The 122294-nt window shown below is 40.9% G+C and overlaps 6 protein-coding genes across 12 annotated transcripts; 1 reads left to right on the forward strand and 5 right to left on the reverse strand.

Annotated features, from left to right (window-relative positions):
* Window positions 1-1264: 1264 nt before the first annotated feature.
* On the reverse strand, window positions 1265-8670 carry hapln3 (hyaluronan and proteoglycan link protein 3). 3 transcript variants are annotated; one of them, XM_047347032.1, is made up of 5 exons: window positions 8600-8670; window positions 7838-7983; window positions 5335-5724; window positions 4106-4408; window positions 1265-4034 (listed from the first exon to the last, which is right to left on the reverse strand). In XM_047347032.1, exons 2-5 carry the CDS (start codon window positions 7968-7970, stop codon window positions 3757-3759), a joined length of 1104 nt encoding a protein of 367 aa, XP_047202988.1. In that variant the 5' UTR covers window positions 7971-7983; window positions 8600-8670; the 3' UTR covers window positions 1265-3756. The 3 variants fall into 3 exon arrangements, with proteins under 3 accessions (XP_047202988.1, XP_047202998.1, XP_047202979.1); XM_047347042.1 differs by having other exon boundaries at window positions 7838-7978; window positions 8600-8643; XM_047347023.1 differs by lacking the exon at window positions 8600-8670 and adding an exon at window positions 8416-8515.
* Window positions 8671-18456: 9786 nt separating this feature from the next.
* mfge8b (milk fat globule EGF and factor V/VIII domain containing b) lies at window positions 18457-52070 on the reverse strand. Of its 4 annotated transcripts, none has more exons than XM_047347112.1 (11): window positions 51915-52070; window positions 38729-38851; window positions 38368-38487; window positions 37332-37364; window positions 27197-27310; window positions 26430-26611; window positions 25986-26141; window positions 25180-25324; window positions 21589-21773; window positions 21354-21509; window positions 18457-19407 (listed from the first exon to the last, which is right to left on the reverse strand). In XM_047347112.1, exons 1-11 carry the CDS (start codon window positions 51982-51984, stop codon window positions 19264-19266), a joined length of 1428 nt encoding a protein of 475 aa, XP_047203068.1. In that variant the 5' UTR covers window positions 51985-52070; the 3' UTR covers window positions 18457-19263. The 4 variants fall into 4 exon arrangements, with proteins under 4 accessions (XP_047203068.1, XP_047203058.1, XP_047203090.1 ...); XM_047347102.1 differs by having other exon boundaries at window positions 21589-21791; XM_047347134.1 differs by lacking the exon at window positions 37332-37364.
* Window positions 52071-60237: 8167 nt separating this feature from the next.
* On the forward strand, window positions 60238-87826 carry abhd2b (abhydrolase domain containing 2, acylglycerol lipase b). 2 transcript variants are annotated; one of them, XM_047351308.1, is made up of 12 exons: window positions 60238-60758; window positions 60826-60938; window positions 61067-61130; window positions 69267-69494; window positions 69575-69750; window positions 70060-70227; window positions 72762-72945; window positions 74036-74128; window positions 75866-75967; window positions 76050-76119; window positions 76328-76412; window positions 85728-87826. In XM_047351308.1, exons 4-12 carry the CDS (start codon window positions 69283-69285, stop codon window positions 85922-85924), a joined length of 1287 nt encoding a protein of 428 aa, XP_047207264.1. In that variant the 5' UTR covers window positions 60238-60758; window positions 60826-60938; window positions 61067-61130; window positions 69267-69282; the 3' UTR covers window positions 85925-87826. The 2 variants fall into 2 exon arrangements, with proteins under 2 accessions (XP_047207264.1, XP_047207255.1); XM_047351299.1 differs by having other exon boundaries at window positions 60854-60938.
* A 71-nt stretch (window positions 87827-87897) lies between these two features.
* On the reverse strand, window positions 87898-94067 carry rlbp1b (retinaldehyde binding protein 1b). Its single transcript, XM_047351320.1, has 8 exons — window positions 93966-94067; window positions 93370-93413; window positions 91310-91438; window positions 90199-90403; window positions 89785-89963; window positions 89502-89660; window positions 89268-89378; window positions 87898-88906 (listed from the first exon to the last, which is right to left on the reverse strand). Exons 2-8 carry the CDS (start codon window positions 93379-93381, stop codon window positions 88778-88780), a joined length of 924 nt encoding a protein of 307 aa, XP_047207276.1. The 5' UTR covers window positions 93382-93413; window positions 93966-94067; the 3' UTR covers window positions 87898-88777.
* A 9803-nt stretch (window positions 94068-103870) lies between these two features.
* Window positions 103871-107578, reverse strand: isg20 (interferon stimulated exonuclease gene). Its single transcript, XM_047382922.1, has 4 exons — window positions 107448-107578; window positions 106240-106878; window positions 105478-105678; window positions 103871-104829 (listed from the first exon to the last, which is right to left on the reverse strand). The coding sequence occupies exons 2-4, from the start codon at window positions 106846-106848 to the stop codon at window positions 104629-104631; spliced, it is 1011 nt and encodes a 336-aa protein (XP_047238878.1). The 5' UTR covers window positions 106849-106878; window positions 107448-107578; the 3' UTR covers window positions 103871-104628.
* A 2502-nt stretch (window positions 107579-110080) lies between these two features.
* On the reverse strand, window positions 110081-118756 carry pdia3 (protein disulfide isomerase family A, member 3). The gene is made up of 13 exons (XM_047384715.1): window positions 118410-118756; window positions 117065-117143; window positions 116870-116987; window positions 115184-115291; window positions 114922-115045; window positions 114607-114723; window positions 113722-113847; window positions 113420-113602; window positions 112942-113050; window positions 112314-112442; window positions 110894-110973; window positions 110737-110794; window positions 110081-110650 (listed from the first exon to the last, which is right to left on the reverse strand). The coding sequence occupies exons 1-13, from the start codon at window positions 118541-118543 to the stop codon at window positions 110534-110536; spliced, it is 1482 nt and encodes a 493-aa protein (XP_047240671.1). The 5' UTR covers window positions 118544-118756; the 3' UTR covers window positions 110081-110533.
* Between the last annotated feature and the right edge of the window lie 3538 nt (window positions 118757-122294).

A 122294-nucleotide genomic window follows, 5' to 3' on the forward strand; every position in this document is an offset into this window, starting at 1 on the left:
AGGTTGAAAGGCCAATCAGAGAAGACGTCATTACTCCAAAAGCAACAAAAATGCCAGAGTGAAGTTGGCAATAGAACTCAGAGACAAAGACCTTTTAATGGTCTTATGACACTAAAATTGCAGTGGCCGTAATGACAATCAATACATTGGGGAAAAAAAGAGGAACACTTGAAAGCTTAGGAACACCATCCCAAATGTGAAGTACGGAGGTGACAGCATCATGTTGTGTGGGTGTTTTGCTGCACAATGGTCTGGTGGACTTCACAAAACAAAAGGCATCACAAAGAATGAACTTTGTTTTAGGAAATACTGAGGCAGCATCTTAAGAGCTCGGCCATTAAGATAAAGCTTGGGTGCCGAAGGGTCTTCCACATAAACAATGACCCTAAGCATACTGCCATATTAGCTGCGGTGAAGTGGTGAAGGTCAACATAATCAATGTTTGGAGTAGACATCACAGTCCTGATCTTAGCCCCATAGAGAATTTTTGGGCAGAGTTGGAAAAAGCATGTGTGAGCAAGTTGGCCCACAAACTGGAGTTACACCAATGGACCAAAACCTTGTAGAAGAACATCAAAAATCCTTGACCCAAATCATGCAGTTTAAAAAGTAGGTTTACCAAATACCAAGGAAAGGTATATAAACTTCTGATTTGGAAGAAAGCAATATTCTGGCATTTGGCAAATTTTGATAATCCTTACTGACGTAAAACATGAAAGGTTTAGTCTGATTTAATGTCCCACAGTAAGAGGAAAAGGTGATGCGTCTTTTGATAGAGAGTATTCACCAAGTCAATTATTTTCTGCTAAACATGAGATTAGTATGCACTGTAGGTTTTGTAAAACTAATCTGACATAAATCTGTAAGATTTGTTGATCAATGTGTTACACTATACATTTAAAGAGAAGGACAAACAGCCATTATCACTATGGCCTATGAGTTCTGTGTTAAATATCTTCAGTCTGCCGACATCAGCATATTAAATATGAAATAAAAGCAGTTATTAACACAGAGGAGCATTTTCACTAAATTGTAACCATAGTCGACTAATGGCATATTGTAAAATCCTGCAGGTTAAAACTTTCAAAACTGAAGATTAGGGGCCCCAAATCTAGATCTCTGGTACAATTTTGCTGCCTTGTTTCTTCACAAAGACAGATGAACAAGCAATAAGGATGCAAAATTAACATAAGGATGATAAATGAGTTTAGCAGAATTTTGTTTAAATGACACTTTTCAAATTACAAATGTATTTGCAAGTAGATATTTACAGAAGTGTTTTATTCATAACAGATATTACAGATGCATAGAGACAAGACAAAAATGGCATGCATTTAACAAGAACAACGATTCTTCTTTTACAAGGTATTTTCATATATTACAAGAATAAAGGGCAGCTCACAGCATCTTGTTTTGTCATGCACAGAGCACCACTCATTAACACATTTACAACAGACGTACATCACAGTAATTCACTCATAAACATTAAATTTGACTTCTTTAAAAGACAGCAGTGATGTTTATATAGTACAGAATAACACAACGTGGAAATCTATGGATGAAACACAAAAAATGATGGGAAACTCATCAGCTTTCTAAATCATTAAGGCGCCTTCAGAAAACCCAAAAAACTGAGGATATAGTATGAGAAATCCACTGGATGTTTATTAGCTGACTATAGTGCAAAGAAAACACTGCTGAATGAGTTTGTGTAATTTCTAAAAATGATTTTATTAGATATTACATGACAGACCGATGACCAGTTGTGGCTTGAATGAAATAAACTAATCTTCCAAACCAAACTGAGCTGTAAATGGTGCTGGGTCTGAATCAAAAATGTCTGCTAGTTTTCTGAACAATTTCCATGAAAATTAGCTAATTGTGGCCAAAAAAACTGCCGTTAGAGAAGATGTTAATACCACCTTTTGTATTATTGACAAACAAAATGTAAAACTACATGATGAAGCATGAATATGTGTTTCAGATACATACATTTTTTTTATATTACTTAAAGTACAACCAACATTAAGGCAAGAATTTTATATTTGAACCTGGCACAATGATTTCAAAGCTTAGTGCAAAGAACCTGACTGGCCTGCAGAACAATGACCTCTCCTGCTTCCATGATTGTTTGGAGCAAATCCATAATATATAGTGCTGTGTAAAAGTATTCACACCAGTTTTTAATTTGTCCTGTTATAACCACAAATGTCAATATATTTATTTTATATTTAGGGATTTTTCTGATAAACCAACAAAGTAGAACATAACTTTCAAGTGGAAGAACATTTTTTTCAAAATTGTCTGAAAGATGTGGACAAGAGATGCACAACTCAGGTGGGAGAATCTCTTGACAGGATAACTCTTAGCTGTGTCCCATTTGCAGTTTACAACAAGCCATGTAGAAGATACAGCAAACATGTGGAAGAAAGTGATCTGATCAAACAGAAACACTTTGACTCTGTGACATGTGGTGGAAAACTCTTGTTGCACATACCAATACTGCCACCACCTGAAACATGGTGGTATAGCATCAGCATGCTACAGGGATGCTTTTCTTCAGCAGGGACAGGGAAGCTGGCCTGTTTAAAGGGCAATTCTGGAAGAAAGTCCTGTAGAGGCTGCAAAAGACTTAAGACTGAGGTGGAGGTTCATCTTTCAGCAGGACAACAATAGTAAACTTACAGTTATAGATACAACTGAACAGTTTAGATCAGGGGTGTCAAACTCTGGTCCTCAAGGGCCAGTATCCTGCAACTTTTAGATGTGTCCCTGGTCCAACACACCTGAATGAAGTGGCTAATTTGCTTCCTCAACATGCACCCAGGTTCTAGGGAGCCCAACTTATGAGCTAATAATTTGATTCAAGTGTGTTGAAGCAGAGACACATCTAAAAGTTGCAGGATACCGGCCCTTGAGGACCAGAGTTTGACACCCCTGATCTAAACTGTTCAGTTGTATCTACATCTGTTGTTTAGATCAAAGCCCATTGTTGTGTTAGAATTGCCCAGTCAAAGTCCAAAGCTAAAAGCAATTCAGAATCTGCAGCAAAACTTGAGATGAGATGTCTACAGAAACTCTTCATCCGATCTTACTGAGCTATTTTGTCAAAAATGATGGGTGAAAATGTCTCTAGATGTGCAAGGAAACATACTCTAAAGGAATTACAACAAAATCCGGTTCTACAAATTACTGACTGAAGGGGGCTGCATACAAATACAAATGCAGGCCACAATTTGTTCTAATAAAATATAAAATACCCTGAAACATTTCCATCCCACTTCACAATTATGCAGAGCTTTACATGGGTCTATCTCATAAAGTCCCAATAAAATAAAATAGAGTCTATGGTTGTCTTGTGACAAAATGTGAAAAAGTTCAACAAATGTTCATACTCTTGCATGGTAAGGTACCAATATCCTACCAAACAGCTGTCCCTGACCGGTATTAATGTGAATAATTATAGCAACTATCTGTAGTCATGTAGCAGAAGCTGTGGTGGAAAACTTCCCAAATTTTGAACAGATGATGCAGTGCTCCAGTGGTATCCACATCCTTTTAATCATACTGTGTTGTATCAACTTGGAGAGGTTTCACAAAATGGACGTGCGTTGATTAGAAAAAACAGTTGACTGACAGTCAGGTTCAATGCTAGAAAATAGTCTTTTAAAGATGCAGTGTCCATTTTAAAAACAAAGAAATATAGAAGCTGTCTTCCTGCCACTTTGGACCCAGGCTTGTTGTGAGTGACAGCATCTATTGATAACAGTACACACCAAATTTCATGTGTGGAGCTGGGAACCCAAAGCTACGTACCCCTGGCTGTGGTGGACCACAGTTAGCCCGGGCATTTGTGATGGGATAACGAACACTTCCATCAGCCAACCAGCCCGCATCGCAGCGGTCCAATCCCTTTAGTTTCCATGCAGCATATAATTGGCCCACTTTGGCGATCTGACTTCCATCTCTGGCACAAGCATAGGCTGCTTCAGTGAAGTTTAGCTTTCCTTGGTAGTTTAAGTAGTATACAGTCCCTAAAGCAGAGGACAATGGTCAATAAACAAAGACATTCTTAGTTTTAGACCTGTCAGGTACTCATACTGACCTTTGATAGAAGCCGAGAAGCAGAAAGCGTCATATCGGTGAAGAAGCCGATGTTTTGGTCCATAGCTGCGGAGGCCAGGAGACAAATTGTCACCTCCACAACCATGCCGTGGGACTGTGATGGGATACTGCACTGTGCCATCAGCCAACCAACCAGCATTGCACCAGTGCAGCCCCTCCTCCCACGCTGTGAGGAGTTGTTCAAATGTAGCCAGAGTGGCATCCTGATCCAGGCATGCTTGTTGGGCCCAAAAGAAGTTCAAATGGTAGCGTCCTTTCTGAGAGTGATAGGGAAATACAAAACCTAGAAAGCAAAAGTATTTTACAACACAAATTCTTACAATTCAAAACAGCCTAAATCAGTCTCACTAACACTAAGTTAGAATTTGAACATCAAAACTAGAATATATTAATGCAACCTTCTGAGTCCCTGAATTCCTCACCTGAAAAACATTATATTGACACCCTATAAAAGAAGATTATCTCCAAAGGTGTAGTGAAGAGTGGGTTTGGTTTAAAAATGTGTTTGGTAAAAACGATTAATTGACTAAAATGAACTCGCTTCTTAAACCAAGTTATCATCAGGTAGTAGTTGAAAGGGTAAACCCTATAAACAGCTCCATGAGAGTACTTGTCTGCAGCGTTTTTTGTTAAAGTGATACAAATAATTTTCAATCATATTTCCAGACTTTCTACAGCATCTGATAAAGGTTCAAATCATCTGGTCAGTTTCATGGTGCATCTACACTGCCTTGCAAAAATATTGATACTGCTGGAACCTTTTTACATTTGGTTACATTTACAACTAACTGCCTTTTAGAAGTCATCTAATGAATAAATAGTGTCTTGATGTATGTGATTTAATCTCGGTATAAATCCAGCCGTTCTGTGAAGGCCTCTGAGGTTTGTAAGGGAACATTCATGATCAAGCAGCATCATGGAGACTCTTTAGATGCCGCTGACTTAAACTCACAGTCCAGCGAGTAGAGCATTAATAAAGTGAAACAGACATGAGGCCCGTGGTAACCCTGGGTGAGCTGCAGAGATCCGCAGCTCAGGTGTAAGAATCTGTTAATAGGCCTATTATACAAGCAGTTTCAATGATGCATGAATGTGTTCATCTAATTAGAATACATTAAAGTTTGCGTTTTGATGTGAAAGTGTTTTTTTATTATTAGTCTTCATATCTTCGCAAGGCACTGCTAAGCCCAAAACTCAAGTGCATCTCACCCCTCAGCTCCAACTCCACCGTCACGCTGTCATCCTCCAGGCCGTCGATCACCTCACAGCGGTACCGCCCGGTGTCGTTCAGCTGCAGCTCATTAATCACAAGAGACATGTCTCCTGGAGCTGAGCGACGCAGGCGCACACGGCCTTTGAAGCTGCCGTAGCTGCGATGACGGTTGCCCATGGCGACCATAACTTCAGTTTCCACGGGAAAGGCTTCGTTTGAGGTGATGGTGTTGGCAGGCAACCAGGACCATTTGACCCGGGTCCTGCGTGGTGTGTTCAGTTCGGGTTCGTAGCGGTAGTGACAGGGAAGGGTGACACTGCTCCCCCTGGTGGCTGACACTGAATGCTGGGGCGATTCCACATGGAGACGAATCCCATTGAAATAAACTAGAAAAAGGTTGAAGAGACAAGAAACGTCGTGTGTTCAGAGTCTGAAACTGAGTGACTTTAAACCAAATGAGCTGCTTTTAACTAGTTGTCATTAAATGACCAACAGAAGGTAAGAGGGAAAGACCAAGGGAATGACAGCTCCAGCTGAAGTACACAGTAGTAAGCAAAGAGACAGATTTGATGGGTCTTCCCATGAAGATAGTGAAAAATGATGCTGAAGTTAGATCAAGAAAATGTAGATACAATGTTTGTTTTGTGGGTATTGATGGAGAAATATAGACAAAGTCAAAAGGAGCTTGTCTGCATATCTAGAGAAAAAAGAGCTTTGGTCATTTAAGTTTGGGAAGGAAGAGTGTGACCAAAATGCAGGACATGTACAAGAACAATGAAACAGTGACAATAACGTTGAGGATCTCTAGTGAGAGTATGGGTAAGAGGAAAAAAAGCTTGGATAGGTAGCGTCTAGAGAAGAGGAACGAAGGCCAGTAGAAGCAAGACAAAATATGTTTGTACATGAGAGGGAGACAGATGGAACATTGAAGCTGCAAAGAATGAAGGTAAATATTATTAATATTGGAAACACTGTGTAGTGCATCAACAGCATTGTCAAGGGTGACTTGTGACAGAAGAATGGGTGCGAGAGTGAAAAAGGACGGTTGACAAGATGCCAGGAAGACCTGCTATGGTGTGTGGTTTAGGGATGGTTGCATATGATGCAGATGAGAGAGTGGTTATACTGGGAATGTCAAGCTGCCAGAGAAAAGAGGAAAGTAACAGAGCATATGCAGTGGTTGGTATGACATGGGAGGATGCTGAGAGGTGGATGATCTGCTAGGGTGACCCCAAAAGGGAGCAAATGAAAGAAGAAGAAAATCCACCAGGACTCCCTATACTATAACACAGCTAATGCCGAGTAATGCCATTAAACATTTGATGAATTCTACATGAGAAAAGTTTTTAAAAAGATCTTATTTTCGTTGATCAGTAATGCATGTGAACAGGTTTACAAAGCCACAATTGTATAAGCATTTAAAGCCATTATTAAATTATTTAATAAAGTCCACGCAGTAGAAGCAGAACTATAACCATAAGACTGTCATCATGTGACGTTTCTTGTTAAGTTAAACCTGCAAAAAGCTAGATCTGAATTATTTAGTGTTTTCTAGACAAAGCAGACTAAAAAAGGTGATTTAGAGAAGCTGATAAAATAGGCGAATGACTATAAACTAGTATATCTGAATCCGTGTCAATTGAACTGTGAGCTAGTTCCACAACTACCAACACTGGGAAATATGTATTAGTAGTATAAACACTTTGTTGTTTGCCTTTTGTCAACCAAAAGTTGATTCATTCTTAACTTACATTTATGAAACAAACTGAAATATTGCATTGATTACTTTTCTTTTGGATTTCTTCTTTGTTGGCTACATAACAAATTGCCCCTAGGGCACAGTACAGTTTATCTTGATCTTAAATTCGTGCTGTGGAGACAGGTTTTAACTATCTCCGATTCTATTCTATCCTGGATATCTGTTGTTATAAAAAAGAACAACATGGCAATAATGAAATTTGGTGTTAAAAGTCCCAACATTATACTTTTACTCTCCTTCATATTCTTTCGTTTTGACAAGTCAAAGTCCCATGTGAAAAGCTTTAAAGGTTCGAACCATGTTTCATATACAAAATGAGATATTAACTAAATATATATTTCCAGTGATTTTGAGAATGGTTATAATAGTCTGGTATATTTAGCTGTTTTTGTTGACTGTTGATACTGCACAAAGCCATAATATAATTGGTTCAATGTCTCTAGAAAAGCTGCAGAAACATGAACTTAGACACTAATTAAGGGGAAAGGAGGATAAAACAACATCCTAACATAAAGGAGACCAACATCACTCTGTGGAAAACTCTGCTTTGATAACACTGGCTGACTGAGCCTCATAAATGACAGAGTACTCCTTCTCCCACATCCAGGTCATTTCCAGCCAGCTTTCTTATAATGTAATCATATGTTGCTTGAAGCTCATCTGACTCTGAGAAGCACATAGACAAATACCTGCAAAGCCTTGTCATTTCATTTAATCAAAGACCCACAAAGAGCACCTACTCTCTCCGTTTCCGTTCCCGTTGCTGATGTCCTCGTAGTGAAACCCGTTGTTGTACCCGAAGCTCCTGCTCTGGCCCAAGGGCAGCAGCAGGTACAGGCAGGCAACCAATAGGGGGCGTGAAAGATACAGCATGACGCCGTCTACCCTGAGGGGAAGATGGGCAAAATACACTCCTCTTTATTCAACTCAGATTCATTTATATATACTTTTTATGACATAACCATACATTCAATGCAAGAAAAACGGTAATGGGTGTAAAACAAAATAAGCCTCAATGCTAAAGATGTAAGCCTCACTTGTACTAAAACCAGTTTAACAACATCATTTAAGCATGTGCTATAATAAAAACGTACGTTTTATCAAATTCTGTAATTATGAAGCAAAAGGTGACAGTTATAAGTACTTTTTTTCTGGGATCATTTAGGCTTTTTAAATAAAAAGTTAGGAATTGTAAATAAGAGACATTAAAAGGTACTGCTGATAATAAAGGATGCTTTAAAGACGCAGCAACTCAATTAGGTGGATATATTTCTTTCCGCAGGTAAGAGCTAGAAATGCTATAAACGTGTTATAATACCAATAAGATGTTTTTCTTTTTCAACGCAATCATGGTGCGTCGTGGATAGTCACAGTTTTTTGAGTTTTAACTGATCCCTCAAGCTGTAATAAACCACATTAAAAACGTGTTTCAAACACAGAACGTGTTAACTATCAAGAAAAGAATGTGGAAAAAGTCCCTCCGTGGGGAAAATGTCACTCACAGATGAGAAGCTGTCCGTCCTGTGCGACTTCTGCTCAGTTCACGTCCTCTTCATCTTTTGCCGAGTCTCCGCCGCCAGAACCGTCCTGGTTCCGCGGGAGCGCGCGCCGACGTCACGAGCCCAGGCGATCCCCTTTGAAGTGAGGAGTGACCTCATCTGTCACGCGCGCGTGCACGTCCAGTGACCACAAACTACACTGATAACCGGACGGTGCGAGTTATTTCAACGGTTCTGGAACATAAATCTCATTACTGACACAAATAAGCTACTTGACGAGTCTGAATAAAATGAATAAGCAACGATAAAGTCAAGTGTGAAACGATTCTGTAGTTCAAAAGGTCAAAAGGTCAACCCAGAGGATACTTGAAGATTCAACTTGTTCATAAATCAGGTTATTGTAAATTAGCTAATTGTTTTTCCAAGCACATGCAATGTCTAGCAAAAGGCAATTAACACCGAGTCCAGTGAAAAAAGTATTCACTCCCTTCCAGATTTCTTCTTTTTGTTTCTTTTGTCACACTTAAATCTTTCATATTAACAATTAGCTTTTATTACAAGAGAGAAAAAGCCTGAGTAAGATAACTTAATTGTCTGACCTACAGAATTAAGAGATCCCTTATATAGAACCTGTCTAACAACATGAAGTAGGCTAAAAGAAATCGAAAAGGAGCACATCACGCCTCGATTTAGATACATTTCTTGACTGATGAAAAACAAAGGCTTACAAAGCCATTTTTAAGGCTTAGGGACTCCAGTGAACAAAATGGAGAAAAGATGGAAAATTAGCAGACCTTCCCAGCAGTGACTAGATTACCCAAATCACTCTAGGATAAGAATAAGATAAGAAATAAACTGGGAACAAATTGCATCTATGGAAGAGTTTCAAGGCATTGCTGACAACATAAGTCCAAAGGCCTGTCTTACATTTGTCAAAAAAACATCTTGGTGATGATTCTCAAGACTTTTGGAACAAAAAAATCTGAGGGTGGAACAGACAAAAGTCAAACATTTTGGAAAGTGTGTGTCTAGCTACATCTGGCTTAAAACTAACACAGCAATTCAGAAAAATAACATTATACTGACCGGCCACACATAGTGGTGGTAGTGTGGTGGTCTAGGATTGCTTTGCTTTTTATGCACTGATCTGAACGCGCTAAAATTAATGGAACATATGACAGAAGCTCCCATTTTGAAATAACACCTGCAGGAGAGTTTCTCTCATGTTCCGTGGGCATTTTAGGACTTATAAAGCAACAACACAGAAAAGGAGACACCATCCCACAGTGTGTAGAAGTTAGTGGGAGTCTACTGACAAAGACAGACGATGTTATCAGGAGGTGAAAGAAGCACTTTGAGGATCTTTAATCCTCCTGAATGTCTTTGTGGATTTGGAGCAGGCGCACCACCTTCTCCCCTGAGGGATTTTGTGGGTTGAGCTGCAGAAGTATGGGGTGCTGTTTTTTTTTAAGGCTTTCCAGTCCATCTCTAACCAAAGCAAGAGCTGTGTCTACATTTTTGGTAGAAATTTGATCTTGTACCTTGTGTGGGTTGGTGATCCCTTGTCGTAGATTCTGTTTGGGGTGTTCATGAACAGGATCTTAAGACATGGTGGTGGAGAGGACAGGGCCTGTTTTAGGAATCATAAGGTCATTTTTGTATTTTAAAGATGATGTGGTTTTAACCTGTTATGACCTTAAAAATGCACTGGAGTGGGTTCAAGCGGATGTGCCAAGTGGGCAGGATGAGAGTCAGCTCCTGAGTTTTCAACTAGAAAAATGTAAATTAGGTCAATCTCTATCTGAAAAGACAGAGTTCACATATCTTGGGCTCTTGTTCACAAATGATGGCAGGATGGAGCAGGAGATTTTTAGATGTATTTCATGTATTTTTAGATGTATCTCGTATGATTACCAGTTACTCTACCTACTGGGCCTTATGTATGGCCATAAGATATGGATTATGACCAAAACACCAAGATCCCATATGCAAGCAGCTAAAATAAGCTTCCTCCATCATGTGAGAAGCTCCATCATCCAGGAGGACCTCAAAGTAGAGCTGCTGCTCCTCCACATCGAAAGGAACAAGTTGAGGTTCAGGCCTTTGATCAGGATGCCTCCTGGACGCTACCCTCTTTGGAGGTTTTCTTAGCACATCCCACAGGGAGCAGACACCAGGGCAGACCAAGAGCTCGCCAGAGGGACTAAATTTCTCCTCCTGTAGTGGAGAACCTGGGAACCTTGGATTTCCCTAGAACTAGCTAAACAGTATCCTGGAACTGCTCCTTCCTATCTACAAGACCTCTTAAAGACTAAGAAGATCATTAAAACCTCTTTATCTTCCTCAAAAACATACAAGAAATACAAATGTTGAGTACAGCCAGATCAATACAAATACCTGAACACGTACAGCATCTTCTCCCCCATTTCCCCATCATTCAGATGGAAGCTGCTGTTCAAAGTTTTGTCACATTTATAGCAGTCTGGTCCTCCCAGCTGATCCCTTTGTTGGCCTTTTGCTCACCCCACAAAAGGCCTGGCAAACATCTTACTGATGTTCTCTTTTTGATCCTGTCCAAAAGGGGAAAAAAAAAACAGCCAGACAGAAATAGTAACAACTGATTTTGTTAATACAGGTCTTCAGTTCTGGCTAAAGGTTTATATTGTATGAAATGCATCTGTTTAGACAAAGGGTAATGGTATTTGAAATTTGCATCTTTAGCTAATGTTATAGTTTTCATGCAGACAGGTTGCAAAGAATCAAAAGGATCTAAATGTTCATAAATGTTCAAATATGCAACAAGAACCCACAGCAAGCGTGAATAAAGTCCTAAGCCTGTATTACGTTTTCTGTGACTTGTGCTGTCTTGTTTATGTCTATTGATGCTAATTTAAGTGAGTGAGTGAGTGAATAAATACCATGGCACTGTGAACACAGACAATATTACTTGGAGAATATATGGGACAACAGTGACATTGTGAAATCTGGATGTTTCTTTAAAATGTATGAAAGAATTATAGGTAAGTTGGTCAGGGAAGCTGCCAGGAGCAAGACTGAAAGAGTTGTAGAATTTCTGGCAAGTACTAGTCGTGTTTTACATGTGATATCAGTCTCCTCTATTTTCAATATGCCTCGGCGAAGAAATAAGGTTGAAAATAGAAAGAAGCTTCTCTTTTTCTAAAGAGAACATTCAAATCTGGCTAAAATCTTTTAAAACACTGAAGAAATTTTGTTTATGATTTAATGGAATCAAACAGACATTTTTTTGGGCCATCTTTTCAGCAGGTATGTTTTTTTATTTTACCAAAACAATACAGTGCATTACCAAAAGAAAGTCATACCCACAGTGAGACAAGGTAGAGTTAGATGGAGACAGATGACTCGCTGTGGCGGTTCCTGAAAGGGAAAAGCCAAAAGAAAAGAAGAAGATAAAGTTATGTAGTCAGTTTTGACCAAAATGTTTAAATGTCTGCCAGGAAGCTGAAGGGGGATTTCATTTTCAGCATCAGGTGATCAAATACATACACTGAAATCAACAAAAGATTGAATTCATGAGAGTAAAATTACAGTTTCTGGAGTCCAAAATTGACCCAACTGAAAAATCTGTCAATGTCTGTTAGCTATTGAAAAATCTGTCACAATTTTACAGATTCTGGGAACTTTTGCTGGGTGGAGTTAGCAAATGTTACGTCAAATTGTGGGATACAGACAGACTCCTTCCAGGAAGTTCTGGTTAGAGGTGAGCACACCTTTGCCACCAGGTTATCTTCCCCTAATAAATCTGTTTGTTTTACAGGTAAATACAGAATATAATTTATTTTAAAAGGTGGGAAAAGTTTTCAAGTGTTATATCATGATCGGTTTTTTAATCAGAACAAACAAGCATTTTTAGAGGGCCCTCTTGTCAGTGATTTATACCAGTATTTTATCATTGTATTACTTTTGAAGTTAGAAGCTACATTCTGCTGTCTTTGTGACATATTACTGCACACTATTTCAGTTCAGCACAATAGCATGCTAAGATGTGCAGTCAAATACACATTCACATGTGCCATTTATCTGCTCAGAAACTACAGACTAGGAAGAAAGAAACATCTCGTCCACAGTTAAAAGAACATATGCTCTGAACTGTCTCCTTCAACAACAAAGAAACACTCATCCTCCCTAAAACATACATTCTTGACACTCTCAAAAAACTACAAGGCAGGTGAACCTCAGTTTTAAGACCCCAGAGCATATCCAGAACTGTTACACAATTGTCACAGCCTCAGTTTTAAGTCGTCAATCATCTAATGGCAGAAATCCCAGATCTCAATCATGAATATTTTTTGTAGTTTCATCCTGTTCCAACTTTGCTCTTCTCTACCTTTCATTTATTGAATAAAATCTTTGTTTCCCCTAGTTTACTCTTTATGCTCACTCATTCATTTCTTTCTTTACGCAGTGCTATCACCTTTTTATTACCAGGACTCCAACATGTTATCATGCTGATGTTAGATAAGCATATGGTGTTTAACTAGAGTCAGAATCAGCTCTATTCATCAAGCTTGTGCACAAAAACAAGGAACTGGACTTCGGTTTTACTTTGCTTTCAGTGAAGACATTTAAAACATAAATATATTAAAAGGGAAAGAAACTTTTTTTGGTAAATATGTATATATAGTGATTTAACAAAAAGAGAATGTCATTGTTGAACTTGTGCAAATATGCATAATATCAATTGATGCTGTCATCAAAGTCTAAACAGTTTGTATCCAGGATGTGTGGGATCTGCAGAAAGTTAGCTGCCCCTTTCCTGACCCTGGATGGAGTCCTGGATGGAGGAAAGGTCAGCCCCGATGATTCTCTCTGTAGACCTCTTTGTCTGTTGTAGTTTGGACCTACATGGCAAATTATACACCACTAACATGAAAGTTGTCACATTGCATGTACAAATGTGATGGACTTGCAACAAACCTTTGCATAATTGTGAAGTGGAAGGAAAATCATACCTGACTTTCACATTGGACTTAGTTCTGGTCTTTAACTCTGCATGTTTAGAGAAGCATCTCTTAACAGGTTTTCTTTCAGTATTTAGCTCCTCCCATGTTGCCTCATTAACTCTAAACAGCATCCATGTCCATGCTGACAAATGTATCTCCACAGTATGATACTGCCACTAACGTGTTTCACTGTAGGATATGATGCATTCAGGTCGATGTGCACTGTGGACCACACAGAGTGTTTTGCATGTGCAGACCAGAGGACCTTCATTCATACATTCGCTGCATGCCTCTCAGCAAACTACAAACTGGAATTCTCATGGCTTTCTTTCAACCAATTTCCCATAGACATTGCAGAAAGAAGGGTTTTCCTTTTATGCATTTTAAGCAAGGTAAACTTTCTGAAGCAGCTTGGAGTGTGTGAACTAAATGTTCATGCCTTTATGTTTACTTCAAGTATTTCATTTGCATAATTATTTTATTTTCAAATCAAATCTCACGTTCGAGAAGGCATAGTCAATAGCTAACAGAAAACTCTGCATATTCCAGACCCCTCTCTGTTTGTCATTGACTGCAGCCCCCACTCCCAGCCACTGTGGCAGCCCCTTCCCCTCCCTGCATGTCCCTTAAGCCATTATCTCTGTGTTTGAAGAGACCAGACCAGCCTTCTTCCCAAACCCCCAGATAAAAGACTTTAGCCTGGGGCCCTAAATACCAGCAGCCCATGTGAACTGCTGGGTGACTGAGGCTTCGGAGGGGTGTAATTTCAGCGACAGCCAGCCTCATTCAGCGCCCTGAGAGGTTAGACAAGCTGCGACCTGGAGCCCTGAGAGACAACACGAAAGAGAATGACTCTGCATGTGTGTTTTTGATCGAGGAGACAAGGAGCTTATTGTGTCGGTATGAGCAATGGCATGCTGTCATTAGCAGAGACTTCTCACAGAAAAGTAGTAAGTCACAAAAAGATTGAGTGTGTGTGTGTCTGTGTGTGTGTCTGTGTGTGATGGTGCGCTTTCAGTGTCACTAGTAATTAGAAAGGAAGGTTTCAATCAAAGGCCATCAGGAGCCTGAGGTGCAGAGCCAGGAGAGACAGTTTTCAGCCTGATTAAAAGATAGAAGTTGAAATGAACTGTAATAGCAAGTAAGCACTGCAAGTTATCCCTTTCTAACTCTCACATGTACCTTTGGAGCCAACTAAATGCCAAAATAAGGGGTTTTGATCATCACTATGTGAAAGTCTCTCATCACCTGCCAAGTAAACCATTCTTCAAACATTTATCTGAACACAGGCTTTAAGGTGACATCCCTCGATGAAATGTTTAGATTGGTACTAAAATAGCAACTGTTATCCAGGAGTGGATCCTTCCAGTTCCAACCAGCTGCTTTACCTACAGTTTCCCGTCTGCTTTGACCTGATGCCTCCATCCGTCCCTCGCCACCCTGCCACCAGTAAACAAAACAGAAAGGCAGCACAGCTGATACAGAAGCAGTTTGTCCCATTAAATTTTACTGCTTTCTAAAATATCTTCTCTTACTTTATTTTCTACCTCCTTAAACCACCACCTTAAAGTGGTGGAGGGGTTTGTGTGCTCAAATGATCCTAGAGGCTATGTTGTCTGGGGCTTCAATGCCCCTGGTAGGGTCTCCCATGGCAAACAGGCTCTGGGTGACGAGTCAGACAAAGAGCGGTTCAAGACGTCTTCATGAGGACCAAACAATCAAGGCACGTGGAGCCCAGTACGGTGGGGCAGGGGTCCCACCCTGGAGCCAAGCCCGAGGTTGGGACTCGTCGCAGAGTGCCTGGTGGGCAGGTTGTTCCTCGAGGGACCCGGGCCGGGCCAAGCCTGAACAAGAGCCGCAAGGCCATCCCCCAGTGGGCCCACCACCTGCAGGCGGAACCATTAGGAACCGGTGCAAAGAGGATTGGGCGGCGGATGAAGGTGGAGACCTCGGTGGCCCGATCTCCGGATGCTTAGGCTGGCTCTAGGGACGTGGAATGTCACCTCGCTGGGGGGGGAAGGAGCCTGAGCTTGTGCGGGAGGTCGAGAGATATCGACTAGAAATAGTCGGGCTCGCCTCCATGCACAGCGTGGGCTCTGGAACCCATCTCCTCAAGAGGGGCTGGACTCTCTTCTACTCTGGAGTGGCCCACGGGGAGAGGCTGCGAGCTGTGCTTCATCTGCTTGTTGCCCCCCAGCTCAGCCGTCTCGTGTTGGGTTTTACCCCAGTGGATGAGAGGGTTGTATCCCTACGCCTTCGGGTCGGGGACAGGTCTCTATCGTTTCAGCTTACGGGCCAAGAGGTAGTACGGAGTACCCGGCCTTCTTGGCATCCCTGTCAGGGGTGCTGGATAGTGCCCCTCCCGGGGTCTCCATTATTCTGCTGGGGGACTTCAACGCCCACGTGGGAAACGACATGACACCTGGAGAGGAGGAATGATCGGGAGGAATGGCTCTGTTCTGGAGACTCCTCTGGAACCTCTGGAGATCATTGTTCAAAGAAGGGTTTTTCATAAAATGAAGATTATGGAGAACTCTGAGCATCCTCTTCCTGAGACTGTCCTAAAACAACAGAGTGTCTTAAGTCAGAGGCTTCTTCAGATCTGCTGTAAGACGGAGCGCTACAGGAGATCCTTCCTGTCCACAGCCATCAGCATCTACAACGGCTCTTTGAGGAAACCTTCGTAATATGAGCTATAACATTTAATTTCCCTTTGGGATTAATAAAGTATTTTTGAATTGAATTTGAAATCTGATTAACCAAGTTTCTAAAAAAACAAACAGCCCGTAGAACAGAAAAGAGAAATCAAACCACATATCTCCTGCATTCTGAAGATTGAAGACCAGATTAAAAGTAGTGGAACAGAAGAAAGCCATCATCAGGTCCTCAACACAATGAATCCCAAAAAAGCCAGAGGAAAAACTGCTGCTTTACAGCTAATTTCAACAAAATGTTACAATCTGCTGAAACTGGGCCAATTTTCCCAAAAATGCTTTAATGTGTTCTTGTCTCAACAATCACTGAATTTAATCTTCATTGTCTCCATCTGAATCCATTTCCATATCGATTGCGGTTCAAACCCTACAGCGGCGTTACACTTCCAAAGGGCGACCTTCACACAGTGTAATGAGACGAGAAGAATTGAAGCTCTGCACGGATGAAGATGCCTTTAAAGATTGCAGAGTGCACATGGAGGGATTAGGCCCCCGGGGGCACTGAAATGCTAAGCAGGCAGAGCCACCCTCTGTGCTTCAGGTCTTTTAATCTTTCACCTTTTAAATGGAAAACAGCCCTCGACAATTGTGCATTATTAGTCATATGATCCAAATATTTAATGCACACACATTTAACAATACTCCAAAAATTTGCACAACAACAATTGTTTTTAAATTCTTTATTTAAACTTTTTCTGGGTATACAAAGGTCAAACACAAGGTCGTTTTGTGTACAGGAGAATAAAAAGGAACATCAAATCCACTCAAAATTCAAGAAATAAATTTTTCATACTTTACAAACACAACAGTCTCATTCATAGAAAAGTAAAATAAACTGGGATGAAACCATCAGTGACCTTAACGCAGATGAAATGAAATCATGTCGCTGTGGTCAATAAAATGCATGCAGACGTGAACAGGGTGGTTGTAATGAATATTGTACAGCGTCTGACATCAGCGTCCCCTCATGCATTTTTAAACACCTTGAATTTATATTCATTGTTATGAAAACCAACACTGTATAATGTTGCACTAGCCCAAAATCCATAATTCATGAAAAGAATAGTGTTTGAATGCAGTGAGGGGGGCTGCAGATACTAATAATTTGGCAAATTGTGTCAGGTCTGGTGAAAGCGTAAAAATCTGCTTTAACTTGGTTTCTTTCACAGTCTTCTAATGCAGATTTAAACCAAAGGACTGATGCTGGACCCAAAATAAAAGTAAATCGTAGGCAGCAAACATCAACATCCACCAATGCTGGAAAACCAAAAACAAACCACTAAATATTATATATCTCTCAAATATCAACATCCAATATAAAGGCCTCAGTGTTTCTAAACTAGGGCCAATTTACTGTCCATATTTTACCAATAGACAAGTTTTTTTAAGTTAGCTTTTAATAATACAAATATTTAAACATAAACAAAGTGCCATGAAAAGTGAAACTGAGTGAACTCAACCTGAAAAACAGTGAGTGAGTAAAAGTAGCATTTAGGGTACATGGGGAGCAAAGCGTCTTTCCACAACCCACAGTCTTTGTACTGTTAGTCTCTGAAGAAAAATGGACAATGTAATAAAACAAACAGTATTAAATTCAGTTTTTGCCATTTCAGGGGAAAAAAAAAAAAGGGACCTGGCAGGGTCCTGTGAGACTCGCAAAAATAATGTTTCAATTGCTGAGAAATTCTCTGTTCATTAAATGCATCAAAACGCCAATATTTTCCTCATTTAGGTGGTGTAAAAAAAAAGAAAAAAACGGATTATTTTCAAAGTGACATTAGCAGATCAGACCTCAAACCAAGAAAAGGATATTGGCTAGAAAAGGCCTCTCTTTGTCTACAGTCTATTTTTGATCAATAAAAGGGTTTTGTGTTTTGTCTTTGGATGGCGGCCAACCGATAAACAACAATAACAGGGGTTTAACATCCCTACGAGCGTCATCACTTTAGGTTTTACTAACTTTTCTGAAACTGAACCAACAAATATGGCATTTTGAGAAACAAAAGAGGGAAGACTGTCTGAAAGTATTTGTAAAATCAAGCTGCTTAAAGTCAGACATTTAGCAGAATTGCAAGTGAGTTTTATTTCACACTTCCTGAGGGTTCACTAAATGCTGAGTTTATTCTCTGGATGGTAAACCTCAATAAAACAGTCTAAACAAAGGTAGAAGAAGAACAAAAACTGGTTTTAATGTCTAAATCACAGCAAAGACATGTAGAGAATGCCAAAGCACACATTGTGAAGATTAGTATGTCATCTCTACTCACTTTTTTCACCATTATAAACTTTTATTAACAATTAACTTCTTTTCACAATAGAATCACAGTAAACATATTTATGACTGTAAATTTTTCTTGCTAAAATACTTGCAATGAAAAGATTATCTTTTGAGAATAAAAACAACTGTATGTTTTACTGCATGGTGGAAAGATCATATAGATACTGTCTGAGTTGAAGGGAGGTTAAGTGTTGGAATAAAGGTTGTGTGGAGGCTGTTTCATGGTGGGTTATGTACATCACCAGCTGCGGGTCTCGGAGGTACACTGTTCCAGGTAGAGCTAAATCTAGGATCAGAGTTCAAGCCGCAGCAACTGATACACCAGCAGTTGTGTTACCCCTGACGTCTGACACAGCAAGGAGGAACTAACCACCTTTTATTTAAGCAAACATGTGGGATACGACCGGACTCCGCTCTGCTTCTTGAAGTGATCACAGATTTGATTCAAAACAGAAGAGAAGAGGAAAGAATAGGTATGTTTAGCTGAATCAAGATCCTGCTCACAGTGGTTAGGGGTAACAACTCCCACCTCTGACCAGCCAGGGTTTTGGTGGTGCGCTACGCTATCATTTGCCGCCCCCTAGGGCTGAGAGCAAGGCAGTGCAGGTTTGGCTCAGGAGGAACGTAATGAAGGAGAAGGGAGGGAGGGAGGGAGAGAAAAGGGAGGTGAGAGGACGTAGGTTCAGGTCTGTGCTACTGATCGCAGCCCAGGAGCTCCATTCGAAGGGTGATGCGCTCGTGCCATTCCCAAGGCAGGATGCGGACATATCGGCTGTAGAATGCCGGATCAAAGATGTTCTTCTTGTGAACATTGTTGTCACTGTTACCAGGAAAGATCTGGACAGCAGAAGATGCAAATATTATTATTTTTAGTGTATATTATTCCTTCATTCTTTTACTTTTCTAAAGTTAATGCCTAAATGCATCCTTATTACCATTTAGAAGTTGTATACAACAGTATGTATTGTAATGCTCCAACATTTCACATTTTATCACATTACAATAGCAAACTTGCAGTGTACCTTATTAGGGTTTTCTGTGATAGACCAATGCAAAGTGCATAACTGTCAAATGGAAGCAAAAGAAACTACATGGATTTCAAAACTTTAATATAATTTGTAACCCGTCCCCTCAATACTTTGTGGAACAGTCTTTCGCTGCAAGTCTTTTAGATTATGTCTAAAGACTGAAATATTTGCCTATTTCTTCCTGCAAATTAGCTCAAGCCCAGTCATTCAATGGAGGCCGTCTGTGAACATCATTTTTCAAGTCGTTTTAAGTCTTGCCACAGATTTTAAAGTAGATTTAGGTCCAAACTTGTCGTTCTGTTGGAAGGTTACCCTCCACTCCAGTATGAAGTCTACTGCGGTCTTTAACAGGTTTTCGTTTCAGGACTGCCCTGTACTTAGTTCGATTAATCTTCTTTCCTTTTTATGGCCTTCTTTAAACAACAATTTTCTTCCTGCCAGATTTGTGGCAAGTAGGACTGACAAGTGTCCTGAAAACAGATCTTTCCACCTGAGCTGTGTATCTCTGCAGCTCCACCACAGTTATGGCCATGTCAGTTTAGGTGGACGGCTATATCTTGGTTGGTTTCCAATAGAGCCACTTAAAACCATAGAAGCATACCACTGGCTTGGACATTACATGACTTCAGCATGACACACAGGCGCCATGCATTGAGTCAGGACTGCTGCAGAAACAGAAGAACACAGAACAATAAAGTTCTGGGAGTAGATTAACATACTGCTTTGACAGGTTGACCTGAATGTAATTGACGTATAATTTACATGAAATGTCAGCATTTTCACTCTCCGCCACTAGTGTTTATGTCCCAACTGCTCCCTTAGCAACAAATATTCATTCTAGCATTTTGCTGCATCGGCTGCCAGTGTTTTCTTCGTTTAATCCTCTCCCTCTGTGCTCCTCCTTTCCTCTCTGGCCGTCAGACAGCATCAGAAAAAGAACGGTATAGATTTGTTTATTTAAAAAAATCAGGCACGAACCGAGCCTTTGGATCAGGAAAGACCCTGGTGCTCCCGATGACCAGGCCGCCCCTGGTAACAGGAGTCACACGAACCCTCTTTTAATCTCTCAGTTTAGAAATTCTAGCATCAAGGCCAGAAAGCAACAAACTGATACAATAATCACAACTATGCAGCTTAAGCTCTTAAAAGTCAATCGACAGCATGGTGATATGTGTAGACCAGTAGGGATACCTGTCAGCGCTATAATTTACAGTTCTCACACTGCTTCAAGATCTGTTAACACGTTAATACATATTTCTATCCATCAGAACATCAGCAATTTTCTCTGCTTTAATTTGAGCCGTATTTTATATAAATTAGATAAGAAAAAAAGGGATGATGATCCCACATCAGAGCAGCGTGGTTTTGTTGACATGACTCAATGCATAGCAGTGTGCACACATCACTATCTATAGCAGCTAATACGTGATCTCCAATACAGCAATATATCAACGTTTAAAACCTAAACCCTCCACAACTATTTCCCAATAAAATAATCTAGAGTTTCTCATGGAATATGAACGGATTTGAAGGAGTATGAGATATTTTGCAGGGGGGTATAATTTTCTTGGATTAATCAAAGATAACAGTGTGCTACCAACTTGATTTAATTTGGCTACATCCTGCTCCCATTTAAGCAGTCTGACTGCCAGTGCTTATATTTCTTAACTCAATTAAAACAAAACTGATTTCAGATGTTTAGACAAAGGTTTTAAAAAACAAAAAAATTCATTCATTCTGTATTGTTGGCCCAACCTTGTCTTTGCCTGTGCTTTCATCCTTGAGTACAGTCCAGGTCCTTCCGTCATTACTGTGGGCTACTTTGAAAGACGAAACAAACTGGATAGAGCCAAAGTCTTTTGCCCCCTGGGTGATGATTCCTGTTATCTTCTTGGGAGCCAACAGATCCACCTAAACAAACAAGAAACACCTTTATAAAAACAGTATGGTAGACTCAGACAAAACTCTTCTCCAGTGCGACCTCTCCCACCTGCAGCCATTCAGACGGGGCGTTGGTGGCGGGAATCCAAGCATTGGTCTTGCCCTGCTTGTCCAGTCGAGCATAGTGTGGCAGCCAAGTGAATGCGTCGATGCCCCAGGTAGAGAAGGTGCTTGAGGCTGTGATCTGGCGGTCCGACACCAGTCGAGACTTCATGCCCATGGGCTCCGAACAACCTGAAGTATTTGAATATACTGCGAGGGTGAGACCAGGAAGAAGGAAGCACCCAGAGAAAGAGGAGCAGAAAGAAATGGAAGGAAAGGATGACAGAAGAGGATGGAGAAGAAGCAGCTCAGGCCAGCCAGTGATGTGAAGCAGCAGACATCAAAATGACAATAAGGAGGATGACAGCAGCAGGTGTATTGGATTGAAACATAGAAGAACTAGAGATGTACCAATCAGAGCTTTGTGTACAATTTAAACTTTCCTCAAAGCTGACATTTTCAGATTCATAACGTTCAAATATATCTTTCTAGTCTTCCTGGTGTGAGTGGCGCCTTAATGGAGGAGCAGAGGCAAGTTGCTGTAAAACAGGGTTTTACTCAGTTAATACTTTTGGTCCTCCCCATTTTAAACACTGCGGACATTAGGAACTCAAACAGGTCCCTGTGGAAAAAGTTCTTTAGACCCATACATTAGCTCTGCTACCAACTAGTGTTTAAATGTGTACTTGTATGAAGAAAAAAAAATTATTCAAATTTCACATAAAGTATATTTAAAACAACATCACCATCATTGGGGATCCCTTTGGGCCAACATTCCTGTGTATGCTGCCACAGCTAAGCTCTGGAGAATCTCATGCTATTAGCTTAAATACAGGTCAAAATATCAACCAATTTAAAAGTCTTCAGATTAATGCTCCAAGGACCTGAGCCCCTTTTTCATTTTAAACTGCCTTCACCTTATACTAGCAGCAGAGCAACATTCCTGTAAGTCTAACCTTCCTGGTATCTACAGTAGTCAGCTCTGGGTCAATTTCTTCCTTTGCTGAATTGCAAAAATAGAAAGTCAGGTCATCTTCTGCCAGTAACTTTCTCATTGATGGGGTTTGTGGGTGCAAGCTAATAGTGCCAAGTTGTGGTGAAAAAAAGCATAGATTTTTGAGTTTCTGGCCCACCAGTAAAAGGTCAGAGCCAGTCAAGCTGACAATCTTCTGATTCCAGTTACCAGGTTCTCGATGCATCTCTAAGCAGAAGGAAACTCAACGCTGAAGCAAACTCTTGGAGCGCTCTATAACAAGGTCGGTCAAACAGCTAATTAGGCAGCATGAAACGTATTTAGTGAATGAATGTTTCTGACAGCATCTTCTTCTTTTATTGAACAAACTGAAGTGTGAGTTCATGCTGTAAATAGAAATAAAATCCAGAAGGTAAAGAGGAAACTGCACTAAAACGATGCCGCTTCAAACAGTGCATGATATGAATTTTAATGAGTGTTTAGAATAGGACAGAAATCCCTCCAATAAAGCTACTATTTTAAAATGATATGCATGTATATGCAAGATGAAAGAGGAGACACTGAAACAAACATCTAACAGTGCAATAGCCCTGCGAGTTCAAAGGAGGCATGCCGGCACATGAGAAAAAAATAAGTTGACATTTTCTGCAGCTCAGGGAAGACTTGAAACAAATAAAATAAATAGAACCATAATAATCTGGGCTGAACATATTCACACATTTTAACATTTGATGCCTGTAGACTATGCAGTCATTCAGTTTGGATAAATGAATCTTGGATTGGACCAACAGAGTTATTAACTGTCTTCAACCTTACTGAGCAGTAGAAAACCTCTGAAATATACAGGTCCTTCTCAAAATATTAGCATATTGTGATAAAGTTCATTATTTTCCATAATGTCATGATGAAAATGTAACATTCATATATTTTAGATTCATTGCACACTAACTGAAATATTTCAGGTCTTTTATTGTCTTAATATGGATGATTTTGGCATACAGCTCATGAAAACCCAAAATTCATATCTCACAAAATTAGCATATCATTAAAAGGGTCTCTAAACGAGCTATGAACCTAATCATCTGAATCAACGAGTTAACTCTAAACACCTGCAAAAGATTCCTGAGGCCTTTAAAACTCCCAGCCTGGTTCATCACTCAAAACCCCAATCATGGGTAAGACTGCCGACCTGACTGCTGTCCAGAAGGCCACTATTGACACCCTCAAGCAAGAGGGTAAGACACAGAAAGACATTTCTGAACGAATAGGCTGTTCCCAGAGTGCTGTATCAAGGCACCTCAGTGGGAAGTCTGTGGGAAGGAAAAAGTGTGGCAGAAAACGCTGCACAACGAGAAGAGGTGACCGGACCCTGAGGAAGATTGTGGAGAAGGGCCGATTCCAGACCTTGGGGGACCTGCGGAAGCAGTGGACTGAGTCTGGAGTAGAAACATCCAGAGCCACCGTGCACAGGCGTGTGCAGGAAATGGGCTACAGGTGCCGCATTCTCCAGGTCAAGCCACTTTTGAACCAGAAACAGCAGCAGAAGCGCCTGACCTGGGCTACAGAGAAGCAGCACTGGACTGTTGCTCAGTGGTCCAAAGTACGTTTTTCAGATGAAAGCAAATTCTGCATGTCATTCGGAAATCAAGGTGCCAGAGTCTGGAGGAAGACTGGGGAGAAGGAAATGCCAAAATGCCAGAAGTCCAGTGTCAAGTACCCACAGTCAGTGATGGTCTGGGGTGCCGTGTCAGCTGCTGGTGTTGGTCCACTGTGTTTTATCAAGGGCAGGGTCAATGCAGCTAGCTATCAGGAGATTTTGGAGCACTTCATGCTTCCATCTGCTGAAAAGCTTTATGGAGATGAAGATTTCATTTTTCAGCACGACCTGGCACCTGCTCACAGTGCCAAAACCACTGGTTAATGGTTTACTGACCATGGTATCACTGTGCTCAATTGGCCTGCCAACTCTCCTGACCTGAACCCCATAGAGAATCTGTGGGATATTGTGAAGAGAATGTTGAGAGACTCAAGACCCAACACTCTGGATGAGCTAAAGGCCGCTATCGAAGCATCCTGGGCCTCCATAAGACCTCAGCAGTGCCACAGGCTGATTGCCTCCATGCCACGCCGCATTGAAGCAGTCATTTCTGCCAAAGGATTCCTGACCAAGTATTGAGTGCATAACTGTACATGATTATTTGAAGGTTGACGTTTTTTGTATTAAAAACACTTTTCTTTTATTGGTCGGATGAAATATGCTAATTTTGTGAGATAGGAATTTTGGGTTTTCATGAGCTGTATGCCAAAATCATCCGTATTAAGACAATAAAAGACCTGAAATATTTCAGTTAGTGTGCAATGAATCTAAAATATATGAATGTTAAATTTTCATCATGACATTATGAAAAATAATTAACTTTATCACAATATGCTAATATTTTGAGAAGGACCTGTATTCAAATTCTGAGTGTGAAGAGGAAGCAAGAACTAATCACTAGCGTATCAAAAGATCTCTTTGAAAACATCTCTAGCCATCTGGAGCCATTGGATATAAAGCTAATTTTAGTCAAAAGTGACCTGATAACTGTGTCTGGACACTTAGTGGGTGTTTCTGTGGGAGTTTACCGTTGAGTTCACAGCCCACCAGCTCCATGCGCAGGGTGCAGGCCATGCGACACACAACAGGAATGATGCGGATGTACTGAGCGATAATTGGGGGGTCGAAAAAGTTGGTCTTAATGCTGTCATTGTCCACGTTCCCCACAAAAACCTATGAAAAAAGGAGGGAATGAAAAATTCTGACAGCTGTTCTTTGGTTGATCAGCAGCGACAGATTAAAAACTGTAAAGGAGTAAAAGGGAGTAATGACGTGATGCAAGTGTATTCATCTCTCTTTATTCAGAAAATAGCTGAAGCTCAGTCAGATTGGATGGAGAACATCTGCAGACATTCATTTTTAAGTTTTGGCACAGAGTGAATGTCCCTGCTGCGGAAAATGATCCCCATAGCATGATGCTGCCATCTCCGTGTCGGAATAGTGCGTTCAGGGTGCAAATGCATGCCAGAAATTTCAGATTTTCATTTATGTTTTCCACCTCACTATCAAGCACTACTTTGTGCTGGTCTATCACATAGAAACCCAGTTAAATAGAGTGGAGTAAAGTTTGAGACCGAAGCATTCCTATTTATAAAGTCTATAATTTTGCAAGGCTCTCTGTTCCAATAAAAATCTATTTTGGGAGTATTATGTCTCTAATGTCACCTGTATTTGATATATTTTATAGTATGGCGAGCCACAAATAAATCTGTCTGCCTCTAGTGGGTCAATGGCATCCTAAAACCTTTACTAGACTTGGTGCCTCTTGATAAAACAATAATTTATTCTAATCAGTTTACAACATTCTTGGAGACAACAGTGCCCCTGTCCTTACTTGGTCCTTTCTCCGTCCTTCAGTCCTGTACATGGTGTATGTCTTGCCATCCACACTGGAAGCCACTTTGAAGCCCTTAATGAACTCCGCTGTACCAATGCGACTTGCACCCTGCGTCACAATGCCGATGAAGCGCATCTTTCTCTGCATGTTGATCTAGAAACAGATAAAAACAATTTCAACTTTTAAAGGAAACCCGCAAAGAGTTCTGGCATTAAAGCAGGTCAGGACAGTTTGCTAATTAGTGTTTAATAAGAGGGAAGACAAAATAGAAAAAAAGGCAAAGTCTCCCCAATGTTTAACAAGTCATAAAAAGGAACCTTGGATTGGTTCCCTCGTAACTAAAGAGCACTACTGGAGTTCTAAAGCCTACATCTTTCATCTGCTATACGAGCATTGATCCAAACTGCCCTTGTTACACTGAAATAAAATCACTGTTGTAACCTCAATCCATGGATTCTTGTCATGAGCAGCTGCACTCCAGGCATTGACCAGCCCCTTATTGTGGAGACGGGCAAGCTCCGGACCCCAGCGCTGGAGGCCCAGCATGCTGTAGCGGACTGATGAGGCAGAGATCTGGGACTCGGCGATGCCTCCTCCCTCCATGCCGAGCAGAGAAATACAGCCTGCAGAAGAGAAATGGTGTGAACAATCATCTTCTAGCATTTAACCTTGATGGAGTCCAGTTTCTCCAAGAAACAAAATTAACAAATTATTAAATCTGAATTTATGTTTCATTTACTGATTTGTAAAGCCCTTTAAAACATCCAAATCGGAGAACAAAGCGCATAACAATATAATTTCTGTCAAAAACCAATTTTCTTTGTGTGACGCAGTGAAAGGACACCTAATGTACTAATGTATAGTCAAGCACTATGGATCGTTTTATGCATCACTGCTCCACATGGCCTATACACTCTCAGTACTTTAGGGACCATAAAATCCTTCAAGATACACGGCACTGAATCAGCAAAGTTGAATAAAATATTGATCTCTCATTCAAAGCAAGCCATTTTTATTCTTTTTATTGATCATCCTGAAGCTCAGCAGTTGTCCAATTTCCCAACCCAATTATCTTTGATTTAGTCTTTCACTTCTCTTCTTTCCATTGCAGTTCTTCCGTGATGTCACTGATCCCTCGTTTAATCATGTCTACTATTAGGTCGGAGCATTTTGTAAGACAGTGATGTGCAAGTCAGCTACACACTTACGCAGTTGGCAATGTCTGCCCACATATGGAGGAGGGCAGTGGCATTTGAAATCTCCATCCAAGTCTCTGCAGGTGCCACCGTTCTCACACGGCTGGCCAGCACAGTCGTTTACATCTGCAGAGAGATGAACCACGTTGCCATTTACTACAGTCAAGAGGGATTATAGGCCGAGGTCCATTTCACGTATAATAGGAGTTAGAAATGAGAAACGAGCTAAATGTCATGCTCTAAACAAGCTTACAGTGCCTTGCAAAAAGTACTCATGCTCCTTGAACAGGCAACATAACAACCACAGATTTCAATGAATTATATTGGGATTTTATGTGATAGCCCAACTTTATGTAATGTATGATTGTAAAATGAATCAAAAATATTTGTAAAATGTAAAAATCTGAAAGACACTTTCCACCCCCTTTAAGCTGATATGCCTAAATAAAATCCTTGCTCTGGTTGTATGTTTTTGCTCATAGTCTGAAATCTTTTGCAGTCTCCACCAGGTTTTCTTTTACGTTTCTCCTGTATATCGCATCACTCATCTTCCCATTAATTCTAACCAGCTCCTCTCTTCGTACTCGTCGTCTTCCGCTTATCTGGGACCGGGTCGCGGGGGCAGCAGACTCAGCAGAGACACCCAGACGTCCCTCTCCCCAGACACCTCCTCCAGCTCCTCCAGGGGGAGCCCAAGGCGTTCCCAGGCCAGCCGAGAGACATAGTCCCTCCAGCGTGTCCTGGGCCGTCCCCTGGGCCTCCTCCTGGTGGGACGTGCCTGGAACACCTCCCGAGGAAGGCGTCCAGGAGGCATCCAGTATAGATGCCCGAGCCACCTCAACTGGCTCCTTTCAATGTGGAGAAGCAGCGGCTCTACTCCGAGCTCCTCCTGGATGGCCGAGCTCCTCACCCTATCTCTAAGGGAGTGCCCGGCCACCCTACGGAGGAAGCTCATTTCAGCCGCTTGTATCCAGGATCTCGTTCTTTCGGTCATGACCCAAAGTTCATGGCCATAGGTGAGGGTAGGAACGTAGACCGACCAGTAAATTGAGAGGTTCGCTTGTCGGCTCAGCTCTATCTTCACCACAATGGACCGGCACAGCGCCCCCATTACTGTGGCAGCTGCACCGATCCGTCTGTCGATCTCCCGCTCCATTCTTCCCTCACTCGTGAACAAGACCCCGAGATACTTAAACTCCTCCACTTGAGGCAGGAACTCCCCTCCAACCTGAAGAGGACAAGCCACCCTTTTCCGGTCAAGAACGATGGCCTTGGATTTGGAGGAGCTGATCTTCATCCCAGCCGCTTCACACTCGGCTGCGAACCGCCCCAGTGCATGCTGTAGGTCATGGCTAGAAGGGGCCAGCAGGACCAAATCATCCTCTGGTCCCCAAACCAGACCCCCTCCGGCCCTTGGCTGCGCCTAGAAATTCTGTCCATAAAAGTTATGAACAGGACCGGTGACAAAGGGCAGCCCTGCTGGAGTCCAACATGCACTGGGAACAGGTCCGACTTAGTGCCGGCAATGCGGACCAAACTCCTGTTCCGCTCGTACAGGGACCGGATGGCCCCTAATAAAGGGCCCCCGATTCCATACTCCTGGAGCACCCCCCACAGGGCAATACGAGGGACACAGTCGAATGCTTTCTCCAGATCCACAAAACACATGAACCCTCGAGCACCCTGTAGAGGGTATAGAGCTGGTCCAGTGTTCCACGGCCGGGACGAAAACCACACTGTTCCTCCTGAAGCCGAGGTTCGACTATCGGTCGGACTCTCCTCTCCAATACCCTGGCGTAGGCCTTACCAGGGAGGCTGAGGAGTGTGATCCCCCTGTAGTTGGAACACACTCTCTGGTCACCCTTCTTATGAAGGGGGACCACCACCCCAGTTTGCCAGTCCAGAGGCACTTTCCCTGACCGCCACGCAATGTTGAAGAGGCATGACAGCCCTACAAAATCCAGAGACTTGACGTACTCAGGGCGGATCTCATCCACCGCTGAAGCCCTGCCAACGAGAAGCTTTTAAACCACCTCGGTGACTTCAGCCTGGGTGATGACAGAGTCTAACCCCGAGTCCCCAGCCTCTGTTTCCACCACGGAATGCGTGATGGCAGGATTGAGGAGATCCTCGAAGTACTCCTTCCACCGCCCGATAATGTCCTCAGTCGAGGTCAGCAGTCTCCTGCCCCCACTATAAACAGTGTTGGCGAAGCACTTCTTCCCCCTCCTGAGGCGCCGGACAGTTTGCCAGAATTGCTTTGAGGCCAACCGGTAGTCCTTCTCCATGGCCTCACCGAACTCCTACCAGGCCCGGGTTTTTGCCTCTGCCACAGCCAGGGCCGCAGCACCATTGGCCTCACAGTACCCGTCAGCCGCCTCAGGAGTCCCACAAGCCAACCACAGCCAATAGAACTCCTTCAACTTGACAGCATCCCTTACTGCCGGTGTCCACAACCGGGTTCGAGGATTTCCGCTGCGACAGGCACCGCAGACCTTACGGCCACAGCTACGGGCGGCAGCATCGACAAAAGATGCGAAGAACATGGTCCACTCGGACTCTATGTCTCCAACATCCCCCGGAATCTGGTCAAAGCTCTCCCGGAGGTGAGAGTTGAATTCATCTCTGGCCAATGGCTCTGCCAGACGTTCCCAGCAGACCCTCCCGATCACGCCTCTCCAGGTGTCACTGTCATTTCCCACGTAGGCGTTGAAGTCTCCCAGCAGAATAATGGAGTCCCCGGGAGGGCCACTATCCAGCACCCCGACAGGGACGTCAAGAAGGCCGGGTACTCTGCACTACCGCTCGGCCCGTAGGCCGAAACGACAGTCAGAAACCTGTCCCCAACCCGAAGGCACAGGTATGCAACCCTCTCAAGCACCGGGGTAAACACCAACACGTGACGGCTGAGCTGGGGGGCAACAAGCAAACCCACCCCAATCTGCCGCCTCTCCCCTTGGGACACTCCAGAGTAGAAGAGAGTCCAGCCTCCCTCGAGGAGATGGTTTCCAGAGCCCACGCTGTGCGTGAAGGTGAGCCCAACTATTTTTAGTCGATATCTCTCGACCTCCCGCACAAGCTCAGGCTCCTTCCCCCCCAGCGAGCCTAAGCATCTGGGGATCGGGCCGCCAAGGTCTCCACCTTCGTCTGCCGCCCAATCCTCTTTGCACCGGTCCCTCACGGTTCCCCCTGCAGGTGGTGGGCCCACTGGGGGATGACCTCGCGTCTCTTGTTCGGGCTTGGCCCGGCCGGGTCCCGCGAGGAGCAACCCAGCCACCAGGCGCTCTCCGACGAGTCCCGACCCCAGGCCTGGCTCCAGGTTGGGACCCCGGCTCCGCCGTACCGGGCGACCTCACGTGCCTCGATTGTGTGGTCCTCATGAGAGTGTCTTGGTGTCCTCTCTTGGTGTTGAAGAAAAATATGTCCCACAGCATGATACTGCCACCACTATGTTTCACTGTGGGGATGGTATGTGAAGCATTCATTCCACCACAAAGTGTTTTGCATGCAGGCCAAATGGTTTAGTTTTGGATTCCATTTCTTGAAAGCATCTCCTACTTTAGCAAAATGGCTTTTCTTGCCACTTTTCAATAGAAGGATTTGTAGAAAGCAAAGCTAAGGAATCTGAAGGTAATCTGTAGTACTGGGTTTTATTTAGGGTTATTTACGAAAGGGGATTGAATACATTGCTTTCTCTTGCTCTCGGTGGAAGACACACATGTTTTCTCTCCCACCCACCCACCCAGCTGATCCCTGCTTCTGCTTTTTGTCTGTATTTTTCTCAAAGCCTCGCTTTGCATATCCTCCAAACTTTTAAATTATGGATTTGGTCAGTTGGTCTCTCAACGTAATTGATCAAATTTTTTTCTTTTCAATGGGAAGATAGGGTAAAGGAGACCTTCTTGTCCAGGCGGGACGTTCTTCTCTGGAAACACAACGGATTCTTGGCAGCAGTGGAAGGTTGTGTTCCTGACTACGATGTCGGTCGAGGACGTAGAAAATGTGTACATATTTGGATTCTGATAACAGGATTTCTGCTTTTTGGAGTTTGTGGTTACCTGGCTTATCGAGCTTAATCGGGTTTTTTGTACTGAAATATGATTTTTTTTCTTCCTATCTTGCTTTACCTAAATGTGTGATTTCATTACTTTTTCATTGATTTTTAGTTTAATTAGACGGATTACCAGCAAAAGCCAATTATTATTAGTAATTTGGACTTTAGCTGCTCTTACACCAATGACCCAGCTTTCTTAATTAGACTACAATGATTATTTCTTAGTTCAACTTCAGCACCTGTAAAAGCAATACATCATTAGCACCTGAAAATGTGGATTAAAGCTGTTTTGTACCAGTGACTCAGCTTCCCTAGTTATAATTCAGTGGAATGATGAGACTATTTCTCAGAAGGATTCATAGATTTTTAGATTTCTTAGAAGGATTGTAGTATCATTTGATTTGTTTTTCTGTGTCTGTATCTGTGTTTATTTTCTTTGTGATTGTATTGTAATTGTATGTAAAGCGCTTTGAGTGTCTCGTTACTGAAAAGCGCTATATAAATAGACTTACCTTACAAAAAATTGCCCACTCAATTTTTGTATATATGTATATATAAAAAATAAAATTCATTGAAGTTTGTGGCTGTAACATAGCAAATTGTAGAAAAAGGTCATTGTGCATTAATAATTTGGGAAGACACTAATGAAGCCAAACCAAGAAGAACAAAGCTTGGGAGGAAAGAATGTTAGTTAAGAAAGATTACATCTTCTTAGTGACTTCTTCATTTAGCCTTAAAAAACTGATGTGGTGTAAAAGATCCAGCTGCATCAGGAGATCATGTGGTCAGGTACCTGATTATATAACAAAAACCTCAGAAATAAGATTCCTCCAAAAGCATCAAGGAGCAGTGTACAATGTACCAATTATGGTCCTGCAATTCATTCTATTAACTTGTGGTGGCGCCCCTGAACACTATTAGTCCCTTTAAAAAAAAATCTTCTAATTAGTCAGCGTTCATAGCAAATGAGCAAAAAATAAATGTTTAATTTTTCACCAATGAAACCTTCCAGTGTGATTAAAACATGCTTGTGACTAACAGTTTCTGTAAAGAACAAGGGTCAGTTTTATTTGTGTGCACAAAGGCCAGCACCTAAGAGGACATTTCAACACATCTAAATCCTTATTGGTTCCAGTCATTACAGAGTTAAATGCACAAGCCAACCAAGGACACAAATGTAATGTTTCTAACCAGCAAATACACACATGGTCTTCTCTAACCGCCCACATGCTCCCTCTATAAATAGCTCTGTGTCCAAACAGTCATTTTCACTCATCATAGAAGGAAGATGTAATTTTGAACAAGCTCTGAATAATAAGGTTCACTGGTGGTTCTGATACTTAGAGTCCAGTTTCCTTTAGAAAATGAACCCCAGGGCATCTTTAAGTTTTACACTTCACAATGTTTTTAATTTTACTATTTGACACTGAGCAGAATAGCTGAACAGGACTCTCAAAATCATGATTTTTAAAACCTAACTTTACATCATCATTTTGATTAAAAGGCAACCATTCAAAAAAGTTGTCAAAACGGTCGTCACCCTTTATGAATTTAATGCAATTTTTAAAAACGGATATCACATAAGCCTCAGGTAAGGGTGCGTCAGCTGGCGGCCCTCTCTGGTCTAATAGGATTGAGTGCCAACTGCACCTCGTAAGCTCCGGAGTTTAATCCATTAACCTGAAAGGTTAGGGCAAGAGAGGAGCCGGTGGTGCATATCTGTCAGTCTCACAAACGTTAAGAACTTGCACATTGTTTTGCTTCTCAAGAAGCAATTCAAAAGCATTAGGTTAGGTCAATATAGAGGTCCATAACACAAATAACCTGCATCGGTTTTAAACAGCTTACCACCACCATGTATAGAAAAATCCATATCCGTTTCTCTGTATCAATTCAAAAAGTAATCTTGGGATTCTTGCTAGAAACTTGATCCTGAACAATACAGTACAACCCTGGGTTTCCTGACTGCTTTTTGCTGCTCACCACATGCACAATGTTTTAATTAATTCTCAATACCTCAAATGTGAGAACTAAACCTGCAATGTATAAAAAGGCTTCTTTAGTCGAAAGGTACAAAACACCGAAGGGGTGAAATGAAACGGGTCACCTTTTTAAGCTTTCATATTGACCAAGTTGTACCTTTTTGACAAAGTACTGTTAGAAAATATGAGTATATGAATCCAATCACAAAAATCTACAGGAGGTTGCTCATAGCTGTTATAACCATCATTTTTAAGAATCAAATCAGGATCAGTCTTAAAATTAGAAGAAGCAGAGTTTATAAAGTTTTAAAGAAATAATCGACAACATTAACTCCTCCATGAGATTTGGGCATTTTTCTGACCATTTTCAAAACTCATAAAAATACTTGCGTGCAATAAAAAAAATGATATACACTGCTTAAGAACATAATGGTTTGTTTACAGGAGGGGGCAAAATGGGAACACATGGGTAAGACATGTGGGTACAAATTAGCTGAGGACCTTATTAGTCTTCTATTCTTTTACTACAGCCAGGTCAACATGGAATAATTATAAAACGATATATTGGAAACATGGCTGCAGGAAAATATTTCATAATCATATTGTCGAATATTGCGATGTTGGGTTTGGCTGTGATTAAACAACATTATCATGACTTTCCTCTTTCTTTTCCATCACTATGCTTCCATTATTCTCCATGAGCTTCAGCATCTTAGCAAATATCTATATCGGATGTGAGGATCCATGGCAGTCTGTCCAAATGCATTAAAATGCATGACACATCACCTCTTTGCAATATTGATTCTGCACACATTGATATGTAGTGATGACTGACTCAATATATCGTGCAGGTTGGGTTCATTTAGCAGTCAAATAACTAAAGCCTCCTCCAATAAAGAGCTGAAAAATTTCCCAGAAATGCTATTTCCAGTGTGCTGTGGACTGGACAGGGAGTGCCAGTAGAACCTCAAATAGCTCGGATTTGGCGAGGTATAGTAAGCTCTGAGAGGAGTTCTTAAATCTGCAAAGTCCAACCGATTACCATATTCACTGCATGTTTTGCATTTCTGAAATCTATGAAAGATTTGAACTATGACATCAGCCTACATCATCCCCAAATCTGTACTTTAAAACAAATATAGACCCCGTACAGATTACAATTTGCTTCCTAAACCCTGAGGATTTCTGAAGTGAAGAGAATGCATTTTGCAAGCCTTTAGGGGGTAAAAAAGTAAATTTATCAGTTCTTCCTGCTGCAGGTCAAAGGGCACTAGTCTATTTACATATGAGCAGTTTCTATAGTTTTACCATAGATTTATCAAAGAGCAAACAATCTCTACTAAAAACATGCATCATGTTATCTATGATAGGAGTGTATTTAACTCAGACAAAATAAAGCAGGAAATTCTCATCCCTCTTCATCCAAACCATGATGGGACAAGAACACATGCCAGCACCCTGTATGTATTCATTAGGGACCATGGAGCCCAGTCTGCCCACACAACCACATCCTGGGAGGAGAGAAAACTCTGGTAAAAACTACTGCGAGATTAATACACTTACATACTATTTGGCAACTTCCAAAAAGTCAAAAAATAACTGCCTAAAGCTGCTCTGAAAAATTTGGCTTTAGAAGATCAAAAACAGAAAGAGGGCTCCTTCCTTCACCGTTTTCCATCCATCTGCTTTGGCCTGAAGTGAGCAGCTAGTGACATCTCTCAGTTTCTCCTGCTAAGTACTGTCATTTTGAGCCATGCTTTCCAACACACACTTGAACACACTTCCTTCCCTCTGCCACCCATGGAGGCACTTAGCCCAGTTTGACAGGGCAATCAAAAATGCTGCAGTCAGACCTGAGTAGCAAGTGTGACATTGTAAAGAGGGCAGACTTAATTCACCGTTCCGCCTCCATGTTCACTTTTTCGCCCGGCAACAGCAGCAGAGCTGACGTTTCTAACATTCACTGTGGACTGGCACTTTCTGTTGGCTGGATCCTGCATGAGGGATGAACCATGCGTGTGTGGATGTGTATGATAAACAGTCTGGATGTGAGATCATGAGCTGTGCGTGGTTATTAATGTCGTTTGTGCAGCATGCACGTGATTAGGCTCTATAAAGTGCAGAAAGGCAAAAGGGAAAAACATTCTGTGCATAAGGAAGTCAAAAACTACAAAATATAGTGCTTGTTCATATTTTTCCCATACATCAAAAATAATAAGTAAATGCTACAGATAGCATTATTATGACTGTAATAATCAATATTTTGCTGTCCAGTTTAAATAAAATAAATTATATCCTGTTATAAATGTATTTTATAGGCTTAAAACTTTCTTTTTTTATAAAGCTTATAGTTAGAGTTGCTTAGGTTATCCTGAGCTATCTATGTAGTTATGCTGCTATAGGCTTAGACTGCTGGAAGAATTTGTCCACTTTCTCTCACTAGGCTACAGTCTTCTACTACTCTCCAGTTTTGCATTATTTGCTGTTATTTCAGTTTTTACTTTGTTCTCTCTTTTTTCCTCTTCCTAAAAGCTGCATCTCACCTAGCTCTGTGTTTGGCATAAGGCGGGGGGCATCAGCTGAGCTGAGCTCTCTCTTCCATAGTTTAGCCTCTTAGTTGTATTTCTCTCCTTGATACAGAAGCTACTACTGCCTTTAACATTCTACATTTCTTTAACATAGAAAGTACTCCTGGATCAGTGCTTCTTTGTTCTCTTTGTGTCTCTGCTCTGTTCTCTCTAACCCCCAGTCGGTCGTGGCAGATGGCCGCTCACACTGAGCCTGGTTCTGGTTCTGCTGGAGGTTTCTTCCTGTTAAAGGGGAGTTTTGCTTTCCAATGTGACATGCATGCTCAGTATGAAGGAGTGCTACAAAGTTAACGACACAATGCAAGTGACTGTCCACTGTCTCTACATGCTCATCCAGGAGTGAATGCTGCAAGTCACTGACTGGATGCAATCTGCTGGGTTTCCGTAGAAAACATTTTAAACAATTTGAATAATAAACCCATGCCTGATACAGACACAAATAAAGCGCACTTTGGCTGTCACTTCTGTAGACAAATGCAGGGCCCTCTCTGACCTTGCAGTACACATAGGATTTTCCATAACTCCTCATAGCCACAAGAACTACCCATATTATTAGAGGGGAAGGTTATATCCAATTAGTATAAATGACTTCTCTGCAGAGGGCTTTTAATCTAACAGCCAAGTAAACTTTACTGCTAAATGACTTGTGGATGAATAGATTTTAATGAGCTGTGATTTGTGGCTTTTGCAGTTAAGCAAAAAATGCAAATGGATAGTTTGGTTGCATTTCAAGTTAAATAAGACAGTATGCAATCTAGGGATTCTGGTTTAAAATAGATGATGATGCAGAAAGGACTTAAATGGCTCAGCTACCATGTGTATACTTCAACTAAAGCTCTGAGGCATGATTGACAAATGTTTTAGTAAAATTGGATCCATGCTGTCAGGTTGGGTGATGTGATTAAAATGTGGTGCATCTAATGCAGAAATATCCCTGGCATTCTTATGTTCCTAGCCTTGACTCACAATTCCTTGTTGTGAGAGATAAAGCTGTACTCAGTGATTATCTCATCTGTGTGTGTGTGTTCCTGTCTTGGCATCACAGTGAGAACCATTTTCCCGATTTCACCATCAAATTGAGGACCGTTTGTACCAAAGTGAGGACATTTTGCTGGTCCTCACGACCTATTTTGCTAACGGTTAGGTTTAGGACTAAGGTGTGAACTGAGTTTAGGTTAAGGTTAGGGTTAGGCATGCACTGGTAATGGTTAGGTTTAGGGTTATTGTCAGGGTTAGGGCATAGAAAGGGTTGAAAATGACTGAAAATCAATGGAAGTCAATGGGAGTCAACACATGGTCCTCACTACATATAGCAAAACAAGAGTGTGTGTGTGTGTGTGTGTGTGTGTGTGTGTGTGTGTGTGTGTGTGTGTGTGTGTGTGTGTGTGTGTGTTCTTGAATTCCACCACTCCTGCATGCAGCCAAGAAAACAAAGTGCATCAAGATCTGAAGATGAAAAAGAGACAAGACAGCAAGACAGGCACATATGTCGATTTCTTGTTAAGCTTGATTTCCATCGTTACCTGTTGGAGAGGTTAAATCTGCTCCCTGGACACCTAGAAAGAAAAGGCATTTATAATCCAACACAAAAGACACTGGAGCCTTTTTAAAAAATTCTGATATAGCTCTTGACAAATTTCTTCTTAGTGCACATTTGGCCACTGTTTTTCAAGCAAACAGTAACCATCTGTCTCTGCGTGCTTGACAGGAGGCATTAGAGGAGTGCAGCACATGTTTTCACTGTTGCCTCTCTCTGTTGGGCTGACCCTGGATGGACCAACATGGTCTTAGTAAGCAACAAGAGGACCTTTCTAGTGGTCAGTTCTGCTAACATATGTCTATATGTTCAGCCGCGTTCCATTTACCTCAGAACTCTGAAAGTAGGAAAGTTAATGTTCCAGTTGCAAGTCTGAATACCAGTGAAATTTGTTACTTGTTTTGCTATTAGCAATTAAAAGTCACTAATGTCTTGTTGCGATTTAACATTATGTTTAAACAAAGAAGCTGTACAGAACTGTATGTGTCACTGATTTACTGAGTTGCAAAAAGTCAGAAGTGCAAATAATGAAAAATGTACTGCAACCTTCCATGGTGGGTTTTTGGAGTGGGGTTGGGGTGGAACATGGGCATTTCCAGATCATTTTTTGTTTTATATACAAAATTGAAAAACCCCACTCCAGAATACAAAAAGGAATGTACCATTAATATGTATAGAAACATAAATAAGCCAAGAATTGTGAAAAAATCAATGTCAAAGAAATGTGCTATGGAATATGACTCTTAATCTGGTCATAGCAAAGTTAAAAGTTGTCATAATGGTGTGATTTGTCTATATATTAATAGTTGTTAGGAAATACAGTTTTATATCGTTATCCATATCTTTAACAACCAATTTAATAAACATACAGTGGCACACTGCTGAAATCAGACTTTTTATATCAGACCACAGCAACACAAGACCTGTAAGACCAGCCAAAATGTCTACTTTTTCTTTACACAAGTACTTTTGAATAAACATTATATTTATGTTAAAACTATTTAAATGGAGCACAGACTTACTGGTCTGGCAGTAACTTCCTTCAAAGCCGGGCTGACATCTGCAGACATAATCAGTGAAGACATCACCTCGGCGGGACTCACAGACGCCATCATTCTTGCAAGGGTTGGGGCTACATGGTCCTTTTGGATAAAAACAAAGCAGAAAGAACTTGAAGCATAAAGTCAAGTAAGTCATCCTGTAACGCCTTAAAGTAATTTATGGTGTTGAGAGAAAAAAAAACTTTTAATTTATCATTTAAAACAAGCAACTTCAAAACATGATTCAATCTATTAATGTCATTAATTCATGTATTTTCTCTCACAGCTAATTAGAAGAAGATTAAGTCTGGAATATTAGTTTAGGGGTCAGAAATAAGCATACCCGTCTCAGTCTCATTGCAGGTTTCTCCAGAAAAGCCATCAGGGCAGATGCAAATGAAAGGAGTTCCTGTGCCAGTCACACAGGTTCCTCCATTGTTACAAACATTCTCAGCACAGGGGTCACCTGCAGGCAGAGGGGAGAGTCAAACTGTAAATGAACCATAAAACTACTTGATATTCATGTGTGATAATTGCAGGCCTTCAGCTCTGGACAGGAAAACTATATTTACTGTAGCTTAGAGAGTTGTAGGTAGGTTGAATGTAAATTTAGCATTTTATTTTTTATTTTGACGTTACAAAAAAATTAATTCTCAGTTTTTCATTTAAAATCTTTTAAACACATTTTGGAACAAAAGTTAACAAAAAAAAAACCATTCTTTGTGTTTCATACCACTGCATTGTTGAGCTGAATGACAAAGAAGTTGTAACAGTCTGAACAGCTGAGTAAGCCATCACTGCCCTGTAAACACCACAAACACTGGATACTTCCACTTCCACGCAGCTGCTGCATAGCATAAAGCTGACAATCTGGCAGTCATCTCTCACAAGGGAAATCATCTCCACTAAAGCAGCGTGTAGAGAAAAATGAAAATAAAGAGGCTAAAGGTTCCATCAGTCATAATTTAATAAAGATAAACCCTATTACAACAAAAAATTAGAAGCCAAATGTAAATAAACATTCATGATCTAAAAACTCGTGGATAATCAAGTCATTATATAGAATTAGTAGTAACCTTAATGAGACTCTCACACCAAGCACTATGGCTCACTTGGTTTCCATTAAGGCTTGTTGGCGATTTTGCAAAGCTCTCTTAAAGTGGAAATGACAGCATTTCTGGCCAATGTCTGGTCTTTGACTAGACCAGTGCTAAACACAGATTTTAACCTGTTTAGCTATTCTGTTGTAGGTCTGATGCTCCGGGATCACGGTCTTGTTGTGTTACCCTATTTAGACCAAGCTTGAGCAGTTTAACAGACAGCCTTACTGCTACTGAAATTCAGAGATGTTCAAGCTATCGGGCATCTGTCAGGTGGCCAGGATTGAAACAAGGCAAAATAATAATATTATTATCAATAATAATCCCTGCAATATTTTTGGCAGTTAGGAGTCAGTTTTGCTAATACTGTTCAAGGCATGAATTGTGTGTACCTTTTTCTCTCAGTCATATTTCTTCCGCTCACATTTAAAGTTGAAAGGGAACCGTGCAGACCAACTGAGGCAAATTTGGAAAAAACACAAAGATGATTGTTGCGTTTTTCAGCAAAGAATGTTAGACCCAGAAGTGGGCCGCTGTCTCATTGTTTTAATCATCTCTGGATATCCAGCCTACGGTGGCCCAGAGGTGTCAGGTCAAATACAGGAACCACAACGGAAGTCATTCAACAGCAGTATTATTTAGTGTCCTTATTTTCTTGTTATACACTGTGTACTCTGCCATTTTACCAACAATGAATAAGCGTAAGCAGAAAGTGGGATGAGGGAGATTTTGTAAATCTTAAGCATAAGGTTTGGGAAACTGGATTTTCTGTTTCAAAAACCGAGAACAGATGGCGTTAACCCATAGATATGTTACTGCACTGCGGTCAAGTGAGCCGACAGAAATACGCGGCCACAGCAGCCGACACCAGCTCTCTTAAAGATTAGCTTCGCGCATACAAGGTGCATTACGGTAATGGAGCAGAAAGGATGCCGATCCTGGCGACGGTTGAGAAAATAAGAGGAAAACAGAAAAGTAACCTTCAGAACATTTATATTAATGACATTTTTACATATTTCACATGTTTTATGGAAAAGTGTTTTTATAATTTTACTGTAAATGTTTGGAGAAATGACAGGTCAAAGTATCTACTAATGCTCAACCAGTATATGCTTTTGTCCCACTTTCAGAATTTTATTTCTAAAAAAACCATGAGAGGTGACAACACAATCTCTTCAGATTATAGTAAAGGGTCATCTATACTATAACCACAATTAAAAGCAACAAAAGCATATACTGGTTGAGCATTAGTAGATACTTTGACCTGTCATTTCTCCAAACATTTACAGTAAAATTATAAAAAACCTTTTCCATAAAACATGTGAAATATGTAAAAATGTCATTAATATAAATGTTCTGAAGGTTACTTTCCTGTTTTCCTCTTATTTTCTCAACCGTTGCCAGGATCGGGTCCTGTCTGCTCCATTAATGCACCTTGTATGGGCGAAGCTAATCTTTAAGAGAGAGCTGGTGTCGGCTGACACGACCGTGTATTTCTGTCGGCTCACTTCACCGCAGTTGTAACTGCGCAAGTTAACTTACGCAACAAAGTCAAAGCTCATTGTAGACTCATAGTTCCAATCAGTGTGACTGATTATCAAAATAAAAGTGTTTCACTTATCAAACATGCAAGATTTGTTTGCTGTTAGCAGGCAAAGCTTCTCTTCCCGTTGTTTCACTCAACAGGCACTGTTACTTCTGTTGCAGATTGAGTGACTTCCGTTGCGGCCTGTCTTGTATTTGACCTGACACCTCTGGGCCACCGTACCAGTCCACATGTATACACCACCACAGAGTTTTAAAAATCTTTTACTTGAGAGCGGTTTTAAAATCATTGCCACCCCAAAAAATTCCAATGTAATCCAATAGGGCTGTTTGGGGGCTGAAAAAGATCAACTACATTTAGTGTGGAGTAATGCATTTGTGATTTAGAGGCAAAAGTAAGACTGTGACATCACGCTTCGCCATGGCAACAACCTCCAGCCAAACCTGGCAGTATTAGAGACCAACTTAAACCATCAGGTTATCTGTCTCTAGGGACAATTTCATGTTGATTAAGTGAAAGGGATCAAATATGGACCATCCAAAGTGAAACATTACACTTCCTGTTATCAGGGGGTGGGGCTTGGATGATGTCGGCATCCCACCATTGAATATTGTGTGGGGGCCTGATGTGGATCAATACCAGAAGGTTTCATGTCTCTGCGACTTTCCTTGTAGGAGCTATTACAATTTCTTTTTTGTGGCGAGATATCAATCTTTGAGGTCTGACTCCGCCCTTTCATCATGCCCAAAAACTCACGATTTTTTATAACTTCAGATCCCCCATCCCTTCTGAGCAAACGGACCAAATTTCAAAACGATCGATCAAACTTTCTAAGAGGAGTTCAATCAAATACAGAGCCTCTAAATGGCAAAAATGGAGTCAAATTTGCAAATTCAATCCAAGATGGCCGACTTCCTGTTTGCTGTAGGATAGGTGCAAGAGAGTTTTATGTAGGTCCCTGAAAGTTCTACAAGCGTACCGAATTTCATAACTCTACGACAAAGTAAGGTAAATGAGGAGGGTGTTTTGAAAATGGGGGGTTGGTTCTGTTGGGCCATTTCTATTGTGACTTTTGTGAAACCTTTAAAATATGTAATTTTCACCAGGCCTAATGCATGTGCAAAATATTGCATGTTTTCATATATGTTTAGGCCTTCAAAAAGCCAATTTAATAATAAACATTTAAATTACAGTAGGCATAATAATGAAAAAGTAAAAATCAATCTAATGGTACAGTTAAACCAATAGATTTTCAAAGAGAAGTTTAAAAAAGATTTTTACAAATGAATTTGTGTAATTTGTTGCCCTGTTCTGCTTTTACTCATCCTGAGCAACATTGAAGACCCAGTTAATACTACACATGCACTCTGGAAGCATCCTCTTTGGCTGTTTATCCAAGAGTAGTACTTCCTGTGGATATCATGCGATATCAGTGATGTATCCAATGTCAAGGTCTTTGACTGCGTCCACATCTCAAGGGATTCTTAAGCCATGGGCCCGACTGGCACCAAGAACACATCTTTATCTGAAGGTCACTGCTTGTTTATCTTTGGGAAGGAATGAAAACCTCCCTTCCTATGCCCGCAGGCAGCTCCCTGCAGGAAACCCTTATATGCCAAACAGATTTCTGGAACAAACTAATCGAGGTCATTCTAAAATAGTCAAAGAAAAACTAGACAGATTTCTCATCTTATTTAACAACCTCTATAGATGTTTGTGGCATGCACTAATGGTGAGGTAATTCGGCTCTGAGCCTGACTCTTTTTAAGGAAATTAAATTAGTGATAAAAGACTAAGTCCAGTGATCAAACGTTGCCTGCCAAGATCAAACCACCAAAACCTCTTTGAAATTTTCCAAAATGATGAGACTGTCTGTAAAAGCCACACATGACTAAAATGAGGAATAGAGAAAAAACTGCATAAGCCACACAAACATTGAAGTACGACTCTCAATTCATTTAAAATATAAGCTGCTGTGTTATGCAGTTTGCCTGGCTTGTTCTTGTTTCACAGGAAACTAGAAGCTTGCTATGTCTGACAATCAAGATGATCCAGGTACAGGATTATCCACACAGAAGGTGGTTTATATTATAAGGGATTTCTTAATTTCTTCGGGTATAGTTTTAGCTTGGTTTATCAAGAAATGTACATGTGAAAAACCACTGAGGACAATTAAAACGTATTATATGCATACTTCTAGATTCTGTCTGTCTGTCAACCCAACAGAAAATACAAAAAACAGATCTAGCAAGTATGTTGTTCATTTTCCAATAAATGTGGGCACAGACAAACACATTGAAGAAAAACAAGAAAAAACACACATGCATTGAAAGGTACCCAGTGTGGTGCCTGCCTGATCCTGACCACCATTAGGAAGGTATGCAGAGATTTACTTGGCAGGAAAAGCCACTTCCAGAGGACATTGTGTTATTCTCAATCCATATGACTCATGGTCTGTGCCTTTTTCAGTTTGCCTCAGCCCATAAAAACTCAAATACCATACCAAAGAAAGTTCGCTGCAAATGACAACACAGTCGTCAAAGAAACGAACCAAACAGGGGTAAGGGGTGTTATGTGATTCTTCTAATATTCTACATACTCAGTGTCTGAAACTACGACAGTGATTATTAAGCCTAAGGAAACCGGACAGGCTATTACGTTGGCAGTTTACATCACGGGGTGGGGGGGTGGGGGGGGGGGGGAGTTGTTTTTGGCTGAAGTCATCAAGCTAAATCTTTTGTAAATAAAGCACAGCACAGAGCATGTTTTCTGTAGAGGATTACAGAGGATGTTATTACAAATGACTCAACACACTGGCCCCATTATGACCACAACCCACACAGAAGGCTCACACTGAAGACCTTTAAATGAGGACTTGACAAAAGTCTAAACTACCTTTATATTAAAAAAAATGTCAAAAGGTGAAAAGTATGTCATTTGTAATGTAGAAAATAGCTAAACCAATGTTAAAATGTTCACCCTGCAAGTCTTCAGGACTGTTATGTAAAACCAGATCTAAGAAATCATTTTGTAACACTGCAAGGGTTACTTTTTGACTCTTCAATACATAGTCATTTGCAAAGATCTAATCTTTCAAAAGAATGCATTATGAAGTTAAACATGGAGAAAATTTGTGTTTCACAAAATACTAACATACAGCTTTGGTAAAATAGCAATACAGTGGCCTCAAAATGTATTGGCACCCCTGGTAAAGATGTGTTAAAATAAATGTATCTTGTACCGCAGTAGCAGGATTTCACATTTACAAATTTAAAAAAATCCAACTTTTCATTTGAAGAATTTTTCAATTGGAAAAAATATAAAATGTAAAGACATTTTAACAGAAGCACTGTTCATGTATAATAAGATGATTATGGTGTGGATCATGCTTTTTTTGTGGCAATCCAAGACTTCCCGTTTTGCTGAGGTATAAATATGATGTGATACTGAGGACCATTTCTCTTAGCAACTTTTTAATATAGTGATAACCATTAAAGCGAGGAACGTGACAGGATACAGCCACGGGAATATAGTTACTCTCCTAAACTAACCCATATCTATAGTTTTAAGGGATGAATAAAAAGTTTAGATTTGGATCTGTGGCTTTGAAGACAGGTCAAAGACCTCAGTTTATTTGCCACCACGCTCAACAAGGAGGATGGGAAACATGGTAACACTCAACTCCAAATCTGTGTTAGAGAACTGCAGCAGATATTACAGTGCAACATTATACTACTGCAATATAATGTACAGATCTTTACCAGAGGTGGCAATAATTGAAGTGCTGTAACACTTCAAAACTCTTACCAAGTCAAAAAAACTATGATTTTTTGGAATTTTCCTTTTTTTGTCCTGGGAATAAATATACAATAATTTAACAAATATAAAAATAAACATTCCTACCAAGGCATACCTAAAAGAAGGTCCTTTTTTCCTACAAATGAAGGTCTTATCAAAGCAAGTCCTCATCAATATGTAATATAATGAGGTAATCTCTTTGTGAGGTATGAGATGTCAGCTAGGGGAAGACTAATTATCTTATTATATATTGCAGTTGTAAAGCAAGGAGACCACGTTAAGAACCGAGGCTGTGATGTAGAAATAATGGGCAGGTATATTGTGAATTAGGAAGCCAGTGTTCATATTATGTGGCATGCTAAACAGAATACACTCTGCTCTCTGCACTGTCGTGCACACACTGGGGCATTTAAACCAGAAGGACGGCGTAGGACTTAGTGTTCCGGAAAGCCAAGGAGTGAGGGTTGTGTCTCCCACATACGAGTCTAAGGATGTGTGGACGTACATTAAGGCAGCCTGTGCTCATTTAGTCTAAAACCCAGCTAGTGAATAGCAGGAGGTGTGAGGAGAAGAGACTCAGACCTGAGGTGTAGCAAGAAGTGAATTTATTAAGGTTTGGCTGAAATTCAAACTTTGACGAGTAAAGCTTTTTTTTTTTTTTTTTTGTACATACAGGTCCTTCTCAAAATATTAGCATATTGTGATAAAGTTCATTATTTTCCATAATGTCATGATGAAAATTTAACATTTATATATTTTAGATTCATTGAACACTAACTGAAATATTTCAGGTCTTTTATTGTCTTAATACGGATGATTTTGGCATACAGCTCATGAAAACCCAAAATTCCTATCTCACAAAATTAGCATATTTCATCCGACCAATAAAAGAAAAGTGTTTTTAATACAAAAAACGTCAACTTTCAAATAATCATGTACAGTTATGCACTCAATACTTGGTCGGGAATCCTTTGGCAGAAATAACTGCTTCAATGCGGCGTGGCATGGAGGCAATCAGCCTGTGGCACTGCTGAGGTCTTATGGAGGCCCAGGATGCTTCGATAGCGACCTTTAGCTCATCCAGAGTGTTGGGTCTTGAGTCTCTCAACGTTCTCTTCACAATATCCCACAGATTCTCTATGGGGTTCAGGTCAGGAGAGTTGGCAGGCCAATTGAGCACAGTGATACCATGGTCAGTAAACCATTTACCAGTGGTTTTGGCACTGTGAGCAGGTGCCAGGTCGTGCTGAAAAATGAAATCTTCATCTCCATAAAGCTTTTCAGCAGATGGAAGCATGAAGTGCTCCAAAATCTCCTGATAGCTAGCTGCATTGACCCTGCCCTTGATAAAACACAGTGGACCAACACCAGCAGTTGACACGGCACCCCAGACCATCACTGACTGTGGGTACTTGACACTGGACTTCTGGCATTTTGGCATTTCCTTCTCCCCAGTCTTCCTCCAGACTCTGGCACCTTGATTTCCGAATGACATGCAGAATTTGCTTTCATCTGAAAAAAGTACTTTGGACCACTGAGCAACAGTCCAGTGCTGCTTCTCTGTAGCCCAGGTCAGGCGCTTCTGCCGCTGTTTCTGGTTCAAAAGTGGCTTGACCTGGGGAATACGGCACCTGTAGCCCATTTCCTGCACACGCCTGTGCACGGTGGCTCTGGATGTTTCTACTCCAGACTCAGTCCACTGCTTCCGCAGGTCCCCCAAGGTCTGGAATCGGCCCTTCTCCACAATCTTCCTCAGGGTCCGGTCACCTCTTCTCGTTGTGCAGCGTTTTCTGCCACACTTTTTCCTTCCCACAGACTTCCCACTGAGGTGCCTTGATACAGCACTCTGGGAACAGCCTATTTGTTCAGAAATGTCTTTCTGTGTCTTACCCTCTTGCTTGAGGGTGTCAATAGTGGCCTTCTGGACAGCAGTCAGGTTGGCAGTCTTACCCATGATTGGGGTTTTGAGTGATGAACCAGGCTGGGAGTTTTAAAGGCCTCAGGAATCTTTTGCAGGTGTTTAGAGTTAACTCGTTGATTCAGATGATTAGGTTCATAGCTCGTTTAGAGACCCTTTTAATGATATGCTAATTTTGTGAGATAGGAATTTTGGGTTTTCATGAGCTGTATGCCAAAATCATCCATATTAAGACAATAAAAGACCTGAAATATTTCAGTTAGTGTGCAATGAATCTAAAATATATGAATGTTAAATTTTCATCATGACATTATGGAAAATAATAAACTTTATCACAATATGCTAATATTTTGAGAAGGACCTGTACATGTTGAGATCGGCGTGACTCCAGCTGCAGGTGAGCTTTCTGTAGTCTGTGATTGCAACTCCAGAGCACAGCCATCTGCTCCTGCTCTAAAAGTCTATAAATACACACTGGAGTCACGCACTAGCAACACAACAACACACCTTCCTCCAAAGTACTGAATCAGATCTGGGAATAAAAACATTCTAGACAAAGATTTTCTTTAAATAAACAGCCTGTGTTGAAACTGACTTACCTTTTTTTCCTTTCTGATTATATAAACAAAATTGGTTTTAAGGAACAATTTGTGATCTGTGCCAGATGCTTCCTTGGATCAGTGTTGAAGCTCACAATGCAGTATGTAAAATATTCAACACAGCAGATTGAAAGTGGGGCAACAGATACCAATAAAGTATTTAAAATTAGATGATCCTCCACATTGTGATAAAACATTGATCAAGGACGCTATTCAAAAATCAAATAGGATGAGAGCAAAAAAACAGCAAGAAAAACAAAACAAAACAAACAAAAAAAGAAACGCCTTGAGAGATTTAGTGAAAAAAATAAGTGATCAGTGCTGAAAAAGGCCTGGAGGGAAATCCTGACGCAGGCAGATGGGATGAGTCAGATTTGTTATTGGAACATACATATTTGATTCACACAACCAATGTACTGCACAAGCTCATGTACTAGGGCTCAGTGTCCCCATCACTCCCCATGAGCTTAAGATATTGGCCACAAAAAAAATACATGAGGATGTGTATATTAAGGGCAATTAGTGTGACCCCAACTGGCCAAATAAAAATATACACACAGCGTAAATATCTGACACCTTAATTAATAATAGTTAAACCAAATGTTTAAGCTTGTCATTAAACCAGCATCCAGAAAACATCTGCTCTAAAGGCCACTTAGACAAGGAATTAAAGAGTAATCACCTTCAAACCAAACTCAGTTTTTCTATGCCAGGTGCTAAACTACCCCACATGCTTCCTGGTGTGTAGTCTAGAGTAATAAAGCACCGCTGGCTTTATATGCCTGTCACTTACTGTATCGGCCTTTCGTTCGTTGAAATATGAAGATGTTTGCCTTCAAGTAAATAACACTCCAACACCACGTTTTTACACGTGTAGCAAACACGCTGTGATTAATCCAGTGCTCTACACTATGCATTTTGAAGATTAGCTCTTCAATGACACTGCATGCTTGGAGTGACTTAGATAGCAGGGTTGTTCAACACATTTTCTGACAAATTTAGCTAATAATTATCTGATAACTTTGGGGTACTCCGGCCCTGTTTTCACAACAACGATTTCTGGTGAAACATTAAATCCGTCTTACAGGGAAGACGTGGCACATGTGCAGCATGACTAAAATCAATGGAAATCAATGCGCACAACATAATGGCTACCAACCAGTTTAAAACCCACTGAAGAAGATATCAACAATAACATCAGATTGCAGAGTGTTTACTTGTGCTACTGACTCTATTGAATCTAGCGACAGTTCTCCGACAAAGTGCTCATTTTCGCCCCCATTTTGTAAGCAGGAAGTGTTTGCACGTGCTGTTGAGTTTCAACGAACATACCTCCTGCTAGTGGCGCGGTGGGGGAATACACCATTTTCATGTCTACTGTTGCCATGTGAACAGAGATTGTCATTTAAAACGTTGTCATGTAACCCGGCTCTTCAGACTGTGTATACAGCACTGAACTTTCAGCCCAAGATGGTCGGGGAATCATTAAGTACTGAAAAAAAAAAAAAAAAAAAAACATTTTCTGTTACACCGACATACTCTGAAAGATAAAACAAAACAAACTATGCTAGAGGTGCTCCAGACAACGCATGTCCGCACATGAACTGGCTACCAGTATCAAGAGCATTGAATTTTCGGGGAATTGTTTAGTATTGGAGGGATAATGACATTGCAAACGTAATGCAGAAAGACTGGAAATTTTAAACACTTCATCCCAATCCACGAAAACATGCACACACACACACAGTGTGGCAGAGATTGACGTTTCACAAAACGCTCTTAATTTTGTCACTTTTAGACCCACATATCATGCATTTCCAGAAAGGCCAACATACACGGCAATATAGAGTGTGACAGCAGCTTGAGAAACAACTTGTGCCACTTGTGTCATTGCAAACCTAAATTAAACAAATAAACATCAATGCATGGTTTTCTGAGCATCTGCAGCATCATATTAGCAGGAAATTAAATTCCTGTTTGGCATCCAATGCTTTAGACACTGAGATAAGCATTACCTGTGTGATATGGATTATATATTGGCCAAATGACAATATATAGGCAATGCATATTGCTGTCCATATTAACTTGTCTTTAATCTTCAAGTAAAGTTGAACCAGATTAAAAACATGAGGGTTCATACACCAGGCAAAGATTCCACACAAATACATGCTCAAGCTACCCATTGGTCCAATGTTGGGCTATTTTTAGCCCTGCTTCATTTAGTCAACATCAGTGCTTCAGTTGTGAGAAAAAAAAACTGTCTCAGCCAGACACAGAACACAGCTTTCCACTTATCTACACTCAGCAGCTGAAGCAATAGATGAGCTACAGGGGTTGGACAATGAAACTGAAACACTTGTCATTTTAGTGTGGGAGGTTTCATGGCTAAATTGGACCAGCCTGGTAGCCAGTCTTCATTGATTGCACATTGCACCAGTAAGAGCAGAGTGTGAAGGTTCAATTAGCAGGGTAAGAGCACAGTTTTGCTCAAAATATTGAAATGCACACAACATTATGGGTGACATACCAGAGTTCAAAAGAGGACAAATTGTTGGTGCACGTCTTGCTGGCGCATCTGTGACCAAGACAGCAAGTCTTTGTGATGTATCAAGAGCCACGGTATCCAGGGTAATGTCAGCATACCACCAAGAAGGACAAACCACATCCAACAGGATTAACTGTGGACGCAAGAGGAAGCTGTCTGAAAGGGATGTTCGGGTGCTAACCTGGATTGTCTCCAAAAAACATAAAACCACGGCTGCCCAAATCATGGCAGAATTAAATGTGCACCTCAACTCTCTATTTCCACCAGAACTGTCCGTCAGGAGCTCCACAGGGTCAATATACACGGCCGGGCTGCTATAGCCAAACCTTTGGTCACTCATGCCAATGCCAAACGTTGGTTTCAATGGTGCAAGGAGCGCAAATCTTGGGCCGTGGACAATGTGAAACATGTATTGTTCTCTGATGAGTCCACCTTTACTGTTTTCCCCACATCCGGGAGAGTTACGGTGTGGAGAAGCCCCAAAGAAGCTTACCACCCAGACTGTTGCATGCCCAGAGTGAAGCATGGGGGTGGATCAGTGATGGTTTGGGCTGCCATATCATGGCATTCCCTTGGCCCAATACTTGTGCTAGATGGGCGCGTCACTGCCAAGGACTACCGAACCATTCTTGAGGACCATGTGCATCCAATGGTTCAAACATTGTATCTTGAAGGCGGTGCCGTGTATCAGGATGACAATGCACCAATACACACAGCAAGACTGGTGAAAGATTGGTTTGATGAACATGAAAGTGAAGTTGAACATCTCCCATGGCCTGCACAGTCACCAGATCTAAATATTATTGAGCCACTTTGGGGTGTTTTGGAGGAGCGAGTCAGGAAACGTTTTCCTCCACCAGTATCACGTAGTGACCTGGCCACTATCCTGCAAGAAGAATGGCTTAAAATCCCTCTGACCACTGTGCAGGACTTGTATATGTCATTCCCAAGATGAATTGATGCTGTATTGGCTGCAAAAGGAGGCCAAATATGACTAATCTTCACCACATCTATTCTCCATGAACCACAGAGAAAAACATGTTGAGATACATTCCCTTAATTTGGAGCCATCTGGTTTTTTCAGTTTCATTTCAAAGAAAAAGGTAGTGCAAAACACCTCAAACAATGAGTCATCAGTTGATGACAATAAACAGGATCTCTTCTAAAATTCAAAGTATTCAAACTAATCAAAATTGAATGTGTTCAGTAAAAGTCTTCAGACTTAAGAAAATAGCCAAACAAAAAAACATGCTTACTTTAACTGTAATGTACACATAACTTCATCAAACATGAGATTTGGTAATGAGCTTTAATGTACCGTTAATATTGAACAAGGATATTTTATGATCTCTGCAGGAGGAAAAGCCACAAGGCGACATCTGGTAAGAAACACACAACTAAGTCGTGTATTCCTCGCTTTGACAGCTGGAAAATCCATCATCATAGGAAAGCACTTCCTGTTCCTTGGCATGTTGGAGAGCAGAAATGCAGGCAGGAGAGGCAAGCCATTTTACCTTTTGTTCATTGGCCTAAATTTGTTCAATGCATGGAAAAGAAAGCAAAGCAGGCGCCAAAGGGCAGGAGGTTAAAACTTGACAAGTATAATAGCCTGCATGTCTACTGCTACTCAGAAGGGGTCAATGCAGAAAATCACCTAAAGGCATTTATTCTTTAACCCATATATCGTGATACACGTTTTTTTAACAAGCTTTAAAAGTAGCCAACATAAAATTCTTCTCAAGGTACGAGTCGGTAAGTTCTAGCCTATAAATAACATGTGGTGGACTTTAACAGACAGTATAACTGCTCCGTCCTTTTATCACTCAATTAATGAACCCTACACAAACAAAACACAGATTAAAAAACGGGACCTGGGGCTTTAGAATGAGTTAGTTAACTTCGTTTGAGACAACTTTAAAGAACAACGTCCATCACTCAAGCTTAACAGCAGCTGTCTTTAACGTTAATGAGATGTTCTCAACCGTAAACAAACAGGAAAACTGTGATCACAGGAGCTCCTTACCTTTCACCCCAAACACCAGACAAGCTGTGAGAAGTTGTACCCAGAAGAAGTAACGCGTCTGCACCTCCATGGCCGCTCGTAAAGAAGCTGTAGTTTGTCAGTCTGCGACACAACGTCTCAGTTGGAGCTAAACGGCGGTTTGGAAGCTGTCGCTGCGGCGGCTCGAGCTTTTATAAACTCCCAGTCTAACAGCACGTGCGCCTCAGTTCTCAGCCAATAGTGGCCTGCTGTTCAATTATGGCTCCGCCCACCTTTTCAGTCGGGAAAAGCAGAAATCAATAAAAACCGAATTAACCTTGAAACTGGTGCTCTTATGGTAAATGAGCTGCATTAGTTTCACCATTGTTTTATCAATGCGTTCACTGGGATTTTGTGAGATAGACCAACACAAAGTACCCCATAACCTTGAAGTGGAGGGAAGTAAATATATGATTTACAAAGTTTAACTAGGGAGACTTGCATATGCATTCAGAGGTCACCTAATTTGTACATAGAGTCGATCTGTGTGTAATTTAACCAGTACAGAATCAGTTGTCACTAACGGCCCAAAGTGCACAAGGAAAATATCCCCCAAACATTCCAATATCTACAGCAGTCTGAACCAATGATACAAGGTGGGATGGATTCATGCTTCCATGTTGTTTAAATCAAATTCCGACCCTACGATCTCAATGTTGAAGACGAGGCAACGTTTCCCAATCTCTCATTGTCTAATTTTGGTGAGCTTGTGTGAACTGTAGGTCATGTTTTTGTCCCTAGCTGACTGGAGTGGCACCTGCTGTGGTCCTTTGCTGCTGTAACCCATCTGCTTCAAGGTTTGATGCATTCTGCAGTGGTATTCTGCATGCCTTGGCTATTAACGTGCTGTGGAGAGGTTAAAGGGTTGGGTTATAAAAACATCTCTAGTTACAAATGTCTTACAGAGCAATATCCAATCCATCATCTTAAAAATTTGTCTCCGCCCTGTACACATTTATAGGACAAAACAGCAACACATTTCTCCCATCCCTTCACCTTCCTGGCTATGGAGCAAAGCTTGTTAGGAGGGGAAGTTCCCTAAGAATTTACAACAGAACAAAAATATGACTAATCATCATAATCACCACACCTATTCTGCACAGCTGTACTTGTTTGATGCATTATGTAGTCAGAAAGTGTTATTCTGCATACCTTGGCTATTAACGTGCTGTGGAGAGGTTAAAGGGTTGGGTTATAAAAAACATCTCTAGTTACAAATGTCTTACAGAGCAATATCCAATCCATCATCTTAAAAATTTGTCTCCGCCCTGTACACATTTATAGGACAAAACAGCAACACATTTCTCCCATCCCTTCACCTTCCTGGCTATGGAGCAAAGCTTGTTAGGAGGGGAAGTTCCCTAAGAATTTACAACAGAACAAAAATATGACTAATCATCATAATCACCACACCTATTCTGCACAGCTGTACTTGTTTGATGCATTATGTAGTCAGAAGTGTTATTCTGCATACCTTGGCTGTTGACGTGTGTTTATTTGAGCACCATCCAATACAGAATCTAATTAATCAGGCCCAAGTATCTCTGGAGGAGCTGCAGGGACTCAGAGCTCTAGTGCGAGTATCCATTGACTGGACATCACAATTCAATTAAAAAACACTTTATTCCTTCCAAAGGGAAATTAAATAATCTATTAGTCATGGATTCAACAAATCTGGCTCTCATGGATAAGTGAAAAGAAGACAGAAACTTGATGAAACATGGTGGCGGCAGCAGCTATATGATGCAATGCTATTCTTCTGCAGGGAAAGGGAAGCTGGTCAGACCTGATGGGAAGATAGATGCAGCTAAATTCAGGGGGAAGAAAATCTACTATAAGCTGCAAAAGACCTGAGACTGGATCGAAAGTTTACATTCCAGAATTAAAACCATCCAAACATGCATCCAGGGCCACAATGAAACGTTTTAAAACACAGCATATCCATGTGTTAGAATGGTCATGTCAAAGTCCTGAGCTAAATACAGTTGCAGGGCTTGAAATTTGATTTGACAGAGGCACTCCATACACTCTTACTAAAAACTAGAACTATTTTGCATCTAAGAATGGACAAAGATTTCAGTTTAAATGTGCAAAGCAGACATAACTCATTTAAAATGTAGTGTGGTTCTACAAAGTAGTGGGGTCTCGGTGCATTTGCACCCCGTATATTTCACGTTTTCAAATGTTTACTTCTAAAAAACATGTATCGTGTTCCTACTACTTTACAATCTTGTTTTAGTTTATGTTGTTATGTTTTGATATGTTTATCACATCAAATTCCAATCAAATACACTGAAGACTGCAGTTAATGGAAAAATTCAAAGCACTGTTCATAAAGGCATGTTAGAATAATAAAAACCTGTTTTTGGGAGAAAGAAAACATGAAACCCCTTAGAAGTGCAGATTATGTCCAAAGTTTTATTGTATATAAACAGTTTGGTTTATGTGTGGGTGTTTCTTGAACTGAGATCAGCATTGGATCGGAATCGTACTGTCAGAGAGAGTGGGTGTGATGTGAACAATCTTTTCAGTGGGTCTTGGATCAATGCCAGAAAGCATCATACCCCAGTCTGAAATTTTCACACCAAATTTTGGAGACAATAGCACCTAAAATTTGAATCACATAACTAAAAACTGGCTTGGTATGGGTCTCCCTCTCATCCTGGTGCAGCTCTTTCCCTGCATCTTACTGAGACTTTAAACAGCAGCAGGTACAATAGCCACAGAAAAAGTCAACACATTTTCAGTAGCAGTGTAAAACTAACCCTTTCTGTAGCCTAGTAACAAGCCAAGGCAATTTAAAAGTAGCTTAAACTGAAGCTCACACATGACAACTTGCTTAAACACAGTAGAGAAAAGCTGTGGCACCTAAATGGTCCACTCTCATCACATTTCCATCCTGCCTTTGTTTTAACCCCCATATGATTACATTAAATACTTTTAATTTAAAATTTAATGATGGATTTAATTTGGGAGAAGGCTGTGTAAAACACGATGCTCCACCTCACACTTGCAAGACTAAGTTTCTAAAAACAGATTGCACATCTCTGTGTACCAGTTTCTAAGATTAAAAATGCATCAAACATTGGGCCTCTAAAAAAATATAAATATTTAATAATCAGCACTGGCTAAATTCAGAGCCTTGTGAAAGTATTCGGCCCTCTTGAACTTTTCAACCTCTTGCCACATTTCAGGCTTCAAACATAAAGATACAAAATTCTAATTTTTTGTGAAGAATCAACAACAAGTGGGACACAATCATGAAGTGAAATGAAATTTATTGGATGTGTCAAACTTGTTTAACAAATAAAAAACTGAAAAGTGGGGCGTGCAATATTATTCGGCACCATTACTTTCAGTGCTGCAAACTCACTCCAGAAGTTCAGTGAGGATCTCTGAATGATCCAATGTTGTCCCAAATGACTGATGATGATAAATATAATCCACCTGTGTGTAATCAAGTCTCCGTATAAATGCACCTGCTCTGTGATAGTCTCAGGGTTCTGTTCAAAGCGTAGAGAGCATCATGAAGACCAAGGAACACACCAGGCAGGTCCGAGATACTGTTGTGGAGAAGTTTAAAGCTGGATTTGGATACAAAAAGATTTCCCAAGCTTTAAACATCCCAAGGAGCACTGTACAAGCAATCATTTTGAAATGGAAGGAGTATCAGACCACTGCAAATCTACCAAGACACTACATAAATCTGGTCTTTATGGAAGAGTGGCAAGAAGAAAGCCATTTCTCAAAGATATCCATAAAAAGTCTCGTTTAAAGTTTGCCACAAGCCACCTGGGAGACACACCAAACATGTGGAAGAAGGTGCTCTGGTCAGATGAAACCAAAATCAAACTGTTTGGCCACAATGCAAAACGATATGTTTGGTGTAAAAGCAACACAGCTCATCACCCTGAACACACCATCCCCACTGTCAAACATGGTGGTGGCAGCATCATGGTTTGGACCTGCTTTTCATCAGCAGGGACAGAGAAGATGGTCAAAATTGATGAGAAGATGGATGGGGCCAAATACAGAACCATTCTGGAAGAAAACCTGTTGGAGTCTGCAAGAGACCTGAGACTGACGGAGATTTATCTTCCAACAAGACAATGATCCAAAACATAAAGCCAAATCTACAATGGAATGGTTCACAAATAAACGTATCCAGGTGTTGGAATGGCCTAGTCAAAGTCCAGACCTGAATCCAATCGAGAATCTGTGGAAAGAGCTGAAGACTGCTGTTCACGAACGCTCTCCATCCAACCTCACTGAGCTCCAGCTGTTTTACAAGAAGAATAGACAAGAATTTCAGTCTCTTGATGTGAAAACTGATAGAAACAAACCCCAAGAGACTTGCAGCTGTAATTGGAGCAAAGGGTGGTGCTACAAAGTATTAATGCAAGGGGGCTGAATAATATTACACGCCCCACTTTTCAGTTTTTTATTTGTTAAAAAAGTTTGACACATCCAATAAATTTCATTCCACTTCATGATTGTGTCTCACTTGTTGTTGATTCTTCACAAAAAATTTGAATTTTATATCTTTATGTTTGAAGCCTGAAATGTGGCAAGAGCTTGAAAAGTTCAAGGGGGCCGAGTACTGTAAATACTCAACATTGTTTTAATAGGAGGACAAATTTGATGTACACTGGAAGCTAATAAAAACTGTTTCTCAAAAAAAAAAGGAAACTGACCCTTGTGTATTATAAAAGGACAGATCTGGCTGGCTGACATTTATTGGTGATCAATTGCAGTGAGAGTTCACAATGGCTGAGTCATTTGATGTTCCTCTCTGAAAAAGCCTCCTCCCATAGCCAACCTCTGCTCTGCAAAGTTTAAGCCACATAATGGGCTTTCTGTCACATAACAATGGTGAAAAGAAAGTTTAGTTAGATATGACTGTTGGAGGTGCAATGTGGTTAGATTTGTTTGAGTTCACCCCATATCGAGATAATATTTTACTCTTAAAAAAAGAAACACTCCTAAAGAAACTTGTAACTGTAATCATAAATGTTTCATATGTGTGCAGCTGCAATGTTTCACTTCCATCATTTACATTTACCAAAAAACATGAAGGATCAGAAGAACATAATAAAAGAGGGGGGCATTCGAGGCTGAGCCAATCCTTCATTTTGACATATAAAGTTTTTACAGCTTTTTTAAATTTAACTGCATTGTGACAAGAATTGTTTCTTCATGGCAAAGTCAAATAGAGTGCACATGCAAACCCATAAATCAATAACGCCCTCTTGTGGTCAAAGCATACTGGAATTACTTAAACACCGAATACTGCCTTGCTAAAATATTCACACCCTTTAACATTTTTCACGTGTTTTCACTTTAAAACCACGAACCTAGGTATACTTTATTGGGATTTTATGACTAAGGAAAACAAAAATTAATAGTTATTTCCCAAATAATGGGGAAAATGATACAGGCTTTTTCTTTCAATTAATTTTCAAATAAATAATCTGAAAACTGTGGTGTGCATTGGTATTCAGGTTCCCTTACTCTGATACCTGTAAAGAAAATCAAGTGCTGCAATTTATCTTCAGGTACCAAAGGGCTTAAATGTTTGCTAAGGAACTTTGAAGTAGCAAAACCTTCACGTCCGACTCAGGACACTGTTATTTTTTTCCACAGGTCAGCTGTCCTCATAATTCCAGAGGCATTAAGCCCTCTCATTTGCAGTATGAATTTCACTGCATTGAAATCTCTTAAAGTATCATCAGAAGAGTTCTCCTTCTGGTCTATGTATCTCCACTTTGAAAAGGGGTGTTGTCATGAATAAGAGGACATTTAAACAAATACAACAATACAAACCGAATATTATAAATATGAACTTATATGTAAATTGCTCCTACTTGTGAAAAAGCAACATCACAAAAACCAAGGAACAGAGCAGACAGGTCAGTGACAAAGTTGTGTAGAAGTCTAAAGCTTTGGACATCTCATAGGACACTGTTCAGTCCATCATTTGACAACTGAAAGAGTAAGCACATCTGTAAACCTTCCATCGAAAGAGATGGCTGTCCACCGAAACAGACAGGGTGGTGAGAAGGCCATTAATCAGACAAGAAAGAAAAGAACCTGTTTGAGGCTACAAGGCTCAAAGGCTTCAAAGACTCATCTTCTAGCAGGTCAACAACCCTAAACATACAGGCAGAGCTACAATGGAAGGGTTTGGACCAAAGCATATTCATGTATTTAAATGGCCTAGTCAATGTCTAGAACTAAATTTAATGGAGAATTAGAGGAAAAAAAGCCAATGTTGCAAAACAAAATATAAAGAAAAGAATACACAACTAATTCTGGGCACAACAACAACAGACATGCAAAAGAAGGTTCTTGTATCAGGAGAAACTAAAACTGAACTTTCTGGAATAAATATAGCACTTCACTGAACACACCCTCCTCATGGTGAGACATAGTGGTGGCAGCACTATACTATGTAAATGTTTCTTCAGGAGGTGCAGAGAGGCTGGTCAGAGTTTATGGGAACATGCATGAAACTAAATTTAGATGGGGCAATCCAAAACAAACCTGTCAGAGGCTGCAAAATACTTGTGAGTTTGGGAAAGGTTGACCTTTCACTAGGACAGTGACCCTAAACCATATCAATGAGGGCTGCATGGTGGCGCATTTGGTAGCACTGTTGTCTTGCAGCAAGAAGGTCTTGGGTTTGACTCCCAACTGGGGTCTTTCTGCATGAAGTTTTCATGTTCTCCCCGTGCATGCGTGGGTTCTCTCCGGGTACTCCGGCTTCCTCTCACAGTCCAAAACATGACTTTTAGGTTAATTGGTCTCTCTAAATTGCCCTTAGGTGTAAATGAGTGTGAGCATGATTGTTTGTACTGTGTGTGTCTGTGTTGCCCTGCGATGGACTGGTCCATTTATGGGTGTCCAGGTTGTACCCCGCCTCCCACCCATAGACTGCTGGAGAGGGGCACCAGCTTCCCCGTGACCGTATAGAAGAAGCAGTACAGAAAATGACTGACTGACATATGAATGTGTTAAAATGACCCAAACAGTCTGTTACATAAAATCCCAGTAAAATGAAAGTTTGAATATATTTACAAGGCACTGTAAGTGAAACAGTTGTGGCTCAAGATAATTTGTTGTTTTTCAGTTTTTAATAAAACAAGAAAAAGAAAAATCCATATGTAAACTTTTATCTTATTACTTCCTTTGCCTTCTATAAAGTTGTAGTTTGAAAAAGTACAGAAAGTAGTTGAACTGCAAGTGTAATGTGAACACACTGATTTCTTTGCAAAATATTTAAACCCCATTTTACAAAACAGTAGAATATACCAAAATGAAGAATTATGTGCTATTTTAAATGAAAGAAATATTGTCATTTCCTGTTGAATAAAGGTCAAACATTTCAAAAGTTGGTACACTTCCACAGTATTACAGCTGAAATGTTATGAATATTATCTTGTTTAATTATATCCTACAGGTTAAACATCACAGTCGTGTATTGCTCAGCCATTCACCCCATCGTCTCCAGGTAAATCTGATGCAACATTTGTTTTTCTTTGTATTTGACGAAGTACAATGAATACATTATGTTCCTTTTATTTTTATGGTAAAATGATGAAGGGGTAAAAAGAAATGTGTAAGAAGACACTCTTTTCACTGCACTCAAATTTAGTTTATTTCTTATTTTATTTGTTGCTGCTATAGGAACTTTGCATTAAGACTACGGGTCCTCAGTCAGTCTGCAGAGATTTATACTATGTAATTCTATGTCTGGCTGCAAGGTGGCGCAGTTGGTAGTGTTATGTTATGTCTTGTAGTGAGCCATGAAATATGAGGACAGACTGGTAGATCGGGTGGTAGCCATACTGCGTACTTTATTCATCCTCTTTTATCTCCTAGACCGGAAGCCCCCGTGCCTTTCACAATAAAACAATAACTTGATACATTACAGGTAGCACTGTTGCCTTAGGTTCTGGGTTCGACTCCCGGTTGGGAGTCTTTCTGCATGGAGTCTGCATGTTCTCCTGCAGTCTACAAACAGGACAGTTAGGTTAATTGCCCATAGGTGTTAACGGCTGTGACACATGATTGTGTGTCTGTGTGTTGCCCTGCGATGGACTGGCGACCTGTCCAGGGTGTACCCCTCCTCTCACCCGTAGACCGATGAAGACCCTGAACGGAAGAAGCGGGTATATAAAAATGGATGGATAATTCTGTGTATTGTTTGTTTTTCTGCTGGTCTCTGGTTTTAATCAAATGGATTTTTTACACTGCGGGTGGAGTACCCAAAGTCTTTGAAGTTTTACATGAATACACCACTTAATTTCATTCACTCACTTTTTACTTTAAAAGTGTTATCAATGAGTTAGATTTAGTTTGTGAACTTCTGTCTGCTCTCCTATGCTGGGTGTTGTGCAAGAATATCCTGTCATTAGTGCACATACTTGTTACACTATTGTTGAGCAGTCATAGGGCGGATGTCTGACCAATGAAACTGGGAAGGGGAGTTAACTGAGGTATGGTTCAGTAGGAAGCTGTATGCTGGGGTTGTTGGACACACTGGTTTACCAGGACGAAACCTGTTCCACTGAAATCAGGAAGTTATCGCATACGGAAGGAATACATAAACATATAACAACGACCTAATTTGAGAGCGGAGAGTGCAACGTGTTACATTAGTTGTAGAAACCACTTATGTTGTGGGAAGTTATTTTATCGGAGCTTTCTAAGAGTAACCTGAAGGCATCTCGAACTAGCGGCTCGGCTGGTCAGTTTCTCCGCGGTGTGAGTGGAGACGAAGCTGTTACCGAGGTGTGACTCAACCCACAACTCTGACAGACTCTGGTAAGTCCGGAAGTGACTTTCTATACTTTAGAAAACTGTTTGGTAATTTATTGTGACGCCCGTGTAGTTGTGTGATTCTCTCCTGTCCCTCACAGGAACAGTTTTATCTGGAGCAAAACAACAAACAGCAAGAAACCTGTAGAGGCTCAACTACTTCTTCTCCTTTCACGCTTTCTGGCTGTGAGTTTTAGGGTCATTTCATAGCAAGTAACTTACATCTTTTTTTCTCTTTTGTAAACGTAGATTTTTTTAGCTGTCACTGTTTTGAGTTGCCTTCATTTTTGTGTGTGTGTGTGTTTTTTTTTCAGCTGTGAAGCAAATTTGACTGTATGTACTGTAAATACTGTCTGTTATCCCACCTCAGGCAGAAAGGTGAGTCAAACTCCTGGTTAACCTTCATTCAAAACCCTTGAATGAAGTTCGTCATTCAAATAGATTATTTACAGGATCAGTGCTATTGACTAACGAAACACTGTCAAATAATATTAATAATATTTAAAGAACTCTAAGTATTTTGTGAGACATTTGCGGAAGCATGTCAGACTGTGTGGAAATATTATAGGAGTTCTAAAAATACAAACACAATGCAACTGCATTCCTCATTCTAATAGGCTGTTCTGTGGTTAAAACGCCCATAATAGCCAGAATAACCAGTGTAAGGATAATTAGGCAATTTTCATTCAAAGGTAACTTTAGCTGTAATAGTGTCAGTGGTTCCCAAAGGTAGGGTCGGGACCCCTCTGGGGTTCCCCAGTCATCAAGTGTGGGATCTTTAGATAATCTTATCAAATTTATAAAAAAAACCAAAAATAGTTAAGCATATTTGGGCTATAAATGTTAGAAAAGATTGAAAAACAATACTTACAAAGATAGACGGCTGTCGGTGCAGATTGTGCTGTCAATATACTAATGTTTAATTCACTTAGGATAATCACCTGATAGTTGGGTCATGAGTTTCTTTCACGGCTCGCATTTATTTATACTTTCTTAAAGCACCTTATCATTCAATTTCAGCAGTCAGTGTTCTTTGGTAAGAGTTTGTCAGCATCCCACACCTTTACTTGGCAATATTTACCCACTCTACCTTGCAAAAGTTCTCCAAATCTATCAGATTGTGTGGACTCCTGTGGGTCACGGCCCTCTTTTGTTGACCCCATAGATAGTTTTTCAGATTAAGTTCGGCACTCTGGGTAGGCTATTTCAAAACGTTGATCTTTCTCTGGTGAACCGTTCTTTTTTTGTTTTTAACATATGCATCAACTCTCAGTAAGGCTGAAAAATGAAAGGCCTCTTCGTCTTCAAATTTCTAGAAGACAGTTGAAGATTTTGAACCAAAACTGACTTGTATTTAGTTAGAGCTGTTCATAAGTTAAGGAAGGAAGATATTAAGCACAGAGCATGTTCCTGCCACCACCATGTGGTATGTATGCAAATAGCATAAGAGAAATGTATGTATTACTGTTGGTAAAATGATCTTTCGGTGATGGGAACTGTGTTTTATTGTGTCAAACCTACCTTTTGCAGAAGTCCAAGTTGTCCTTGGTTTCATTAGACCAGTATTAATCAGAAATTCCTGCAGGTCTTTCAGTGTTGGCAGCTTCCCTAACCAGTTGCCTTCTTGTTTTGATTTAGCTTGGAAAACCTTCAGGTTTTGTGGGATTCCACATGTAATTCAGTTCTGAACTTAATTAATGGTTTCTCAGGTTCACTATAAGTGATGGCACGTGAGAACTTCAAAATCTTGAATGCTGTAGTGGAATCAGAATATGCTTCACCGAAGGATTAGTTTAATACATGTCCAAACGTGCAATTAGGTTATGTCAGATTTTATTATTATTTATATGTTTTTCCTTTCTAAAAGTCTGCATGTTTTCGGTTGAATCCTACAGTATATATGTCCCGTTAACAGTGGGATTATGAAAGTCTTGGTATTTTACATCACAGAAACGTGGCATGTTAACAGTGATGTACAGACATTTTTATTCATTGCAAAAGATGAAATCCAGAAGGCACTCTGAATGGGATCTTGAAATTGTGCTTTGTGTGAGCGAGAAATTAATTGTGAAAGATTGTATGGAATTGGATGCGTTTTTAAAAAGATGCTTTTCAAGAGCCAATTATTTACCTGATGTTCTATATAGTTTGTGAACCCTATTTATCACAGGTTAGCTGAGGTTGCTTTTGATATTTCTCTCAATGAAAACATAATTTTGCAACATAGTTATGTTAAGCAATAAACCTATATAGCAATGCTCAAAAAAGATGATTTGTTTTGTGTTTTTCCCTTCTAGGAATATGCAAACTATTTGGCTTACCCTTTGATCATGATGGCAATCTTCAGTGTATTTTATTGGGATTTTATGTGATAGACCAACACAAAGCAGGGGTCAAAGTGAAGTGAAAGAAAAAAAAATACATTCTAAAAATGTGCCTTGCATTTGTAGTCAGCCCCCATTTAGTCTGATACCCCTAAATAAAATCCGGCACAGCCAGTTTGTTTGTGTAGCACATTGCAACAACAAGACAATTCAAAAATTTTCATGTTAAAGACATAAAAAAAGAAAACAAAAATGTAAAAATACATTGCAGTGGCATAATAAAGGAATGTAAAGCAAAAAATGGACTATAGACTGAAATTAATCAATGTATCAGTTAATGGCTTTAAAAGAAAAATTAAAGGTAACTCCAAACAAATGGGTTGATTTGAAAGAACTCAGTGATTCTGCGTTTTTCTGTTTTCTGGAAGTTTGATCCAGATTAGAAGAGCATAGAAACTGAATGCTGCTCCTCCTTGTTTCGTTCTGGTTCTGGGGATGTGGAGTAGACTTAAACCAGAGGACCTGAATGATCTGGAAGGTTGATACAACGAATGTTTAATGTATTTTGGTGCTAAGCCATTTAGTGATTTATAAACTAGTAGAAGTATTTTAAAATCTATTCTCTGAGATCCAGGCAGCCATTGGAAGAACAGGAGTGAGGTGTTTGCTTTCTTAGTTCTAGTGAGGACGCAGGCAGCAGCCTTCTGGATCAGCTCCAGCTGCATGATCGACTTTTTAGGCAGACATGTGAAGACAATGTTGCACTGATCAATTCCACTAAAGATAAACACATGGAGGAATTTTCCAAGATCCTGCTGGAACATTAGTTCTTTAATCCTGGAAATGTTCTTCAGTTTTGTCCTTGTGGACTTAAGAAAATGATGGCACATCCCTGCATTGATTTCTTCTATGCATCTACCTAACGCTTGAATAGGTTCAGAGTCACCTCGGGACATTGTAATGTAGAGATCTGTGTCATCTGCATAGTTATAGTAATTTCTGTTGCTGTTTGTTATAATCTAAGCTAGGGGGAGCATGTAGATATTGAATAGGAGGGGTCCCAAGATGGAGCCTTGGGGAACCCCGCATGTGATTTTTGTACAACTCTGATGTAAAGTTACTTATTAACATGAAGAAGTCTCTGTCCTTTGGGTAAGACTCAAACCAGTGCTGTATCAGAGAGACACATCCAGGTCTCCGGTCGCTCCAGTACTATACCATGGTCAGCAGTGTTGAATGCTTCGCTGAGGTCCAGTAATACCAGTACTGTGGTTCTTCCACAGTCTGCATTTATGCAGATGTCATTTAACACCTTGACAAGGCCGGTCTCGGTACTGTGGTCAGCACGGAAACCCAATTGAAAGACATCAAAGTGGCAGGTGATTGTTAAGAAGGTATTTAACTTTTCAAAGATTCTTTATTGATCCCTGAGGGGAAATTAGAAATTGAAACAGCCTTTTCGGTAACCTTACAGACAAATGGGAGATTTGAGATGCGCCTGTAATTTTGCAATAGCAGATTGTCCAGATTGTTTGTTTTTTAACAGTGGTTTAATGATTACAGTTTTTAAGGCTTGGGGGAAAACAGCCGATCAAAGGAATTAGTTTATTATTTTAATCAACTCAGATGCCATGACAGGCAAAACTTTCTTAACAAAAGCTGTGGGTAAAATATCGAGACAGCAGGAGGAGGAACTTGGTTGATGTATAATTTATTTTAAGCTATTGTAGTTGATTTGGTAGAATTGTGTTTTGATAGGATTAACATTAATATTGATATACAAACTACCCTTCAAATTTTCAGAATAACAAGGCATAGAAGGCCTTGTTAGAGTGGAGTTCAGATGTTACAGACACAGGAGGGTTTGTTAACCTGTCGACCATAGCAAACAAAGCGCAAGCATCATTAATGTTTTAATTGATGATTTCAGAAAATAAAGATTCCCTTGCATTTTTCAGTTGTAAGTTGTACCTGTGAAGTCTCTCTTTATAGGTGTCATAATTAACCTTGACTCTGGTCTCTTGCCACCTCCGTTTGGCTTTTTGACACTCCCTTTTTCCAGTTCCCTCTAGTGGAGCATTGCTACACTGAGATTTATTCTTACTATAGACAACCTTCACCTTAATAGGAGCAATGGAATCAATGATGTGTGAAATGTTAGAATGGACATTATCTACTAGCTCAACTAATGCTCTAATGAGTTACAGGACAAAGTGGAGGTAGAAGAGTGAATGTGGTTAAAGGTTTCAGTTGAACTGTTCCCAAAAAATGTTTTCTTATATCTCTTTGGCTAATTGAGTCAATGGAAATGATACTTTAAATGATAACAGAAAAGTGATCAGTAGGGCAACATCAGTTACAAAGACATATACAATGCCTTGCGAAAGTATTCAACCCCCTTGAACTTTTCAAGCTCTTGCCACATTTCAGGCTTCAAACATAAAGATATAAAATTCTAATTTTTTGTGAAGAATCAACAACAAGTGGGACACAATCGTGAAGTGGAATGAAATTTATTGGATGTGTCAAACTTTTTTAACAAATAAAAAACTGAAAGTGGTGCGTGTAATATTATTCAGCCCCCTTGCATTAATACTTTGTAGCGCCACCCTTTGCTCCAATTACAGCTGCAAGTCTCTTGGGGTTTGTCTCTATCAGTTTTCACATCAAGAGACTGAAATTCTTGTCCATTCTTCCTTGTAAAACAGCTGGAGCTCAGTGAGGTTGGATGGAGAGCGTTCGTGAACATCAGTCTTCAGCTCTTTCCACAGATTCTTGATTGGATTTAGGTCTGGACTTTGACTAGGCCATTCCAACACCTGGATACGTTTATTTGTGAACCATTCCATTGTAGATTTGGCTTTATGTTTTGGATCATTGTCTTGTTGGAAGATAAATCTCCGTCCCAGTCTCAGGTCTCTTGCAGACTCCAACAGGTTTTCTTCCAGAATGGTTCTGTATTTGGACCCATCCATCTTCTCATCAATTTTGACCATCTTCTCTGTCCCTGCTGATGAAAAGCAGGCCCAAACCATGATGCTGCCACCACCATGTTTGACAGCAGGGATGGTGTGTTCAGGGTGATGAGCTGTGTTGCTTTTACACCAAACATATCGTTTTGCATTGTGGCCAAACAGTTTGATTTTGGTTTCATCTGACCAGAGCACCTTCTTCCACATGTTTGGTGTGTCTCCCAGGTGGCTTGTGGCAAACTTTAAACAAGACTTTTTATGGATATCTTTGAGAAATGGCTTTCTTCTTGCCACTCTTCCATAAAGGCCAGATTTGTGCAGTGTACGACTGATTGTTGTCCTATGGACAGACTCTCCCACCTCAGCTGTAGATCTCTGCAGTTCATCCAGAGTGATCATGGGCCTCTTGGCTGCATCTCTGATCAGTCTTCTCCTTGTTCCAGATTAAAGTTTAGAGGGACGGCCGGGTCTTGCCTGGTGTGTTCCTTGGTCTTCATGATGCTCTCTGCGCTTTGAACAGAACCCTGAGACTATCACAGAGCAGGTGCATTTATACGGAGACTTGATTACACACAGGTGGATTATATTTATCATCATCAGTCATTTGGGACAACATTGGATCATTCAGAGATCCTCACTGAACTTCTGGAGTGAGTTTGCTGCACTTTCACGAGGCACTGTAAATGTTCAGAGCTTTACTGATGATACATACATTGGGCTTAAACGTTCATAGACATGGCTCAAGCAGGGCACTTTGCCTGAACAACCAGATGTTCAAAAGAGGTCAATTTGCAAGGAACACCGTTTTTCCACTTTAGGGAACCATGAAACAAGGTGGCCACCCCTCCCCTTCTCCTATGCTCCCTGCTCTCACTCAGAAAATTGTAATTGGGAGCCATTGACTATCAGTGTATGTGTAAATATTTTCATCTATGTTTCTGCTAAAAACATCAAGATTATGCTCAGTAAAGAAGTCACTGATTAAAAACAATTTTCCATACAAAGATCTGGTGTATAATAAATTCAGTTTAGGTGACTCAGTGGCTAGTATTATATCTGTGAAAGTTGCGCTTGACAAAGAATAGATTTTAGGTTTATTGTGGTGTACTGTTATTTATCTTATTAGCTTTGTTTTTTCTATTACGTATTGACACAGATTTTACGGCATTTTACTATCGGAGGCCCAAGCCTTTTCTGGAAATAATCACTGCTGATAGTCTTAGCCCAGTACATATCGGTTTGTTTCTGGAACATACTGAACACAAATAGGCTTCTTATCGTTGATATGCAGAGGAGACAGATTATGAATAGAAGGTTGGGGGCTTGGCGACATTTAGTACGTGTTGGTTTAGTGCCAGGGAATGGACAATGATGGAGTTTATGTGGAGGAAATGTGGGATCTGGTCATGGTGTGAGTTGACGAGGTAGACATTGGCAAGGTTCATGTTGTCAGTGAAAACCACAATAGTGAAGTCAGCGCAAAGTGGAGAAGTGGGTGGAGTCTGGGGGGAAGGAGGTTTATGGTCCTCTGTTGGGGCTGGGGGTTCATTTGTCATGGTGGAAATTGGGGAGATTCCACTTGTTATAGTGATGTAGAAGTCTCTAGGTCATTGACTTCCTTGGTTCACCCTTGTCTCAGTAGGCTGCAGTTGTCCTTTAGAACTTCGTCTTATAAGTTGTAGACTTTCTTGTCTCCTGTATGTGACAGTGGCTACAGGTGTTTGATTCACAGAATAAAAAATGTTGGAAGTGAGGTGTTGTACTACAGATTAATTAAGATAAAATCCATCTGCTTTTAAAAGAGGCCTTCATTCCCAGAAAATGTTGAGGTTGTTGATAAAGTTCACTGATTTGAAAGGACTTGCTTCGTTATGCTATTTATTTAGCATCAGCAGTCTGCTGAATCTCTCATTTCCATCCCAAACTGTCGGCTGAAATCCACTGACAAACACATCAATATTGAAACTTTTCTCAACAAATGAATAAAATCCTTTTTCATGATTTTTCAATTGGTGCTTCACAGCATCAAGAGCTTGTGTCTGTATAAGGTTTTTCAGTGTTGGTGATGCTGAGACACCATGACATCAGACACCATGTCACTGTCATAGCTATGTACTTAAGTGTTTTTCTTGCTAAAAAAAAAAGGGTCTAATCTCATTCTCAGCCCCATCACCAACTATTATGGCTTGTGGTCTGGTGGCATGTTCTTTTTTGTAGCCGTTTAGGAGGAACCCGTTTAGAGCTCAAACTGGTCTCATACCTCTTTGGTTTTGGAAGAAGAGCTTTCCTTCAGGAAGTCAGAGTGTTGTAGAAGTGGAGCAAGCCTGTTTTTAGTGTAATTCCTGTGTTTTCAGTTGGTTTGCTCCTATCATTTTTTGCAACCAGCTGTTTTTTTCTTGGTGCTGGGATACAATCTGCATTGCCACCCATGTTTTTTCATCCAGATGCAAGGTTTCTCCTTTTTCTGCCTTCCCAGATCTGAATGAAGGGATTTAACCTTTGGCTTTGCACCAAGAGCATTCTAGGGAGGACAGTTGGTTATTTTACTCTCATTTACATCATCAGTCTGCTTTCTGGTGGTACTAGTCAACTGTCTGTCAGTTCTCAAACTGTTTTGAATTGTTTGTAGTGTTGTTTCATTTCCATATATAACAATTACCTTTGCTTCAAGCCAATATATTTTTATTTCCCTCACTGCAATGTTTGGAGAGGTTTATCCCAAGTATTTCCATGAAAAGTGCAGCTGCTCCTGACGTCGTCTGGTCCTCCTCTCAAAAGTGATTTTAAATAAATGGAAAATAAGAAGAGACACTGCTGAAAGTCCTGGAGTGTCACTGATCTGAGGTAGTTTAGTCCAACTTTTCTATAGGTTTTGGCTGAAATATCAGAAGGTAAGAGTAAAAGAATACAAACAAACAGAACAAGTGGTGGAAGCAGAAAAAAAAATAGAGTACACCAGTGTTTTATCTCAGTATGAATCATCTGTTCTGAGAAGGCCTCAGAGGTCTGATGGAGTCCATTAGTGAAAAATCAGATTCAGAGATTAATACAGAGATAATCTTGTAACTTTCACTTTACAATTATGCACTACTTTTGGTTGGTCTGTTGCATAAAATTCCAATAAAATGGGCTTGTAATGTGGCGATATGTTGAAAAGTTTAAGAAATATCCATACTTCTGCGAGGTACTGTATGTGTTGTTACACTCATAAACTGCAGGTCTAAAATACCCACAATGACGGTCCTGGAGGATGGTGACATGCAGACCTTTGGCTCTGAGCTGCCAGCCATGTTTGATGGCATGAAGCTGGCTGCGGTGGCTGCTGTCCTCTACGTCATTGTGCGCTGCCTCAACCTGAATAGTCCAACTGCAGGTCCAAAAATCAGCAGTCGGAACACGCTACTCAGCCGGTATCTGTTCAAGTCCTGCCCAATGCTGTCCAAAGAGTGAGTTTTACATGGTACCTGATCAGAACATGCTAAAACATCTCAGGGACTTATAATATGGAGGTTGTGATTCTCTTCAGGTACATTCCACCTTTACTATGGGGAAAGAGTGGTCATCTCCAGACGGCTCTGTATGGTAAGATGGGACGTGTCAACACTCCAACACCCTGTGGGCTTCGCAAATTCCTTCCAATGAAGGATGGAGCAACAGCCACCTTTGACCTCTTTGAAGCTCTCGGTGAGCACAGCACAGGAGGTCAGTAGCAAATGTTTCTATCATTGCATCAAAGAACATTGCTTTGGGGAATTTAATCCAACAAAACTCTGCTTTTCTTATACTGTTTTCATGTCTCTATTATTGACTTTTACATGCTTGTTTGGATCATAAGTACATCAGGCTAAAGAATGCATGAACACGAACAACTCTAATGAACTCCCACGAGGGAAGATGCCATGCGTTACAGCAGCCAATTTCACACAAACACACACACACAGAATATTCACTTTGACACTCACTCATGACTCCATTTAATGTTTTAATTTTCTTGCTTTGTTTGTATGTCAGACGATGTTACTATGGTAATCTGCCCTGGGATTGGTAACCATAGTGAGAAGAACTACATTCGAACCTTTGTGGATTACTCCCAGCGGCAGGGCTACCGCTGCGTGGTCCTCAATCATTTGGGAGCTCTGCCTGATGTGGAACTCACCTCGCCTCGCATGTTTACTTATGGTAAGGAGGGCTGATATGGGGTAAGAACGCTGTCAAAAACGATGTGTATGTAAAGACGGAAATTAGTGCATATTAGTCAATAGTTGTGCATAAGTAAAATCCAAAAGAGGTATTGTATATTTTCTCTATAAAAATACAAAATAAAATGTTACAGCTTAAGAAATTACAAACACAAAGTTCAAGTTTACAATTGTGGTTTATTCTTTATGAATACAATATGCTATAACAGTTTGTGAATACGATTTCTTTTCTATGAGAATACGAATTTACATCAGCGACTTGGTGTCACGTGATCTCAGGCTGGTTAGTGGAGCACAGAGTTAGATTCACATTGTGCATGCGCTGTCACACTCCTCACCGCCAGTAAACGTAGTACCAGTGTTGTGTGAAATAATCTGTTCCCCCTGTCGGGAACGCGCACTGCAGCCAGAGAGGCGGATCCGACCGTCTTTTCTGATCGATTTGTCAGTAAAACGACGAAACGTATTCATGTCAAAGTTGTTACTTTATTTTTAATCAACAGCTCCTAGAAAGAAAATAAAATTAAAAACTGCAAATTGAACCTGGTCTTGTGAGGTTTTTTTGCACAGCTTCGCCAAAAGAATCCATGTCTTTTCCAACTTGTGTCATGTTCACTTTAACCTGACGGACATCAGCCAGCCACCAAACACTGTTTTCCAATACGTCGTGTTTATTTATACTTTTTTATTACTGATATAAAACAATGGATGCTCAGTCTGTTGGACACGAAAAGTCAGGCTTCCTGAATAGATGAGAGTGTAGCTTATCTTTCTGGTAAATCGGCTTCTAATTCAAAATTTGACAAATGGATTTATAAAAGATATTTCTACTAGCTAGTTTTTCATAAGTTTTGATAATGGCAATGTCTGATGTTGTTTTATTTAAAATAATCAGCTTTAGTATTATTTAAGTATCAAACACACTGTCCCTGTCATGTATTAGGACATATTTCCTCTCTTTTAAAAAGAGGGGAAAATATTTATAGGAACCTCAAAGGGGAACACAGTATTCCAGCCTGACGCTCACACCTCGTAATGTTTTGTTGCCCCATGGGACAGAGATTAACCAATCACCTTATATTTTGGGTCGGTCATTCCTCACATCATACACAACTATTCTTGTGAATGTGGACACATTTGCTCTTTATTTGCCAGAATTACAGGGAGAACAAAATATTTTAGCCATCTGTTTCCCCCTCATAACATAGGAACAAAATAACTTACAGGCAGGTGTTTTACTGTCTATTCCTCTCATCATGGACAATAAGTCCTGTGAATTTGGAAACATTTGCTCTTACAGGGGAGAACAGAATATTTCAGACAACTGAAATAATCAGTCCCCCCCTGTAACTCTGGCACATAAAGAGCAAATGTTTCCAACTTTTTAACATTACCTGGCTTTGTACCGTAGTTTCTTGGTCCATCATCTTGGCGCTAGTGCTGCTGCTTCTTCTTCTTCTGCTGCTGGCGGTACGCAACAAATTCAGAGGTGCATACTGCCACCTACTGTACATCATTGTATAACTCCCCCCACTATATTCTATGTTTTAGTTTTGTATTTCATAAAAATAAGAACAATGCTTTCTTTATAGTCAGTCAGTCATTTTCTACCGCTTATTCCATAGTGGGTCGCGGGGGAGCTGGTGCCTATCTCCAGCAGTCTATGGGCGAGAGGCAGGGTACACCCTGGACAGGTCACCAGTCCATCGCAGGGCAACACACAAACAACCAAGCACACACTCATTCATACACTTAAGGGCAATTTAGAGTTACCAATTAACCTAAAAGTCAAGTCTTTGGACTGTGGGAGGAAGCCAGAGTACCCGGTGAGAACCCACGCATGCACGGGGAGAACATGCAAACTCCATGCAGAAAGACCCCCGGTCAGGAATCGAACCCAGGACCTTCTTGCTGCAAGGCAACAGTGCTACCAACTGCACCGTGCAGCTTTCTTTATAATACTCTTGATTTCCCCCCTATCTCCACTTTCTTCCTAATATTCCTTTTAGACTGAATTATCTCACATTCCAGCACTACGTTTACTGGCGGTGAGGAGTGTGACGGCGCAACGCGAATCTAACTCTGTGCTCCACTAACCAGCCTGAGATCACGTGACACCAAGTTGCTGATGTAAATTCGTATTCTCATAGAAAAGAAATCATATTAACAAACGGTTATAGCATATTGTATTCATAAAGAATAAACCACAACTGTAAACTTGAACTTGAATTTCGTGAAACTGTAACATTTTATTTTGCATTGTTATAGAGAAAATATACAATACCTCTTTTGGATTTTACTTTTGCACAACTATTGACTAATATGCACACATTTCCATCTTTACATACACGTTGTTTTTGACAGCGTTCTTACCCCATAGGCTGAACACATGTTTTTACTGCAAACGATTAAGGGTTGCTAAATAAACAGAAACTAATTCCCAGAGTTTTACGCAAGTATGATCTGATTTATACATGTGCCATACATTTAAAAAAGGATGTTTTATATATTCAGGGTGTACTTGGGAGTTCGCGGCCATGGTGGGCTACGTCAAGCGTGCTTTTCCCCAAACGCTGCTTGTTGTTGTTGGCTTCAGTCTGGGTGGAAACATAGTGTGTAAGTTCCTGGGAGAAAATCGATCCAACCAGGAACGAGTGCTGTGCTGTGTCAGCGTCTGCCAAGGATACAGCGCCCTCAGGTTGGTCACCGGGACATGCAAATGAACTGAAGCCTGAATTTGGCTCGGGGTTTTTTGCTTTATTTTTCATTTTAAGGGTTAGGTTATAAAACAATATTCCAAGCTTTAAACATCTCACACAGCAGTTTTCACCTATGGTCTGAAAATGGGAAGACTGAACATTCCCAATTAGCACAATCTCTCCACTGTGAAACATGTTGGTAGCAGTAACATGCTGTGGGAAGGCTTTTCTTTAGCAGGGAAATCTAATTATGAATCTGTTGCAACAATTATGTTCACAGATGCTCTACACCTGTAAACACTAAGGCACATTGTTTACTATTCTTTACTACTTTACTGTTTGGTTGTCGTCTTACACACGTCGATGTGCCCCTGCGCAAGGCACTTAACCCTAAGTTCCTTACCAATCTGCATATTGATATAAGAGTTAGGGGTGCACCGATTTCCTTAATTTTGGGTGATCACCAAGCAACCGATACTTAAATGTGAAACCGATCTTATTCACTGATCTTATCTACCACTGCAAGGGTCTGAAAATCACCCACTGTCCCCTTTTGCCCCATGAGATGGGGCCTTATGACATACCCACCCACCAGGTCAACTCTACATGTGCGCAGTTCACAACTTTTGACAACATAAGATTGGAACATTGAAGGTGTATTGTGACCTTACGACACCTGACAGTGTCAGTTATAAAGAAAATTGATATCAGCCGGAATCGGAATCGGCAGGTCAGGCTCTTTAAAGATTGGTGATCGGCCAGAAAACTGCAGTCGGTGCACCCCTAGTAAGAATGCGTAGTGTAAATTGCTTTAAATGGTCAGCATGAATAAAAAAGCGTTATATAAATTCAGTCCATTAACCATTCAAATCCAATGTGACTAAGCCTGGGCTGTTTTTATATCCTTTTATTTAAACTACTACTTTGTGTTGATCTATCAATAAATACATTAAAGTTTTTGGTCATAATGTGATAACATGTGGAAAGGTTTAAGGGGTTTGAATACTTTTGCTAGGCCCTGTAAATAATTATTTTCCTCATGCAGTGTAGTTTTGTGTATGAGTGCATTATGTCCTTCCATGTTTTTAGGGCCCAGGAAACATTCCTTCAGTGGGACCAGTGTCGAAGGCTTTATAACTTTGTGCTGGCAGGCAACATGAAGAAGCTCATCCAGTCACACAGGTAGAGAAAGACAGTTTCACCTGCTCAGAAACTATGGTACCGCTCTATATACACTGCTCCAAAAAGTAAAGGGAACCCTTAAACAACACAATATAACTCAGAGTAAATCAAACTTCTGTGAAATCAAACTGTCTACTTAGGAAGCAACACTGATTGACAATCAATTTCACATCTTGTTGTTCAAATAGAAAAGACAACAGGATGAAATCTTTGGTGATTATCAAGACACTCAATAAAGGAGTGGTTCTGCAGGTGGCGACCACAGACCACTTCTCAGTACCGATGCTTTCTGGATGATGTTTTGGTCACTTTTGAATGTTGGTGGTGCTTTCACACTCGTGGTAGCATGAGACGGACTCTACAACCCACACAAGTGGCTCAGGTAGTGCAGCTCATCCAGGATGAAACATCAATGTGAGCTGTGGCAAGAAGGTTTGCTGTGTCTGTCAGCGTAGTGTCCAGAACCTGGAGGCGCTACCAGGAGACAGGCCAGTACACCAGGAGACGTGGAGGAGGCCGTAGGAGGACAACAACCCAGCAGCAGGACCGCTACCTCCACCTTTGTACAAGGAGGAACAGGAGGAGCACTGCCAGAGCCCTGCAAAATGACCTCCAGCAGACCACAAATGTGCATGTGTCTGCACAAACGGTTAGAAACCGACTCCATGAGGATGGTATGAGGGCCCGACGTCCACAAATGGGGGTTGTGCTCACAGCCCAACACCGTGCAGGACGCTTGGCATTTGCCAGAGAACACCAGGATTGGTAAATTCACCACTGGCGCCCTGTGGTCTTCACAGATGAAAGCAGGTTCACACTGAGCACATGTGACAGATGTGACAGAGTCTGGAGACACCGTGGAGAGAGATCTGCTGCCTGCAACATCCTTCAGCATGACTGGTTTGGTAGTGGGTCAGTAATGGTGTGGGGTGGCATTTCTTTCTCCATGAGCTCACCAGAGGTAACCTGACTGCCATTAGGTACCAAGATGAGATCCTCAGACCCCTTGTGAGACCATATGCTGGTGCGGTTGGTCCTGGGTTCCTCCTAATGCAGGACAATGCTAGACCTCATGTGGCTGGAGTGTGTCAGCAGTTCCTGCAAGATGAAGACATTGAAGCTATGGACTGGCCCGCCTGTTCCCCAGACCTGAATCTGATTGAGAACATCTGGGACATCATGTCTCGCTCCATCCACCAACGTCACGTTGCACCACAGACTGTCCAGGAGTTGGATGCTTTAGTCCAGGTCTGGGAGGAGATCCCTCAGGAGACCATCCTTCGTCTCATCAGGAGCATGTCCAGGTGTTGTAGGGAGGTCATACAGACACGTGGAGGTCACACACAATACTGAGCCTCATTTTGACTTGTTTTAAGGACATTACATCAAAGTTGGATCAGCCTCTAGTGAGTTTTTACACTTTAATTTTGTGTGTGACTCCAAATCCAGGCCTCTATTGGTTCATAAATTTGATTTCCATTGATGATTTTTGTGTGATTTTGTTGTCAGCACATTTAACTTTGTACAGAACAAAATATTCAATGAGAATATTTCATTCATTCAGATCTAGGATGTTATTTGAGGGTTCCCTTTATTTGTTTGAACAGTGTAGTTCAGTAGGACCTAAAGCGAAAAGTGAGCAGACCTAGAAGACGTGGTATTGTTAAAGTTGCTGGCGTCCAATATTTTGCCAGCTTAATACTCTTAATTCATCTCCATGCTGATCTTGGTCCTCAGGCGCAGTTTGTTGAGCATGAGCTCCAGCAGCATTGGTGACGCAGACCTCAACAAACTGTACGCTGCTACATCTATGATGCAGATAGACGACAACATAATGAGGTGAAATATTGTCAGATGAAAAAGTTGGCATGGATGCAACAGTTTGTCAGTCACTGATGTTCTCACACAATTTTCACTGCAGAAAATTCCACGGCTACGGCTCCTTGAGGGAGTACTATGAGAAGGAGAGCTGTGTGCATTATATTCACAATGTGAGTCCGAAGTATCTTATGCTGGTATCTGTAATATAATCACTGCTGTATATTGCGAACACTAAACATCTGATCTCTGTCTCTTTTGATGACCTCGTGCAAAGTCCTCTGATTCAGTTCTTGCAGCAAAACTGTTTAAATGAATGCTACTGTAAATAAGGCCAGGCTAATGTGGTCCAGGAGTAAAATGACTGAAATTTGCCTCCAGGTATCTGTACCGCTCCTCCTGGTGAACTCCTCAGATGATCCACTAATTCATCGGTCACTTCTGGCTATACCAGGCAGGCTTGCAGGTTTGTGCTTGACTAAAAAGCATATTGTTACATGGTTCCCAGGCAGTATGATAAAGTTTAGCCTTTTATCTTAATACAGGGCCTCTTAATTTGGTATATCACAATCTTATTCCAAAATGATTAAAATTCATTTTTTAGCTTTCATAACTCTGCATGACAAAAATAGAAAATGTTTGTTTAAAATGTTTGCAAACTTAATAAAAAATAATTTTTAAAGTGGTAATTTGTCAAGTGTACATAAATATCCAGTCTTTGCATAATCCTTTCTTTAAGCACAACTGGCAACAATTACAGCCTCTCTGCAGATTGTGTGAAAGTCGTTCAGTTGTGATGCTCAGCATGGTATACAGACATTTTTAGATCTTTCCTGAGGTGATCAAATGAATTTAAGTTAGGGCTCTGAATGGGCCACTCAAGGTCTATGGGTACTTGTCATGCACCATTTTTTTTAGTTTTCATCCAGTTATTCAATAGAACTGATATTCAGACACTATTTGCTTAGTAGCGAGATGCAACATCTTTCTCATAAAGAGCTGCTCAAACTACTTTGAGTTGGTGTATTGGGAAAACAGTCAGTTTCCACCTGTGAGTGGAAATAGTCTTTTTCTTCAATTCAGGATTCTTCTATTTTGCCTCAGAGTTTAGACAGAGCTGACTGGGAAGAACCAGCATATTTTGTGGCAGTCTCTGTGGTTCAACTCTGTCCATTCTTTCAACTGACAACCATGTTTCCAGTCCATCAGCAAGGGTATCTCCAAGCTGTCTCTTTTTTAAACAGGCTTGTGCAGGTATTTAATTCAGAATGAACTAAAAACAGGGGTGCCCTTAATTACAACAATCTAATAGCATTTCTTGATTAGGTTTAACAGTTTCGTGTCATTCCAGTGACTAAGTAAAAAGTACAGACTGAATTTCCTCCGACAGAGGAAATTCCATATTTTTCGGCAGGGCTTGTAGTTTCTTCTCTACTCTCCAACCTCTTACAGTGACAATAACCTGACTAGCATGGAGCGAATGAGCTTACTGTCTTTGCTCTGGGGTTGGACATTTAGCATTGTCTTAAGTGTTGATAAAGACTTACTGAAGCTATCTCCTCGACACCGCACTGCCGAGGGAGTCTTGTTGAATTTTTCAGAGACATGTGATCCACCTTGGCTGCTGGATTATATATAGAGCACTGTGTGGGTCTGTGTGTGTTTGGCTGGCCACTGCGTGCTGTCTTGTCTTGTATGAGGAATTTACATGAAGTGTGTGGATAAATTATATGTGTTACAGGTTTGACAGTGAGGAGTGAAATTTTAGAAAAGTGACCATGTTGGCTGGTCCTTCTCTACCTGGTTCCTTCTTAATTTTCTGTTGATGATCTATGAATCACATTTTTCATCGATCACTCCACAGTTTGATGGTTTTTCCCTTTTTAACTGAAATAACTAATGACTTCACGGGAATCACTTTGCAGATTTCTTCAACACCAACTGGCCAGAACTGCAGCACTATCAGTGTTTTCCAAAAGTATTCATACCCTAAGTCAGTCAGTCACTTTTTTCTACCCCTTCTTCCATAGTGGGTCGCGGGGAAGCTGGTGCCTATCTCCAGCAGTCTACGGGTCGGAGGCGGGGTACCCTAAGTCAATACCACCTTACATTGAAACTACAGCTGCATGTCTCTTGGGGTGTGTTTTTACCAGGTTTGAACATCTAGTGCCTAAACCTTATCCCATTCCTTTTTGCAACATAACCTAAACTCAGTTAGATTTCATGGAGAGCATCTGTAAACACTGATTTAAATTTAGGTCTGGACTTTGATTGGACCATATTCGGACACATGAATATCCTTTGGTGCAGACCATTGTAGATTTGCATGTAGAGGTATTGTATAAGTTTCAGCCTTCCGTTGCACTGTTCTTTCCTATTTAGCTCAGTTAATCTTCCCACCAACTCTGACCTGCTTTCCTGTTCTTGGTGAAGAAACGCATTCCCAGACCATCGTCATTCACTATTATGCTGTGTTCAGCACGGTGTTCTGTGAGTTTTCCAACACGCATGAAGACCAGAAAGTTTCGTTTTAGGTCTCAGATCAGAGCACTTTCTTTCACATTTTTACTGTGTCCCTCGTATAGCTTGTACTAAACTGCAAACGGCTTCCTGCCATCTAAAGGACAGACTTGCTTTCAGTAGATTCTCCCACCTGAGCAGTGGGTGTCTGCAGCACCTCTAGAGTTACCACGGGCTGCTATGCTGAATAATTCTGTTCAGGCTTGGCCTGGATTTGTGCCACGCTTTTTGCATTTTTGGATGATGGGTTGAACAGTACTCAATGAAATGCTCTATGCTTGGATAATGTTCTGTAACCAACCCTGCTTTCACCTTCTCCTGCTGGCTGTGCTCCATGGTCTTCAGCCATGTTCTCTAACAAACCTCTGAGACCTTCACAAAACAGTTGTATTATACTGAGATTAAATTACACAAAGGGGTACTCTATTTACAAAATAAGAAACTACTGAGGCAGTTAGTTGCACTGGATTTTATTTAGGGTATCAGAATAAATCAGACTGGATGCAAATGCATGTCACACTTCTCAGATGTTTTTTGTAATCTGTAAATACTATTTTTTGATTTTCCACTTAACATACTAAGAAAATACATTGAAGTTTGTGATGGTAACATGGCAATGTCTGAAAAATGTCAAGCGGTATATATTCTTTTGCAAGGCATCTTGTATTTGTAACTCCTTTGGTTTTGCAGAACGTTCTGAGATTAGATGTGGAGGTAAACTATGGTACTCAAGACATCATCTGAAGGTGTTTAGAGTAACAGGAGGGCAAAAGGCTTGTGATTCACTTCTGTACAGAAACTGAATGCTGTAGCTGCTGACTTCACTGAGCACTTTTAACAATACCTCCACTCTGAAAGGAAGGGAACCTTAATTATTTATTGTTGCAGAGACAAGATGGTGGCAGCTTTAATGACATGCTTGCAAATATTTAACCAGAAAAACAAAGTGAGCCATGAAGGCCAAAAAGAGTATTTACTGAGAACTCTAGGCATGGTAATTATTCAGTAACTAGTGTTTACTTAACCGATCAGCCTGTTTCTGCAGTTTTGAACTATACTGATAGGGTTGTTAACTTGGAGAATGGCACTCTCTTTGGTGCTGTTTTAGAGCTCTTCATCTATGTGAAAGGCTTTCATTGTCACACAAAGAGAACAGGCCAAACGTTTGGAATCAAGATCAAATTTGTACAAAACTAGTTTCTGTGGTATGTGTTGCAACAAAATAAACTATTTTTATATATACTCACTTATCAGAATACCCCTTTACTGTCTTATCAGGTGTTTGGGTTTTTCTTGCTTAGGCGTTTTGTTCAGCATAGCCTCCACTGATGTTAACAACAACTTAGCAAATACAGTTTAGCCCAAAAAACACCATAGAGATTTAGATTTAAGGTAATCTTTTATTTTTACCAACATGATTGTTCTGACTGAAAGTAATGTTAATTGTCAAGAAGCCCGGCCAGAGTCCACAATTGAATCTGATAATGAATCTGTGGAAGGAGCTAAAGATTAAGGTGAGGGTAAGGAGGCCTTTTAACATTGAAGACTTGGAGCTCATCAACAAAGATAAATAGTCAGACATACAAAAAGCAGTTTTTCTGACTAGAAAAATTGTACTCGTCGTCTTCCGTTTTATCCGGGACCGGGTCGTGGGGGCAGCAGACTCAGCAGAGACGCCCAGACGTCCCTCTCCCCAGACACCTCCTCCAGCTCCTCCGGGGGGGAACCCAAGGCGTTCCCAGTCCAGCCAAGAGACATAGTCCCTCCAGCGTGTCCTGGGCCGTCCCCTGGGCCTCCTCCCGGTGGGACGTGCCTGGAACACCTCCCGAGGAAGGCGTCCAGGAGGCATCCGGTATAGATGCCCGAGCCACCTCAACTGGCTCCTCTCGATGTGAAGGAGCAGCGGCTCTACTCCGAGCTCCTCCCGGATGGCCGAGCTCCTCACCCTATCTCTAAGGGAGTGCCCGGCCACCCTACGGAGGAAGCTCATTTCAGCCGCTTGTATCCGGGATCTCGTTCTTTCAGTCATGACTCAAAGTTCATGGGCATAGGTGAGGGTAGGAACGTAGACCGACCGGTAAATCGAGAGCTTTGCTTTTCGGCTCAGCTCTCTCTTCACCACAATGGACCGGCACAGCGCCCCCATTACTGCGGCAGCCCCACCGATCCGTCTGTCAATCTCCCGCTCCATTCTTCCCTCACTTGTGAACAAGACCTTGAGATACTTAAACTCCTCCACTTGAGGCAGGAACACCCCTCCAACCTGAAGAGGACAGGCCACCCTTTTCTGGTCGTGAACCATGGCCTCGGACTTGGAGGAGCTGATCTTCATCCCAGCCGCTTCACACTCGGCTGCGAACCGCCACAGCGCATGCTGTAGGTCTTGGCTAGAGGGGGCCAGCAGGACCACGTCATCTGCAAAAAGAAGAGACGAAGTCCTCTGGTCTCCAAACCAGACCCCCTCCGGCCCTTGGCTGCGCCTAGAAATCCTGTCCATAAAAGTTATGAACAGGACCGGTGACAAAGGGCAGCCCTGCCGGAGTCCAACATGCACCAGGAACAGGTCCGACTTAGTGCCGGCAATGCGGACCAAACTCCTGCTCCGCTCGTACAAAAACCGGATGGCCCCTAGTAAAGGGCCCCCGATTCCATACTCCTGGAGCACCCCCCACAGGGCATCACGAGGGACACAGTCGAATGCTTTCTCCAGGTCCACAAAACACATGAACCCTGGAGCTTTTTAACCACCTCGGTGACTTCAGCCTGGGTGATGAAAGAGTCCAACCCCGAGTCCCCAGCCTCTGTTTCCACCACGGAATGCGTGATGGCAGGATTGAGGAGATCCTCGAAGTACTCCTTCCACCGCCCGATAATGTCCCCAGTCGAGGTCAGCAGCTTCCCACCCCCACTGTAAACAGTGTTGGCGAAGCACTTCTTCCCCCTCCTGAGGCGCCGGACGGTTTGCCAGAATCCCTTCGAGGCCAACAGGTAGTCCTTCTCCATGGCCTTACTGAACTCCTCCCAGGCCCGAGTTTTTGCCTCTGCCACAGCCCGGGCCGCAGCACGCTTGGCCTCACGGTACCCGTCAGCCGCCTCAGGAGTCCCATAAGCCAACCACAGCCGATAGGACTTCTTCTTCAGCTTGACAGCATCCCTTACTGCGGGTGTCCACCCGTGGATTCTGGGATTGCTGCCGCGACAGGCACCGCAGACCTTACGGCCGCAGCTATGGGCAGCAGCATCGACAATAGATGCAGAGAACATGGTCCACTCGGACTCTATGTCTCCAACATCCCCCAGAATCTGGTCAAAGCTCTCCCGGAGGTGAGAGTTGAATACATCCCTGGCCAAGGGGTCCGCCAGACGTTCCCAGCAGACCCTCACTATGCGCTTGGGCCTGCCAAGTCTGTCCGGCTTTCTCCTCCCCCAGTGGATCCAACTCACCACCAGGTGATGATCAGTGGACAGCTCAGCCCCTCTCTTCACCCGAGTGTCCAAAACATGCGGCCGAAGGTCTGATGATACGACAACAAAGTCGATCATCGACCTCCTGCCTAGGGTGTCTTGGTGCCAAGTGCACTGATGGACACCCTTATGTTTGAACATGGTGTTCATTATGGACAATCCGTGCCTAGCACAGAAGTCCAATAACAAAACACCACGCGGATTCAGATCGGGGAGGCCATTCCTCCCGATCATTCCTCCTCTCCAGGTGTCACTGTCGTTTCCCACGTGGGCGTTGAAGTCCCCCAGCAGAATAATGGAGTCCCCGGGAGGGGCACTATCCAGCACCCCCGACAGGAACGCCAAGAAGGCCGAGTACTCCGCACTACCACTCGGCCCATTGGCCGAGACGACATTCAGAGACCTGTCCCCAACCCGAAGGCGCAGGGATGCGGCCCTCTCATCCACTGGGGTAAACCCCAACACGAGACGGCTGAGCTGGGGGGCAACAAGCAAACCCAACCCAGTCCGCCGCCTCTCCCCGTGGGCCACTCCAGAGTAGAAGAGAGTCCAACCCCTCTCAAGGAGATGGGTTCCAGAGCCCACGCTGTGCGTGGAGGCAAGCCCGACTATTTCTAGTCGATATCTCTCGACCTCCCGCACAAGCTCAGGCTTCTTCCCCCCCAGCGAGGTGACATTCCACGTCCCTAGAGCCAGCCTAAGCATCCGGGGATCGGGCCGCTGAGGTCTCCACCTTCGTCCGCCACCCAATCCTCTTTGCACCGGTCCCTCACGGTTCCTCCTGCAGGTGGTGGGCCCACTGGGGGATGGCCTCGCGTCTCTCGTTCGGGCTTGGCCCGGCCGGGTCCCGCGAGGAGCAACCCAGCCCCCAGGCGCTGTCCGACGAGTCCCGACCCCAGGCCTGGCTCCAGGGTGAGACCCTGGCTCCGCCGTTCCGGCCGACGTCACGTGCTTCGATTTAATCGTCATCATGAGGGGTTCTAGAAAAGTTTTTCTATTTCTATTTTTAACATTTCAAAATTGATGCTCCTTTAACACTGTTTTATTATCTTTCGAGAGATGCCTTTGTCATTTACTTTTTGGAACAAAAACATCTTGTTTGAAGGGAAAATAATTAAAAATCTAAATCTGCTAACCAAAACTAAGCCCTTCTTTTTCTTTGTTAACATTTGTGCAGCGAAGGTCTTGTAACATTGATGTATGCCTAAAGGTAAAAGGGGGAAAAATATTCATGTCAATATAAGCATACAGTAAATGCATCCCGAAATCCACAGAACTCGTACTGATAAAAAAAACAAAAAAACATTTTGCTTCCCTGTAGTGTAGGCTCCAGATAATTACAGCATTATTTAAAAATAGATGTAAAAAATCTACAGTTTTATACATATAAAACTGTTATAATAGTTTGACTTTTTTAGAATTGGCACCCAGTTTGGTGTAAGTTTTGTGTTCACTATGTAAAACTTACTTCATGTGTAGCTGTATTTATCACAAAGGTTGTATTGACAAGAAGCAAATATCGGCATGGCCAGCAGGCATGAAATAAGACTCCAGTAGGACACTTTGTATGTACTAGGTGTGTCCATAAGCCTCTTGCCAATTTGACAAGACAGTAGCACAGTTTGCTAGGGTTGGGTTACTCTGGGGGTGGTTTTGTGTGTTTCTTAAATTAAGTCTTGAGATGCCTTTAGTACCTAGTTTCCATTAGCAGGGGCTCTAATCACTGTGTTTAATATGAAGGATGTTACTATTTTTACAGACTGGCTGATTGTTAATCCATACCTTACATCTCCATGCAGCATTATAGGGTTTTTAAGCTAAATGTGTTTAGCTTTCACCAACCAGCTGTGTAAGCTAACATGGCAGGTCGATCGTGGGTCATAGTAAAACGTATGAAAAAAACACAGATGCAATTATGCAATTACCACCATCATAACCTACTGAGTTTCTGCTTGATGTCAACGCCCCGTGCATGAGGCTTTTTATTTATATTCAAGCTATTTTTGTCTGAAATTGTCACTTTTATTATTATTTAATTATACTATTCATTATGTTCTGGTTACATTGACAAACATGGTGTATCCTATACATTGCTAATGTATTTATTTACATACTTTAATAAATCAGAAAAGAATTCAATGTTCACACTATTATTTTCTGTTCCTTTGTATAATTAAATAAAGCAACTGTGGATTTGTTAAGACAAATTTAATCTGTACAAAATCGTTTCCTCATAATACGTAAGAATTGTGTTGCCAACACGCAATCCATGATGTAAGGATTGTTGATTCCACAGAACACTGACATCCACTGAAGACAACCTGCTACGCATCTATTATTGGAGCATTTAATGCCAGTGCAAGCTCTACAACTCACTTTGGTCAATACTCCATAAGGACCAAGTCAAACCAAACAGTAGAGAAAGTATTTATGAATCATGTCCAAGCAAATACAACTTGAGAACAGAAAGTAGATACACAATGTTAATATAGAACATTATGTCTACACATAATGTTACAGTGCAGTAAAAGTATTCATCATAATTATATAAAGTGATAAAGGTATGCTGAAAATGGCATTTTTGTCGTTTATAACCAGAATTAACTGGTAGTGTGGTAGAGCTGCCAGGCGAGTAGAAGAAACTGTTTTCACCATGTTGTGGTTTTGTGTTGGAAGTTCATGAAGCAGATTTCGAGGAATTTTAGTTTTTACAAGTTCAGCTTTCGAAAGAGACAATATGCTGATGTGCTTCACAGCTTGTTTTTAGATCACCGTAAACTGGTACAAAACATCTAGTCAATGGGTGAAATGTTTCCACTAAATGAGTGACTTTTTGAACTGAAATATATAGACCTGCATCATCATCTGCTAATTTACAAATAATGTAACCCTGTGTAAGTTTTCAGGTGTGAATTTTGGAACTGAGTTTACAATTTATTGTAGAATGTCTCCAACCATATTGGGTCAAGATTAGGGTTAGTGAGATTACGATTAACCCTCATTTTCCCGACTATTTTTCTTTCTTTTTCTTGTCCTCGCCACTCTTTATGATCTTTAGCATCTTGGCTACTAAAAATGTACATTAAGTGCAGACAAAGAAGGCAGTGGAGCTCTTTATAACAAGCCACAACATTTTATTGGCATGCAGAATTTACATGCATGGCACTTATAATCACTTATAATATAATCCTACCAAATATTGCGGTAATGCACACTTTGATTGCAATGATGATTGTGAGTTGTTGATATGGTCTGCAGCTCCACTCAAGATTATACATGCTGGCAGAAATAGGTTGAGTTTATTTGATTTGGCTGGTTTCCTGGCACACTCTCGACTTTTAGGAATAACCTATAAAATTTTATTTGGGGTGAGGTTGGGGCTTTGGGAAGGCCATTCAGGGAGATAAAGTATGCCTTCTTTCCGGGGTTAGGGTTAAACCAACGTTCCTGTTGGGACACCCAGTTATGCCCAAGTTCCTTCCAGATAGCTGTTGATTTGAAGTTAAGTTGAAAAAATTGGAGGTAGCCTTCCCTCTTCATCCACTGGAGAAGTATCACTAGGAGAAAAATAGACCCTCAGCATGATGCTGCCACCTCTGTGTTTGACAGTTAATAAATTCACATTTGTGGATCCAGTTTTTGTTTTTTAAAAATCTTTAAAGTTTTGTGTTCTATAATCATAATTAAAACACAGAATGAATCTGACCTTCATGCCCATGATAAGTGAAATTAAAGGTCTAACCAGAACTGTATGTAATGACTTCACTCACCTCTCTCTATCACTCTTATACTCTAGAGGAGATGCCCAATGTGATGTTTGCCCTGACTGAGCATGGAGGCCACATGGGCTTCTTTGAGGGGGCTGTACTTTTCCCACAGCCCCTCACCTGGATGGACAAGGTCATAGTGGAGTACACCAATGCCATCTGCGACTGGGAGAAGAAGCAGAAGGCCTGCCAGAGGACCCGAAATCCAAACGAAATGAATGAATGAATAAGTTCAGCGCTGAAACTCAGTGGATGACACCTACATGTCTGGTGCAACCACACAGACTGGCAAGCACATGGTCAGCCTGAGGTCTTAGGATCTACTTTACGTATGACCTCTTGGTGTTGCAGTAATGGACAGAAATATTGATGGATGAGTTGTACACCTGGTTGGAAATTACACCTGGAGTGTCATGTAATGTCATGCTGAATTGTTTCTTCATCTAACTTCTGATCCTCCCAGTCTTCTTCTCTGCTGGTTATTGCCATCTGCTGTATGGTTTTATGTACTCTGCAGAGAGGTGTAAACCGTTGGTACCGCTTTTACCTATTTTTCTCTACAAACTATTATGAAAACACTCAATCAGACTGACTTATGAATGCTAACATATTTATATTTAGAGAATGAAATTCTTTACTGTTGGTAGACATGGAGATTTCTGGTTCACACTGCTCTGATTAGAACCACCAGGACTCATTTTATTGTTTATGCTGGTGTTTTCCAGTTATAGATGAGGCTGTTTTCAGATGGTTAAACATATCAACAGAATGTTACTGTTTATCTCAGGGTCAATCAGCTTGGAACCCTTCTTTTTTTACCTAAATTATTGTTCTGTACAATCAATAGGGTGTCCTAACTGTACTGTACTATATGAGCACTTTAAATCTGCATGCTTTTGCATGGTGATGGAGGCATTACAAAGGTGGTACCATTCCAAGAATTGCTCCACAGCAGTTTACTTTATTTAACTCTAGTTTTCACTTTAATCTCTCCAGCAAAACGATGCCGTTTTGACCGAGTACTTTAATTTTGATTTCTATCTCTGTTTCTGTCTGGACTCTCTTATTTCCACTAGAAGCTACATGTCCGAGCATGTGGCTTAGTGAGCACTTCAAATGTACAAAATTGTCATAGTTTGGTTATTTTAAGCTGCTTACAATTAACATAGTTTTGAGTCTCCCTCAATAGCTAAGAAATACTTGAAACAAAAGCATAAAGCTGTGTAATTTCACACGGTACCATACTGTGCCAGAAACACTAATGAATGATAGTAGATTTACGTTTAGAAATAGTTTTTGTTATTGGCAGTTATTAGTCTTGTTCATCACAGTGCTGAACAGAGTTCAGAATATATGAAGTGAGCTTCTGCTAAAGAGGTCTAAATCGTTGTATCTTCAGCACCAGGAATCCTACTGAAACATGTGCTGAGAATGAAACATGTAAAGAGGTTCAGTCAGAGTAGCACAGATAGAAAAAGGAAGGAAACTCCATAAAAGTTGTCATTTTTTTGGTCTTGATTTTCTGCCTGGAAAAATGATGTGTTTCGCACAGGAAGGTCATCAGTGACGCACCGTCTCCTTCTTCCCTTTTCCATTAAAATAGTCAGTGGCTTATGTGTAAACACAAGCCTGATGACAGTTTAAAGGTTCATAAAATCCATTAAAAAAAACAGAAACACCGTGACATTTTTGTGATTGGAGACATTTTAGCTTCCAGAACCTCCTAGTCTGTATTTATACCAAAGATGCTTAGAGAGCTACCAACTGCAGGTAAGATTGAACTGATAGAACTGATTATAAACTTTTCACATAACCCCTCTTCAAATATTCTCAATTATCCCTTTAAGAAATATAAATTTTGTGCTTGTGTATTATCATCATTTTTTTTTTTTACATGGTGTTCAAGTGAAGTGGTTTGTCACGGACAGTCGGTACAGTTTTTTTTATTAAGCAGCTTTGCCTTGGACTGTAAAACAACAACCTTCCATATCTCTGCAGTCTCTTCAAGCAACACGCCCTGATTGTTGGGCTGTTTTCAGTTATTTAATCCCTATTGTTAACATGCATCATCGCTACAGTCTGTAACATGTCCTGAACAGCACAAACTGAATAAAATGGTTTAATCAGCCCTCTGCTTTATTTATCCTGCCAATAAGCTTTTCTTCTCAAAACATTTTACATCAATAAATGACCAAAACATGTATTTAAATACTGTTTATTTGACATTTATTGACATTGTTACTGGTGTACAAGGTTGGGTAAAACTTTTTTACTGGAAATGAATCTAAACAAAGAAACACACAAGAGACAGGGACTAGAGGGTGGATCTGAGGAAGCTGGGGCCTGCCACTGTTAGAACGAGCTGTATGGGTGCAGTTCAAATATAACCCAACTTGACACAGAAGAGTGTTCAAAGTTGTCGAAAGTGGACAGTAGTGGATTTATCGTAATTTGAATATGCTTAAAAGAAGATGTTCAGTTTTTGTGAACTGGAAACATCTTGTCCAGTGTTTAAAATCAACAGGATAAATGCTGACGTGTTTAAAAATTCACCCTCATCCACCACAGAGAACACTTTGTTGTTTTTGTTCCCATTGCGTCACGGGGATTCAGCTGTGACCACAGTGTGTGTTAAAATCTTCCTGGAAGTTCTCCAATGTTGAGGTGGGAAATCAGTGGCTGCTGGACAACATTTCTCATTTCATGTGGAAGGCAATAAATCAAAAATGACTTAAATAATCAGTGTGACAAATTGCTTTTTCTACGCTATGTTTAAATTGCTATCTTTTTGGATAGTAGGTTTATGAAATTACAAAACCACTGGAAATTTTTGTTCTCTCAGTGATCAAACATGCAGGAGTTAGAGACTGGAAAGTTAAAGCTGTCAGCTTATTGATATCCCTCTCCTGTATGACTGGGTTTTATCAGAACATTTAGAAAACTGACTTCTTCAACTTCTCACACTCTCCTATGTTTCATTCGTGACTATTCTTCCTACAACCACACAGCTGGATTATTTTTTTATTTTATTTTCACTGCATCGCAGCCCTCAGACTGTTGGCAACAGGACGGAGGACGATTAGTCAAACAGCTTGTTCGCTGTGGCCTTGCCATCATACTTGGAACCTTTTCCATCAAATTCAGATGGAAGAATTTCAGGGTCGAACTCCTTATAGTAGTTTTCCATCTCATCTCCATGGACGAACACCTACAACAAAGGGAGCATCTGTCAGTGATGTTTGTGCATGATGACATCATATGATAAAAATAAGATTTTTTAAGGCAGCAGTTCTAACAGTGTTTGCAAAAGATGTTTCAAGCACTAAAGCGCCTCTGGTCCGCCTGAAACCATTCTTGAAAGCATTTTTTCCATGCTGTTTTTTTCATTTATATCAACAAACTTCAATGTGTTTTTTCACGTGATAATCCAACACAGAGTAGTGCATAATAGGTCCACACATTTGGACCCTATCAGAGTAAACACAGTGATCTTGTGATTGTCATGTAAAAAAATATGGAGCCGTCCAAGTCTGTATGGAGAGTTTTGGAAGGTTATGTCTCTGACTTACTCTCTCTAGCAGCTTGCTCTTCATGAGTGGTTTCACCACATTGTAGGTGGTGGTGAAGTACCAGGGCTGGTGGATGAAGTGCACAGCTTTGAAACGGGCAGGGAAAGAGTCCTGGTGGGACACAATGAGGTGACCCAATCGTTCAGCACAAATGAAAGGAAATCCAGAACATGAAACTTAAAAAAAATTCAGCTTCCATTCAAAAACAACTTGTAGTTCAGAGTAAAATGCCACCTGTAACATGTCCACCATCTTCTTGAGCTCAGTAGGTTTGATTCCTGCGGCTTGCTGCATGGTGAAGCCCTTGAAGTTTTCAATGATGCAGAAGCCATTGATCTGAGTTTCCTCATTCTCCAGCAGCTTCTCAAGGATCACACAGTAGGCACGCAGGATCTGAACATACAGAAAACACACTCACTCCCTGTTATCTTAGAAGGTGCATGAAACCTGTTCCAGTTCTGTTCTTCTCATTCAGCATGGTCTGCCCAGTGGGAGGAAAGGGCTTGAAGCACTCCACCTCATCAAAGGTGATCTCCTCGTAGTCCCAGTTCTCAATGTTGAAGAGCAGAACCACACGTCCATATTTGTCTCTGCTGTGGAGGATGCCGGGGTAGCCGGCCTCAATGGTGCTGCGTACAGCCTCTGGGGTCAGGTTTTCGAACAGCTCGGGGTAATCCTTCCTGAAACGGACATATCCTGAACAGAGAGGTAAAGAAGGGTCAGTCGGGCCCTGCTGGGTTGTGATTGAAATTGAACTGTTATGTTATGCGGTCTGACTTTTATTTTCCCACTCAATAATGTTTAGAGTTTAAAGTGGATCCTGGTGACTGTAATGCTAAACAACTATTAACATATAAAAATACACTCTTACTGTATGTTAGGAGAAAAAACATCCAATGAAGCCCCTCTCAGCTCATTATTTTTGACTCACCCTTCATAAGGTCAAAGGCTCTGGCCACATCGTATTTCCTGGCACGGATGAAGCGAACCAGCAGGGTGTCTGGTTTCTCCCCAAAGGTGTCCTGCACCCCTTTAGCCAGATCATCTCCAGCATCTGCCTTTTCCTTAATGATAGCTCGCAGCTCCTTCACTGCTGACACACGCTTCTCATCTGTCTCATTCAGCTCATCTTTGGCCTGCAGGGGGAGCCAAACCTGACCGTTAACATTTTACACGAGTTGAGAAACATCAGTGACTTGGTTTGCTTTCCAATAACCAAATATTTCAAGGTTATACTCCAGCTTTAATATGGCGGATGAGATGGTCCTCCAGAGGATAGCAAGGGGAGCTGAAAAGTTCTCAATCCTCTGTCCAGGAGAACCGCTGCAGGAACAGGGAACTCCTCACGCCCTGTGCAGTAACTTTATGAGCTGCTGCATTAAAAGCAGAAACTCCAGACTTCTACATAACTTTCTCCCTAAAGCTTTTAAAATGTTGAACCAATATTAATATTATGCACTTTACATTATTACACTACATCTTTTTTATCTACATTGCGTTTTTATCTATTCCATCATTTTTCACAGTAATCTGTAGAGGATCCTGAAGAAATGCTATATTGTTTTTTTTAGTTATATGATGAAATGACAATAAATGGATTTGACTTGAACCCTGACAAATATTGGGGAAATGATTAAGTAAAAATATGGTTTAGCTATTGCAGTCAAGTGGTACTGGGTATCATACCTACATTCTTGAAACAGTTTAAAAGTGCAAAAACATTTTAAAAGTAAAATATGTTCACTTTTTCAGAATACATCAGGTCTACTGTAAAATAAATTCAGCTAAACAGTATAATCTGCATATGATGACAACATTTTTAATGAGATTATACTTGTGACAGCAAGAACAACTTAGCACATAGTGCTAATATTTCAGACGGTTGCATGGTTGGGATGACGACGGCTGAAGCGTGAAACCAGTAAGGATTTTATTGGCCTTTGGAAGTGTTTTTATTACTCAGTTATTTATTTTAATGCCAACCATTCTGTTCACAAAGGCTGCCTTGTGTTTTGTCTCTGTGCAGAAACAGATGTGGATACCTTCTGCTTGGTGTGGTCTGGCAGGTTGGGGCAGGGTCCGAACACTGGTCCGTGGTCTTTGATGGTGAGATGCTCCAGCTTGGCCCTGAGAGCCTGCTCCTCTTCTGAAACCACACGGTAAGTTCCAGTCTAAGGAGAAAGGAGTCGCTGAATCAGAATACCAAGGTTTAGGTGAACGTTGTTGAAGCTAGAAGGACGATCCAAAGAACACCAGTCAAGTCGTTGTTCCTATGTTCAGAAACTGGATGTAAATGTAGACATCTGTTCCTGTGGGGTCCCACACCTGACACAGATGTATGAAACCCACACCGTATCACTGGTCTCAGTTACAACTGTATTAAAGTGTGTTTGTATAATTATAGCAAGAGTACAAACTTAATCGTTACATTTAAGTATTAACCTACATGGCCAGTGCAATTGCTTTATTTATTAATAAGGTTAAAAAAACAGATGTATGTCAAAGTCGTACAAGGTTGTACAAAAGAAAAGATAATGTAATGGTCAGGGTTAAACTTCTTTTCTGCTTCCCATTTGATTCCCCACACAATCGCATTCTTTCCCAGAATGCCTTTCTTCATATGTGGAAAAGCACATCTATAACCTATTGGAAACATCTTGCTCACAGTGATGGTGAAAACTTTGCACACACTCACCATGGGCTTAGAACCATGGGCTTCAGTTCTATGACCTTGATGTTGTGACTGCTTAGTCTTTGGCAGTCAAGCTTTTAGTTTCACCATTATGTTTCTGAGCCGATACCAAGACCTGCATGCTGTCACTGTGTGTCCATATGCACCAAAACATGCCCAGTTAATGTGTCCTGTAAGAAACCCTTACTTGGTGCATTGCTCTGGATACAAGCTAACGCTATGTCAATATAATTCTGTCACAAGATTTGGTTGAGCTTTAAACATCTAATCCACAGTGGTAAGAAAGCCTATTCCCCAGTGTTATTGGGCCATAATCAATAGGCCTCAGTGTGTTGGTTTTTAATCTCGCTCACATAAGTCCAGAAAAGCCTGTAAATACACACTGAGGACAACATGTAAACCAGGATCACAGGTTGGAAGCTCAGGCTACTGTAGCTGTTGACCACAGAGTTTAGCTGTGGGAAATGTCGAGATGCTGGTAAGGCTGTAAGCAGGAAGGTGTTTGTGGAGTTGTTGGGGGTGTCAGAACTCCTTCCTTCCTTCCTTCCTTCCTTCCTTCCTTCCTTCCTTCTGTCATAGGAGGCAAAGTGTCTACCTTGATTTGATCTCTTTGCCAAAGTTTTAGAGATGCTTTCCAATGGTACGTTATTGTTTTCTCTGGCAAATGTACTCTCACAGTAAAAACACAGCTGGTTGATCAAGTATGGATTCCCTCTGCAGAATTTAACCAAAAAAAAACACTTTCAAAAATATGCTAAAGAAAAAACAAACCTGAAACTCCTTTGAAGAATTGAGCTGATCGGCTGGCATTACTGAACATTACGGCCGATTTCAATGTGAATTCTGACATTTTTGACTTTTGTTTGAGTTGCCGAGAAGTTCAGCCTAACGTGTTTGACTGTGATGACCCCCAAGCTACGATGAATACTGCTGTGGATTTTGAAGCTGAAGCAAAGGGTGAAAATGGTTGTCCTTAGATGTGGAGCTGGTACAAATATGTTGTTGTTCCAGTTTAATTTCTTCCAAGCGTTAAAAAATTTTTTTTAGTTCATCCCAAAAAACCTGTATTTTCTACACATGCGGCTCTAATATTTGACTGTAGTCACACAGAATAGAAGTAAACATCTTTGAAGACAGAATTTAATTAAAAACGTGCAATAAGAAAAAGGACAAAAATACAAATGTCCTTACTCTGATCAGTTGCCTTATGTGATGTCATCAGCTTGTTTTTGGGAGGATGGATTTTTATCTTAAGTAAATAACAATATTAAACCGAATAACAAAAGAAATAAAAAAGTGACCATGGCGTGTTGTTCTGTAGATTACAAACCACATCTAAACTTAGTTTGACTGATTTTACAGATAGGTCTAAGAAGCAGCTTTCACCAAGTAAAGGTGGAAAATACTTACGACGACAGCCATGTTTTCTGCTCTTCCAATCAGCTTTGCACAGCCTGCAGAAAAAAAGAGGGATTTTGTGAATTCCTTTAAATAAAAGAACAATTGACACTCTGTGCTCCATATTAATCCTTAATTCTATCCTCTCAGCTCTCACAGGGTAACCTGACTGTGCTATACTTGGCACTTGCCTATTTCTGGATAATTTATCAAGAGGTTTAAACCCAACGGCCTTTTTAGGGTAATTCTGAACATGCTCACTGTGGTTGTCAAGGATTGAGCTGTCCTCAGTGGACACAGAAATACGCTGATATATTCCAAACATCTTAGTTCTAATTTTATTGCTGATTAAAAATATATTTGCAAATCATTTAGGATTGCATGAGTGAAGGCCTGCTGGTTTAAGTAGGAATGACTCAAAATGATGTACCTTTCCTAGTACCGTTCCAACAAGATAAATAACTCCCTTTCTCCAGAACTGAAAGTTTTCAAGGCACCCTTGTCTTCTTGTGACTAGTTAATTTTAATTTTTGCCCAACAACTTCTGTTGGAGCTACATTGCTGCTATACAACCCAGTCAGTGAATAGTCTGAGGAGTGGAAACCTACCGTATGCAAATGTGAAGTAGCCGGCCGAGTGTCGCAGGGATCCGTGTGGACCAGAAGAGGAAGGGACCTGTGATTTGTAGTGCTGGGATTAGTGGCGTCACACCAGATTACGACCAGCAGATTTTGTTTTCATTTCAATCAGCATGAAAGTGGCAGTAGGTGTGAAGGAGGGGGTTGGCACAAAGAGGGGTAGTGGGTCACCTATTAATCCAATCACTGCTGCAGCTTTGTGGGTACGCCTCATCCTGCTTTTGACAAGTAGTGACTGAAATTTGTGCTCCTTCTTCTTTGCAAAGTAGCTCCAGCTCAATCAGATTGAACAGAGTCCCTGTCGGCATCAGTTTTCAACTGTTGCCACAGATTCTCATTTGGATCTAGGTTTGAACATTGACAGACTCATTTGATCTATAGCATTTGTAGCTGTTGTTGTGTGTTTAGGGTTGTTGTCCTGCTGCAATATAAACCTTCTTACCAATCTAAGGTCTTTTGCAACAGGGTTTCCTCTGGGATTCTCCAGCATTTAGCTCCATCCATCTTCTTGTCTACTCTGACCAGTTACCCTGCCCCTGATGAAGAAAATCATCCCCACAGTATGATGCTACCACTACCGTGTTTCACTCTGGGTATGGTGTGTTCAGGGTTTTCTGCCACAATGTTGTGCATGTAATCCAAAAAAGTGAAATTTTGATCTTGTCTGACTTGGGAGAACCTTCTTTTACATGTTTGCTTTGTGGCTTGTGACAACCCTTATAGTTCTTAGTACTTTCTTTGAGGAGGGTTTATCTTCTCTCAATTCTTCCTTAAAGGACAGATTTGTTTAGTGCCCTACTAATGGTTATCCAGTGGACAAATTCTTCCGCTTGAGCTGTGGATCTCTGCTGCTCCTCCAGAATTACCATGGGGCTCTCGGCTGCTGCTCTTACGGAACAGTTTGCCTGGCTTGTCATTTTAGGTCCATGTCCGGATAGGTGCCAGACTCATTTCATTTTTAGATGGTGGACTAAACAGAGCTCTGTGAGATGTTGGAAGCTTAGCATATCGCTTTATAACCTAACCCTACCCTGCAACCTTACCCCTGATCTCCTGATCTTCCTGCCTTGTTGATGCCAGAGGTCAGAGGAGAATGGCCAGACTGGTTCCAGTTGATAGAAAGGCAACAGTTACTCAAATAACCACTCGTTACAACCAAGGCATGCAGAAGAGCATTTGTGAACGCACAACACATTGAACCGTGAGGCAGATGGGCTACAGCAGCAGATGACCACACCGGGTTCCACTCCTGTCAGCTAAGAACAGGAAGCTGAGGCTACAATTCACACAGGCTCACCAAAGTTGGACAATAGAAGATTGGAAAACGTTGCCTGGTCTGATGAGTCTCGATTTCTGCTGCAACATTCAGATGGTCGGGTCAGAATCTGGCATCAACATCATGAAGCATGGTCCATCCTGCCTTGTATCAACGGTTCAGGCTGGTGGTGGTGGTGTAATGGTGTGGGGGATATTTTCTTGGCACACTTTGGACCCCTTAGTACCAACTGAGCACCGTGTCAACACCACAGCCTACCTGAGTATTGTTGCTGACCATGTCCATCCCTTTATGACCACAGTGGACCCATCTTCTGATGGTTACTTCCAGCAGGATAACCCACCATGTCATAAAGCACGAATCATCTCAGACTGGTTTCTTCAACATGACAATGAGTTCACTGGACTCAAATGGTCTCCAGTCACCAGATCTCAATCCAATAGAGCTCCTTTGGGATGTGGTGGAACAGGAGATTCACATCATGGATGCAGCCGACAAATCTGCAGCATCTGTGTGATGCTATCATGTCAATATGGACCAAACTCTGAGGAATGTTTCCAGTACCTTGTTGAATCTATGCCACGAAGGATTAAGGCAGTTCTGAAGGCAAAAGGGGGTCCAACCCGGTACTAGCAAGTGTACCTAATAAAGTGGCCGGTGAGTGTAATTGGACAAAATGTACTAAACATTGTACGGATGCCAAAACAGCAGCCAGTTGTGTTGTGTAAGAGAGATTTCTGACACATTTTGATAGACGCTTACTCTGACGTAGGCTCTGAGCCTCATATCTCAGCCACTATCTGAATAATGATCATTTGTTGAATAACGGAACAAGACAGTCTGACCAGCAGGGATAAAAGATAATCTGAGGCACAGATTGAGTAATGTTTCATCTCCACCAAGGGAGTTTAAAGTTTTGCCCACGGATTACAACTCCTCACCTTTTTGTAACCAATTATTGTGATTTTGCTTCATGTGTATAAAACATGTATGCACTGAACGATAGTCGCTCTTCCTCTGGGATATTGTGTTTGCCTTACCGTTTACAGTGAGTTAAAGGGAGAGGGAGCACTTGTGCAACCGAACTCTGAGACTCCAATAAGAGCGAAGTAGTTCTGAGGTTTGTACTCACATAATCACACACTTCAGAGTTGTTTTTAAGCTCAATACTACACTGCTACAAAATTATTTCCCCCCCTTCAGAGTTTCTCTGGTACTGCTGTTTTGGTCACACTGAAATGTTTGAGATCCATAAATAATTTGTATGTCAGACCTTCCAAGATGTTCAGAGACGTTGTCTCATGAGTCTACAAGATATTTTCCCCAAATTCTTGAGGATCATCAGAATATTTTTGGGAAAAGGGAGACATTTCAGCTGACCAAATGATTTGATCAGCTGGACTCTCAACGTATTTGATCAAATGTTTTCAACGGGAAGACAGGGTAAAGGAGACCTTCTTGTCCAGACGGGACGTTCTTCTCTTGATACACAATGGATTCTTGGCAGCAGTGGAAGATTGTGTTCCTGACTACGATGTCGGTCGAGGACGTAGAAAATGTGTACATATTTGGACTTTTAATAACAGGATTTCTGCTTTTTGGAGTTGGTGGTTACCTGGCTTATCGAGTGATTCGCAAAACGTGGGCGGCTGTTCAAAGCTTTCCAAAGCTGCCTGCGATGTTAGATGGAGTCTGTAGAGCGATCAACACTCAGACTGAAATGTTAACAGAGCAGAATCGCAAGCTGGACACGATTCTTGAACAGAATCGCAGCCTGGCAGCAGTTGGACTCAGAGGTTAAAGGATATAATCTCGGAGAAGTTGTATGCTCGTGATCTGCGGAAAGTACCAGAAATTTGGCTATTTGGATTCACAATTGAGACATACCAGTAAAACTCTTAAGGTGGTTGGAAATTCACTACTGCCTGAACCACAACATTTATTATTTTTCTAAATTTGGCGCCCCAATGTGGCCTTGACAACTTCTGCTAACTGGCTATCGACAAAATATCTCCTGGATGTTATATAAAGACGACGTTCTTCCCCAGCACTCCCCTACCAGCTGTGTGCTGATAGGACTATGCAGCCGATTGATAAAACTTCCACCTCTCTTCTCAAGGACAATGGTGCTTCTATCAGTGTTGACAGTCTAATTCTTGCAAACACACTCAGACTTATATATTCGCAACCTCAAGATCCCACCGTACCCTTGTTAAATCTTTACTTATGTGTGTGTTGCTTACCTCTGCTGAGGTTTTACTATTTCAGACTCTATTCGGCTAAGAATAGAGTCTGAAATATGTTTTTTCCCATCTTACTTTACTTAAATGTGTGATTTCATTACTTTTCATAGATTTTCAGATTTCTCAGAAGGACTACCAGCAAAAGCCATATATTATTAGTATTTGAAAATTTGACTACAGCTGTTTTTCCACCAATGACCAGAGATTTTTAGATTTCTTAGAAGGATTGTATTAAATCAATTTCATACCAGTGAAAACCAAACATTATCAGTATTTAAAAAGTTTGGACTAAAACTGTTTTATACCAGTGACCCAGCTTATTTGAATGATGGGACCACAGCTGCTTCATACCAGCAACCTCAAGGATTAATATGATCATTTTTCTTCTAACACAGGATAAATTCTTTACCACAGAGGACTTAATGATCTAATTACCTCTATTAGAAAGACTGGATTAGAACCAGCTCTTACCAGTAAACTCCCAATGATTATTAATGTCATTTGATTTGTTTTTCTGTGTTTGATTTTCTGTATCATTGTAATGTTTTTCCTCATGTCCAGCGTTTTGAGTGCCTTGTTGCTGAAAACGCCGTCTGAATGGCTTCTACTGCAGACATGACAAGAAGCCATTCACACCTCAAACCATCTCCTCTACATCCCATTCAGGAACAACTTCTTCCCACAAAGCTTCAGATCCTCTACCTGCACTAAAGATCTCTGAGGAAGATGTAAACAGACTCTTTCAGTGCATGAAAACAAAGAAAGCTGGAGGACCTGATAACGTCTCCCCATCATGCCTGAAAGCCTGCGCACATCAACTCGCTCCGATCTTCACAAGGATCTTCAACAAGTCACTGGAGAAATGTGAGGTCCCCTCCTGCCTCAAACGATCCACCATCATCCCGGTTCCCAAGAAACCCACCATCCTAGGATTAAATGACTACAGGCCTGTAGCCCTGACGTCTGTGGTCATGAAATCATTTGAGCGGCTGGTGTTGAAGCACCTGAAAGACATCACAGGCCTCCTGCTGGACCTCCTGCAGTTTGCTTACCGAGCAAACAGGTCGGCAGATGATGCTGTTAACTTAGGTCTACACTTCATCCTGCAACACCTCGACCACCCAGGGACGTACGCCAGGATCCTGTTTGTAGACTTGAGCTCGGCCTTCAACACCATCATACCAGACATCCTCCACCAGAAGCTCACCCAGCTCAACGTCCCAGCCTCCACCTGTCAGTGGATCAACAGCTTCCTGATGGACCGACAGCAGCAGGTGAGACTGGGGAACATCTTCTCCTGATCCAGATCAATAAGTACTGGTGCCCCCCAGGGGTGTGTTCTATCTCCACTCCTCTTCTCTCTGTACACAAATGACTGCACCTCATCGGACTCGTCCATGAAACTCCTGAAGTTTGCAGATGACACCACTGTCATTGGACTGATCCAGGACGGTGATGAGTCTGCATACAGACAGCAGGTGGATCGGCTGGTACACTGGTGCGGTCAGAACTACCTTGAACTCAACCCACTCAAGACTGTGGAAATGGTGGTGGACTTTCAGAGAACACCACCCCCATACACCCCCCTCACCATCCTCAACAACACTGTATCGGCCGTGGACCACTTCAGGTTCTTAGGAACCACCATCTCTGAGGACCTGAGATGGTCTTCACACATAGACACTGTTCGAAAGAAGGTCCAGCAGAGACTGTACTTCCTGAGGCAACTCAAGAAGTTCAACCTTCCACAGGAGCTGTTGGTCATCTTCTACACTGCTATCATTCAGTCTGTCCTGTCTTCATCCATCTCAGTGTGGTTTGGTTCATCCACAAAACAGGACAGGTCCAGACTGCAACGAATAATCAGGACTGCAGAGAGAATAATCAGAGCTGACCTTCCCTCCATCCAGGACCTATACAGGTCAAGGGTCAGGAAAAGAGCTGCTAAAATCTCTCCAGACCCCACACACCCTGCACATAAACTGTTCAGAGTTTTACCTTTAGGTGGCGCTACAGAGCACTGTTCACTAAAACCAGCTGCCACAGAGACAGTTTCTTCCTCCAGGCTGTTTCTCTGATTGACATTTAATAGAGTACAAAACAACAACATATAGATGTTGCAAATGTACCTTTTTATTATATATGTGTACATTGTAAATTATAAATATGTATATTCTGTAATACAAAAACAGAACAAAAGAGCAAAGTATACCGGAGGCAAATTCCTTGTTTGTATGAACGAACTTGGCAATAAAGCTGATTCTGATTCTGATAAATAAACTTGACTTGAGTTGACTTAATCTTGCAGTAATTTCGGTAGGCTGGCCATTCCTGGGAAGATTCAACGCTGTTCCGTTATTTTGTTGAAAACTGAATTTTGAATTTGTTCAGGTTATTGTTATCTAAATGATGTGTTTACTTTGAGATCTTAAAAGCCTACTTCATGTTGTCAACCAGGTTCTAGTTGAGTGATTTATTGATTCTTCATGTCTGACAGTAATCACGCCTGGGTGTGGCTAGTAAAACTGAGCAAAGCTTTCCAAATAGTGCTCATTTAGGATTGAACAAGGAAGCAATAGCTTATAGCCATAGAGTTGATATTAACATTTGTTTCCTGATCTAAAACATTTAAGAGTGGCATAAAAAGCACAAACAGAAGAAATCAGCAAGGGAGAAACTACTTTATCACAGCATTGTATACACACAGCAGAGGTCAACTAGCAGCACTTTGGGGATTTAGGCGTAGACATACTTCTGTCCGCAAACACGGCACCAGATGTGATTAGTTCTCACATACATTATAATACATGATAATCACCTTTACATTTGGGCTGTAACGATCCACCTCACTTACATTAAAACCTCCATGACAGTTTTAAAAAAGCAACAGTGTCAGGTTTCTGAGAACGGCTAAAGGCTGAGGTCCAGTGTTGACTATTTTCTGATCAATCCATCAGGAAGGGTTTTCTGGCCTTCTTTCAAATCTAACTTTTGTGAAACCTACACCTGGACTAAAATTGGAGAGGAGGAAAAACACTGAATCCATAAAAAGTACATAAAAGCTGATTATACTTGATCTTTGTGATAGGATATCTACCACTTTGGGTGTGTTTCTCTTCACTGAGCTCAATAAGTACACTAAGCACCGAGTTTGTGAAATTCCTACATGGAGTTTGTCCATCTCACCCTCCTTGACCCTGGTGGTCTGAACGTCACAGATGCACGTTTTCCTCCTGATGCAAGCGGGCAGCCAGCCAGTAATCTGCTAAATCAGGCCTGATCGGCTCGATAAATCGGTTTGAGGAACGAAATTAGAAGGATTTGGCAAACAATGCTACTCTGTTCCCAGACTACACTCTGAAAATGGGCGCTTGGTTGTGGACCTGAGAGAGAACAGGGTAAAGCTATTAACTGACAAAACAGGGCACTGCTCTCCAAGTTCTGTTTCAGGAGCAGCCTTATCAGCTAACACTTAGGCAACATCATATAAAACATTCCCTACAAACTATAGCCGACTATTTTACCGCTTGGACAAAGTTGACCGTTGCTTTTAAAGTGAATGTAGTTTTTTTTGTATGTGGTTTAATACCTTAAACAGAATTAGAGTATAATACTGGGTCTGTCCAACCTTACAATGGCGTATTTTGTAACCTTTATTGACCAAGCATTATCAGATGATGTCATTCCTTGGTCCAGTGTGAGAATCTCACCGGCCAATGTAGACAATTCAAAACATTTCAGTTCATAACAGCTTCATTATGAAATGTGTGGAAAGTATTTGTATAGAGGTGCTCTGGTCAGGTGAGACCAAAATGTAACATTTTAACCTACACGCTAAACACTACGCATGGAGGAAAAACTAACACTCCGCATCATCCTTAACAGACCATCCCCACCTTAGAACACGGTAGTGGCAGCATCATACTGTGCGGATGCCAGAAAACCTCGTTTGAGTCATCAAAACACTTGAGGTTGGTTTGGAGTTTCACAATCTGGCTGCACAAAGACTCTTAATATATGCCAGAGCTCCACTGGAATTAGATCAAAGCATTGTCATATCTTAGAATAGACTAGTCAAAGTCCAGACTTACATTTTATTGTATATCTGTAGCAAAACTTGAAAGCTGCTGTTCACAGATGCTCTCCATCCAATCTTTTTGGACTTACGGACAATAATGTCCGCTGTTCAAATCTGGTAGGAGATACCTTCAGGACTTTAGCATCTGTAGCGGCAGAAGGCGGCGCTGTCACAAAGTACTGACTCAGGAGGGCTGAATAGAAAACGCATGGCACGACTTTGACTTTTTAAAAACTGTGCATCTTCTTTCCTTCCTATGGTTCCTTTTGTATCAAACATTTATCTCTTTTCCATCTTTTTCCTACATTTTTATAACTTATTTGCCATTTGAGTTCTGTTGGACTTGACTAAGAAGCATTGGACTATCCTAGACTAAATAGTTTGAACTCCAGGACCTTTAATGTGTTTGTTAAAAAAATGGTAAAATAGCAGTTTTAGGGCTTGGTTTAGCATTTAGGGGCCAGTTTAAGAAAGAAAAAAAAATTCAGTGGAGCCTGAATTTAAAGTAATTCAGACAAAACAGGTTAAAAATGCCTTTTTGGATTTTGTTTTTCATCCAAATTCATCCAAAACTAAAAGACAAATCATGTCAAAGTAATATTAAGCATAAATAGACTTATCTTTAGAAAATAAAAAGTCTGGAAACCCTAATATGTCTCTAAAGTCAGGGGCCTTTTTTCCACATTTATCCAGACCTGGAAAAGATAAATGCTAATTCCATGTTTCCAGAGTTTTCAAGACTGACGAGGAACCCCGGCCCACACCTCTTTACACAATTATACGTTCCTTTGTGTTGGTTGATCACATAAAATCCCAACACATACACTGAAGTGGTTGTAATGTGAAAACATTTAAGGAATATAAAAACTTTTGTACGGTATTACCTGAAGCAGAAATGCACGACTCCACCTGCAGCTCATTGCTCTTCAAGTTCAGTTTATCCTACACACCTGACCTCTCTACTCATGCAAAAATGGTCCAAAACATTATCTAGAAATTACACCCTGCTTTAAATCCCTAAAGTAAATATAACTCTACTTTATGGCCAAGTACCTTCTCTACATTGCGAGTGTTTTCACCGAATTCAAAAGAACAATACTGGTTCTGTTCGACCTTACTAAAGTGGATTTGGTGACCTATTTGGACATGAGATGATGTCATTTCCTGATCCAGTTATTTGTGAGATTCTCACCAGCTGATTTGGACAATCTTAAAATATTTCCCAACAGTACAGGAACCAGGGGTATATATGATGTACTACTGAATGCAGTACTGCTGTTAATACTGAGATGACAGGGGCTCAGACTGTTAGTGGAGTTTGTCCTCATCACGACTACTTCACAAATGTATTCTTAGTGTACACACCATCAGTTTTGGAAATGTGTGTTTTATCTTATCTTGATTGTCTCCCTATAGTTAACAAATACTTTCCAGACATGTTTTATCTGTTGAGAAGGAACCCGACTATTCATCCCTTTATTGTTGGGCAGAAAACGACAGCAGCAGCAAGAATGGAGCCAAAGACTAAAAGCCAAAGTAAACTGGAAAACATCCTTTAGTTAACTTTAAAAAGTGATTTCACAGAATGCCTTTACCTACAGACCAATAAACTCAAGGTCACCTCAATTCAGGCTCTTAAACGAAGTAAGATTAAGTTATATGACCAAGGAAGAAAAGAGGTCTGGGAAGAAGGAAGGAATAAAAGAACACAAAGTAGGAAAGAAGGAAGTCCAGGAAGGAGGTATTATAAGCAAGGACAGAAATGGGCAAGCACATAAAAAAGGAAAGACATGAGAGAGGCAGAAAAAAGAAGGAAGGATGGATGAATGGAAAGGAAAGACAACTTTTAGACAGTGAGATACAGAATAAAGTCTGGAAAAACACTTTATTCTCTCAGACCTGGGAAATCCTAAAATCAAATTCCACTTTTCCACAGCGTAGGAACCCTGTACTTACCTTCGTCTTTAAGGTAAGTCGCTGCTGCCAAAGCCACAGATACTGCTTTTAAACTTTCCCATGGATTTGGATTTTCAACACTAAGCTGCACACAGTAACTGTATTAAATCATACCTCCATATTTATTGCTGCTCTCATGGGCCCAACTATGGAGAAAATAGTAATAATAATAATCCCTGCAATACCGTTAGTATTAGGGGTTTTCAAACATTAGAATTGATCTTTTCATGATAAAACTAATTAAGATAAAAACATTCTCCCAGTAATGATAAACAATACAAAACTGGATTTAAATGTACTACATGAAAAAGTTACTTCGCACTGATTTGAACTCAATTCTTTATTTTTTCACTTGAACGCTGACAGACGCTGTACAATCAGAGGTAATGAAGTACAATTTTCCCATCTGAACGAGTGATCAGAACATTGGAAACGATGTGGGTCACATGTGACCGGCTGAAAATCCAACTGAAACAAGCAGAACGCGCCTCCCTCTTTCGGCTGGGACAGAAAGATCGCTGCGTCTGGTTGGGAGGTGGAACCTGTTGTTTACAGGCAGTAAACTAGCTAGTTAAAGGCTGAATGAGATAACTTGTTTCTGCAGATGTTCACACTACAATTTATACGTTGTTGGAAAAAAAGTCATATTTACTATTTCTTTAATACCACGAATTCCACCAAGAATGGAGAAATATGCGGTTGCTTCTCACGGTGTTGTGAAGATTAATTGCACTGAAGGCCCAGCATCACTTTCATATATTAATTCCTAAGAGGACCTACAAGTTAACATATAAAAAGAAATAATAGAGAACTTAACTGCACCTTTAATCCAAACACAATCCAAGCTCCTAATAATAAATATATATAATTCACTGTTTGGCATCACAATTAAAATGCTGTTTGGTGTAAACCCACTGCCCAACTTACTGTAATGCCTTTTCTATCTTGGATCATGTAAAACACGTTGAAGAGAAACAAATCACACTTTAAATATGTTACATCTAAAACACGACAGATCTCGTTCTGATGCTTTCATGACAATGATCCATCAGTGTGATGATATATTTTCAGGAATGGTCCTTAATGGCTGTCTGTTAAGACCTCATCTGGCCAGAACTCGTCCTGCATGTAGTGATCTGAAGAGTGGAAGCTCGGTTCGTGTGGAGCATCGTCGTCTCTCAGTCTTCTCTCCATCTCCTGCTCCCACTCGTCCTCCACCAGCTTGTAGAGATCCAGAGAGGCCTGGGCGTCCTCCACTGAACAGTGGCCTCTTCTCCCAGCCTGGACAGAAAAACACACGGGGTGGGGATCAGTGTGTTTAGTGAGGCTCTTTTTGGCCTACTGTACCTTTGCAGTTTTGATCATTTCTAAAAACATGATCCACTATGTGTTTGATTACCGCTCAACACATAGTTCATCTACCAGCCTGCAGGTAAAATATTGTTTGGGTAGGGAAGAAAAATGTGGATGTACTGCAAAAGATATCACCGTGGTAATGTTCTCCAATAATATCACCACTGCATGCTTTTCTAAAACACAGAAGGTACAGATTGGTTCGTTCTCAGCAGTGCTCCAAATCTGGTCCTGGAACCCCGATGTCCTGTATGTCTTAACCCCAACAAGGGGCTCACTTTCTACCCTGTTTTTAAGCAGGGAGTGTTTGTACGCCTGTGCATGTTGTAGAGTTTCAGAATTGGTTTACGAGAAAAAAGTCTGCTGGACAGGACAAAATGGCAACACAAGTCAGGAAAGGGGCAAAATGGACCTAGAGACGCTCTGAAGTATAAAATCACATATTTTGCCAACATTCACTCTGTTTTATTAGAGCACACTTTTAGAGGCAGTGTGAATCAAAAACGGTTATTTTTCCATTAAACAGAAAGAAAACTCAAACCGAATATGAGAGCTGGCTAAGTCCCCAGCACTTACCTGTATCCTCCTGTTCAGCAGCTTACTGGCCAGTAATTTAAGAGATGAGCAGCGTCCAGAAGGGAAGCCAGCCAGTCGGCTGAGGAGACGCGTTGTACTCGTGTCTCTGACCATGTGACCGGGATGGTCCATGTTCAACACCTCAAAGTCATTGTAGATGGAGTGGCCCACCACTGCTTTGCCTTCAAGTATACCGAGGATCTGCAGGAGAAGGAGCAGATTGTTTCTACACAATTCAACTGGTACAAACAGTTGCTTCTTGATATTGTGAAGAACAATTATATTTAGGAATTTTATTCTGTGGCTTCAACTATACTTGTTCTAACGTAGCTGAGCCCCTTCAGTCAGTATCAACTTCTGATCAGCATCCAAAACAGCCTGACCACACCACCACCAACATGAAGCATGGTTGTGGTAGCATCATGCTGTGGAGATACTTTGCTTCAGCAGGAAAATAAGCTGGTCAAAGCTGATAGGAAGGTTTGTTAAGTTAAATAGAGTAATCCCGAAAGAAGACCAGTTAAAAGACCCCAAGAGACTTGAGCCTGGGGCCATGGTTCAACTTCTAGCAGGAAAACACCCTTGAAGCTGTAAGGACGGCCCAGTCAAAGTCTAACCCTAAATTCAAATGCGAATCTGTAGCAAGACTTGAAAACTGATGCTCTAATTTCAGCTTCTAAATGTACAAAACTAGCAGATATGTATAAAAAAAGCCTTTTTATTTAAATGTGAAATCTTGATGTCAATCCAAGCAGGTGTTACCTCCTCCCTGGCCTGAACAAAGGGTACAGCGTTGAGGAGATGATGCCTACGGATCCCGCTCCAGGGCGTTCGGAAATTGGTGACAGGCTGACACGGTCGGACATATTTATCATACAAGATGTTGCCATGATAGTCGATGATGCTGCAGCGGGCCAGTTCACTGCATCGGCCACCTGGCCCAGTTCCCACCATCTCACAGTCCAATGCCACCACCGAGGTACGGCATGAACCGAGACAGGGAGAGCTCCGACCACTAGTGGGGGGACTGGTTTCAGAGAAACCACTATCTACCTCCCAGCTGTCTCTGAGGGCTGTAATCACACTGTGGTGATCAGGCTCTAGTGCAGAGTGTAAAGTGCTTTGACGTTCCAGGTTTGGATCAACTAATTTAGCTTTCTTCATCAGCATATTTGCATCCAGGGGTTCACACCAGGAGCTGGTTGTTTCCTTCTTTCTGCTAGAGAAAACCTTCTTATCGTGGTGTCTCTTTCTGGCTCTTGCACTCTCCATCGCACGAATCAGCATGGATTTCTTGCAGAGATACCTGTAGTTACCAAGAAGGCCAAATGAGGCAGATACTCTATTTTTTTTTGACGGATGGGACATCATGTGATAAGGACAAGTGTCTCATGATCATATCTGGGAAGGTAAGATTCAGAAAACAAGGATTAATATTCATTATAGTCACAAAATCTCTCTGTTACCGAGTCTGTAATGTGAGCACAACATCTAGAGAAATTAAGCAGAGTTGCCCTAAACTTCAAGTATCAGCCAAGGCCAATTTGAAAGCCTAATAAGATTCAATACATTTATTTCACTTTTTATATATTTACTGGTCATGTCACACAGAGGGACCAGTGAAATGGCACTCAGCACAACAGGTTGTAGCTTTCCAAATAACCATTCTGGCGAGCAGAACATAAGCCGTATTGAGCACTGATCCCTAGTTTATGAAATCGCAGGTTTGTGATTCATCTCATTTTTAGTTTCGTGTGCAGCTTCTATTAACTTTAACCACTAGATATCTGAATGAAAGTCGGTCCAGTGGTAAGAAAAACTACGCTACAAGGAAAGAAAACGATTAACCATAAATATAATGGTAAGTAAACGTTAATTCTCCATGTTTCCAACATATCCGTGTTATCTGTAGTAATCTGTAACAATTAAAACCAGTTATATTAGCAGAGAAACCTTGAATCATACGGTACCTGCAGCACGTGTATAACTGGAATATGCCCAGACAAGTTCCCGACTGACGCCACCTGATTGGCTCGTTCTCTTCTTCGTTTATGGTTTATCAGGAAAAGGTCTAAATCTCAGCACCGCCTAGTGATGTGAGGCAGTATTACGCCAAGCAGGGTTACAAAATTAAGTCTTGCGATTTCTTTCTTATTTCTGTCCTGTCATACATCAAGACGTTTTCTCTACAGGTCCTTCTCAAAATATTAGCATATTGTGATAAAGTTCATTATTTTCCATAATGTCATGATGAAAATTTAACATTCATATATTTTAGATTCATTGCACACTAACTGAAATATTTCAGGTCTTTTATTGTCTTAATACGGATGATTTTGGCATACAGCTCATGAAAACCCAAAATTCCTATCTCACAAAATTAGCATATTTCATCCGACCAATAAAAGAAAAGTGTTTTTAATACAAAAAACGTCAACCTTCAAATAATCATGTACAGTTATGCACTCAATACTTGGTCGGGAATCCTTTTGCAGAAATGACTGCTTCAATGCGGCGTGGCATGGAGGTAATCAGCCTGTGGCACTGCTGAGGTCTTATGGAGGCCCAGGATGCTTCGATAGCAGCCTTTAGCTCATCCAAAGTGTTGGGTCTTGAGTCTCTCAACGTTCTCTTCACAATATCCCACAGATTCTCTATGGGGTTCAGGTCAGGAGAGTTGGCAGGCCAATTGAGCACATTGATACCATGGTCAGTAAACCATTTACCAGTGGTTTTGGCACTGTGAGCAGGTGCCAGGTCGTGCTGAAAAATGAAATCTTCATCTCCATAAAGCTTTTCAGCAGATGGAAGCATGAAGTGCTCCAAAATCTCCTGATAGCTAGCTGCATTGACCCTGCCTTTGATAAAACACAGTGGACCAACACCAGCAGCTGACACGGCACCCCAGACCATCACTGACTGTGGGTACTTGACACTGGACTTCTGGCATTTTGGCATTTCCTTCTCCCCAGTCTTCCTCCAGACTCTGGCACCTTGATTTCTGAATGACATGCAGAATTTGCTTTCATCCGAAAAAAGTACTTTGGACCACTGAGCAACAGTCCAGTGCTGCTTCTCTGTAGCCCAGGTCAGGCGCTTCTGCCGCTGTTTCTGGTTCAAAAGTGGCTTGACCTGGGGAATGCGGCACCTGTAGCCCATTTCCTGCACACGCCTGTGCACGGTGGCTCTGGATGTTTCTACTCCAGACTCAGTCCACTGCTTCCGCAGGTCCCCCAAGGTCTGGAATCGGCCCTTCTCCACAATCTTCCTCAGGGTCCGGTCACCTCTTCTCGTTGTGCAGCGTTTTCTGCCACACTTTTTCCTTCCCACAGACTTCCCACTGAGGTGCCTTGATACAGCACTCTGGGAACAGCCTATTCATTCAGAAATGTCTTTCTGTGTCTTACCCTCTTGCTTGAGGGTGTCAATAGTGGCCTTCTGGACAGCAGTCAGGTCGGCAGTCTTACCCATGATTGGGCTTTGGAGTGATGAACCAGGCTGGGAGTTTTAAAGGCCTCAGGAATCTTTTGCAGGTGTTTAGAGTTAACTCGTTGATTCAGATGATTAGGTTCATAGCTCGTTTAGAGACCCTTTTAATGATATGCTAATTTTGTGAGATAGGAATTTTGGGTTTTCATGAGCTGTATGCCAAAATCATCCGTATTAAGACAATAAAAGACCTGAAATATTTCAGTTAGTGTGCAATGAATCTAAAATATATGAATGTTACATTTTCATCATGACATTATGGAAAATAATGAACTTTATCACAATATGCTAATATTTTGAGAAGGACCTGCATCTTGACTTGAAGCTAGACCTGATTAATTGTGAATCTTCCCCAAATAAATTTGACTAATATTTCAGCAGCAGCGTGTGGTTACTGGTAAATGCACTAAAATGACATTTTTAGATTTTTATAGAAACAGTTCATTTGAGGTTAAACATTTTACATTTGAAAATCCACAAATTTCCCAGCTGTTTTATACACCCTATTGGAAGGCTCATTGCAAATAGTCTTCTTGCAATAGAGACGTTGTGGGTTTGATTCCAGTTCTCCTCTGCCACAATGTGTGTGTGTGCTTGAGCAAGATACTTGACCCCAAGTTATCCACAGATCTGGGTATCTGTGTTTAAATGCTTGCTGTTGGGTGAACGTGGCTCTTGTGTAAAAGCCCTGAGTGGTTGGTAGAACTAGATAAGCTATACAAGCTCAGTTCATTCACTATATTCATGTAAAATACGTTTACAGTGAAGATCAAGATCAGTCTAGAATCAAGTTTGTATAAAACCATGTGGGCCCTGCCCCATACTACGAATATGAATGATTTATAAAGACGCTGGGAATATAGGGACACTCTCGTCTTCAGAGTTTTTGCTAAAATTGTTTACCTCAAAAAACAAATTGATGCAATCTAACAAAAATTTGAATTACTGTTTATTAAAAAACAATTAAATATTTACCCTTTAAATAGTTTTTCATTATTTTATTTGCAGGAAGAAAAGGACAATTGAACAGAATGTTGGAAACAAGGAACCGGTTTCCAAAAATGTCAGATTTCTGCAAATAAAGGCTTCGAGTAAAACAAGATCATACAAGTCATTTAGGTTTTGTGGGCCTTTTATTTCACAATCCTTCCAAATGTACAAAAACAAAGACCAGTTACGACAAGAAAAAAAAAAAGTTATCCCTGTGATAAAAAAAAAAAAAAAAGAACAGATGACTGGAAACTGGTATCAAACCAAAGTGCATCAGCCTGAGGTGTAGCAGACAGACCAGAGGAAATAGAAATTTCATTACTTCAAAAAGATGTCCCTCTTCCCTAAAAATTTCTCATTGTAGTAAAACGGCGGGCAGACCCTGACCACCACCTCTCCACCTTCCACAGGATTCCAGAGCAGTAGAGGACCTAAGGAGTGGCCGGGTGTTTTTCACTTCGGCTTCAGAGCTTTTGGTAGTTCACTAAGACAGTGGAATATAATTTAGTTCTTTCTGTTCCCCGATTCTCCTCCTCCTGTTGTGATGTGGGGGGTGTTGAGTTTTTCTTTGGAGCCTTTATAGCTCTGACTTGTCATCCTTCTTTTTCTTTTTCTTGGCATCATTTGGCACAACTAAGGGGTTGGTGGCCTCTTTCTTCAGGTAAGAAATGAAGTCGCTCACCTCACGACCTCCCTGCAGAGACAGCAGCAGCATATGACAATCAGCAGAGTGCAGGTATGAACTCCAGTAGCTGGCGAATACAGAAGTCCACAACTCACCTCATATCTCTTTGGGCTCGTTTTGCGTCCAGCAGGGGAGAAGTAGATTGTGGGGAATCTGGGGGGACAGACAGACAAGTTAATAAGTAAATAAAAACTTGTTGACGCACAAAGGAAGTCAGAGGGGAAAAAACAACAATACAGATACAAGACTTACCCACTAACTTCATATGGTGATGGCACATCATTAGCTGTGGCGTCCATTTTGGCAATAACAATGTTGGAATCATCGGCCAGCTGCAGAACAAGAGGTAACCAACCCATTAGGATCAGTTCAGGACAACTAGTCTGTTTTTAGCCCGGTCAAAATTAAACCAATTCTCCTTCAAAAAGGGAAGCAAAGGGCTCAGCTAAACAGGATCTGATGGATTATTTTTCTAAGAAAATGAAATGAAACTAATGTCCACCTCCTAGTCTGTTCTGTAATATGACATTTGTTACATTGGGTGTATTTATTAAATAATTTCAATATTTTAAAATGAATCTGCTCAACAAGTTATTTGACAGAGAGCAAATATAAAATAATGTACGAAGGCAAACAAAATTGTTTCCCAATTACAATCAAGTGTGTAAAATGCTTAAAAGAATGAAATCACCAAAACTCCACATTAACCACAATATTAAAAACTCAGGATCTCAGTAAAGCAGGAATATTTCAACTAAACAGCACCAAGTGTTAAATGTTGCTGGACCAGACATTTTTGTTTCACTGCATGCAGGAAGAAACGTGAGGAGTCCTTTGCCACTAGCTGGACGTTAGTGATCTTCAGAATGATCTGGTTGGTCTGTTTAACTTGCAATGTGTTGTAAATACCAGCCAAACGTTTCTACTTTCTTGAAAGCATCCATGAACTGAGAGAACTTCCCACAACCCTTCAAACTAAAAGCCTCAAGATAAAGTATTCTGCACCCGGAGCATAGGGGCTAAAAAAAAACAAATAAAAAGTTTAAGACGATAAAACTGCTTAAAGTAACATCCTTTTTACAAAAGTCTGGGTGCATTGTGGGTCTGGTCTGACATGTCGGTCTGTGACCTCATTTAACAAAAGGCCAGTTATCAAAGTTGTTAATAAAAAGCTCATAATACAGGTTGCATATTTTAACATGTAATACTGATAATGTGATCAATTAGCTCTATATAATCATAGAAAAGTTTACATTGCTTCTTGCCTAGTTTAAAAACACATGCTTTATTTTTAGATTAGTTTGCCATCTGTTTAATGTTCAAGGCTGTTAAAATGTTTTCACTACAAAATATATAACTCAAAAATGTTTCGGCAGCTCTTTTTTGTAACCGCTATGTCAAATAATAAAATGGTTTTCCTCGACTGTGACACAGCTGCAATGATTGTCGTCACCACTGCTGCACACACGATGCAACATGACTGCAGTCACGCTTGGTTACAAAGTTAGAACTGAGACGCTTTTCCAGAGCGTTGACTAAAAATCAAAAATGTTCATGAAATAAAGCAGTTTCAGGGTTTAAAACAAAAAATTGACTAGAATATTAAAAACTGCTGGTGTCTGACAATAATAATAAAATGTAGATGTTATAAAATCAAAAGCTGGATCCGTACCTTCTCTCCCAGCTCCTTGTATTTGGGCTCCAGGTTCTTGCAGTGACCGCACCAGGGGGCGTAGAACTCGATCAGAACGTCTTTGTCGTCATCGTTGACGATGGAGTCGAAGTTTTCAGCCACCACAACCTGAAGACAATTAGACAATTTACTTCATCATCCTGGGAAACATCCGAACACTACGTTCAAACTTCAGTCCAAACCTGCAGAATATCTGGAGCAACTGCTTAACTGTTATATTTAGTGATGCACTGATATTAGACTAGAAGTTCTCCTCATCCTGTCAAAGAGGAAGTCCACAGAGCGTGGCTGGTGACCAGAAGCAGCAGATGTTCACCCTGTAGGTTAATCTGTGTTTGGAAACTAAACCAGCAGTCTGTTCTTTTCCTGATCACTTTTATACTCCCACTGATATAAACTTCCTTCCAACTGTTTTCACACCTAAAAAAAAGAGATATTTTAAACCCTTCCTGTCTTTAATTTATTTACAGTAAACTAAGAACCACAATGTTTCACAGTGTGGGTAATTGTGAGTTTTTGTATTCTTAATTAATTTGAAGAAATCAGAATCATTTACAACTTGCATTCACCGCCAGCTTTAAAGGAGCCATTACAGGAATCATCTCACCTTAACAGGTCCATCATTGTTTTCTGGGACTGGTTCTGATTTAAGATAGCGCTTTATCTTCCCATCGAAGTAGTCCTGCAGGAAACGCTCCAGAGCTTTTCCATCTCGGCTGCAGGTAAAAAAAAAAAAAAAGAATATATATATATAGTGATGTTAAAGGAGAGAAAACCCTGCAGATTAAATTTTACTTTATCATTTGTACTTTCTTTTCAACACTAACATCCGTCTGCTGAAATCAAATTTGTTCAACTGATTAGGTTATAAACCCTAAAATTCAAAAGTAAAACATTAACTTGATGACCGACGGCTCCAGCGTCTTACAGGTGGACTGATAAATATCCGTCAGGAGTTGGCAGACATTGAAGGTTTAAAGGTAAAACAGTAGATGAGCCAACCTCTACGGTTCAGAGTTAACAGCACCTCAAATGTAGGAAATGAGACCAAAAAAGCTACGCTGCATCCATTCATCTAGACTTACGAGAACTCCTCTGTCATGATGTATTTGTCTCCTTTGGCAGTGCGGATGGCCACGACCGGCAGCTCTCCTGAGCTGCTGTCCAGGCCGAAGTCAGACAGGTCGTGACTGAACTGGTTCTTATTGGCTACAGCAAAGTTCAGCTTCTTCCCCTGATCCAGAAAGCCTTTAGCCACCTTCATCACCCTGGATGAGATTCATTGAATTCATTATTTTATATAATTGTGTTCTCACTGAATAAAGTCTCTCAGTCACACTCAGTTAAAGCTGAGAAGGTCAGCTCCAGGAACGTTAGAAACACCCACCTGTTTCTCCAGTAGTTGGAGCCCTTGGGGTTTTTGTCGTAGTCGACATCATAATAAGCCACCAGCAGGTCTTTCCCCTTCAGCTGGTCTTTGTTGTCGTCCGTCAGATGGGGACAGATTCCAAAGCTGAGATGGAGAGAACATAAATGCACTTTTGTTTTGAGTTCAGTAAAATTCAAATAAAAAGGTTAGAGGCGTATGCTTTGATCCATGGTTAAGGTAACCGTATGTTGATTTTTGGCAGGATTTAAACTGCTACCTGCAGCCCATTGATTTGACCTTTTATGGTCAATGTTTGTTACATTTAATTGTTGAATTAAAACAAAGTTCACACAGATGAGAGTTTAATGTGCCTCTCACAGAACTGGCAGAGACTAGCGAGAGCATCTATTCAATATAAATGAGGATGGCTGCATCTCAACATGTGGGATCTGATATACTGTGCTACTAATGTCATCAGGTGACAGTTTGTGGGAACGTTTTGAACCACACAGACTTTTCTCTTACATCTTTGTAGATCACTGGGGATGTCACAGATCCTGCTGTCTGAATTGCACAGCTAGTTTTACAGGTCGATGCCTAGAAAGTTTCACTTTTAAATACTTGAAGACACCAAATGAATGGTTTCTCTTTCACAGGGAAATGCTTGCACTAAGCCTTTTACTGCCTCAAGTCATTACGTGCATCATATTTTACTAAACCAGTGAGTAGTTCGCTTTAGGGCCTTCAATTATTTTTGCAGGGAAAAACAATGCTTATAAATCCGTCTCCCTATTGCAGCAAATGACACAGATACGCACTCTTTAAGGAAGTGACCCATCTTTTGTGTCCAAAAGGGGACCAAGTTAGAGTACTGCAGTCAGGGTGTGGATTGGTAACACTCACATGTTGTCCTGGATAAATTTCTTGATCTTGCTGCTGGTGAATTTGTCCTCGCTGAATTTGACAGAGTTGTCTTCGAACTTGTTGTCGAGACGCGGTGGACGGAACAGGACAACTCCACTGCAGTCAGAGAGGACATATCCTAGTCATCTTGCTGCATCAGCTGCAGTGCTGTTATGTTGTGTCAGCTATCATTTTTATCCAAAGAGAAAAGTCAAACTAAAATATAGCATACTTTTATCCTTCCTTATGTGTATAAGATTACTTTTAAATGAGGTGAATTCTAATGTATGGACCACATGCAGAAGAAGTACTCACTCTCCACCACGGCTGCTGAGGAGAGCCTCAGAGTTGGTGTGGGCAAAACGATAGTCATCCCTCAAGGCGCTGGCAGCCTTCAGGAACTCCACCTGCTCTGTGCTCTTGTCATCAGCAAAGAAACCTGAGGGGAAACATCTCGTTCAGATAACCTTTAACATCACTGCAAACCTGGTTGATTAAGGTTTGTGATGAATCTGAAAATGTTGGACACTTAGTTACATAATCAGGAACCAGACTGGCAAGAGGAAATGTAACTCACCAATAACACTGGCATCTTGATCTGCTGTGAACTTTTCAAAGTCTTCAGTAGTCTTGAGCTCCACTGAAGCTGGGCCTGCCTGCTTCTTCAGAAAACTGACAATCCCATCTTTAAAGGGCAAAAGAAAACCAAGATTACCCTAAGAGTCCATAGAAAGCATAAAAACGTGCCTTTATACACATGTTCTGAATCATATGCCTCTTCAACTTTCACATTGTCATTTTAGAACTACAAACTAGGCAGGATTTTATTGGAATTTGATGTGATAGACCAAGACAAAGTGGTGCAGAACTGAAATGAAAAAGATGACATTTTAAATTGGTTTGGCAAAAACCAGCAGCCACAGAGGCAGTTTCTTCACCAGGCCCTGATGAACACCGTGCAGACTGAGTAATCAGATACTCTGCTGTGAAATTAAATAAGCATATCTGCTCCATCACAACCTGCCTTCCTCTCTTGTTCTGCTTCCTGTGTATCCCAACAGCATTTCCTGCAACAGTGAAGGGATGTCACTCTTTAAATATACAGAAAACATGCCCCTAGTATTTCACATGACTGGCTCTGACCCGGTACCAAAAGGCAGTCAACAACTTTGTCAAGTTTTTTTTATGACAATCTGTGCAAACTGAAGACCAAAGAGTTGTACTGCGGGGTCAGAGATAAAGATACCAGGCCATCCCTCTTTCAGCCACTCAGCATCCAGGGCCTCCAGGTGATAATTTATTTGAAATACCTTGGGACAGAAATTAACATCCAGCTGTCTTTTAATGAGCACAGACTCCGTTTTTATAAAAGCACAACATCTCCACCTGCTGAGAAAATAGATCTTTTAAGCTCAAGGACATTTTAACATTGGTTTATAAAGTACTCGTTGCTTTCAACATGTTGGTACAACTTTCTCACTGTGAAACATAATCTAATGATCCCGATCTACAAACCAAACCAGCAAAATAATTGGCTCACCTCAGACCTCCCTTTCCAAACTGCACAACCGCTATGACCATGAAGGCCACCCTGATCACAGAAGATCCTTCTCATCCCCTCCATCACCCACTCCAGCTGCTTCATAAAAACCAGTACTGGAAAGCACACAACTAGCCGCGGTCTTGTCAACATATGCCTACATCTGATTTGGGAGCCTATTCAATGCTTCTCTGCGTAATGCTCTCCTTGCTCAGCCTGTCAGTTTAGGAGCAAGGCTACGTCTTGGTAGGTTTGTAGTTTTACCATTCTTGTATCGAAATGCAATGTCCAGATGATTGAGTGAAACATCAAATGTCTAAAAGGTTGGGATGCTGTTTTATAACCTAACGATGCTTTTAATGTCTTCCAGGTTATTCCAGGACCTGTCCGTTGTGTTTCTTGGTCTTGATGATACTGTTTTTTCCCCACCAATGTTCTCTAACAAACCCGAGGCCTTCCCAAGACAGCTGGATCTAGGCAGGGATTTTAATTACACAGGGGAACCTTTCAGTAACTAGACAACAGGAACTGGTTGCACTGTATTTGATTTAGGGGTATCAGAATACAGGGGGCTGAATACTAGTGGGGATTTCTCATTTTTATTTTTAGAAACAGTAGAGACCCATGTATCCCTTGGCTTCTACTTCACAATTATGCGCTACTTTTTGATTGTCTATCACATAATATCCCAATAAAATACATAGGAAAAAATATGTTAAATACCTGCAGTTCTGGGACCATCATAGGGACCAGATTCTTCTCCATCCCTGAAGATCTTCAGGGTTGGATAGCCACTGACACCATATTTGCTGCATGTGTTGCTGTTGGCTGTGCAGTCGACCTGCACAGGAGCACAACAGTTAGAAGTGCAAGAGACACTATAGATTAGAAAGTTAGACAAACTGTATTACACAGTACCTTGACAAGAGAAACGGTGCCTTTTAGTCGTGTGGCTGCTGCCTCGTACTCGGGCGCAAGCCGTTTACAATGACCACACCTGAAGGACAAAGAGGATATGGACAACTCAAACAGGAGAACAATTTACACAAGGGATTTAAGGCAGGGAAGAAGCTTAAGGAAAATATCTACTCATCTTACTCTAAGAAATGTTTTACTTCTGCAAAGCACATTTTTAGAATAGAAAATTATCTATTGATGTTGCATTCGCTCTGCAAATACAAAAAGAGGTTTCTTCGCAAAGCTGTAAATACTCCTATCTGATAAACTAAAGCTCTTGATTAATATTATCTACCATTTTTTTTTTTACTAATGTACATGATTCCAACATTGAAAATCATACAAAATATATACATCGATATAAAATTCTCTTTTTCATCTACAAGTAGGAAGTTAAAGAGTCCAGATTTTTTCTAGATGTGAACAGTTGAGATTATTGCCACAAGTATCAGCACTCAGATATTGAGTTAATCAACTGCAACGGGTTTCTTGGTGCCCAACCTAAACTTATGTTTCAAAAGATGTAGAAAATATATATTATAGTAGATTAGGACACAAGTCAATATAAAGAAGGGGCTGCAATGACAGCAAATAAAGCCAAACAGGATATTTTCAAATCAATGTGTAGCTCATATTGAGGTAGGAAAAACATATCTTTTGAATTCAGTCCACAGGAAAATATGCACAGATTCAGGCTTAAACTCTTGTCATATTTTTTTTTATTGTTTTTACATTAAAACTTTTTTAATGGGACGTTTCAGCCCATTTTAATTTATTTGCTCAGGTTTGGAACCACATATAACACGTCAAATATGCTGTTGACCAATCAGAGGTGGACACCAAAACTTCAACAGCCAATCGTAGCGTTACAACTATGACGTGGCACGACCCCTAACTTCCTTATAGCCTTATTTTCTTGTATTAAAAATATTTACAGCACCTGAAATAGACGATAATGAGTATTTTTGCTACATTTTAACAGGTGCTGAGCTCATGAAGCTGTAAACGTTTCAGTCATTTAAAATCCCGCAGTTAGTACAGCTGTAGGCTTCCACCGCTAGCTAACATTTGGTCTGCAGCCAAAAAGCAGGACTTAACAGCCCCGGATACAATAAACACTAATTAATTATTTCAAATAAACTAAATAAAAGGCTCATACAGTGAATACATTTTCTAAAATACCCACTTTTGCAGAGTGGAAACTATTTTACCGCGAGGCGACAGCGTCTTTTCATTCATATTTTTTCTAAGCTTGCTAACCAACGGCACCATTGCGATACTCGGAATGAAACCTACAGAAACTCACCAAGGAGCAAAGAACTCGACGAGAGCGAGTTCATGGTGTCCAATACTACTTTCGAAATCATCATCTGTGTATTCCAGCACATCACTGGCCCGGCTGAGCCCGGCGAGAGCGGCCAAAAATAACAGCCTCAACATGGCACACCGAGAAAGGCTAAACGTCTCTTCGCCTCAGTGACACAAAAACGTCAGGTTGCAGATGTGAGCCGTGGCTGCCCCGTCTTCAGCTCTCCAAAAAGCCGCAGGAAACTCTGATAAGGCAGAGGCTGAGAGGACTGATAGAGAAAGAGAAAGAGGACGGAAGAATCGGTGAAGACGCTCACAAGCAGCAGGGCCTTGTCTCGTAATCATAGTGTGGCAGCCTCTCATTGGTCTAATCATCGCATCGCTCAGCTCTGATTAACCAATGAGGCATCAGAAATTAAACCGTTGAGGCATTTGGACCAATCAGGAGCCGAGAAGCAAAGCGCAGTTTTCCACACGCGGAAATGAAAATGTTAACGCTGGACAGCATTGATTATATATAAAGTGCACAAAAGATAAATGTTTCCCTGACATCTGACAAATATTGTGTTTTCTTAACGATCTACTTCTATCTGCTCAACTCTAGGGCCAGTTCAACACTATGGTAAATCTTAAGTTTGTGTTGAAAATTGAGTTTCAGGGAGAATACTTGCGAGACGACCCAGTTTATAAAATCGCACTGCAGTGCCTTGCAAAGGTATTCACACTCCTTGAACTTTTTCACATTTTATCTGATTGCAAAGCACAATTACATTTGTTTTACTAGGATTTTATGTAATAGTCCAACACAATACAGTTAATGGAAAAGTAGTGATGCTTTACACATTTTTATGATAAATAAAAAAATCTGAGATCAGTGGCATGCATTTCTGTTCCGCCCCTTTTAATTTCTTAAATCTCTAAATGAAATTCAGACTAGAGGTCTTCAACTTCAGACTTAGAGAGCTAATATGCTGCAGATTTTAGATGCATCCCTTCTCCAACATACCTGAATCAAATGAATGGCTCGTTACCAGGCCTTTGCAAACCTTGGCATGTTGAAGAGGTCATTGATAATTTGATTCAGCTGTGTCGGAGCACGGACCTATCTAAAAGTTGCAGGGCAGTAGCTCTAGAAGACTGGAGTTAGAGGCCCCTGGTAACCAGATGCCTTCAGAACCAACCTGTGCAAAGCTGGTAGAGACATACCCCGAAAGACTTGCTGTAATTGTAGGCAGCAAAATGTGGTTCTACAAAGTACTGACTCAGGAGTCTAAATAGAAGACAATCCTCAGATTTTTTACATGTTCCACATCTTTAAAACTTCTTCTTTCACTGCAAAACACCTCCATAACCCTTCGGGGAAAAAAATCATTATTATTATCAAGTTGATAAAAAAAACTAATAAATAAAATGTCTGTCTCATGGTTATGGGAGCAGGATTTTATTTCTGTATAGAACAAATAAAAATCTCAAGTTTTTACAGAGAGAATAAATACAATGTTTTAAATGGAACATTTTTTTATTTATGGACTCGGGGAAAAAAACTAACCAGTTTAGGATCTGGGAAAAAATGACATTGTACCATTGGTGTCATGTTGTGGAAGTTTAGTATAAATATGGCATAAAGGTACACCTTCTAAACTAAGCAATTTAATTACTTTTATTTAAAACTGTGTTCATTTCTGATTGACATAATATGTAGCCATTATGGAGGGCATGTGAAATACCCTGTTGTTGACCCCTCGTCTAGTGCTTCAAACCTAAGTTGAACCTCAGTCTGGCTGTCAAAGCAGGTCCCTGCAGCCTCTGTGCCATGAAGGTGTTGTGGAAAAACCAAAGCCACTGGAATTATGTGTACTAGAGTCATTATTGATAAGTCATTTTTTTGTTGTTTTTAGAAATAAATGGTTGTTGGGTACATTGTTTGCTGTTCTTTCCAATGGTCTGACCTTTTCTGAGCACGGACCTTTGAATCTTGACTGAACTAAATAAACAGGAGAGTTACCAAATGACATTAGTTCTCTTTTCATGGTTTTTTAACAGCCTGATGAAAGGGGCAACCTTCTTTTATTCATAACACACCTAGATCAAGCAGTTAAAAAAAAAAAAAAAAAAGGTACAACTTCTGTTCATTTTAAAGTTATTCTTAAGTTATCAGGGCAATGTAAACACAAATAAGTACATACAAATGCTGTCCTTAGAGGTTATTAAATGTTACAGCCTTAGATAACCAACACATGATGATGCTGCACATTATTCGACAAAAACTAAGACAAAATACAGAAACAATGAGTAAAAAAACAAAATTCAATGATCTTTGAACAACCACTCAGCAGCAGTAAGATGTAGCAGTTGTCTTCTGACTGACCTGAAACCCTCCAGTCTGGTGCTATTTTGACCCGTTATTTGTTTTTCATTTTAACAGTTCTGCTCCAGTTCTTCAAGGTTTACATTCAGTAATTTACTAAAAGCTGTCTTGAATTGGTCTGAGGTCTCGACACTGACTGGTCCACTGAAACACTTAGTCAATCTGTTGTAGGCTTACTGCTATATTCAAGATTGGCATTCTGTTGCATGGCCCAATTAGGGCCAAACTTTAGCCATTAGGCTAATGGCCTCAGAAAACTCCTTTCAGAAAGTGAAACTCATAAATTATGTAGATTAATTACCCATACAGTGAAATATGTGCAATATTTCAAGCCTTTATTTCTTGTCATTTTGATGACTATGGCTTACAGATAATAAAAACCCGATAATGCATTGCCTCAGAAAATCAGAACATTACATAAGATCAATAAAAAAATAGTATTTTAAACAGAAATATCAGGCTTCTGAAAAGTATTTTTATTTCTATGTACTCAATTCTAGGTTGGACCTCTTCTTTCATGAATTACTGCATCAGTGCAGTGAGCGTGTGTCAGGTGTCTCTCATCTTCCTTTTGACCAAACTCTAGTTTCTCTGTGGAGGTTCAGGTTCATCAAGATAATAAACAATGGATTTTACATTTTACAATGAACCTTGTGTTCTAAATTTTTACCTCTTGGATATGCGGAGGCAGTATTGAGCCGTGCTCTATTTATGTAAGATGCATAAAGTGAAATAAAGTCATTGTTATTTAGAATAAACTAACTAAATCCAGCTGAATCCACAAATCTGTTATTAAGTGCGTATGTTGTGAATGACTCTCAATAGAAAGCAGTTTTAGAGACATTCAAGTAAAACCTAATCTGGCATTATTTGCTCTGCTGTCTGAATGAAACAGCTTTCGATTTGTAAACTCGGCAATTATACAGGCAGCCAGCAGGTGGCGCTCTCTGCCAGTAACTCAGCTTCAGTCTTCAGTATAAAAGTATCTTATTCCTCTCAGTCTCTGCTGATTAAATATTTAGTTTCTTTTTACTCGAACATAGGTTTTATTCTAGTTATAAACTGTAGGCCTAACAATTATACAAATAAATCTGTTATCATTATTAGTGAAGTCCTTTATTTCATTTATCTGAATTTATATTTAGTTTCTTTGGAAACTGAACTAAAATAATGTTTTTTATTTTGGCTGGGACAAGTAACAATATTCACTGCAAGACCATTAGAAGACAAGACACAGGAGTCTCATTCAAACAAACATAGATGACACGCTTTGCTAAAAGGTTACTGACTAATATTGTAATCATGTATCTCTAAGAAACAAATTCATGTAAATACATGTTTGACAAATGTTTAAAAGAACATAATTGAACATTTTAGTGTGCACCTAAATGCTTCAGCACAATAAAGAGATTTTAAAACCAGACAAAGCTTACCAGAGTAACTACAAAATGGAGTTTTATTTCATTTATTAAAGGAAAAGGCCACCCAGACCAATCTGGCCCTGAGTGAAAAGGT

Source organism: Girardinichthys multiradiatus, chromosome 2 (genome assembly GCF_021462225.1).
Source record: "Girardinichthys multiradiatus isolate DD_20200921_A chromosome 2, DD_fGirMul_XY1, whole genome shotgun sequence".
In the NCBI taxonomy this organism is placed as follows: Eukaryota; Metazoa; Chordata; class Actinopteri; order Cyprinodontiformes; family Goodeidae; genus Girardinichthys; species Girardinichthys multiradiatus.

Coding starts and splice junctions, on each gene's coding strand:
- mfge8b (XM_047347102.1), bottom strand. CDS start 51,984: ATGGAGGTGCAGACGCGTTACTTCTTCTGGGTACAACTTCTCACAGCT. Junction 37,365..38,367: donor AGGAAGTTACTGCCAGACCA/GTAAGTCTGTGC, acceptor TTTTCTTTCTAG/GTGTCCAGGGAGCAGATTTA. Junction 27,311..37,331: donor AGATTTAACCTCTCCAACAG/GTAACGATGGAA, acceptor ATCTCTCTGCAG/ATGTAAACGACTGTGCTGGC.
- pdia3 (XM_047384715.1), bottom strand. CDS start 118,543: ATGTTGAGGCTGTTATTTTTGGCCGCTCTCGCCGGGCTCAGCCGGGCC. Junction 114,724..114,921: donor CTCAGCAGCCGTGGTGGAGA/GTGAGTACTTCT, acceptor CTCTGACTGCAG/TGGAGTTGTCCTGTTCCGTC. Junction 110,795..110,893: donor TCACCATATGAAGTTAGTGG/GTAAGTCTTGTA, acceptor CTGTCCCCCCAG/ATTCCCCACAATCTACTTCT.
- abhd2b (XM_047351308.1), top strand. CDS start 69,283: ATGACGGTCCTGGAGGATGGTGACATGCAGACCTTTGGCTCTGAGCTG. Junction 74,129..75,865: donor AAGCTCATCCAGTCACACAG/GTAGAGAAAGAC, acceptor CTTGGTCCTCAG/GCGCAGTTTGTTGAGCATGA. Junction 76,413..85,727: donor TATACCAGGCAGGCTTGCAG/GTTTGTGCTTGA, acceptor CTTATACTCTAG/AGGAGATGCCCAATGTGATG.
- hapln3 (XM_047347032.1), bottom strand. CDS start 7,970: ATGCTGTATCTTTCACGCCCCCTATTGGTTGCCTGCCTGTACCTGCTG. Junction 5,725..7,837: donor CGGGAACGGAAACGGAGAGA/GTAGGTGCTCTT, acceptor ACCTTTTTCTAG/TTTATTTCAATGGGATTCGT. Junction 4,409..5,334: donor GGTGGAGTTGGAGCTGAGGG/GTGAGATGCACT, acceptor TTTGCTTTCTAG/GTTTTGTATTTCCCTATCAC.
- isg20 (XM_047382922.1), bottom strand. CDS start 106,848: ATGATGTCCCATCCGTCAAAAAAAAATAGAGTATCTGCCTCATTTGGC. Junction 105,679..106,239: donor TTGTTCAGGCCAGGGAGGAG/GTAACACCTGCT, acceptor CTTCTCCTGCAG/ATCCTCGGTATACTTGAAGG. Junction 104,830..105,477: donor TGCTGAACAGGAGGATACAG/GTAAGTGCTGGG, acceptor TTTTCTGTCCAG/GCTGGGAGAAGAGGCCACTG.
- rlbp1b (XM_047351320.1), bottom strand. Junction 89,964..90,198: donor AGCCTTTGACCTTATGAAGG/GTGAGTCAAAAA, acceptor CTCTCTGTTCAG/GATATGTCCGTTTCAGGAAG. Junction 89,661..89,784: donor AGGAGATCACCTTTGATGAG/GTGGAGTGCTTC, acceptor CTGTATGTTCAG/ATCCTGCGTGCCTACTGTGT.